Source organism: Buteo buteo, chromosome 27, assembly GCF_964188355.1.
Source record: "Buteo buteo chromosome 27, bButBut1.hap1.1, whole genome shotgun sequence".
NCBI classification, from domain to species: domain Eukaryota; kingdom Metazoa; phylum Chordata; class Aves; order Accipitriformes; family Accipitridae; genus Buteo; species Buteo buteo.
The window spans coordinates 4294093-4426001 of record NC_134197.1 but is presented as its reverse complement, the minus strand read 5'-3'; the positions used below and the strand labels follow the sequence as shown (position 1 = coordinate 4426001).

Genomic DNA, 131909 nt, shown 5'->3' with positions numbered 1-131909 from the left:
TGCGGAGACAGCCGTGCAAAAGTCATCCAGGGCTGCTGTGAGCACAGCCATTGCACACAGCAACGTCCAAGGGGAGCAGCTGGCTCAGCACTGTTACTAGTAGCTCCTCATCCCAAATCTCAAGTACAGACAGGACCAGAGCGCTGGAATTTCCAGTTACGTGTATGCTTCGGGAATTTTGTTCATAGAAAATCTGTTTTAAAGATGACCCACAAAGGAAAATGAATAGGTTGCTGGTTTCTTCCTGCTTGATTGTTGCCATTTAAGGCCAGGAATTAGATTAGGGGTAGATTGGGGGTTTCACTTAGAAATAGCAAGTGCCTCAAGTCTTCATTACCTATTTTGCTTCTAGGCCTATGAGAAGGCTCTGGAGTTGAAGAGGAAAACCCCTCAGCCCTCAGATGAGGGAGAGCCTTGGTTAGAGAATCTGTACCTGCTTTGTTTGTCATGTGTTTCACTTAAATGGAAGGTAATGACAAATTAAATCCGGAGGCTCTTCAGTCAAGACCAACTTGTTTGACATCTGGGAAAAATACCAACCTACCATATTTGCAGTCAGCAGAGAAAGCAGAGACCGGGGTGGAGGAGACCTGCATTTCCAATGCAAATGTTAAATAAAATCATCAGCAAGGCCCATAAGCAGAGTAAAAGCCCTGCCCAGAGAGCCAGATCGGCTGGAGCAGCCTGCATTAGGGCTAGCCACAGGTTCCCTCCAGCCCTGGGGCGTACATGGACCAGACAGCAGTTGACAACCCCAAATAAGAACTGGGAACAGAGATAGGTATAAGAACCTCCCAAGGAGAAACCAGGCTCCCAGCAGTTCATAAGAGGAGCTGCACTTGGACTCATGATCCACCAAATAAAAGAGCAATGTGGTAGTATAGATAAGACACGGAGATTAAACACAAGGCAGCGCCAGGGCATCAGATGGGCAGTAAAGGAGAAAGGAAACGAACAGCTACACCAAACTCTGGCATTTCACGAGATGGTCACTGGGAGGTGGCCAGCCAGTGAGAGGAGAAACCGTCCCTGCTGTACCTCGCTTCAGGAACACTCTTCTCAGTGTGGGCCCTTGGGAGCCTTCTGTGAAGATGGGTTCAGTTCAGGGCTGGGCCATCTCAGGGCAGACTTTGTTCATCTGTTTGTAATACACAGTTTTCTTAGCCCAAAGAAGGCAGGCATATACCACGCTGTCCCAGTCCAGGAGGGCAAACAAAGAAATTAATGCTAGTATCAAGATATTTTGGTCTGTATAAGACAAAAATCTCTTAACTCTTCAAGGCCAGACTGGCCTGAGGATTTTATAGTTTTCCCTCTGCAAAGTCTTGGGTCATTTCTCTCCTCTGATTCTTCCTAAGACTGATATGGTCTGGACATCTCATCTTTTTGTCAGCATGACTAAAGCCCAGCCGGACTACAGTGGCCAGAGCTCTTGGTATGCTTGGGTGAACTGCTAGCTCCACTGTTGTAAGTGATTTTCAATACTTGATACAGTTTAATACTGTAAGGCCTCCTAAAGTAGCTTACAGATGGGTATAATACAAGTCAGGGCAGACTCCAGGTCAGCAATCCCTCTGCAAAGACCAGCTTCAAAGACCAGGACTCCTCCTGCCCCAAGCACAGCCGATACCCACAGTCCCATCCCTGAACCGATACCTCGGAAAGCCCATTTTCTGAAGCTGATGCTTTGCTCCCTTGGAGGGGACTTCTGTGAGGAGGCCAGTTTTGTTTGAATGCTCTGGGATTTCCTGGGACTTTTGCATGAAGCCAGCTGGCTCCTCTCCTGAAGCAGCACACGCTCGCTAACAAGAGAATGGGACCCCCCCAGCCGGGGACCGTTTCTAGTCAACACTCCCTGACACAGCTAAGAGACAATGAGGCCCTTCAGGGCTAAATCCCGAGAGCTGCAACTGTCTCCTTTGCCAAGGACAGCACTAATTCCTGGCGGTGGCTTGATTCCATAAGCAGCTCAGCGAGGTGACTTTCCAGGTCACCAGCTAATTGCAGGTGAAGTGCCAGTGACTGTCTCCAGCAGGAGCGAAAGTTGGGAGCTCTGGGGAAAGAAAGGGAGTAAAATGTGTTTGCTCAGCTCCCTTGAGCTGAGCCAGCTCCCCGCGGGCAGCTAAAGGGAGGCGAGAAAGGGCTGGGTGGCTTGCAAGGATCTATAGCTGAGTCCCGCCGTCTCTGCGGCCTGAGAAATCCCAGTACATCACCGCCACTGAGCCAGACTGGGATGCACTCAGCCTGGCCCATGGACGGCTGTTTTAAACCTCCTGGTCCCCCCACAACCCCAGCTATTTGTGTGTTGGAGAGGAGGAGGAGGTAGCCAGGGGACTGATTATTCCCTACACATCTTCTCCTTTGAGTCTTGCCCATGGCTGGTGGCTTCAAGCACCAGGACATGGCTAAACCAACTCCTCTACCGCCATTCCTGTGACAGGCCCCTCGGCATTTCCCCACCTCTGTGAAACAGCGAGGGGTGAACCATGCCCTGCGAAACACAATGATGGAGAAACTGCAGTTAAAAAAAAAAAATCCCCCCTCTTCCAGCGCCTGGCGTTCCTGAGAGGAAACCACCCTGGGCTCCCCCCTGCTTGTCGGAGTCGGGAGCAGTGAGTAATGCTCACAGGCTTCCCTGCCCGACGCCACATTCTTTTCTCCAGCATGTAATGGCCCAGAGGAGGAATAAACTGAGCCTTGCTGGAGCAGCCTGCAGAGTAGCCATGCACGCTGCAGCCTCCCGCCGGAGAGGCATCAGGAAGGGCTGTGAAAGGCTCGGCCTCATTTTATTGGGGGGCTGGTTGCCTGAAACAGCAAGTGACATAGCAAGAAAGGAGAGAAAACACCCTGCAAAGTGTTAACTAACAGAAAGCCTCGCCTGCTGCGCTCTGGAGCATGAAAATGAGCCCGGCTCCCCTGTGCCCAGCGGCTCTGCACCAGCCCATCGCTCACCCTCTCCCTGTGCCCACACCTCTGCCTGCCTGAGCTGCTCTCGGCCCCTGGTGTTTTGCTGCTCTGTGGTTTTTCCCTCACCGCCACCATCATCTCTTCTGTTCTTTGTGTCTCAACACATTTTTCCACAGCGATCAGCGACCATTTCAGTGAGGGCTGAAGAAAGGCACCCCATTTCTTTATTGTCATCATCTTTTCTTGCCTCCTGGCCTTTTTCCTGCCCTGCTCCCACCAGCTCCCTCCCCAGGAGCTGCCATTGCTGCCTCCTCACCCCATTTCCCCAAGACCTCAGGTTATAAGCCCAGTTTGGGCCTTGCTCCAACCTGTTTCACCTCCCCTGTTGCAAACTGGTGCTTCCAGTAACTCGTCTGCTCACAGCCCAGTGTCTGCACCTACAGCCCTGCCAGGCTCCTACTGCACCTGGGGCAGCCAGGAGGGAGGCTAGGGAGATGATGAAGGGCAGAAACCAGCAGGTCCACCCTGAACACAGCACGATGCTGGAGCAGGATCAGGCCAGGCAGAGGATTAAAGAGCCAATGGAGCCTGTTCCCTGCCTTTCATCTGCTGTGAGCATGACACAATCACAGCCATTAGCTCTTCAAAGACAGGCAGGTTGGAGGAGCCTTGAGAAGCCAGCACGCCTGTGAGCAAGGCTCCAAGGTCCGGTCTGCCCAAGTTGGCAACGCACAGTGTCACCTGGCTTTGCTCTCCCTGGTCCCTGACCTGGCAGCCTTGATCCTCTCTGTCTCCTTCCTTCCACAGCAGTGGCTCCAGCTCCTGGGGCTCGCGGGCTTTGCTGTGCCCAACAGGGTCTCAGCTCCCTGCACAGCTTTGTGAGGGTCCCCGCCGTGGCTGCTCCTTTTCATGAAACTGGAGAATTTGATCCATCAAAGACGGCTGAAGCTTCACTGAAGATTCAAAAGCCCAGAGGATCAGGACATAGCCAAGAAGCCATGCAAACCTGCCTTCTGGCAGAGGCTGGGCTAGAGGCAGGTATCTGCACTGCCCACAGCAAGTCCTGGAGCTGTAATGGTCACTCACCATGCAAGAGCTTCCTCCCTCCCCACACCCTTTTCCCAGCCCTGCCCAGCCATGTGTAACAGCCCAGTGGCTCTGCTCTCTGAAGTCATTTTTTTTCCACTTCACAAGAAACTTTCTCTTGCTTTCACCTGAAAGCTGCTCCACCCAGCAAGCAGCCTGCCAGAGAGCATGAGTCTCCCAGCCTGAACACAGGACTCCCTCCCAGGGAAAACCAGGAGGACAAAAAAAGCTCCAGGCATCTGGTGCAGGGAGAAGAGGGGACACTGCCCCATGGCAGGGTCTGCAGACTAGCCAAAGGACCCTTAGCTAAGGGAAAAGCCAGCTGCTTTGCACATTTATGGCACCACTACCACCCTCCCGCTTGCTTTCAATCCAAAGCTAGTCATACTACCCTGCTAAGGAGACTCAAGTCAGCATTTCAGAAGGTGCAGTTGGATCCCCACTAAGCCCAGCTCCTCCAGCAGCTCCCTATGGCCCACACCAGCAGTATCTGGAGAGCTCCAGCCAGGGCAGCCGTGGAGACCTGTGCAGGTTTGGCAGGCTCAGTTCTTCCCCATTCTATCGCCATGAGCCATCTGGCTCGCACACCAGACCACCCGCAGCACCAGCATCCACCCCCAGTCAGATAGCTGACCTGCGCAGCCTGGCAAGGCTAGATCAGAGCATGTAGTAACTGTCAAGAAGTGGCACAGAAGAAAGAAAATGAACAATCAACACCAGTCAAGCCTCTATGGTGTGCACTTTTATTTGAACTGGTCTTAAGTCAGTGTACAGGTAGCCCCTCCCTCCCCCACATACTGGCACCACTTCTCCTAGACCCTGCGGGGGACTGTAAAGCCTTCATTCACATCTATCACTGGGGAACACAGCCTGCTTGCTTGACAAATCGAAGAGAAAAAGGATCAAGTGTGTTTTGTTTTTAAGGCGGAAAGATACAAAAAGACACTTGTTGGGTTACATAATTTACAGACAAGCAATTATAACCTAACACCAGTAACTGGCATGGGCTCCCTCCGAGCTCAGCTGCTGCCTTCACAGAGGCGAGTAACTTCCTGTAACAATGCATTATAACAATATTTGGAATGACTATTAAAAAAAGAAACAAATGTACAATCAAAGTCCTCAGATGCATTGTAGAACTTTGGGGGCGTTCGCTCCAACATGTTTCATTTTAAGACTGCTGCTGACACCTTCACCATTCCAGTTTTTTAATCCTGAGTCAAGCGCCAAAAAAAAAACAAATAAAGCCATGCCAATCTCATCTTGTTTTATGCGCATTTATGGGTTTCATTTCATCACAAGGGTGTGGGTGTTGGTAACAGTCCGGTTTAGAAGCATTTGCGGTGGACAATGGAGGGTCCGGATTCATCATACTCCTGCTTGCTGATCCACATCTGCTGGAAGGTGGACAGGGAGGCCAGGATGGAGCCTCCGATCCAGACAGAGTACTTGCGCTCAGGTGGGGCAATGATCTGCAGGGAAGAGGAATCGGTCAGATGCACAGTGTCATACTACACTCACTGCCCATGCACGGCCCTGCAAGACGGAGCTGCCTAATTCCCTTATCTAGCCTTGGCCAAGATACCCTGAAGTCCAAACAGGCTTAAAAGACACCTCACACATCCACCTCCCTCCTCCCACCTTTGCAGCCAGTATTTACACTAATCCCATTATTCCTATGGTTGGGTAGATGCCATCTTGTCCAGAGCAAGGCCATTAAGGCCACACCAGACACAGAAGTATGTTTCTATCTTTTTTTTAGCAGGAATTAAGCTTACCCCCCTCCACCCACTCTACATTTCAGCATTAACAGGGGTGCCGAGAGGTTACCCTGACTCCATCCTACCTTGATTTTCATTGTGCTGGGTGCCAGGGCTGTGATCTCCTTCTGCATCCTGTCAGCAATGCCAGGGTACATTGTGGTACCACCAGACAGCACTGTGTTGGCATACAGGTCCTTACGGATATCCACATCGCACTTCATGATGGAATTGAAGGTAGTTTCATGGATACCACAGGACTCCATACCTGTGAGGAAGAAGCAAGTCTCCAGTCAGCAAGGTCTCAGACACAGCCAAGGAGGCCTGAAGAGCTACTATGGGCAACCAAGAAACCAGCAGCCCCTTCAGTGGGAAGGCACTACAGAGCCACAGCTCTGACAGGCTCAACCTCCTGTTCTACTGTCCCAAGTCCCTCAAACAAACAGCTTCAGGCTGTGTGGAAAGCGAGACTAACTGGTGGGACAGCACAGAGCTTGCTATGGACCAGCAATAATACAGTAACTGGCTGCCATGGTCTCCCAGCCACCCTTTACAGAAAGGAACATTGAGGGGCACAGGGTATCCTAGAAGAGTTGGACTTACCCAAGAAAGATGGCTGGAAGAGAGCCTCAGGGCACCTGAACCTCTCATTGCCAATGGTGATGACCTGGCCATCAGGGAGTTCATAGCTCTTCTCCAGGGAAGAGCTAGAGGCAGCTGTGGCCATCTCCTGCTCAAAATCCAGGGCGACATAGCACAGCTTCTCCTTGATGTCACGCACAATTTCTCTCTCGGCTGTGGTGGTGAAGCTGTAGCCTCTCTCTGTCAGGATCTTCATGAGGTAGTCCGTCAGGTCACGGCCAGCCAGATCCAGACGGAGAATGGCATGGGGAAGGGCATAACCTTCGTAGATGGGCACAGTGTGGGTAACACCATCACCAGAGTCCATCACAATACCAGTGGTACGACCAGAGGCATACAGGGACAACACAGCCTGGATGGCTACATACATGGCTGGGGTGTTGAAGGTCTCGAACATGATCTAGGGAAAGAAAAGGAGGGGTTGAGTCAACAGCAAAAAACAGGGTTCTCGCTACAGGTCTACACCAAATCCATGCAAGCGGTTTTACTTTTGTCCCTAGATAAGGCTTCTCTCCACTCCCCCTCGAAGTCCATGCTCAACTTGCCTGGTCTCCACCCACACCTGCCAGCTCAGAGCCTGAGCAGGGACACCACCACAACAGACCCATCCGCATGTCACAGCAAGGAACAAAACAAATGCCAAGTAAACTACAGTACAGTCACTCAAGGCTGGTAAATGGATTAGTGTGTCTAGTCAGAAACAGCAGTTAGACAAGTTGCTAGTTCAGTCTCAGAGAAAGCCAGCTTAGAAGAGCAAACAAAACCTGTCAAGGTCCAGCAAAGAGGAGACTCAGGTCAGGAAAGGAAAACCCTGTAAAGATGGCAAAAAGGGAGAATAGTGGTGAAGGAGGAGAGAGGACAACATGGAAGAGGAGAGCTGGCCTGCAGCAACATCTGCTGTAGCTCCAAGCTCCAGAGCTTTACACACCTGTGTCATCTTCTCTCTGTTGGCTTTGGGGTTCAGGGGAGCCTCTGTGAGCAGCACAGGGTGCTCCTCAGGGGCTACTCTCAGCTCGTTGTAGAAAGTGTGGTGCCAGATCTTCTCCATGTCATCCCAGTTGGTGACAATACCGTGTTCAATAGGGTACTTCAGGGTCAGGATACCTCTTTTGCTCTGGGCTTCGTCACCAACATAGCTGTCTTTCTGGCCCATACCGACCATCACACCCTGCATAACAAAGAATAAGCAGTAAGTACAGCTGAAGGGCAAGCCGCACGGGATGGATAACCTGCTTTTCCCAAAACAGGGTCTCCAATTACTGCCCCCACCCTATCAAGAAAGGCATTTGGCCAACCGCTCCAGCACACGCTGCACAAAAGCTCTGCAGGAAGCCATATTCCCCACCAGTTGTGTTGCAGCGCAGAAGCCTCTTGTGTTATAAAGCCAAATAAAAGGGCTTCTTGAAGCTCAATGCCCTCTAGGGGAACTGCTTCCACTGAGAACTCCTCTCCTTTGTCCCATTACCGGGCACCCCAGCCACCTACCTGATGTCTGGGGCGACCCACGATGGATGGGAAGACAGCACGGGGGGCATCGTCCCCAGCGAAACCGGCCTTGCACATACCGGAACCATTGTCAACAACGAGCGCGGCAATATCATCATCCATGGCTGGCTGCGGAACAAGAAGAAAGAGACATGAGCATCACCGGTCACCCACCACTCACCGAGCCCGGTCCCCACCACGGCGGGCGTGGAAGGGAAGGCGATGCCGCCCTGGACCTTCTTTCCCCCCACCCATTTCCTTCCTGCCGGAGTCACCGCTTCGCCCGGCGCCCGCTAGAGGGTGCGACGCCTGACCAGATTTCGGCGCTGCACGGATTTGGGACAAAGGAAGTCCCTGCGCCCTCTCGCATTATTACCATAAAAGGCAATGGATGGAGAGCGCCACGCCTCACCGGCCTCGCCCGCCACCAGTTTTTTTGGGGGGGTATGCCGGTGGCCACGCCCCTCTCCCCCCCCACCCGGCAGGGCGTGGCTGCCACGCCCCAGCGCCCCGCCGTGTGCCCAGCCAGCGGGGCTTGACGCCTCGCCCGGGCTCCGCGCTTCCACGCAGCACCCGTGGGTCGTGCCCGGTGCTCGCCCTGGTTGCAAAGGGGCTCCTGCAGCCTCGGCGGGGGGGGGGGGGGGAAGCAGTAGCCACCTCACCCCACCCGCTAGCCAAAGGTGAAAGGGGCTCTGCCCCACCGACCGGCGGCAACACGGGTGGGATTAAAGCCAGGGTCTTATGCAATTGCCGCCTGCCCCGAGGAGGGCGAGCTCAGCTCCGCCACCTCCGATTTAATCCGCTGGCATGGCAGGGGGGGGGACGGACGGGGAAGGGGATGGGGAGGGGACGACGGCGGCAGCTGCCGGCACATGTGCCAGCCCGACACGGGGCGGCCCGCCTGCACAACGGCACTGCCGCTACCCGGGCACAGGGGGGGCTTTCTTTTCCCCTTCTCTCCCCCCCCCCCCCAGCTTTGCGTGCAGCTTTTGTTCCCATGCAACAACCTCGGGAGGGGGTGCCGCCCCCCAATTCCCGTGCAAGAAAAAGCCACCGGGGCTCTTTGCATGTGCCTGGGGGGGGTTGGGGCTGCGCCCCTCCCCAACAGGGGACAACGCCCCCAGGCCCGACCGCGGACCACCCCCCCCCCAAGTCCCCCCTCCCCGACGATTGGGGGCGGGGGGGTGCAGCGCCGAGCAGACAAAGCCCCGAGCCCCATTCACACACACACACCCCCCCACCGCCCCGCGTCGCTCCCGGGGACACAATAGCCGAACCGCCCGCTCCCCCCAACGCCGTGCACGGCCGCCAGCAATCCTCTTACCGAGGCGGATTAGCCCCACGGATAGCGGGGGGGGCGACCCCCCCCCCTCCCACGCAAGCAGCACCCCCAAACTATTATTAAAGCGCCATCTCCTTCTACATCCCTTAAAATATTTACAGCGGACCGGACTCCCCCCCCCACCCCCAGCAAACAAAGGGAGCGCCGGGAGCGAGCACGCCATCTTCCACCAAGCTTCATTAAACTAATATATCGATAATAACAACGATTTACCGGCGGAGAGAGAAGACACCCCCCCCCCCCCCTTCCTCCTCCCCCATTTCCCTCCCCCGGTCCCGCTCACCTTCGGGGAGTTGGCGCGGTCGGAGCGAGAGCGGTGGCGGGAACGGGGCGCGCGCGCGCGGGAGGCAGGCAGAGCTCGCAGCGGCTCCCGCCCGCTCCCCGGCTCTGTTTTTATCGGGCCGCCGCCGCCGCCGCCTCGCCATAAAAGGAAACTTTCGGAGAGCGCCCTTCTGATTGGCCGCCGCCGCGCCTCCCCGCCTCGTACCGGACACGCCTCCCTCGGCCCGCCGCGCCCGCCCCGCCCCGCCCCGGGCCGGCGCGCGCGCGGCAGCGCCCCCCCCCCCCCGCCCGCCCTGCAAAAAAAAAAAAAAAAAAAAATATATTGGGGAGGGAGGGGGGCAAAGCAAATTCGGGGAGGGATGGGGTGCGGGTGTTGTGGGTGCGATCCCCCTTAGTTTCACTCTGCTTTGCTGGGGAAGGGGCCTGTTGCCGCTGTGCTCGGCCCCCCCCCCCCCGTATTCCTCCGGGGGTCGCGGTGGTCCGGCAGCCCCCCCCCCCGGGAGGGGAACCGCCGCAAGCCTCACACAAAGCCCCGGTGCGGGAGGAGGAGGAGGGGGGGAGCCGGCCTGTTCACCCCCCGGGCTGTTTGGGAGCCGGGGGGGCAGCTGCAGCCCCCCCCCAGGAGGAGAAGGGGGTAACAGTGCGGGCAACGTGCTGCAGGACCCCACTGCCCCCCCCCAGGGTGGTTTTTTTTGGGGGGGGGGGGGGCTCCTGCCTGCTCCTGCCTCCAGTGCTGCCCATCGCCCAGGCCACGGGGCGGGCCGGTGGTCTGCACCCCCAGACAGGGGGCAAACACCAATAACTCCCCCCCCAAAGCGTGTCCCAGCTTGGAGTGGGATGCGGGGCCAAGTTCGGTGCTGATGTCAGCAGGCAGCGGTGACACCGCACGGCTCCTGCCAGGCCTTCGGCCCTTGAACCCACCCGGGGAACGTCGTGGCCGCCGCCGGGCACCGTTAAAGGCCGTTGTGTCGCGATACCTGGGAGAAGGAAACGTTCCACCGGCTCCCGCTCCGATCCCGAAGGGAGCCAGGGGGTCCCGGTTCCTGCTCCCCATCCTGCCCCGGGGTTCGCGGTGACCGCCGGAGCAGCGGTTGGGTCAGATTTGGGCAATATTTTGTTTCTGTCCTCTTTGATCTAAAGCTTGCCGGAGAGGGAGACGTGGCTGCTCCTGCCCGGGATTGCTTTTCTGCAATTCCCTCTTTGGCTGTTACGATCAAATATTGGTTGGAAATAAAGGCGAGGGCAGCATCGCGGCAGGCAGCGGCGACAAGAGGGCTTTGCGCCTCCAGAGCGTTGTACGAACGCGGGCTGATTAATCAAGTTAATTAAGCAGCCCTGTAAGTAAAGTAGCAGCAGCCACTCGCAATCTGTTGCCGGTTGGAAGCACGCAGACTTCGGTGTGGGGACCTTCAACGTCTAATCTCTGTGGTTTGAAAACAGCAATGATGGGGAAAAAAAAAAGAAAAATTAAAATCCCCAGAAGAAAAAAAAAAATATGCTAAAAATGCTTGTCCTCCACGGGACACCCCTCGCCCAGCATCACGGTGGGGGGAGCCAGCTCTGCCATCAGGGTCTTGCAGCCCACACCAGCAAGTTCTTTGTCACTGGGGAGCCGCAGAGACCACAGTGAGGATGAGGATGGGGCCTGGAGGATGGGGGTCCCTCCCCAAACCACCAGCTGCCCTCCCCAGCGTGGGGTCTGGCTTGAGGGGAGGACTCAGGCGTGATTTCTCCCCCCCATCCCCAAGCATTGCTCCCTGCTGCGGGACAAACAAAGGAGGAGAGCAGCAAGGAGAAACCTGCAAAATCCTGCTGAAATGGAGATTTGCAACTACCTGGGGGGGGGGGGGGTGTGTGGAGGGGGATGGGAAGAGTTGGGACACCGGGTATGGATGGGAACACCAGGAGCAGCCCTTTTCCATGGGAAAGCATCCCCTTCCCTGGGAGCACCTTGTCCGGGAGCTGGGTGAAGGTGCCCCAAAACCCAGCACCGTGGCTGCTCCCGGATGGGGGCTGCGGAGGGGATGCTGTTGGAGAGCCAGGAGCCCTGGGGGGGGGGGTCTGCTGGACCACCCCAGAACTGTGCCTCATCCCTCAGGGCAGAGGTGGCCGTGGTGATGGACCTGCCCTGCCAGGCCACCCTGGGACCATGCCGTCCCCTCCACGGTCGTTCCCCTGCCACCTCGCGTGAATCGTGGAAGATCTCTGGATTGCAGCTTCCCTTGCAGTAAAATGGGAGTCATCGCTGTTAATTACCTACCTCACGGGGAATTAATTAATGTTGGCGCTCCGCTTTGAAAAGGCTGATTATTAATTAGAAGATTATACGTCAAATAAGGGGAGCCACAAGGCATGGGTACAGCTGATGGCCCTTGCGGGTGTAAACCGTGGTCCACAAACGCTCTGATAAGGGATCTGCGGGAAACAGCAGTGGGAAGAAGTCCTCCGATAGCACTGGGGTGACAGGTTTGGGATGGGGAACATCAGCGGGAGGTCAGGACCAGGTGGGGTGGCCACTGTGACTCACGGGGGTCTTGGTCAGCCGGATGGGAGCGCAACAGAGGGACGGGATGCTCCTCTCCGCTGCATTCCGGTGAGGCGGTTGGGTGGAGCGGGGCTGAGGAGCCACGGATGCGAGACAGCCCATTAGGCAGGGAGGGGAATTACTGGGCAATTAGCGTCTCTTGATTATTGGCCTGAATCAGAAAGCAATCGATCCACCAGCATCCGGCGGGCAGTAACACCGGCCCCGCGTCTCCTGGCTTTCGGGGGCGGTGGGATTTGGCCTCAGTGGGGATGGCAGGATGTGGCCCGCAGCACACGGTCAAGCACCACCGCTTCCTCCCAGCCTGAAGACACTTTGATAGCAAAGCCACCAGCCCGTCACCGTGTTCACCGCCCAGACCGTGCACGCTGTGACGGACCGAGCCGGCTCTGCTGGCCGTGGCTCGGGGCTCTCCTCCCGTCTGCTCCCGGGCTGATGCAAAAACCAAGAGGAGAGAAAAGGGAACTTAGCAAAGAAGTCCCCCCGGCTGTCGTGTTACCCTTGGACAAACATCGCAGGCTCCTGAGTTTCCCTGTTTTGCTTCACTTCTCCCTGCTTGTCCTTGGCGCTTGGCTCGCCCCAGCTCCGGACAAAACTATCCGGGGGAGGATTCTCCTGCCCTTCGCTGGCTGATATGGCCAGGCTTGAATTTCTGCACTTTTGGGACAACACGTGAGCTCTCCTTTCCACTCGCTTCTTCCAGCCCTTCCCCTACAGCAGGAGCCCTTTGCTCAGGCAGGGATGGTGTCTGCTGCACATTTGGAGAGAGGAAGGTCAAGAGGGGGGAAATAATCCCAGCAGCTTTTGGGGCTGGCTTGAATTTCTGCACGTCCCCTTCAGCTCCTCCATGGCTGTCCTCACCATGCACTCGGGCCTCCGGTCTCTCCCTCCTGCTGTCGTGACAATGAGAAAAGAGGTGGAAGCTTCTGAAACCAGCCCAGTTGATTTAAATCACCCTCCCGCAAAAATCACGGACGTTTTTCGGAGCGCTGCCTTTCTGCTCCCTTCCCACTCCCCAAGGGGAACAGGGAAAGGTGCTGGCCACATCCCCTATTTCGCAGGCACAGGGACCATCCCAGAACCTTCCTCTTTTTCAATTCACTCCTTGGAGCTGCAATGGGAATTTGCAGGAGGTAAAATCTAAGCGGGAACCCCAAGCCCATGTCCCTCTTTGGAGATGATCAGGGGCCTCACCGCAGCCCCCACCTCTCTTTTTACGGGGACACCTTCAGCGTTAAAACCTGAAGCAAAACAGCACCTGACATTTTCCTGACTCCAACAAGCTGCAGATTCTCCTCTCCCCCTTTAAGCATCGCTCTCCACTCTCGTGCATCCCTCCCCGACGTTCCTGCTCCTTTGTATTGATCCTCAAGCTCTCTGATTTATCAGTGCCTTTTGCGGAGAGAGATGAAAGCCTTTCCCTCTGCAGACCTCCATGTGCAAGAGGCCATTCTCCCCTGATCTGCTGCATCCGCATGGATGGGCTAACAGTGCATCCACACCTATCCACACCCAAGGTAAATCATTATATCGGATCATGCTGGAAAACTGTATAAATTCACCGCTTTCTATCTTCGGGCCACCGATAGCCAACCTGTGCCAGGTTTTGCTGAGGCTGTTGGAAAGGGCACAGCCCTGCCCAGGTAGCAGAGGTGGTAGAAGGGGACACGTGCCTGGTTTACAGCCTGCTGTACCTGATAACAAGACTTTGCCGGAGGGGTTGAAGCCCTGAGCAGTGGTTTTTCTTCACCCATTTCCCCAGCCGTGCCTGTCCTCGCTGCCTCCAGCCCCATCGCTCCATGCCTTTCCTAGCCCCTTCATTACGTACCCCTGAGCTGACCCCCGCACCAAATTTTCCAGACCGTGATGCTGGCCCCAGAGTCCCCCAGTCCACGCCGGCGGCAGGAGACCAACGCTTCATTCCCAGCCTTGCAGGCGGCCGGGTAAGAACCCATCAGCCGGTGCCTGGGCTGGACATCCCCTGCCCAGCTCCATAGTGGTCCCCAGCAGCCGTGCTGCCCTCTCACCCTCCCTGGGCTGAGCTGGCTCAGCCGGAGCGGAGCAAAGCCCTCCCTTCCTCCGCCGCTTAAACGTGCTGCTGGCGTTGTCTTGGTTGACCTTGACAGCAAGAGCTGGTGAGGCCCAAGCGTTGAATTGTTATTAGCCCAAGGTCATTCCGCAGCACAGCACGATTACGCCGGCACAGCCAGACCCCCCCGGGGCAATGCCGGACAGGCTCCCAGCTTCAGCCCTCCCGGCCACCCTGGGCATCTTTTGGGGTCCGCTTCTCTCAGGGCGATGGGACGGGTATAAACTAAGCCCTACGCTGGGCTCTTTCCCTGGGTGAAGAGTTTCTCCGCAGGGATTGAGAGCAGCGGAGCAGCCCTGCCCCTCCAGCCAGGCCTGGCATCAACTTCGGGGGGATATTTCCTCCAGCTAAAAACAGAAGGGGAAGCGAAAAAGCTGATTCTCCCTGGGCTTTCTCTGCAAGTCTAAACTCTCTGGCCCCAGCTGCATCACCTCCCAAACACCACTGAATGACCCCTCTGCTGCGATGCAGCCCCAGGAGGGACTTTGCTGCAAAGGATGCTCCCCAGGTTTTGGTTACTGGCCCTGGCAAAAGGCTCCCACACGTGTTACGCAGTGCAATGCCGAGCCGTACGGTGTATTTTCAACTGCTTCTTAATTACTTTGAGAATTGATTTTTCTCGGTCGCTGATAAAGGCAGGGAGGCAGCTGGATGGAGTTTTCCGCTCGTACTGTACCTAGGAAATGAAAAAGATCCTGGCCTACCCAAGCACGCCGGGAAATTCGCTTTGATCTCTGCTGGGCTAATGGCACTTTCCATCTGGGGGCTTCAAGCCTTTGGCAGAGGTCACCTGTCCCACCTCGGAGAGGGAGGGAAGAGCGCTGCCTTTGTTTTTGGTGTGGGAAACGGAGGAGCAGAGCGCGGGGATACCCGTTGCCCCCGCTCCGGAGGGCTCTCCCACCCGTGCCAGGTAATATAAAGCACTTCTGACTCCACAGGCAATTCTGCTTTGGGGCTGGGGGTGTAATCGCCCTTTATCTCCAGCAACGGGGATCACGTTGGCTTAGCTGTTAAATGGAAGAGAGGGGTCTGAGACAGCCGTGCTGCGTTGCTGTGGCTGGGGCAGCCCTGAGCGCCCGCAGACGGGGACCCCCACCCCTCCGGCAGCCCCAGACCCGCACCCAGCTCCTCCGCCGGCGGGCGCAGGGATGCTGGGGGAACGGACGGGTGAGGCGGGGTTTGCCCGTTCCTAGAAAGAGGGATGTGGAGGCATCCGCTGGAGCCGCTCTGGGCCCCGTCCCAGCTCCATCCCTGCCCGGGCTGGCCCCCGGCTCTGTTTGCACAGCCGGTGCTGAGCCCTGACGCAATCGGCTCGCCCCAGGCGGGGAGTCGGCGATGGAGGAGTGGGACCTGCTCTTGTCAATGCCCCATCCACTCTCCGAGCTCCTCCAGGTTAAAAGAAACCCTCAGGGGTGATTCAGCCTCCCACAAGAGCCCCCAGAAACAAAACCCAGCTGCCACCCGTCTCCCCCCACCTTGGCTCCCTGCCGGGGAGCGGGTGCAGGGGAGGAGGACCGGGAGGTTTTCGCCTGGTGCCAGGCAGAGCCGGCTTGTTTCTGGTCCCCATGGCAGGAATAAGAGCGGGGTGATGCCGCTCCCAACCAGCCCCTCTGGTCCAGCTTTCGGCGAAATCTGCAGCAAACCGGGGGCAAGCCGGCGACCTTGCGACGGTATCGTCCCTCCGATATCATCCAGCGACCACTCCGCACACAAACTGGGGATGAAAGGAAACCACCGCCACAAAGCCTGTGCGCAGAGGCACCGATCCCCACTGCATTTTATTACCCGCTCAGCCCATTGTCCCCGAAGTTTCCATCCCTCACTCGAGACAGTATTTCCGTGTGTGCTTTGTTTGGCTCATTTCACACATTCCTGCTGGCAGGAGATAAGATCTCAAGAGAAAGGCAAACGAAAGCCGTGGGTGTCATGTGCTGACTGTCCCTCCCCCTGACGCATTAAGGTACCTTGCCCCCTCCTCACCAGCTCTGACCTGGGACCAGCGAGGACACCCCCATGTCCATCCCACCGCGGGCTGGTCCGTGGGATGGAGATCTGGAAGGAGAAAGTGTGATGGGACTTGGGTCGTTTTGTGAGTTGTCGGGTCAGTCCTGCCGCCGAGGAAGAGGATGGCAGACCTCCGCTCTCTCCTGGCACCAGGGTCCTTTTGCCACCCTTGGGTGCCCTCTCTGCTGTCCCATGTGGGTGATGCATGCCCGGGTGGGCATTGAGCCCCTCTGGGGTGGTGGAGGTGTTATCGGCTCTGGGAAAATTTGAAAAATGCACTTAAGTCCCATTAAAACCTCGAGGGCTCGCAGGTGGCACTCACCAGAGCAATGGCACTGCCCTGGGGAACCCCCGCCTGCCCTGGCCCGAGCATCCCCCAAGGGAGCCCGTGCTGCCTTGTGCAGGTATGTATGAATACATCCCTCCCTCTTCTGGCCCCTAACAAAAAATGGGATAACAAAAAAGTTATCCCTATTCCTCCTCTCTTCCCTTCCCCACACCAGAGCCGGAGCCGTGCGGGGTTGCAGAAGTGGCTTCCAGATCTCCTCCATCGCTGGAGCTCCGTGGGCAGCAGAGGAAGCCAAGCAGATACGGGGGCCACCGGGGCCACGGTGGGGCTCAGACGGAAAAACGGGCTGAGACACGAAGGGTGGCTGCTGTGTCTACAGCTTCTTGGCCCAAGGAAGAGGCAAGCCAGCGAGCAGAAAACGAGGGAGTGATTTTCCTACAGGGGCTTTGCAGGAGCCCCCTTGGTCCCAATACCACTACCCGTGGCTGTGAGATAGCTGCATGGCACCTTTCACTCTCTGGGAGCCCTCGTTCTTGTTTTGCAAGAGCTCGGAGGGAGGGACGAGCAAGAGGAACACTCAGCAAACAGCTGTGGTGCTGGGAAAGAGGAAGCCTCGAGCACAGGGCAGCTCCGGCACAGCCAGGGCTCAATCCTGGTAACAGCCTGGCAGGGCAGGAGTGTCCCTGCTTTTGCCCTGGCATCACCCGGCTCGGGTCCCTCGCTCGGGGCTGGCTCGATGGGCAGGGGGGGCTGCTCACCCAGCCCCATGGGACCAGAGCCCCCTGCCCAGACTCTGCAAGCTCTGGGAGCAGGAAAGTTTTTCTCCTGCCCATCCAACACGGGGGCACATCATTCCACAACCAAACCCAGACCCCTCAGCTTTTCCCTCCGACACGGAGGTCGGTGAAAGGAGAAGACATGGGAAGGAGGGAGGTGGGGATGGCGAGGGTCCCCCCTCCTCGCCCGCGAGCACCCACCCCTCTCTGGGCACACGTTTTAATCAACGCAGAGTGACCGAGGGACCGACCTACCCAGCAGCTCCCAGCACAGCCGCCGGCCTGGGGACTTAAACCTTAAATGGCAAAACCTGGCCCTGCCTTTGGGTAACCAGCCGGAGAAAGAGGCAGTGGAAACCGAAAACCAGAGAACAGCTGAGGCCCACGGCTCCCCCCTGCCCCGCATCGCTTCATAAACTCTAAATTCACCAGGAATACACCTTAGAAATGATCCCCTCCCTCCTCCGCCCCGTCCGAGCGGTGGGGGTGCCCTCCAGCAGGATGGGTGCCCCGGATCATCCTGCACCCCATACCTGGGGCAGGCACGGGAAGGGAAAAAGGTCCCTGTATTTCCCCTCCCTTGTGCATCAGCTCGAGGAGCAATGACAGACAACCCCCCCCAGCCCTGACACATTCCGTTGTTTTTTTATAATAATAAGTTAATAATAAATAAAGTTTAATAATAATATAAGTTAATATTTTGCATATTAACTTCCAGCAGATGCCAGGGCACGAGTTGCTGAAGTGCTGGAAGCCTGTGCTTGCTTCCAAGATAGATAACTCTCCACGCTCAGCAGTGAAAATTTTTCTGAGCTCCCAAAGTCTCTGTGTACTGGGATGGAAAGGAGCTTGGATGCTCACTCGTCCCCTGGGGATTTGGAGGTGCCCCCTCAAATCCAGCTGCCCTTAAAGGAGAGCCACCGATCTGCCAGCAGCCTGAGCCCCTCTGCAAGGCTGATGTTCTCCATTGGGTTATGGGCAAGGGGGGGGTGTCACAGTGCAAGACAAGCCCACCAGCATCATGAATTTCCTCCCATAAATCACCAGTCCTACTTAATGAACCCTGCGCTGGTGACCAGCGTGTTGGGAGCTCCCAGTATTTGCTTTGGCCAGTTTATTGGCCATCCCGTATTTTTTTTTTTGGATAAGCATCTTTCTTACACTTGGTCTAATCACATCCTGATAGCAGGCGGGCAGCGGGCTGTCAGCAAGCTGCTCCCAGCTGATGCTGGGGTGGAGAGCAAGGTCCTTTGCCCAGCTGCTCCCATGGATTCACATCCCTGGGATGGGACAGACAGCCCGGAAAGCCGCGCGATCCCAACGCCAAGACTCGCTGCGTTACCATTTCCCAGCACGTTTCTCCGTGAGCGCTCTGCCAGCAGACTTGTTAGCTGTGACATCTCATTAAAGCAACCGTCCTTGGGGGAATTGGCTTGCACGCAGGAGCCCTGGTTTTGGTGTTGCCCTTTTCCTCCCCACCTTCAGACGGGAGCGAGGACCGAGCGACGGGAGAAGACCCGTCTGTTGGGATTCGCGCAGCAACTCCCCTTGCTGCGAGGGAAAAATCTGCAAAGGGAAAACTCTGCAAAGGGAAAGTCAGAAGTCTGCACACATCAAAAAGAAATAATCTCAGCAAAGTCACGATTATTTAAAAACCACACAGACAGTCACCTCCCTACAGCTCTCACCGAGCCTGCGGAGGAGATGGGTTTCTCCTGTGCCAGGACCAGTTTCGGAGCTCGCCAGCCCAGGGCGGATGGAGCTTCGCCCGCCAGCCCCGCTCTGTTGCAGGGTCCCCACCCCGGCCGGCTTGGGGACGGGGAGCCGCAGCACCCACAGGCCCTGGACCGGGAGCGTTTCCTCCTGGAGAAGAAGTATGGAAACGACCTGGAAACTGGCTCTGGGTGGATTTAATCCCGTCTGATTTCCTCTTCTGTGAGCTTCAACCATGTCTTTTGAAATTCTTTCCGCTCCTAAATAATAAGAGATGGTTCCAGCATGGGATACGCTCTTCTTCATCAAATAGGGAGGCACCAGCCCCTTCATCTCCCTCTGCTACAGAAGTCCGGAGGCTTAAGTTAAATAGGACATAAACATCCCTGTTGGGTAGAGACCTAAATCCCATAATTCTAAGCCCAATTTTACACAACAAAACAGGGCGCCAGGGGACCAGCGGAGTGACCGATCCCTGCAGCCATCCAGCACTTTGCTGTGCAGGGTGGTTGATTTTCACCATTAAAAGGGATGCCACCACCAGCAGTTGACTGTTGTCCTGCATCACCGGGTCAGCTCCGAGCCGCTTCCCATTGCTCAATCTTGCGGAAAAATCACATAAAATCAGGCTCCGAGGATGGGGACCCCACAGTCTGCATGGGAAGGGTTTCCTCACCCCTAGCCCACATCTCTACCGCTGACGGTTCAGCCCAGGATTTCTGCCATTGGTAACTGTGGCCACAGAGGAAAAGGTGGTCGGTCCCTTTCTTTCCACCTTACCCAGTTGTATCCCCTCTAACTTCTTTTCTCCAGACAGATAAGGGGAAGGGAAGGTTCCCTGCGGCCCAAGCGCTGGGGATGCTCAGCACATTTCTAAGGCTTTTTCCAGCCCATCGCAGCTGGGTCTGGAGCTCAGGAGTCCCAGCCCACCTCCACCCTGCCTTATTTCTAATATTTCACACGCAGCGGGTCTGAGCATGACCAGCTCAGCGAGGAGAAGAAAAACAAAGATGAAAAAGCTTTCTAAGCCCCTTCACCCTATCTTTTTCAAGCCTCAGAGGAGCTCAGCCCCTCTCAGCGTGAGCTCTTGGTCCTGGGAGGACCTCATCGTCCCTCCAATGCAGACAGCAGAACCAAGCCATAAAAAAAAAAAGGACTCCGAGCCCCTTCTCCATAAATTTATTCTTTTGCCGGCAGCTGTCAGGAGCAGTCATGCTGCTCAAGGAGGTCGGATGGTATTTTTTCCCCATGGGTTGTCTTGACCCAGGGTTGAGGGAGCCCTGCCCTCCAGCCAAACCCAGCTCCCATCAGCTGCAGCCGGGCTGGGTGCCTGTGTGGCTGTGGGGACCGTCCCTCGTCACACCGTTCCCACAGTCCCAGCCTTCGAAGGTTTCACCTTTTCTGAGGCGGAGCAGTACCTAATGACAAGTGAAGGATGGTGCCACACCTGCAGAAAGCCATTTTTGGAAGGGCACCTGGGGAAGAAATGATTCCCATGTTGCTGCTCTGTAATTAGCATTAATTACTGGGGCTTGTGAAACCTCTTCCCCATTTACTCCAGGCAGCACCTGACGGAAACTGTGGGAATCCCGTCCAGCTGAGTCAGCCGGGAGCCGGGGAGGGGACGACGGGCCCCCGCGGGGTGCAGGGATGAGTCTCTGGGGTCCCTCCCTCTGCCCCCCATCCCATGGGGATGAGGTTTTGCCTGGGGGGGGGTTGCACGTCTGGTTAATACACCAAAGAACAGCCAAGCCTCATCCATCTCGCCCTTCCCAAGGAGGTGCTGAGTCCTTCTCCAGCTGGGAAACAACCTGGGACATCCCAGGGCTGGGGGGGGGCTTGAATGTGCTGCCCTTTAAAGCATCCTTGCTCCTCAGCCCTGCCTTGCACAGCAGAGCAAGAGGACTGTCCCCAGCAGCATATTTCCTTGGGTATTTGCCTCTACCCCAGCTCATTGCCTTCAGCAACACCCTGAGGTGTTATTATGGGCCGGGGGAAAATCCACCCCAAAAGCCTAACCCCAAGCAGCCGCTCCGTCACCACCAAATGGCAGGGTACCACTGCCTGAGTCACTTCTTTTTTTTTTCTTTTTTTTTTTTAATATTAATGATTCGAATGAATCAGGACATTTCATCATCCGGAGCTGCTTTGGAGTCATCTAACCCTGCCCCAGTGACTCCTCGGTGGCCTGGGGCTGGGGACACATCCAGCCTCCCCGCCACCCGCGGGGGGGGACCGGCTGCTGCAGCCTCACCCCTAAGCCGCCAGTGTTTGGCTTCAAAATAAAATGATAAAACAAGAGGAAAAACCCCTCCCCACCCGCAGGGGCTGTTTTCTCCCCAGCTCCTTGCAGCAGCTCAGGGTGCTCCAGCACCCTAGGGGGGGCCGAGGGTGACCCCAACCGCCACCCTGGGTGGGGGTCCCAGTGGCACAGGGCGTCACGATGGGGGTCCCAGAGGCAACGCCTGGGTGTCCCCCAACTTCCCCCACACCATCACTGCTGTGACCCCCCAGGGGTGGCCGCGGCCCCCATTCCCCACACGGGACCCCCGTCCCTCCCCAGGGACCCCGGTGTCCCCTTACCCTCCCACTTGACCTAACCTCCTGTCCATAAATGGAGAGGTTTGAGAGCCCGTCCCCAGGGTGGAGAAGGAGGAAAAAAAAGGAGAATAATGCCAAGAATGCAGGACACACCACGAAGAGCCCAGTCCTGGCCCCCCGGCGCGGGCTGGGGGCTACGGGGGTGGCCCCCCTGGGTGCTGGGGGAGCCCAGCCCCATAAGTCACCCCTGCCGCTGGAAGGAAAGGTGCTATTTTTGTTTCTCTTTCTCTGCATTTCTCACCAGCTGGGGGACTTTCCAAAGCTGGGCTGCCCCGTTTTCACCTCAGCCCCGTGGAGCCACCCTGGGGTGCTGAGCAGTGCCCCCCCCCCACCCCCAGGGGGTCCCTTTGCAGTGATGCATCCCCTGCAATGCCGTCGTATTGCAGCAACGTGTCCCTGTGCGGATGATGCCCCCCCACCCCTGCGGCAGCATCCCCTTGCAGCGACGCATCCCCCTGCAGAGACGTGTCTCCCCACAGCCCCTGTCCCCTTCACCCCCCTCTCCCCCCAGGACCCCCAGCCTGCGGGAAAGCCACGCCACGATGGACGTGGGATGGAGACGTAACCTTAAAGGTGGGTGGCACGGAGGGTGCCAGCCCCCACGCACCCCCGGCTGGCACCGCGGGCCAGGCCTCCGCTCGGGGCCAGCGTCCAGCTCCTTAAAATAGAAAGCGAAAACATTCGGGTGCCCAGTCCGGATGGGGAGATGGCGGGGGGGGGGGGGTCCATCCCTGCCTCCACCGGCCGCACGCTGTCCCAGCGTCTCGCCACCCACCCTAGTCCCCAGCCACCCCTGTCCCCAACCCGGCGGTGCCCATCCCCAAGGTCAGGGTGGATCCCTTTTGGGTTCTCTCGGGGAAATTGCTCCAGTGGCTCGCTCAAATCCTCCATAAAAGGAAAAACAGCCGGCAGGTAGCACTGCCAAACTTAGTCATCCCCAGTCCGGCAGCGCTCACAGCTCCGTCAGCAGCAATTTCCTCTCCGCACGGGGCGGGGGGGACAGGGAGGAACGGTTTTGCTTCGGCAAACGCCGTGCCGAAAGCACCCTGTGCCGGCTGCCGTGCACCGCGCTTGGCCGAAGGGTGCTGCCGGACTCGGTGGGCTTGGGGAGATGCTGCCGTGGTCCCGCACAAGATCCACGGGGGAACCGCGCGCCCTGGGGCGAGCGGAAAGCTTGGCGTCGGGTATAGTGGTGCCACAGTCGGTCAGGCACCGAAATCTCACTTTTTTCCAAAAACTTTGGTCTAGAGGCACCGAAGTGTAAATGCACCTGGGAGCACCTTGAAGCGCCTGGAGTTTGGTGGGTTTTGTTTGCTGCCCATGGGACAAGCTGCACGGAGCCCATCATTAATATAAAGGACCTCCGGCCCATCCGGAGCACAGGGACTGGATCCCAGTCCCATCCCGGTGCTGGGCTGGCTCCGAGGGTGACCCCCGAGCTGGCCCATCCTTCCATACCCAGCGCGGGACACGGGGCATCCCTGGATCCCCCCCACGCCAGCTCCTCCAGCCCCAGCTCTGCCTCCACTTCCCCATGCAGGAAGGAGGGCTGATCGCCCGCTCCTCCCCGCGGTGGTTTTTAACAAACCCTTGAGAAACAACCGGGGCCCAGCACCGCCGCGGCGGGGCTCAGCACCGCCACGGCTCGGCTCATCCCTGCCAGGGATTCCCCGCGTGATGCATTCACCCGGGACTCAGCGCCCCGGGGTGTGAGGAAGGAAGAGATATTTTCTTCCATATCCCCAGGGAGACAGCCCGGGTGTTGGTCCAGGTGATCCCGTCACCTCCGCACAGGGACACGGCAGTGCCCGGTGGTTCGGAGACACTTCTCCCGACCACAGGGTTGGGAGGGGATCAGGGTGGCGGCATCCCCAACCTGCACAAGGGGGCAAACACCCCAAAACACTCACGGGGAAGCCAAAGCGGCAAAAGGACAACTGCCAACCCCGCAATCAATCACCCCAGCAGTGCGATTTCAGCTGGGTTCTCGCTCCAAGCTTTCCCAAATCCTGGCTAAACAACCCCACCCTGGATGGGCAGCCCCAGCGGGCAGCGATCTCGTCCGCACGCTGACTGTCCACCCTGTCCCCTAAATTCCCCTTCTGCAACCGGTTCCCCGCATGGGGCAGAGGAACCGGCGGCGACCCCTGAGCTCACAGCTTTACTCGGGGAGCGAGACCCCCCCCCCGTCCTGGCCGTGCTCAGCTGGCACCGGCTGTTACAAGGCTTTTGTAGGCAGCCTGCCCGCCCCAGTAAATGATTCACCCCAGTAAAAAATGACTGGGGAAACGTTCTGTGATATCCCGCAGCATCGAAGGCGCATGCGGGGCCATGGGGTACATGAAGGGAGCTCCGAGGGGTGACCAGGGCTGCTTTGGGGTAGTTTGTGCTTTTCTAGTGCAGTTTTCCCGCATGCTTTGGTGATCGGGTCCGTGCTGAGGTCAGGTCCCTCCCCAGTCCCACCAGCAGGGATGATTCTGGGAGTATCATGCGGGGCAGGGGTCCGGGGACCCACAGCCTCTCTTGTCCCTGCGCTGGGTATCGCAATCTGGATGGGGCTGTGATGGAATAGCGGGTACACCATCGCTTCGTGAAATCGCAGCACGAGATGAACCAGCCCGAGCAATGAGGTTGGAGCCTGCCCTCAGTGGCACCGAGCCTCCAGCTTCACTGGCACACATCGGCCAGCACTGGGGCACCCAGTTCCCCTTGCTGCGATGCTCACTCCCACCCTGGGCTCAAATCCTGCAGCACCAGCTGCCGGATTGCTGCAAAATCCTGGTTTGTGTTTGGAAGCGATGCGCAAGAGCAAGGGATCTGCTCCTGGAGAGACGCAGCGTGCCCAGAGGGGATCACAGACACTCCTGTGGGGACCCGAGCAGGCAGCAAAGCCACCACGCTCACTCCCCGTAGCCGCTTTGTTCGTCTCCATATTGTCCACCCTGCCAAGGATTTCCAGAAACTGCAACACCCGTGCAACCCACTGCAAAGCACGGCCGGGCTGCTGGGTGGCAGTGTTGGGATGCACACTGCACTGCGCAGAGCTGCGCGCAGGGCCCTGCACGCCCGCTGCATGCAGGACTGCGCACGCCAACATGCACGCGTGACGAGATGCACACGGGATTGCGTGCGCCTCGGTGTGCGTGATCCCAACACACATGGAGTCGCATGTACCGACGTGCGCATGGGATTGCACGCACCAACATGCATGTTGCACGAGGAATTGCATGCACTGAGGTGCGTGCTGTGCAGGGGATTGAACATAGCCAAGTGCACGCTGCACATGGGATCGCATGTACCAAGGTGCACACTGCATGTGGGATTCCACACACCAACATGCATGTTGCACAAAGAACTGCACGCATGCAGCACATGGGATTGCACACACCAACATGCATGTTGCACAAAGAACTGCACGCATGCAGCACCTGGGATTGCACACACCAACATGCATGTTGCACAAAGAACTGCATGCATGCAGCACATGGGATTACACACACCAAGCATGCACACAGCACCTGGGATTGCATGCACCAACATGCATGTTGCACAAGGAACTGCATGCATGCAGCACATGGGATTGCACGCACCAACATGCATGTTGCACAAGGAACTGCATGCATGCAGCACATGGGATTGCACGCACCAACATGCATGTTGCACGAGGAATTGCATGCACCGAGGTGCGTGCTGTGCAGGGGATTGAACATAGCCAAGTGCACGCTGCACGTGGGATCGCATGTACCAAGGTGCACACTGCATGTGGGATTCCACACACCAACATGCATGTTGCACAAAGAACTGCATGCACACAGCACATGGGATTGCACACACCAACATGCACGTTGCGCAAGGAACTGCATGCATGCAGCACATGGGATTACACGCACCAAGCATGCACACAGCACCTGGGATTGCACGCACCAACATGCATGTTGCACAAGGAACTGCATGCATGCAGCACATGGGATTGCACGCACCAACATGCATGTTGCACAAGGAACTGCATGCATGCAGCACATGGGATTGCACGCACCAACATGCATGTTGCACGAGGAATTGCATGCACCGAGGTGCGTGCTGTGCAGGGGATTGAACATAGCCAAGTGCACGCTGCACATGGGATCGCATGTACCAAGGTGCACACTGCATGTGGGATTGCACACACCAACATGCATGTTGCACAAGGAACTGCATGCATGCAGCACATGGGATTACACGCACCAAGCATGCATGCAGCACCTGGGATTGCATGCACCAACATGCATGTTGCACAAGGAACTGCATGCACACAGCACATGGGATTGCACACACCAACATGCATGTTGCACAAGGAACTGCACACACGCAGCACATGGAATTGTACGCAGCACATGCATGTTGCACAAGGAACTGCATGCATGCAGCACATGGGATTGCACGCAACAACATGCATGTTGCACAAGGAACTGCACGCACGCAGCACACGGGATTGCACGCACCAACATGCTCACTGCACATGGGAGCACACACTGCACAGGGGATCACACACACCAAGGTGCACGCTGCACGTGGGATCACACACGCCAACATGCGTGTTGCACAAGGAATTGCACACACCAAGGTGAACGCTAAAGGTGAGATCGTGCATGCCAACGCACACATTGCACAAGGAATTGCGCACGCCACAGGTGGGCTTCCACACTGACCAAGGACCTCATCCAGCTCCAGCCCCCCCCCCCACGCTCTCCGCTCCCCACCAAGGGCCTTTGCTTTGTCCTGCAAAGCGACAGCAGTCCCTGTCCCATCGCCTCCAGTGACCCTCAGGGTGGCTCTGCGCTGGGCACCCAGTGCCTTCCCCAGAGCGCAGGAAACCCAATCTCCAGCCCAGTTTTTGGGGCGCACACCCATGCCGGGGGAACGGCTCCGCTCCCCCTGGACCCCAGCCCCACTTCATCCGGGATTTATTCCCCTTCTCGCCTCCATTTCCCTCGCACGACTCGACCCCCACCGCAGAAATGGGGCTGGGGAGGGGGTTACCAGCACCTTCACTAAAAGTTGGGGGGCTTCACAGGTGAACCAGACACCCCCCCCATCCCTGACAGCCCCACAGGCACCGAACCCCACAGCAGCCCCTGCCCACCCCAAAGCCGAGGGGCCTCCCGCCTGCAGCCGCCGCTGGTCCGGATACTGAGACCCGGGGCCCCTGCGTGGAGGTTTTGGGTTTCAGTGGCAGCCCCCCCTGCTCCGCATTCCTGCCTTCCCGGGGGCCTCCCTGCAGCCAGCCCGGCCGCAGGCTTACGGAGAAGCAGCAGCATCCCCCCCCCATCTCCCCATAGCCCTTCGCTCGTGGGTAAAGCTGGTTTGACAGCCCCCCCCCCGGAATGGGGAGCGAAGGCAGCGGTGGGATGGAGGGGGTGGGGGAGGCAAAAGACCCCCCCATCAACTCCCATTGCCACCAGTTTCGCACCAGCAGCCCCCAAGTTTGCCAAGCCGGAGGTTGGATCCGGCACCTCTTTGCAGAACACACGGGGAGTCACGCTCATTTCAACAAGGGGCTCCAAATTTCGGGCGTCATCCCCCCCGCCAACCGCCCCTCCTTGCAGGCCCCACAGAAAGGACGGCCTCTGTTGGCATCCCAGATGTGGCAAGCACAGCTGGGATCCCCCTGCCTCAGTTTCCCCATGTGCAAAACTCCCTCCAGCCTCACTGGGGCCCTATGAGGATGCATAGGAAGCCCAGATACTAAAGGGACATGGGCATGGATGTACCTAAGGAGGGAAATGAGAGGCTGCAAGGACTCCCAGGCTGTCCAAGAGCCAAAAATCCTGGTCTGGGACAATACTCCCTTCCCCCCTGCAGCCCTGAGCACCCCCAGCCACCCCCAAAAGCACAGCCTGCTCCGAGCAAGAGCAGGAAGGTTTTTGCTTGCCCCAAAGGCTCCCTCTGCTCTTCCAGCAGCCGTTGCCCACCAGTGGGTCAGTGGCCAAGGCAGCACGGTCCCACGCACCCAGGGCTGCTGCTGGGGGGGGGGTTTGCAAACACATGAGAAAAAGCAATGGGGAGCGGGATATCAAATCGCTCAAGGACCCAATTCACTTCTTCCCACCCGCTCCCCCATTTCGCAACCCCACGGCTCAACCAGAACCCCGTCCAAAAACAGAATAGGGGGGACAGTGCCCCAAGGAGGCAGAGATGGGTCCCCCCCGAAGCCCAGCACCCACGGGAAGCAGGGGAGGGCTGGGTGGGAGGTGCAGGGCTAATCCCCAAAGGCCCCATTCCTAATCCTGACTAATGGACTCTTTTCACCATCAACAATAGAGTTATCCATCTGGAAGGGGATCTCCTGGCCCAGGAAGGCACAGCTGGCAGGGGCCATGCTTGGGCTGGGAGATTTACCCCCCCACACCTCAAACCACTGCCTCCAGCCCCTTCCCTGGGCCAAAATCCCAGCCCCAGCACTCCCCGCTGCAGATACGGGTGCATGCACTGCTGCTGCCTTGCCTCCCACGCCAGGATGCCCTGATATCTCCACCAAGGAGTCAGAAAACCCGCTCACCTCCTCTCCAAGCCACAGACTGTAAAAGCCCCCCCCTGCCCCTCTCAGCCCTTTATAGGGATCCCCTGGGGCTTCCAGGCTGGCTCCTATTACTGCTCCTAATACTGCTACCTCGTCCTTAAAGAGATGGACCCCCCCTGCTTTGGGGGTGCCTGGGGGGAACCCCCTTGTCCTGTTGGGGCTTGGGCTTGGTTTCTCACCAACCCGAGCCTCACCCCACCGGAGGGGTTTGCACACAGACTTGTGCACCCATGGGTGCAGCCCCTGAGGGGACGGGGGTCTTGGCACCAGCATCCTGCAAAGGGTGCCCATGCATCCACTCCAAAGCCGCACCTCAAGCCTGCGGCAAGAAGCTGGGGAGGTGGCAAAAACATCAGCTGCCTCCTCCTCCTTGTTCCCCATCCTTGGTGGCTTCCTCCCACCCTGCTTGCCTTGTCCCCTGTTCTCGACATCCCTCCCCGCCGCCCTCTGCCTCATTTCCAGCCGCTCCAAGGCTTCTCCATCCCTCCGACGTCCTCTTCGGGATGCACCGTGCACCATCCCAAGGCGAAGCCGGAGCCACCGCGTTGCGTCTGATCGCAGCGGTGACGTGCCGGCAACGGGGACTGCCGTCCCAGCTTTTTGGCACGCTGTGGGTTCGGAGAAAGCAGCCCTGGGGATTCAGGGCAGTGCCATTCCCCTGCCCACCAAACCCTTCGGCAGCCCTGGATGAGGCCACGAGCAGAGGCGGCTCTGAGGCCGTGGCGTCGGGCACGGTGCACCGACCGTAGTGGGAAACATGGATCCGGCCACGACGGAGCGAGAAAATCAGAGCAGAAAGGAGCTGCTGTCGCAAGCTGAGTCACCTGCTCCGCCTGGCGCTGCCGAGCGGCTGGGCCCGTGTTATTTTGGAGAGCTGCGTGGGCAGATGCTGATAACACACTTTCTTCTTCCCTGCAAATTCTTCCGCCCTGACTCCATGCTGCAGCGGGGAATTAAAAGCGGGGACGTGCGCGTTGGGCGGCGGGGCTGGCGCTGAACTCTTCCTCTCGGCCTCCTGCTTTGGGGTCACGGCTGCGGCTTCAATGCCGACGGGTGCAAGCTGCAGGCGAGCGCTGAGCACGTGCACGCTCGTTGCACCTCCGGGCAGCGGCACCTCCTGCCGCCGCAGACCGACCCCACGCCGGCCCCGGCCGAAACCTCCACCCCAAAGCAGTCCGGGGGAGGAGGGCAGCCGGCATCGCCCGCTGCGGGAGCCTCCTCTGAAGTGGTTTTCGGGGCCAAAACTCACCGCCGGGCTGTGCGTGGGCAGCCAGCGAGAGGCAAACACGCTGTGACGCTGCCCGCGGGTCGGGTTTTTTTGTCCTTTTTTTTTTTGAAAGGCTGGAAAGCGTCCCCTGCTACCTGATTATTTTGGCCCGCAAAATGCCCTGCGTCTCTCATCTGCTCCTCCTGGGTGCTGCCGTGGGGTTATGGGTGCCTCGTGCCCCGGCAGAGCCCCCGAGGACCAGGCAGGGCGCTGGGTCCAGGACAAAGAGCATCGTCCCCGCCACCGAGGTTGATAACCGCTACACAAAAGGTCTTTTAGGCTTTCCTAATAAAATTCATTCTCCTGCTGGATGAACCAGCCTCCGGCCTCCATCCCACCTCCGTGAGGTCCTTGGGGAGAGCTGGAGGAAGGGGCAGGTTTTCACCTTAGCTTCTGATAATGTAAAAACCACACCAGAAAACAAGCTTGGGCAGGAAGAGAAGGGACAAAGTCCCAACCCAGACCCAGGACTGCCCGGCCATACGTGCTTTTCCGTCCACTTTCTTCCTTCGTTTGTTTGAGCCTTGCCTATGCCCAACACCCAAACTGCTCGAAGCAGAGTGCTTCGAGCATTTCCATCCCTTATTGCGCTCTGGATGCAATTAAATTAAGCTAACAGGATAAACCCAGCTAATAAAGCGCCGAGCAAGCAGCATGACCGGTACCATGACCGCTCCTGACGGCTGCGACACACGGGGACAGGTCTGAGCCCCGATGATGCTCCACTGCCATCCCTTGATCCCCGGGTCGTGGGGCTGAGCAAACCCCCTCGGGGCAGCATCCCATGGGAAAACTCCCCTGGGGGGCAGGATCCGCTGTTCCGTGCCCCTCTCTTAGGACTGCCCTTTGTTTTCCCTGGTGCTGCTGCTGCTTTTTTTTTTTTTTTTTTTAAATACTGCCTAATACAATTTTAATGAGGCCGGGGCGCCTGCCAACTGTCAGGACAGCCGCCAGAGAACCTCTGCTGAGCTGCCTGGCGGCATATGGCAGCGAGGCTGGGGCAGCCAGGCACCCCGGGGTGTCCCCCCCAATAGCCCCCAGCAGCAGCAAAGGACACGTCGGGGACCCCGGGGAGACGGCAGCCTCCAGCCACGGTGTCGGGTCCCCGCCTGGAGCTTGTTCCTGGCCCCGGTCCAGCGCTCCCAGACCGCCGGGTGGTTTTGGCAAAGCCCTTTATCCCACCGGAGAACGGCTCGCGGAGCTGCACAAGGTCACCCTGTCCCCCGCAAGGGCTCCCGTTGTCACCAAGCCCTGTCCCGTGCGGGGATGGAGATGGCTGGGGAGATGGTGATCACCTGGCAGCGCGGTCCCCAAACTCTGCCAAGCCCCTCCGCGGGGTGAGGGGGGTACCAGCGCTGGGGAGGGGGCTTCCCAGGCCAGCCTTGGCCATCTCGCAGCCGCTGCCGCCACCGCAAGGGACATCGAGACCCCCGGGACGTCTGTCTGCACGTGGCAGCGACACCGAGCCAGGGTTTGCGGCGCGCGGGGGTCCCGGGGGGAGCAGGCGGCCGTAAGCCCGTGTCCCCTGCGCTGCTGGGATGAAAACCTGCGAGCAGCCCCCTCGTAGCGAACCCCCAAAATCACTCTACCGAGGACAAGGAGGGCTCAGGCCAGGCTGGCAGCTATGCGGCTTGAAGCCAGAGGACAGCCGCGGTCCGAAGGGTGGTCCGGACACGCCGTGACCCCACGGGCTGTGTGTGCCGGAGGAGAGGAGAGAGCTGGACGCAGAGCCCAAAGCCTCCCCCGGCTGCCCCTTCACCCCCGGGGGACATCTCCCGCCGCCCCGGGACGGCTCTGAACGGACGAAACAACCCGTTGCACGCCCAGAACGTGGTTTGCCATCTCTGCCGCCGCCAAGCCCCTCGCGCCCGCCGTTGGCACCGTGCCGGCGTGCCCTGCAACCCACCCCCCCTGCAGCGGCCCCGGCCACCAGCTCCGCGTTCAAACCCGATTTCACAAACTCGACTAAAAACCCCGGGACCGCTCGCCGAACGAAGCCGAGCTGCAACAAAAAGCGTCCAGGCAAGCATGAAAATCTGAGGGCGTTTCTGTGCCTGAGGCAGGCAAGACAAGGGTCACTCCATGACCGGGGCTCCTTTTCTTTTTTGCTTTTCTTTTTTGGAGCCGGGGTTTATTTGAAGTCCCAGCGGGTGACTCACGCAGCCCCTCCGGAGGGGACACGGCCACGCTCCGGAAAGCCCTTGTCATGGATGCTGTGTGCCGGGGATTGGGTCTCCTGTGGGATCGGCGGTGGGAGGGCTGCGGGGGGGGTGACCTCAGTAGCGTTTAGTCACGGCAGCTTGCAAAATCGACGGGAAATGGAATATATAGTGGGAAACCCAGCGCCTTCCTTACTGCTCCAGCGCACCCGGCACGCACGGATGCGCTCAGGCGACTGCTTTTGGCCGCTGCATCCCCAGGCGAGGGGGCACCGGTCATCCTTTGCTGCCACAGTGACATGTGGGGACGTCTCAGACAGTATTTGGGGGCTCTCCCGTCTCCCCCCCCCGGGCAGAGGGTGCAGGCAGGCTGCCCACGCCATGAGGGCAGGCCCTGCTGAGCCAGGCAGTGCCAGCCATCCACGCCACGCTGCTGGGCGGTGGGGAGAAAACAGGGTGGGTTTTTTTTTTTTTTTCCTCCCTGCATAATTGCTATTTTTTTTTTTTTTTTTTTTTTTTTTGTCGAGCAGAAAAGCCGTTTCTTTCTCAGCCTCGCCACCATCTGCCTGCTGCGGCAGGAGAAGGCAGATCCCGGCAGCTGTGGGCCCAGGCAGCTGCTCGGCCTCATGGCCGGGTCCTAACGCCTGTGTGTTTTTAGCAAGAGAAGCAAAAGGAGCAAGACAAACGTAGATCTGCTTTGCTGGTGCTGGGGGGGGGATTTATTTCCAACCCAGCTGAGAGGCTGTGGGGTTGGTTCTGGTTGCAAATGGTCCGTCTGTCCGGATTTGCAGGGCTGCGCGGCAAACGCGAGCACAGAGCAGGTCTGGCCAAGGCAGCCAGGAAAACAAACCCCATCCAAACCTGGCGGGTTTGCCCCCCGGGGGGTGGTTGTGCCAGCGACCCCCAGGCAGGGGCGGGTGGTTGTGGTGAAGCCCTGAGGTAGAACAGGGGGTCTAACCAGTACGGCCAGTGCAGAACCAGTGGAGCCTGGAGGGCCCCGGGGAGATGGGGACTGGATGCAGCCCTGCCCCGGGGGGGACACGACGACTGTGAGCCTGGGGGGAAAAAGGCTTTTTGCGCCAGCCAGCCCTGAGCACCCTGTTGCACCTTCCCACCCGCACCCGTGCTCCAGCCCTTCCCTCGTCCCGCTTCAGCTGGGGCAGGCGGTTCAGCTCCCTGATCCGGCTGAAAACCATCTCCCGTGTCCCTCCCACCCCTCTTTCTCCGATTTTCTGTTTCTGCACATTTCCCCAGCAAACAACTCATTTTCCCCAGCCAGCTCCCCTCGGTGAGCGCGCCGGAGCGTGCGTGCAGCCGGGGGGGGGGGCTTCAAATCTGCGACCCCAACCACGCTCCTCTTTATCTGAGTTTTTTCCACGTCATAGACATGGGAAGTGTCCCTGTCCCCAAGGAGCACCGGGCAGCACTCCTGGGCAGCGCAGGCAGCTCACCTACACCCTGAGAAACAGCGTCAAAATACCCCCCCCCCCCGCACAGGAGTGCCCATGTTTTGCTTCTGGCTTTGCTGGGGGAAATTCAGATTCCCCAGGGCTCCGATGCTCCAGCCTCGCTGGTGCCTGGCACAGGGTGTTGGGATGGTTCAGAGATGGCAGCGGGGGGGGCCACGGCATTTTTCACCCTTCTCCCCTTCTGTCCTGCAGCCCTGCAGCGTGGCCAAGACCCTGGGAGGGGCAGAGGGGTGCTGGGGGGGGGGGTCCGGCAATGCAGGAGGAGTCTTGCAATGGGATGGGGTCTTGCAACGCGGAGGGGAATCCTGCAACGCAGGAGGGGGGCTTGCAGTTCAAGGGGATGTCTTGCAATGCAGGGGGTGGTCTTATAACGTGGGGGGGATCCTGAAATGCATAGGGGGTCTTGCAGTGTGGGGGGGGCGTCTTGCCACGCAGGGGGTGTTCTGGCAACGGGGGGAATGTCCTGTGATTCAAGGGGGGTCTTGCTGTGCAGGGAGGGGTCTTGCAACGCCAAGGGTTTTTGCAATGCAGAGAGGAGTCTTGCAACGGGGGGGGCGTTGCATTGCAGAAGAGGGGTCTTGCAATGCGGGGGGGTTCTTGCAATGCAGAGGGGCTCTTGCAGCGTGCAAACGGTGGCCTTGCGAGGAGGGGTCTATACAGTGGGGGTCTCGCAATGTTGGGGGGTCCTGCAATTCAAGGGGGCTGTTGCAACACGGGGAAGGGTCTTGCCATGCCAAGGGGTCTTGCAGCGTAGCGGGGGGGGTCCTGCAATTCAAGGAGTCTCTTGCTGCTGTGCCAGAGGGGTCTCACCATGCAGTGGGGACTTGCAATGTAGGGGGGGGGTCCTGCAATTCAAGGAAGTTCCGGCAATGCTGGGAGGGGTCTTGTCATGTAGTGGGGGGTCTTGCAAGATGGGGGGGGTGGGTCTTGCAATTCCAAGGGGGCTTTTGCAACACAGGGAAGGCTGTTGTGATACAGTGGAGTCTTGCAAGTTGGTGGCAGGGGTGGTGGTCCTGCAATTCAAGGAAGGTCCCGCAATGCTGGGAGGGGTCTTGCCACACAGTGGGGGTCTTGCAAGATGATGGGGGTGTCTTGCAATTCCAGGGGGGCTTTTGCAACGCAGGGAAGGCTCTTGCAACGCAGCGTGGCCTCGCAAGGAGAGGTGGCGGGGGTGGTGGTCCTGCAATTCAAGGAAGCTCCCGCGATGCTGGGAGGGGTCTTGCCACACAGTGGGGGTCTTGCAAGATGGGGGGGGGGTGTCTTGCAATCCCAAGGGGGCTTTTGCAATGCAGGGAAGGATTTTGCAACACAGCAGGGTCTCACAAGGCAGGGAGGTGGTGGTGGTCCTGCAATTCAAGGAAGCTCCCGTGATGCTGGGAGGGGTCTTGCCACGCAGTGGGGGTCTTGCAAGATGGGGGGGGGAGTGTCTTGCAATCCCAAGGGGGCTTTTGCAATGCAGGGAAGGATTTTGCAACACAGCAGGGTCTCACAAGGCAGGGGGGCAGTGGTGGTCCTGCAATTCAAGGAAGCTCCCGCGATGCTGGGAGGGGTCTTGCCATGCAGTGGGGGTCTTGCAAGATGGGGGGGGGGTGTCTTGCAATCCCAAGGGGGCTTTTGCAATGCAGGGAAGGATTTTGCAACACAGCAGGGTCTCACAAGGCAGGGAGGCGGTGGTGGTCCTGCAATTCAAGGAAGCTCCCGTGATGCTGGGAGGTGTCTTGCCACGCAGTGGGGGTCTTGCAATGTGTGTGCGGGGTGTCTTGCAATTCCAGGGGGGCTTTTGCAACGCAGGGAAGGCTCTCGCGACGCAGCGGGGTCTCACAAAGCGGTGGCGGGGGTGGTGGTCCTGCGATCCGAGGGGCCCCCGCCTGCCCCGGGAGGGCTCCTGCCCCGCGGCGGGGCTCTGCGGCGACCCGGGCGGGGGGGAGAAGGGGCGGGCGGGGGGTCGCGGCGGCGGGTGGGTGGGTGGGTGGGTGCGGGGGGGGCGGCCCCGCTGGGCGGGGGCGGGGGGCGGCGCGGCGGCGGCGGGGCTATAAAGGCGGCGGCGGGGCGGGCGCGGCGGTCGGCGGCGGCGGCGGCTGGAGCAGCGTCGGCGGGAGCAGGATGACGGCGAACGGGACGGCGGAGCCGGTGCAGATCCAGTTCGGGCTGATCAACTGCAGCAACAAGTACCTGACGGCGGAGGCTTTCGGCTTCAAGGTGAACGCCTCGGCCGCCAGCATGAAGAAGAAGCAGATCTGGACGCTGGAGCAGGACGGGGAGGATTCCAGCGCCGTGCTGCTCAAAAGCCACCTGGGCCGGTACCTGGCAGCCGATAAGGACGGCCGGGTGAGCTGCGACAGCGAAGAACCGGGTCCCGACTGTCGCTTCTTGGTGGTGGCTCACGGCGACGGGCGGTGGTCGCTGCAGTCCGAGCCCCACCGCCGCTTCTTCGGCGGCACCGAGGACCGGCTCTCCTGCTTCGCCCCCGCCGTCTCGGCCGCGGAGAAATGGAGCGTCCACCTGGCCATGCACCCCCAGGCCAACCTCTACAGCCTGGCCCGCAAGCGGTACGCCCACCTGGGACCCCGCCGCGACGAGCTGGCCGTGGACCGCGACGTGCCGTGGGGCGTGGACGCCCTCATCACCCTCCTCTTCGTGGAGCAGCGGTACAGCCTGCAGAGCTGCGACCACCGCCTGCTCCGCGCCGACGGGCGCCTGGTCCCCGCCGCCGAACCCGGCACCGCCTTCACCCTCGAGTTTCGGTGCGGGAAAGTGGCTTTTCGCGACGGGGAGGGTCGTTACCTCGCCCCTTCGGGACCCAGCGGGACCCTCAAAGCCGGCAAGAGCGCCAAGGTGGGCAAGGATGAGCTCTTCGCCCTCGAGCAGAGCTGCCCGCAGGTCGTGCTCCGAGCTGGCAACGACAGGAATGTCTCCACCCGGCAAGGTACGAGGGGACGGGGGGGTGGGGGGGGGTCTCTGGGGGGTCACCAGCCCGGGGTGCCCCCCAGCATCCCTCCGGAACAGCCCCCCCCCCCTGCAGCACTGCCAGCCCCTCTCCCCGTCCCTCCAGCATCCCCGGCCTCCCTGCAGCAGCAGCCCCACGGGGTGCCCCCCTGCATCTCTCTGCCATCACCTCTTTAGGGTGTCCCCCCCCCCAGCTTGAACCCCTTCTCACCCACCATCCCTACACCCCTCCCCTGAAGTCACCGTCTCCCCAGGGCACCCCCCCCCCGCACCCCTCCAGCGTGGCTGCCCGCCATCCCTCCCCCAATCCCTCCCTCATCATCCTCCCACCTTCCTCCTCCCACATCCCCTCCCGCATCCCCTGCCTGGGGGACCCCATCCCTGCAGCACCCCCATCCCTGCAGCATCGCCTCCGCAGGCTGCCCTGGGGGGGGGGGAAATGGTGAAAGGCCTGCCTTGGGGTGCAGGGATGGATTGGGGGGGGGGTTTTGGGGGGGCTGGATGGCGTCTTCCCTCGCCGTGAAGGAGGCAGAATTGCTGGCCGTGGCTTTCTACCTGCAGAGCTCATTGTTCACCCAACAAAGCCTCCGCCAAACTCCCCCTTCCCTGAGCATCGCTGAGCCACACACCCTGCAGAGCAGGACCCCGTGGGGGGGGGTCTCTGTGCTTCCCCCCCCTCCATGGGGCTGCAGTTCCCCCCATGGGGCTACGATCCCCGGTGGGTGGGAGACCGAGTGCCACCCACCCTCCCGGCCTCGACCGCGTTACAAAAAAATGGCTTCGCCAAAAACCCTCGCGTCGAGCCGTGACCTACATCCACCCGCACAAAGGCAGCCGTCGTCCCCTCCGTCCCCTCCGCTCGCCGGAGGGGCCACCGCGCCGCCTGCCTCCAAGGTCGCGGCCACATGGCCGCCTTCGAGGGCCCAGCGTCTATCCTAAACCCCCCACCCCAACTGAAGGGGTGCTTGCTGGAGGACGGGGTGGGGGTCCCCGCTCTGCGGGCAGGACGATGCTGGAGGTGCGCGGCTGCGTGCCGTGGCCGGGCCGGTGTGGGAGCCCCGGGGCGCATCGCCGGCGTGCCAAGTCAGGCCGGCACACGCCGGGCGCGGGATGGGTGCGAGCATGTCTCGCTGCAGCAAAGCCTGGAGGAACAAGCAGCGGGGAATTTTTTTTGGTGTGTGTATATATATATATATAATATTTCAAGGTTGCAGCTTAACCCCCATCCATGCCTGGGCAGCTCCTCGCAGGGAGCTCACCGCCTTTCGTCCTTTCTGAGAGCAAATCCTACCCTGCAAAGCAGCTCCTTAAAAAAAAAAAAAAAACAAAACAAAACAAAAGAAAAACGCCTGCAAAGATGGGCGGTGGGGACTATTTGCCCAGACGCAGGGGTTTGGGGGAAGAAGAAGAGGATGGCGATGGCGGGAGGCTGCCGCAGCGCCGTGGGGGGAAGGGCTGCTGCAGCCCTTTGTCACCGGAGATGGGAAAACCAGATGTGGGGGGAGATGTGCGGGATGGGGCGGCGGCAGCGGGGGGACCCCACGGCGCGGGTGGGAGCGCTGCTGGCAGACCCGCCGGCTTTGTGTGATTCGGGATGGATGGGGGGAGTGGAGGGTGGGAAAGGGGGGGTGGGGGCTGCAAATCTCCCCAGCAACAGGGGGCTCTTGCCTGTGCCCGGCCCCTTTCCAAGCAAAATGCGGCGGGGAGGGGTGTGCTGGGTCTGCACATCCTCGCTGAAATCCATTTTGGCCAGAAAAACCGTTTCCACCCGGTTTATCCTGCCTGGCAGCGGCGAGAGACTGCGAGCCGCAGCTCTCCGGGGCTCGCCCTCCCTTCTCGTGTCGGGAAAGCGCTTTTTCCCAAGGTTACGGAGGAGGCAGCCGAAAAACAGCCGTCGGAGGAAGCGGTTGCAGACAGCCCTTTCCCCCCGCTGAGCTGATAAGCGCCGCGCTGCTGGCAGATGCGCTGGAGGCCGCCGGGGATGGAGGATGCGGGATGCGGGCAGGGAGCGGCTGTGGCTCGCTGCAGGCTCCTGGGAAAAGGCAGCTCGTGCCCGTGGGGAGTCGGAGAGGGAGCGGGGATGGCGGTGGTCATCCCCCCCCCCCCCCCCCCCATTCCTGCTCCATGGGAGGAGCGGGGATGGGGTCACGGGGCTTTTGTGGCTTCCCTGGCTGGGAGCTGGAGCTGGTCCAGCCTTGGGGAGAACGTTGTCCCACGAGTGCCGAGTCAGCTCCTGGCTTGGAGTCTCGTCCTTGTCCCCGCGATGGCCGGCGTCACCATCCCCTGCACACAAGGGCATTGGGGACCACGACGCCAGCCATCCCAGGCTGTGGGGTGGGCGCATGAGGTGGGTGCCCCTGCCTCTCTGCACCGGGGGCTGGGGGCAGCCCTGGCACCTCTCCCCTGCCTCAAGCTGCAGAAGGATGGGGTCCCCGGGCTCCGTGAGAGCCCCCATCGCACCTTCAAACGGAGCCGAGTCGGCAGAAAGCAGCCTCTTCCCCGGCTCAATGGCTCCTTTCTAGCCCCGGCTGCGGCAACAAAGGGCCCTTTGTGGGCGCGAGGGTCCCCAGGGGCAGAGCGCTGGCGTCCTCCCCGCTCCGCTGGGCCCCTGCCAGCCCCCCGCCCGGCGGAGGTGTGCCGCCTGCCTCCCCCATCCGCATGGGGGGAGAGGATGGGCCGACTCGGGGAGCGAGGCATTTCGGGAAGAGGGGTCCGGGGAGGGGGGCTGAGCGAAGGGCGCGGTGACGGGAACGTGGCTGGGCCGTGCCAGTTTGGTGATGGGGTGCTTTGCTCTGGGGCCAGGGGTCCTCTGGGCACGGGGTGGATCGGTGTGTGCAGCCACAGCCAATTTCCACCGTCCCCCCCCCCCGGTTCATCTCAGTGCCGCAGCGAGGTGGGGAGACGCAGCTCTGGGGTGGGGGGGGCACGACTGGGGGACACGTGGCCTCAGCCGCAGGTTTTCATCCCGAGATGCCAAGTGGCACGTTGGCGCTTGGCGATACCACGAAGCCACAGGAAATCCATAGGGAAAGAGGAGTGGGTTTTCCAGGAAATCTGTGTTTCACCCCTGCAAGTGACGCCCTTGCAGAGCTGCACGGTCCCCAGGTGCTCCAGGCTTTGCTTTTAGACCACAACGTGCTTGGATTTATGTACGGGGACAACATAAACCCATCCGAAGGGCAGGGAGGGGACAAGGCTCGAGGCACGTGCGTGGCTGCAGCGTGGGGTGGAGGGTGCCAAAGCCCTGCAGGGACACCGGACCGGACCTGCACGGGCAGAGCTGGCTGCAGCATCCCCTGAACTGCTGGGGCACGAGGACCCGAAACCCTGCCCTGCCACCCACGAGGGCTCGGGGGGCTTTGTGGGGTGCTGCCGGTGTTCCCTCGGAGGGAGGCAGGCTCGGGTTTTTGTCTTTTTTTAGGCATAACTGTGGGTTTTTTGAAAGGGAGTCTCTGGGGAGTTGGAGGATGGGAAAGGTGCAGCGGCCCGTCTGCTCCTGGTGCTGGGCAGGGCTGGGCAAGCCGTGTGGGCTCCCAGCCGTGGAAAGGCAGGGAGCAGGCAGCTCCTGATGTGTGGGTCTGCTCCCCGTGGGTCTGGGCATGGGGGCTACTCCAGTTGGCTCGTCCCACCGGTTGGCTGTGGTCCTCCAGGTTCTCGGCCTCCTCTCCGAGGAGCGTGTCCCACTGGGTCTCACCAGCATCCCGGGACAGCTTGTAAAGCACCTTCTGTGTGAGTTTAATGTAGAGGGAAAGTCTTTTATGTGCCATAAATCCCCCCCACGCTGGGTCTGTGGCCCCTCATGGCACGGAGGTTGGCACAGCCACAGCAAAGTGCTTCTCCTTGGGGTGGGAGAAGCTTGTCTCTTCGGGAGGTGGGGGAAGGCGTGTGCGTGCTCTGGGATGGCCCCAGGTCTCCGTGTGCATCCGCCATCCTGGGCTGGAGACCAGCGAGGGCTGGGGCATCCATCCTGCAAACCCGCGGGGTTGGCAGCGGCTGGAAACCTCGGCGGCCGAGGATTTGGGAAGCCCTTTCCTGCTCCAGCGCTGCCTCTCCTCCCCATCGCCCTTCCCCAGCTCGCTGGGACCTTGAGCCCAGGGATCTGGTTTGGGGGGACTCGGTGTTAAGAAGCCCTGGGGGGGGACACACACGCCTCAGCCCCCACCTCCAGCCTCTGCATCCTCCCCAAGACCCCCATAGCAAAGGCACGGTGCAGACGCATCCCACGCGGGGAATTTTGGGGGGCACAGGCTCGCCTCTGCTCTTCCCCCCCCCACTTCCCGAAGCGCCTCCCTGCCTCCGAGCGCTCGCCCCCCTCCTGCCTCCAGCTGTAATTAGCAGCTTCGTCAAGGTCAGGCAGAGTCGGTGCCTGCTCCAGACTGTAAATTTACCAAGAGCAGTAATTAAAGCGTGATTGCAGCGGCTCGGCCGGGCGCTGCAGGAGAGCGGGCGGACGCCGGCTCCCTGCCACAGCCCTGGGCTGCAAAAAGCAGGGGGGGTGCCGGGGGGGGGGCTGGCAGGAGGGACAGCGTCTGTCCTCCACCGTGGGGACACGGGGACATCGCTCTTGGACCCGCCATGGTCTTACCACCTCTCAGCCCATGCTTCTTCCAGTGTTTCTCCCATCCTGCCCGGTTCTGACCCCCCCAAACCTCCTGCTCCAGCTCGGTTACAGCCCTTTGAAGCCTTCTTCTGCCCCAGCCCTAATTGCATTCCTTTCTGCTGAGTCGGTGTAACCCAACCCAGCGCCTCTTTCGGGGAGGGGGCGGTGGGAGACCCTCCTGCCGCCGAGGGCCCGAGGAAAGCCAAAAAACCTCGGCGCAACGGCGAGAGCGCGGGCAGTCGCACGGCGGCGGGGTGGGGAGGCTGGTGGGTTCGCCGTGCTCTGTGGCGGGGGTCTCTGGGGAAGAGGGGATGGTGTTGGGAAGGTCCCGGCACTCGTGATCTTGTCGCCAGCCCATCCGATCCCGCTCTGCGGAACAAAGCATCCCCCCCAGGCTCTCCCCATCATGGTGCCTTGCAGGTCAGGGAGCTCTTTCCCTAAAAAGCGCAGCGAGGAGGTGGGAGCGCTGCCGCCCGCTTCCCTCCCATCCCTGCAAACCGCAGCAGCAGTTTTCGCAGGTTTGGGGGGGTTCAGGGGTGCCGGTAGGCTTGGATGGTGGGCTACATCCCCCAGCATCCTTTCCCGCAGCTCCGTGAGCCCCCGCAGAGCCCCTCTCTCTGTCGAGCAGGCAGTCGTATGGCTCTCGAGGGGGCTGGAGCAGCCAGCCGCGGCGCTGCTTTCCCGGCGGGGGGGCAAAATCAAAACCAAATGTTTCCACCGAATCCGCCAGCTCGGCCCCCGGCAGCAGCCCTGGGAGGCGGCGAATGTGGGACAACCGCGCGAGCCGAGGACTCGGCCGGTGGGGCTGGGGTCGGTGGCCGTGCAGCACCCCTCTGTCCGTCCGTGTCCCCCCCCCCCCAACCCCACGCTGCCCCAAATACCCTGGGGAGCAAAGCGCCGGGGTGGCTGCGTTATCCGTCAGGAGCTGCAGAAGGTGCCAGGCGGGAAAAGGGAATGCTGTGAACAGGCAACCGTGTGGCAGCCGTAGGACAGTTTGGGCGTGGGAGATAAGATTACAGCTAACAAAGCAAAGGCTTCAAAACCTAATCCCTTTGGGAAAGGTGGGAGGCTGATACACAGAGGCTGCAAAGAGGAGGCTGCTCCCTGGAAGCCACTGGATGGGGATGCCTGTTGGGAGATGGGGGCAACGGGAAAAAGCCGCCAGGTAGCTGGGTCTGCAGTTTCTGGGGGAAGACATCTCCATTTCCAAGGCCGATAGCTGGTGTGTGGAGGTAGATGGTCCCTCCCCAGGTGGGTCAGGACCTGCTGGTGGCTTTCCAGTGCAGAAGAGCCACCGAGGCTGCGGTCCCCGAAGCCTTCCCAGCAACCGTGTATTGCAACGCTTGAAATCCCAGCAGCCGAGAAACTGGGAGGCAATGCACTGCGGAGGTGCACGGGGCTGAACACATTGCCAGCCCCACAAGCAGGTTCTTGGCTCCAGGAAAAAGCAGATTTGGGCAGAACGGTTGCACGCACGCTTTGCATCCTTTCCAGGACCAGGTGCATGGTTGGACTCGAGCCCGTAGCACCCATGCAGTGGGGGATGGATGTGGGTGCTTTCTGCTCTGAAAAACTCATCCAGTTCCTCTAAACTGCAGTCTGTACCGCCATCCCCCCTCCCCAGGCTGCTCTCACTGGTTACAGACCCATGCCCCACTGGTGGTACCGGGGTCCATCTCTGCTCATCGTGGCTGTACGCAGGCAGGGAGGAGCGGGGCTGAGCACCGCACCCCGGCTCCCTCCCCGAAACCCGGCACGGCAGCTCGGCCGCTTTCCTTTGGCTCCGGGCTACGGCTTGTGACTTGAATCCCCGAAGTATTTTTAGGCAGAAATCCACCAAGCGAGAGAGCTCTGGAGAGGATTTGGCCCCGCCAGCCCTGACTAAGCAGGTTTGCTTGGGCTCAGTGCCTGTGGGTGGATGTGCACGTGGCCCGGGGGGGCCAGTGGTGGCCCCAGGACTGTGGCCGGTGGCCCCAGGACCGGCTGCATCTACCTCCGATGCTGCCGGGGCAATGCTGTCTCTGGTCCCTCTGGTGCAGGGATGGGTCATCCCGGCTGGGGGACAGGCTGGTGCCGATGGTTTTTTGGGAGCCAGGGAAGGGCTTGGCTGCCTCAGGACTTTCCCGAGGCTCCTCTCCCTGCAAACTTCGCCGTCCCGACGGGCTGTGACAATTTACGGGTGAAAAACGGTGCCACGGTCCTTAAACATGCCACGAGCTGGGGATTCATAGGTGGTGCGGCGGCCTCTGCTAATGGATTGAATAACCTGGCTGTCACCTCCGGGGAAAAAACTGCAGCCCTTTCCTGTGTGAAATATCTAAGTTGGTCTTTGCTCGGTGCTTCATCGTGATGGAGCAGGAGAGTCCTGAGCTGAAGCTCACGGCTGCCTCAGCTCAGTCCAGCCCTCGTTTATGGCCTTAACACTCGAGCAGCCAAATAAAAACCTGGATTTGAACCCAAAATGCCAGAGGGGAGATGCGTGCGAGGGATTCAGGAGTCACCAAAGCTCACCCAGGGGAGCGGGGCGTCTGCTCGGTTGGGTTTCCCTGGCTTTCCCCGCACCCGGACCTGCCGGAGGTGGGTTGGGGTCCCCCCTCCGGTGTCCCCCCCGACCTCTATCTGCCTCTGCCCCGCAGGGATGGACCTCTCGGCCAACCAAGACGAGGAGGGCGACCAGGAGACCTACCAGCTGGAGATCAACAAGGACACCAAGAAATGCGCCTTCCGGACCTACACTGGGAAGTACTGGACCCTCACCTCCAACGGGGGCATCCAGTCCACCGCCTCCACAAAGTGAGTCCCCTGTCCCCGGCGGCTCTGGGTCGTGCCTGGGCTTCGGGAACCTCTCTGCCTCTCCCAGGGGAATCCAAGGGGGATTTTTCCAGCCGAGGCGCTTGCCCTGAAACACTTCCCAGTGAAGGCAGTGAATTCCCCGGAGAGCTGGGGCCGGGTTGAGGCTTGCCGCCCGCAATGCTCGGGAAGTCCTTCGGGCCACGTAATCCTTCCCGGCTGGCTGGGGCTGTCGAAATACTTCACCCTGCAGTTCAACCCTACGTTAGCTGAGAGCCGGGTGGAAACCCTAAAAGTGCATTTGGCTGCCTGCCTGCAAGGCGAGGGCTTCCCATCCGGATGGCCACCACGATGTGGCTCATCCCACAAAAAAAAATGGATCGAGTTGGGGTCTCCTGATCCAGCCGTGGCCCTTTCTAAGCCGGCAGGGTGGCAGCGGCAGGGTGCCCGTCTGTCATACCCCGCTGACCGCCCTCTCTGCCCCCGCAGGAACGCGAGCTGCTATTTCGACATCGAGTGGTGCGACAAGCGCATCACCCTGAAAGCTGCCAACGGCAAGTACGTGACGGCGAAGAAGAACGGGCAGCTGGCGGCCTCCATGGAGACGGCGGGTAAGGGACCCCCTTAGGGACCCCCGCGCCACGCTGGGGTGGCAGGGGACGAACAAAGTCCCCCCCCCCCTCCCCGAGCCAGGCTTCTCTTCCAAGTGATGCTGAGGGATGCAGGCAATAACTTTTCTTAATGACTGTTGTGAGATGGGGGGACAGATGGGGTGGGTGAGAAATGGGGAAGGGGGGGGTTCAGCCAGGGTCCGGGCTCTGCACCCCCCCCAGCTCGCTCTCACAGCCCCTCTCCCCTCCGGCGCAGGCGAGACGGAGCATTTCGTGATGAAGCTGATCAACAGGCCCATCATCGTCCTCCGCGGCGAGCACGGCTTCATCGGGTGCAGGAAGGTGACCGGCACCCTGGACTCCAACCGCTCCTCCTACGACGTCTTCCAGCTGGAGTTCAACGATGGAGCCTACAACATCAAGGGTGAGTCCCCGGGGGTGGGTACGGGCTTGGGGGGGGCTGTGACGGCCGTTGGGGTCCCCGTTGGTGGCTCACGGGGCCACCTTGTCCCCTCTCCCTCTGCCTGCAGATGCCACCGGGAAGTACTGGATGGTGGGGAGCGAGTCGTCCGTCACCAGCAGCAGCGACACCCCCGTGGACTTCTTTTTTGAGTTCTGCGACTATAACAAAGTGGCTATCAAAATCAATGGCAAATACCTGAAGGGCGACCATGCCGGGGTCCTCAAGGCATCCGCCGACGCCATTGACGCCTCCACCCTCTGGGAATATTAATGCACTTTAGCGTACCTCCCTCCCATTGCCAACTTTTCTTTCCCCTCCTCCGTCCTTTTTTTCTTTTGGGTTTTGTTTCTCCTCTCTGTAAAATGATTTTTCAGACCGGCTTGCCCTTCCCTCCCTCCCACCCTAGAGTCGGTGCGTTATGTGGGAGGTGGGTCTCCATAAATCTCTGTCAGAACTGGAAAAGTGATGGGGCAGCCTGCCTATAGCTTTGTAGAGGGGTCTGTCTCTATCCCCCCCGCCCTGCCTCCCTCCCTCCAGGTTTGCTGGGCTTGGAAACTGCCGTACCCCCCTCCCGGCCCCGAGCATCACCTTAGGTAGTTTATTTTCCTCTCCTCAACTGAAAAAAAAGGGAATAAGATCACCTCTGTGCTCGCTTCTGCCATATCAGCGCTGGTACCACCTCGGTCTGTGCTGCCAGTGTCCCCCGGAGCGCCCGTCCCATCCTGTCCCCCTCCAGCCAGGGGCAGAGTGACGGTGCTGGGCTCAGCCGGCTTCTCCCGGCAGCTTCTCTCCGCTCCTGCCTTTCGGGGCAGGATTCATCCCCAGCTGAGCCGTATGAGGTGACCTTACATATCACAGCATCCCTGGGGATGGGGCCGGCGTGTGCCGGCACGTGTCCCCGCGGAAGGGCCAGCAAGCTGCCCCCCTCCCTCCAATGCACCTGGAAATGATTTTTTTTTTTTAGGGTGATCCCGTCTGGAAAGCCTCAGCCTTTCATCTCATGGAGCCCCGTGCTCCTTGTGTCCCTCTGGCCCTCCTTGTGCTTCTGGCTCTGGAGAAGCATCTCAGACCCCCGTGGTGGGTCCAGCCTGGCAGGCGCCTGCCCCAAGGCTGCTGTGCCTGGGAGGGGATGGCGTTGGCGGGGGGGGGGATGCAGGGTAAGCCCGTGCAGGGTGGTGGGGGGCTTCATCCAGCCCACCTCCAGCACCGATGGGCTTTGGTCCCCGCGGGAGCCCGGCTGGCTAATGCAGCCCCCCACCTCCACATCCCCGGGCGGTGGCTGGAAGCATAAACTGCAGATTTTGGTTTACAGAATAGAAAAAAGTTCCTTAGCAAACTTTGCACAGTGATATTTGCTCAGTACCTTTGTTGTTTTTTTTTTTTTTCTTTTTTTTTTTTTCTCTCATAAAATACTGGAACAGTGAAGCAAATCACTGAACACCTAATGTTGAATTAGGAAGCGCCCATTCCCACGGGCTCCCCCGAGGAGGGCAGCTCCCGGTCCCGTCGCCCCTGGGGCCTGGCTCTCACGCCATCGCAAGCCTACTGGAAAAAAAAAAAAAAAAAAAAAAAAAAAAGGAAAAAAAAAAAGACCAAAACAGTATTTTTGTTAGTCTCTATTTATATATGCTCTCCATGGCACTGTGTTACCAGCTGTTGTCTGTACTAGGTCTGCATTAGAGTATAACGCTGTTTGTAACGGGTGATGCTGACGTGTTCGTTAGGGTGTTGAAAGGCACTTTATCCTTTGGGGCCTTCCCGGGGCCGGTATTTGCTCCCTGCAAACACACCAAGGAGCCTTTTCGCCCCCTTCCGCGGGCTCCCACCCCCCAAAACCGCCCCACGCCAAGGGTGCTCGCGGCATCGCTGCCGTGCCAAAACAGGGCTCGTCCTCTATCTCCAGAGGCGAGGTAGGGGGCTCATCAGCCTTAAAGCCATGCGGAGGGCTAACCCTCCCGTAGGAGCTTGGTGCTAAACTCTCAGCTGGGAGAGCGAGTAACCCGTCGCCCTGCCAGGGGCAAAATTCGGGGCCGGGGTCCCTCGCCGGCGCAGTGGGATCCCGGCTGGGACTCTACCTCGGCTCCGCGCTCACATCCAGGGGCTGCCTGCGTTTCGGCTCAGCCGGGGACCGCGCTGGCCCTCGAAGGACCGAGTGTCTTGATGAAGCCCTGAGTGACCCTGTGACTTGGCGCGCACACTTTTTCGCTGGCCTTCACCCCGTCCCCGTGTCGCCTCCTCCCCGTTCCCCCATCGCAGTTCGAACCATGTTAACTCCCGCTCCGGCTTCTTCCGTGTGACACTAGGTCAACATCTCTCCTGTCTCCTCTTATCGGGTGTCGTGACTCTGAAAACCATCTCACTCTGAAAATTTTAAGTTTTGGGTTTGTTCGTTTTTTTTGGTTTTGGTTTTTTTTTTTTTTATTATTATTTTTTTGTAAGTGCCATTTGTATAACTTAAAAAAAAAATAGCTTCAAATGGAGAAAGATGAATAAAAAATAAAACCTGCATTCGGATACAAGCAGTTGTGTGTGGTTCTACGTGAACATGGAGCATTTGGGGTGGTGGAGCCTTTGGGGGCCAAATCGCTTCACGAAGCTTGAGCTGGCTCTAGAAAGCTCAGATACGAGTTGGTGGGAAGGGAATGGTGACCAACAGGCTCATTTCCACCCAGCGGGCTTAAAGCCGAGGCTGGATCACCTCTGGAGATGCTCGGAGCAGCCCCAAGCCACCGAGGCCAGGGACATCTTTGAGGATGGGTGCCCCATGCGTGGGTCAGGGAGATGTGCCAGCAAACCAGCTCTCCTGCCCTCGGAGCCGGGAGCGAAGCTGCGAAGAAGCTGCTTTTTTTCCCTCGGGTTCAGATATTTCTCCCCCCCATACGATGGCCGTGATGGGGAGGCACCTGCTGGGAGGGAAGAGCGATGGGATGCTGGTTTTGGATACATGGCATGGTGGGGTGCAGCAATAAGCCCCGTCCTCCTCTGCTTGGTTATATGGAGAAGGGGAAGATTAAAAAAACCCAAAAACGTAAGGATGGGAGGGAGGTGGGAAGCCCAGCCCAGCCCAAAACACGACATCCAGCCGGAGGAGCCGGGATGTGCCCCCAGCCCCCCTGAGACACCCAAAACCAGCCCTAAAACTCCACCAACCCGCTCAGGTTTGATGCTGGAGCCAACCTCGGTTTTGGCGACGAGGACGGGGCGCAGCACGTGCTTACGGAGGGGCCGGGGGCCAACTCCATCACCCGTGCCGGGAGCAGCCAGCCCCTTCCCTGCCCGTCATCTCCCGCAGGTCACTGACTCCCATTTGGTTTTTAAAATCTAAAATCGGTATAGGAAAGACCTTCAACCTCAGACACGGGTTTAAGCACCGCGGCAAGGGCCGAAGGAAGCATGTTCGTGCCTTAATACAAACGGGGCAAAATTAAGGCTGTGCAGGGAACACCAAGCAGCTCCCATTGCCACGCACTCATCCTGCCGGCGACATTCCGTGTGTGCACGAGCAAACCCGGCCGTGACACCCGGACTGGGGAGGAGGCAGGCAGGGGGGGTTTGCCAGCACAGGGAAGGGGCTCCGGAGCCGCTGGACCGCGGCAGGGAGGACCCTCCACCTTCCCCTCTCCCCCAGTCGCCAACACACATTTCCTTTTGCTTTTAAGGCCGGATTCTGCGTTTACCATTGCTGCTGCAAGAGGGGAAAAGCCCCCCTCCATCCTTTCCCCCCACGCATCCTGGTTTCCATTTAAAGGAGTGACTGGAAACCATTTTCTATCCCGTCCAGTTCTTCCTCAGGAGCATGTGGAACGTATTAAGCCTTTTCCAGGAGGGTCAAATGGGTTTTGCCTCCTAACTGGCAGAGTTTTCTAACCGCGCAGGCTGAGATCTGGCAGAACAGCCCTGCCTCCTCGTCCCTGCTGCTGCCTGTCATTAGCCCCAGCACAGCCAGGATGGAAGGACAAGTTTTCGGCTGTAACGACAGCACAGAGGTAAAAGCCAGAGTGCACAAATTTATTTACAAAAAATTCAAATTACAATATAATACAGGAACTTTTTACACACAGAATATTAGAACAGTTTACTACCAGAAGGTAAAGAAAAATATTTTTTTTGTTTGTTTTTTTTTTTTTTTAATAAACCACCTATTTATTTTCAGCTATTGTTATACAAAGTTGCAGAACATGCACATCTTTACAGGGTTTCTTTCTTTTAATATAATGTTTTGCTAAGTGCAAATACTAAGTTTCTCTCTCCACCTTTAAGGCAAGTAAAGTGGGACACTGCAATTAACCATAAGAAGTACCTGTTATGGAATCAGCCTGGGCACAGCAATCTCCAAGTCGCCTTTTAAAGGACAAATGGTTTCAAGGATGGTGGGGTGGGTGGGAAAACAGGTGCAGGAATTAAGAGACCAGATCACGGATCACTCTGGTGGTTGTGCAGAATTTTTTTTTTTCCCTTTTCTTTTTTTAAAATAAATCAACACAGATCCAAGTGCTACCAGCAACCACAACTCGAGGTCTCTCGGGTTGGAGGGGAGAAGCAGCGACGTGCTTTGGCTGCAGAGTCATTTTTGGTGAAATGGGTGTTTCCTCAGGAAGAGAAGCAGCATCGGGAGCCCAGCGTCGCCCCAGGACCGGGTGGAGGGCTAAGCCCATCGCTCGGGGCTGCCGGGCGCACTGCATCTCCCCATCACAGACCGAGCACCGATTTCTCTTCTCTCAGACACAAAATAAGCTCACGGTTTTGCAGGGGACATGGGGACAGCGGTCCTCTCTCCCCCTACCTCTACCAGGCTCCTCCAGGACCGCGACCGCTGCGCCACGGCAGCAGAAGACCCTCACGTCCCAAGCAGGACGGACCACGGACACCAACCTCCCCACGCCACCTCTGCCCGACGTTTCTCCATCCCTCTCGCTCCATCTCTCGCTTCCCTCCGCCAAGGCTTAGTTCTCGACGCTCGCTCATCTCTAGACACCAAAAAATGGGATTAGACCATCGGTTTTTTTGCTCATGCTCCCAGCTACGTAGTGCTGTGCGACATGTCACGTTTCCTTCGTAGTTTGGGCCACCGGTTCAGCAGCTGAGCCCCGGCTGCCCGATCCCCCCTTTGCACAGGCAGGTGCTGGGGGACAACCACGACCGCCCTGCCAGAGAAAGGCACGTGCTTTAGAAAGCCTCGAGGGCTCATCCAAGCCAGCCCTGGAGCCCAGAAAAATCTCAGCTATTAAAAAAAAAAAAAAACAACCCCAGGATTCCCTTTCCATAAGGGGAAGCCACCCATGCTGCTTCTGACCTGGGTCCATTTTCTCGCCACCCGCTGATGCTGTGAGCCCAGCCCTCCCCAAATCCAACGGGACATCCTGCTCCTGGCTACCGCAGGAATCACTTGGTGCAAGGTAGGAACTTACACGTGGCGAAAACCCAGCCGAGCAGCAAGCGACAAGCTCCTGCAGCCCCCAGACTACTTCCATGAAAGAAATAAAAATTAAAAAAGCAAACGACAGCAGCAAGGGAATACCACTTGGTTATTAATGCTAGAGAGACCACGGCACTGAGGAACTGGAACAGAGCACTCCGCACGTTCAATCCAGAGGGAATGCCCCAGAGGGGAGAAAGTGCTGACTCGGCTCCAAAAAGCATGGAAGTCCCCTCTGGGAGACCCTCCTGGGGACACCCGTCCCCAGATGCTGTCCTGGGCCACGCCGGAGGCTGCCTCCCTCCGGGAGCATCCCACCGCCAGCCCCGCGCCCATCACCCACTGCACGCCCGAGGAGATGCTGTGCCGAGAGCAGTAAGCAAGGATTTTGGCAAAGGCCATCAGGCAGAGGCAGGGAGTTTTACCTGACAAACAAACAAAACCGAAAGACACCTAGATGCTTAAATTCCGGGAGGATTAATGGGAGGGGAAATGCACCCAGCGGGTTCCCAGCAGGACAGAGCAGGATGTGGCCCAGACCAAACCACTCAGGGAATGACAGCACAACTGGGCTGCTAAAAGCTAGCCCAGTGTTTCTGGGAGGAGGTTTTTTTTTTTTTTTTTTCCATTCCAACCATTTTCTTTTCTAGAGGGGGCCTGTACCAGACAGTACAGCCAAGGGCTGTGGGGAAAGGGCTTTGTGCCAACACTCCTCCCGCAGCCCAGCGACTACACCCTCCGCTTCTTACAAGGAAGTTTTGCTTTTCCTAAACCCTCGCTTCCTAAGCCCAGCAATACTCAACATTTGCCTTTTAACACGCTTTTCCAAAGCCAATTAAACTGAAACACACATCTTCAGAAGTTATTAAGCGCCGCAGAAGCCGCCAGCTTCCTGCAGCACAAGGCTACAGCTGCCCATTCGGTTGCAGGGGGTTCAGCTAAGGGGGCTCCCGGCTCACCGCCGCCTGCACGCACGACTACAGGGGTAGTTCCTAATTTTTCTGCCACAGCACACATCACACACCACTGTCTACGCATCTAACCGGGTATTTGCCCAAGTAGTTTCTGCAACGAAGGGCGCAGCTTAGGCTCTGGGTGCTTCTACCAGCTGTTTGGGGACTGCTGCCAAAAGCAGGGGGAGATTTGGGGTACCAGATGAGAACGGCAAAGCAAAGGCCACATTTTGGAAGCTGAGAGGCACCCACCTCTGGGGGGAAAAAAACCTGAGCCCTTCAAAGGGGGCAAGTTCAGTTCAGCCAAAGATCAGGGTGCCCGAGTCTTCTGCTACTTGCTAAAGCCCTGAGACAGAACGCGGCTCCGGGCTTCCTAGCAAGATCTCAGCAACGAGGTGGCTGCTACATCCCCTCACTCCACTTGGAGAGCGAGAAATGCTAAAAACACTAGATTGATTTGGTTTTGAACAATTTATTTCTGCTGGGAGGTGCTAGCAGGTTACAGGGATGCTGGGGAACATGGGAAGCCCAGCCTCATGCCTCTCCGCAGGCAGAAGGCTAGGGCGGCCGACTCCGGTTATCTTGCTCCTGAAGGTCTTACTCAGAGGCCAAGTCTCTCTTCCCTTGCCCCAAGACTCATTTGACTCTGCGGCAGCTGCTCTGGCCGGCAGGAAGGTGGGACTTTTGGAAAGTCCCCAAGGAACGGCTGCATCCCTGCACTCCACAAAGCCTCACTTTCCCTCCCAATAGCTGCCTGAACAGGCTTTGTCAAATCAAAATACCTGGATGCCCAACATAGGGAAAGACCCCTTGGAAATGCAGCACCAAGCCCTGTTGGGTTGAAATGTTTGATCGCAAAGGTTCAGAGAAGCTCTAGAGAGGGGTGCAGCGCAGGTACGCGCGAGTCACAGCAGGTCCCCTCGCAGCTGGCTAAACCGAGAGGGGCTGGAGCAGGACGGGGGGTGACGTTACTGGGGTGGCTTTGCCCTGCCGTGACTCTCTGCCAAGTGCTGTAGGAACCAGGTCAGAACCGGTGTCGAGGCTGAGGGCCAAAGTGCATAGGCAAGTTGTGCTCCAGCTGAACATTGATCTGGGGAAAATCATAGTTCACCCTCATGTTGGGTAACGGGGGGACGTAGGGGGCAGGGATAGGGCCGATGTTGAGGGGGATGTTATTGTACATGGGACGGACAGGGGGGAGCGGGAAGGGAGGGTGCACAAAGGGGTAAGGGGGCATCCGGGGTTGATGGAGGTTCTGGGGAACAGGTCTGGGGATGACTTCAATTCTCTGGATTTTCTCCATGGGCTTTTCCGCAGGAGGGCCGATCCGCTTGAAGCTGTTCTCTGCAGAGGGAGGAGAGAAAAGAACCAGTCATCCCAACAAACAAAAACTCACCGAGCTTGGTCCGCGGTCTTACATTTGCAATCGGCATCCTCCACCCTGAGCATGTTCCTTACAGCATCACTGCTTGCCCCTTCCGTGCTCCAGACACCATGGAGCACAGCACTAGCTTTCCAGGTTGGCTCCTTTCATCGATACCACACCACAAAGAGGGGGAAACACCTCCTTTCGCAGGGATGCGGGGCAGCTCCTTGCATGCCCCTGTGCCCTCCACCACAAAGAACAGAGGTTCTGCTGCCCTTCAGCTACTTTGCTAAGTGGAGAGGAGACAGGTCTGTGCATCCATGACACCCGGCGCCAACCGAGAGCTGGACACAAGCCTCATGCTTCCCCACGGTCCCAGCTGAAGCCTGCAGGCAATAGCACTTTAAAGCTAGACTGGTTCCCAGGAGGAACAGGGGGATGGCTTGCACTCCTCTCTGGAGCAAGATCTGGGTGATGCTTGGTGCAGCACAGCAATGCACAGAGAAACCTGCAAGCAGTCAGGCCGTGGGAAGAATCCAGTGTAAATCCAGAGTCTTGTCAATAGCTGGGAACATTGTGGTCTCCTGTTGTCCTCAGTCTGATCTTAAAGCACAGGTCCGGACTGTGACTTACCTCCGTTCTTCTTCCTTTGCTCCTCTTCAGCCTCTTTCTGAATCTCCTGGATTATCTTCTCATCATCTTCCTAGAAATCACAGGAGTATCAAGAGTCAGTGGGCTAACTCCTGCTGCAGCAACCTTCTGTTCTCTCAGTGCTGCTTTTCTTTTCAGCATGTGTTTGCATGGGAATAAAAAGGTAAATTTGGCTGAATTGTCCTCATTTGGAGTTGACCCAGGTTTAACCAAAAGCAAGGCTGCCATGGGGGATTGCAGCACAAGCAACTTGCACAGAGCCAAGCCTACTCTATGGAGTATGATGAAGAGGCTTAGATCAGCTTTCCAGGGAGATCAGTGCTAAAATTCATTGACTTGATGGAAACCAGAGAACTGCAACCCAGCGACGCCCATCTGAAGAGTTGCTGGAGAGCTGTTAATCTTTTAAATGGCAATAGTCTATTAAATATTTACATTATGCTAGCACTTCTAGAGTTTTTGGCCCAACAGCTGGAATTAACACAACTTAAATACTGGCTCTAGTAGCTAAATGGTGCTGTGACAAGGCCATTTAGATCTTATCTGTAACTCTGAGGAGGGCATAAATCGCAACATGTTTCTTTAATGTCTATCTAGAGGTTATAACAAGAATATTCAGACTCGCTGCTCAACAAGAACACAAGGACAAGCCAGAATTTGAAAGCATCCTTCTGTCTCTCATCACCTTCAGTTTTCTCAACCCAAAGGAGCAGCAGTGAGACCAAACAGCACAGTAAAGCCTCAGGTGGCTGACTGCAGGTATCTAGAGAGACGGCATTTACACCACCTTCTACTAGACCAAGGGAGCAGGATGGACAAAGTCCTGGAAGAGGACTGTGCAACTCCTGAGCCAGAAGATGCTTGCCTGGAGGGATGGTGGCCATGGGCACCAACAGCCCATAGGGTCCAGGCAGCTCTCAGGCTTTATACAAGGCCATGCCAGCGTTGGCATAAAACCAGAGAATCACCCCAATTCATGCTTCAGCATCAGCTGTCCACTCCCAAGCAAGGCTGTGAAAAACGAGCTTCTTCACTGCACCACAGCATGCAACAGCTATCAGGGTAATAAAGATCACACCGAACAACTCGAGAGACAACTCCCTTTTAGTGCCAGGCAGCAGATGCTTCTCCTGGCCATATGTGCAGCGATGGCAACAGAGGTCCTCCTGGTCTCTGCAGGGTTGCATCTGCTGCTGCTTCGTGTCCGTTGGGAAGAAAAACTACCTGGCACTTGCAGAAAACAAATGAGAATAGCTAAGCCTCCTCGACAGTGTTTGTAATCTTGGTGTAAAGTTATTAGGGAAGAAGGCCAAGAACAGGAGCTGTTGGATGACACACAACACCTGCATCAGGCATCAGCCACTCTAGGTCTACCTGCCTACGAAGAAGCATTTGGTTTGCTTCAGCAGTTCATCTGCAAGCACTAACAGTGGAGCAGGAGGGAAACCCCAAGCCCCACGTACCCCACGATGTGCAAGACTCAGCTTCGTTTTATTCATCCTAATTTCAGTACTGCCAAACCCCATAAATTTCTTCCTGAACACTCTTAATGTGGAAAATATCCTCTATTTTGAAGAGTACTCTGGGACCAAATTCGAAATATGCTCCATGTGTGCAGCTACGTTGAAATTATTTTAAGTCTAGCCAGCTTCCCAGTTCCAATCTCACGGTCCTGCACATGTCTAGCAGCAACGCCTGGAGGCTTGCTAAGATGTCGCCTCCTCCCGCCACCAGATAAGGTTTCCCTGGGAGACTGAAGTTATCTTAATCAGCAGAAAGCCATCAAACTCAATACTTCCCTCCCTTTTATTATTCTGTGAGTCAATGGTTAAAATTAAGACTTTCTAGGACATGCTTTTTTTTTTTTCCCCCAAACAGGCTGATTCCATGGACGGTTAATTACAGCCTATCTATCTCCATAAAAACTGAAGAATGGCTCTTCTGAGCCTATACAGAACTTCTAATTACCCCCCAAGTATCAGATTGCAACGTTCCCTGCCTGGAAAACAACCTGGGCATGATGCACAACAGGCAACCGAACATCCTCCGCTCCTTTGCTGCCCCGGTAGCACTCTCAAAGGGTGGCCTCTAAGCTTCAAGATTTCAGTATTTTTCTTCTCAGACTATTTTTTGCAATCCTGTTGAAAATGGAGATAGCCACCTCTCCCACCTTACTGCCACTTGCTGGAAAAGATGCACCTGAAAGGTTTTTAGTTATATGACAAGAAATGTATTTTAAGCTCAACTGAACAAGAACACCCCTATCTCCTTCTCTCACACAAAGGCATAAACCTCACCTTAAAGCATAGAAACATGCAGAAGTCCCTTCTAACTTAAAAAAAACTCTTTTACTTTAGTCTAAGTCTGGGACTAACCCTCTGAAACAGTGTTTTCCAGGGACACCACCGTCCTGCCACCACCACCCGTGATGCTGCAGCTCCTGCAAACCCCGTTGTTGATACCGGTCAGTCCTGCAGAAGGCTGGGGAATCGGGACACATCAACAACGCAACTTTACAAGATCCTCCTGCAGCGAGGGCTACTCCACCCTCCCAGTTTAAACTGCAGCTGACCTCCACGCTAATGAGGGATCGACAAAGCCATCTGCCCCTGGGGCTGGCGAGCCAGCTGCACGCACACCCAAGGTGATGCTGGCTTCAATTACTGCAGCTCCCAGAGCACCAGGGAAACACGTAACAGCAAACCCCATCTGCCAGATCTCCGAAATGACGTCAACCTCGCAGGGACAACATAAAACACATCACCTCAAACGCAGTAGCCAGAAATCCCTACTCAACTCCATCCCCTCTTGGTCTTCAAGAGGAGGCATACCTTGCAACACACCCTGGATGCAAAAAAACCTGCCAAGAACAGACCTGGATCGGGATGATGAATTGCTGACACTGCAAATCACAGCAGAGGCATAACAAACTACATCTCCAAGAACAGAAGTTTTCAGCTTTGTTGCTTCTCTGCTGATAAAAGTGTATTCTCACGTTGGAAGGTCAAGCAGTATTTATACTTAACCCCAAATACCAAGCCTTGGCTTAGAATTCTATTGCACTAGTATTTCTGAAAAACTGGTATCCACTAATAAAGGAAGAACAAAAATACACTGTACTTCCTACTTAAGAAGCTGACATTAAATTTGGCAAGTGATGAATACACAGCACAGTTCAATACCTGCAGCATTCAGGAAAGATCCACATCCCAGCTGGAACAAAGAAAATTGATGACATGTGCATAGTAAGACAATTTTAGGACATTTGTGAAGGAAAGCTGATGCCACAAGTTCTGGCTATTACATATTGTACTGGCACAGGTCATAATTAAAAAACAAGTCTCAGTCCTGCAAACATTCACCACGTACAACAGTAATTTTTGCAAAACACCACAAATTCTTTGAGAAGCAAAGGCTGTTTTTTTGATTCCACAATTAATTGGAGAGAGGTGGCAGATTCATCTGGGGTAAAGCATCCACACCAAAAATTAAGTTTTCATTAGCGCATTTATGGCTGGCTGTTGTGGTAAGAAACCATTTAATGTCACATGGGGTGGAGGTTGCAGTACAATTTCAAAAGCCTCTTGTGTCCATTTTCCTGAGCGGGTTCAAGTCCCTTAATAAAGGATTAGATTATAATTTTAATAGCCTGTTCACAGGCTGTGTGGATTGAAAGGACTTATCTTGTCAAGTTAACAGTCATCTTCCTGTCAGCTGCCTTGCCTACAGCAAAAAAAAAAAAAAGAAAGAAGAAAGAAAAAAGCAAAAAAGCAACCCCCCAACCCCTGGGGGGGTCTCAGCACTGGCCAGCCCGCATGATTTTTGAGCAAGGGTGTAACTTGGCTCTCCTCCTGAGAAAGAAAATGCAGTGCAATGCTATAGCACGGCCCTTCCCCAGGCTCCGTTGCATCACGGGAGAAGGGAGGTGGCCAAGAGAAAAATGCAAAGGATCTATGAGATGTATTCACCCTTCTTATCTGCAAACACTGCAGAAACCAAACGCTGTTATTAATAGCAGCTGTATTTTTAAGCGGCAAAACGGGACCAAGCTTCACCCCAAACCCAACAGCAGGATGCTCTTTGCAGGAACCATCCCCAGTCCCGTAGCCAAAAAAAGCGTTCGTCCCCGGCCAGTCTGAGAGCCTGCCCTTGCGATCCCCCACCTGCGAAAGGATCTCGGCATGGAGGAGGCTTTTCCTTTCAGCCCTCTCCCACTGAATCCAAGGAACGTGGCAAGCACGGAGCCAATCGCAGCAGAAAGGATGGCTCGGGTCTGTGGAGGGATTAACTAAAGAGCTGGGTTGGGTTGCTGAGCGAGGCACCTTTTCGGGGCAAGGAGGCCCGTTTCAACAACGCTGGTCGTGAGAAGCTGCGTCCAGCACCCACGCAGGGCCCTGCACACGCACAAAAAGAGCCGCCGGAGCAACAAACAGCCCATCGGGAACGTGAAAACACAGCAGCAAAGGAGATAAAAGCTCCACCAGTCACACAGAGACAACCTCTCCCCAAATAAATCCTCCTCTGCCCAGAACAAAAGTGCCAACCCTGGAGCTTTTGAAAGCTGTTTTTATCTCCTGCGCTTCTTGTTATCTTTAATTATTAAGTGTCACGGGAAAGCGGCTGCCCGCCTCCTGAAAGAGGGAAAACAAGAGACCTGGTAACTATTTCTGGGCTGTGCAATCCCTCCCCTGTCTTTAGAAAGTGCCTTCACCACCATCGCCTCCCCCTTTCTGGCTTTTTACTGCTTTCTTTTTCCACGTACGTGTGGCCGCAGCCGTTACTAATAAACTTGAAATGATTTTTCACGACGGAGGCTTCCAAAGGACTAAGGGGTTTTGTTTCAAATCATTCCCAGATCAGCTGCGGAGAGCCTGAGCAAGAACAGGCATCGGCTGTCTCCAGCGTGTTCCTCCATGCAGCAGGAAGCAGGGGATAAAAGCAGGCTGTGTTGTAACTGGAACGGGGCATCCGCAGCGCTGCAGGAAAAGGGGGGCCAGGATGGGGACGAAGCACACGCTGGCGTTTAAGAAATGCAGAGTTATTTTAGCAACAGGCATTCCCTATTGATGGCTTTCTGGATTAACCGCGTGCTTATGATTAAGGCATTTTATAGCATGTCTGAAAAAAAAAATGAAAACACCACACCCTCAGTTTAGGGGTGCTTCCCCCCCCTCCAAATCCTAAAGGCAGTGCTGTGTAGTTCATGCATTTCCTTAATGCATTTGAAGTTTTACACGGTCTTCGCTCAACATCTTCTTTTTATAAGGCTAGGAGGGATAACTGCAAACACCTTATAATGATTAGTCTTCTGCTTTGAACTTTAATGATGGGCCTTTGAGAGTGTTTTAAGAGTTTACCGAAAACATCTTAAACTTTAAAGCCAAAAAAGCCGCTATGCAGTATTATTGATAGTCCAAAGATGAGTATTAAATTATAATACATATGATATATAAAAATAATACGTATGAGAGCAGAACCTGGTTTACCAAAACAGTCAGAATGCATTAGTCACATTGCATCACGGGATTTGTCCAAACCGGCTAAAATGCACACAGCAGCCTCAGGTTTGCTACAGATATTTAGAAAACAGGGAAAAAACAGCCCCTGAGTCCCAGAGCCTGCTGTTTGCAGAGCCAATTCTCACTGCTCCGTCCCGAGCTTTGTCTCTGGCAATATTGCATCAGCCCCTCCTGCAGCCAGCAACGTCTCAGCGAGCCGAGCCAAAGCTAGCACGGGCTGCAGAATAGGCACACGAGGGCTTTTGGCCAAGCGGCTTACTGAGAAGAGCTCCTGGCACGTGTTCATATCCTACAGGGGTGCAGGGCACCGATTAGCTCTAGAAGAAATGCAGCGATTAAGCGATTACCGCCTGCTACCCTGGAAGCTGCTGACCACAGCCCGATTGCAGCTTGTCTCTGAGCCAGCAAATATTGCATCGATACTTTTAAATTAGACTCCAGCCTGATTACAGCACAGGGACAAGATTTTAGCCAACCTTTTATTATGGGAAATTTTGAAGCGTCTGCTTTACTCTCTCAAGATCATTTGAGACAAAGACTAACAGATGCTGCAGTTCCTAGAGGACTGTCTTTAATTTGTTTTTAACCCAAGCTAATGACTAGGTTTACTTATACTTTTGCAAGAATCATTTCAGACTCAGAAAACGTTAAACATTTGGAAAAGAACAAAGGTTCCCTACTTTAAACAAACCTGAATTTTGCTGTAAATAATGGGGAGTTAGACCCAAACCAGATCCTTCACAAAGGATTATCCAGATCTGACAGAAAGCTGAAGTCTACATCCGTGAAATGCAGACGGACAAGACCATGGTACTGTGACTATGCCACCGGTTTGCTGCGAAGATGGTTTTAACTTAAGGCTGTACATGAATATATCGGCAATCAGAACAAAAACATCCTGTCACCCTCTGGAAGCCAGGCTTTGGTGCCACACGTGCGCCCTCCCCATTTTGCAGCAGAGCCTAATCCAGGGAGAGGAGCAGCAGCTCCTAAGCGATAGGCTGCAAATTCCACAGGTGACGAGACAACCCGGTCTTGTCTTCTCTGTACTTGCACGCACAGCATGGCTGCAAACATGTGCGAGCCCGTAACAGATACTCTCTTCCTATACACGCAGTATCAGCTGTCTATTTACTTCAACAGAATAGAAGACATTGAGCCAAAAGAGGAAACAGAAGAGTTGAGAAAGGCACAAGAAGATGCCAAAGCAGCTGCCAGCAGAGCAGGGATGGGGTAATCCCTTGGATGGGCAGCATCCCTGACAAAGGACAAGACACTATTGATACAATAGCCTTTTGCTCTTTCATATCCCCATGTCAAGATTCAAATTAATTCCCCCTCTTCACACCTACCACATTAACTCCTGTTTACGTGTCCCACACGAGAGCGTAGATCACCCAGGCGGGACTGCATTAGTGTCACTAAGCCCCTTACAAAGGGGGACAATGCACACAGGCATCCGTCACCTCAGCCTTAGAAGCCAACAGTTGAGTTTCATGTTATTCTTTGCACTGCAGCAAGGACAGTCACCCAGCTTTGCCTCCCCAGCACACCAGGGCTCCATCACCCCGAAAAGAAAAGAAAAAAAAAAACACCCAACCCAGAGCAGGCAGTGCCAGCTCTTTGCTGACGGTGGGAAATTTTTCTTTGCCACAACATTGGTTAATTAGAGAGCTGGAAAGGGCCTGATGACAGTGCCCTCTTTGTGCTTCTTATTTATTTATTTATTTTAAAGTACAGTACGAGCTTTTTGAGAGGCCTCATGTTTTCTCTGGCTCTGAACAAATGCCATCACCCAGCACAATCAGCAGCCTGATGGGAACAAAGGATGTCAGCGCTGCTGAACCCTGAATCGCATCCTGGTAGATGGGGAAGAGCGGGACAGGAATCCGAAAAGCACATAACCAGGTGTTGGAAACACTACAGGGGTGCCTAGAAGGAGTTGTCTGTGTTCAGTTTAAACACCTTGCATTGATAGGATAACACAGGGAATAAAGGCAGGCAAGCAGAGGACTAGGAAGTTTACACTGGTCGGGACACTGCTGGGAGATCCCCAAGCGCCCGCAGGTAGGAGGGAAAGATTTAGAGAGGCTTTTCCTTGGCTCTGTGCAAGCACAGAATTGTGCACATCCCTTGCAGGAAGGGGGCCGGCAGCAGTCTGGCAAGCTGCAGCAGCCCAAGACAAAGAAGCGTTGGGACAAACGAAGCTCAGACATGCCCTGGGAAGGCAGATCCACATTGACGTTTGCTCTACCGCTTTGCTGAAATCGGGAAATTCAACTCCTGCTCCTTCCTACGCTCCTTCCAGATTTCTGGTATTGAAGACTTCTATTTACAGAGATGCTGCACTAAGTTTTCCCATGCTTGCCACAGCTACAAGCTGTATTAAGTTACTACAGCTTGCCTTACAGCTCAGTCCATGCTTCAGTTCTCCCTTTGCAGCTGTTGACAACAGCCGTGAGAACAGACCCAACTATAACTCGGGTCCGTTGGCTTGCAGGCAGTTTTCTCGGTGGGTCCATCTCTGCGAAGGGACTCGTAGAGCCAGCAATCAGCTGATCTGGGCACCAAAAAGATGCAACTCCCCTTGCCTCCAGATGCAAAGCCGTACCAAACAGCATCTCAGCTGCAAAACTAGGAATGAGTCCCAGTAATCCCAACGCCGGCTACCGTGCCTGGTGCCAGCACACGCTCCCCACCAGCTCCTTCCACAAGCCCCGCTCCCCAGAACAACGCTCAGAGCACTTCCAGCCAAAGCCCTCGTCTAACAGGAGCTGTTTTTCCCTAAAGCAACACCAGTTCCTTCCAAGTTGCGGTCAGATGTGACTCTGTGCTGATGTAGGCTTCCAGTGTGTTTTTTAGCTGCCTTGGGAAAGGAAAAAAAGTTGTGCTGCCTAAAAACGGCTGTTTTCCTCTGGTGGAAGGCATGTATTTCAACGCGCTGGCATCGAACGGTAATTGAAATCAGGGTGCGAATCATTCACAAAAGTCCTAAGTTACTTACTGTGGGATCTGTCCAGAGAGAGCACTTTGCACAGTCCTGGCAGGGAGCCCCGGGCGAGCGGGGGTGTTGGCAGAAGTGGTCGTACCCGTTAATGGCAGCCCGGCAGAGGTAGCACATCTGAGCACCGCAACGGCAGGACATGCGGTTGCAACCCTCCGATTTAATTAGGCCAGTCCCACACTTGTGGCATTTTCTAATTCGGGCGGCTGTCATTTTCTCTTCTCTGCAACACAAGGGGAGGGACAAGAATTAGAGAAGGGGTGTTTGCAGTCACCAGCCTGCGGTAAAATTACTGTTACGCTATCCCAGCGATGCTTTAACCCCCCTTTCCCCAGTGCACCTCTCCCCCTCCTCTTCCCTCCTACGCCATCCCCACGGTCCACCGCTGTTCCAAGGAGGTCTGGGCTCAGCTCCACTTGGAGCCAAACCATGACAACTCAAGAACAAATTAAGTGAAAGAAAGTCAATCACTGGCTGCATGCTGCAGACCCGATCCTGGTTTCCATGTAAGCCAAAACGCCGCAGCGGCAGGCTCTGGCTTGGGAAGAATTTAAGCCGTAAGTCAAAGGGCCAAAGGGCACGTGGATGCTTGACTTGGCTGCGGAGAAATACAGCCTGGGAGATAAAGTTCAGGAAAAGCAAACCCTTGGCTGTCATCTGCTAGCAAGTTTTATGTTTGCCTGTTGCTCTGGCTACAAAGTTGCCACGACCATATTTTTTACTTTTTTTTCAAACCCTGGCTGCTACACTCCAGATTTATTTGGTTTTCGTTAAATTTAAATCAGTAACTGAAAAATAATCACATCTTTCCCCACAGAGACTGGGTTTTCCCCCTTCTCTTAAGATTCCCTACATACATTTTCCAGAGGTTATTGCTTTAGGTTCAAGAGATGGGATTTACTCTAATGGAGCACTAATGGGAATTCAGGACAAAGCACAGTCCCTGTCCCCAAGAGACATCCTGGCAGCGACACGCGCTCCAGTGCAAAGGCTCAGCTAGCGGCAATACTATTTTGGCACAGAAATGAAGGAAAGCCTCGGTCATTTAATTAAAAGACTTAAGACTATAAGTTGTCGTCCTAAGGGCCAATTTTCTGACCGCTGGAGATCACATTACAATTTAATTCACAACCTAGAAGTGAAATCTGATGACAGAAGAGTAAAGAGACTGTGTTTTCATTGAGGGAAGCACAGTTCTCTGGCTGTGCTGACCTGACAGTGGGGAATAATCTTCCTTAGCCAGGCATCTCCACCCAACTACTTAAAGTGGACCTGCAAAGTCAACATATGTTTGGGAGATGACAGGAAGGCATTTTTCAGGAGGATCACAGCAGCAAACCAGGCTACAGCACAGCCCCACAAACCACTCCGTCAGCACAACCGGAGGAGCAGGGAACGGCGAGGTGGGAACTTCAGCTGCCTTGCAGCTACCCGAAGCTCCCACGCAGTTATACCTGGCATGACCTGCACCCAGGCATTTGGAGATACACTAAGAATAGAGATGAAAAAAAACCAACTTGAGCCTGACTTTCCTCTGAGCTGCAGCTGCTCTTCCCTCCGCTACTCGACAGGATGCTGCTGATGCAGATTTTTTTTTGGAAACTTTGAGCAAGGCAGGAAGTTTGGCCTGAACTCCAGCTGTGCTTCCCTTTCCTTACGCAGTGCTTCAAAAGGAAGCTTTTATTGTATCAGGCAGTTAGACTCATTTATCCACAGCGACGTTCTGCTAAAGGTTTTGAAACTGGTATTTTTTTCCTTATTAGGGACACGACAACTCATTCCTCCCCCCTCTCACCACTCTTTCCTATCCTACAGGGAAAGGAGTGGCAGAGAAAAAAGTCGTATCAAACCTGTAAAGATTTTGTTCTGAATTAGGGACTGCAGGATGAGCAAGCAACAGTCATTCAGCTTCCCAGTGGTGGAGCTTTCCAACCTCTGCTCATGCCAGACAGACTCTAAATCAGAGAGGGAAGGATTGGGCAATGTGGGCAAGTCCCATTTGACTGCACCAGACATAGAGCTCCACGGATGAGCCCTCCTTTATTTCCTAAAGGCAGAGGATTTTGTCATTTACTGTAGCAACGAAAGAGATCAAACTTAAAGATTTTAGGGAAACACTCCGGATTTATACCTGAGTATTTAAAAATGCGACTCCATTCTGTAACAATTCTTACAAACCAGTTAGAGACATTCTTCTGTAAGAAAAGACATCCCCTCCCACAAAGACAGAAAGCAGTAGCTGAGCAACCTGCCATCGTCTCTGGTCTAGACTTTCAAAGGGTAATAATGACTTACTGTGACTCAATACACTTCTTTCCTCTGTGCTGCACCTCCCTTCTCCCCCCCAAGCAACACTGATGGGGGTTTCTCACCTCTGAGAAGGGCCAGGTGCCAGCCTGCGAGACACCGGGCTAGCCAGAGGAACAGGCTGGTCTGGTGACAACTCTCCCACGTTCTCCAATTACCAGCTGGATGTGCTGCCAAGTGTCTTTCACAGAAAGAAATCCCATCCTGGGAGCCTTCTGACCCCTCCGCTTTGACAGCTCTAGGACCTCCCTGATGGAAGGTAGCGACATCCAGCAGAACTTTAGGGCCTCTGCTAGTCACAGGGACAGAGGGGCGTCTCATCCCCTCCACATCAGAGTGTGTTGCCTAGCATATTGCTAATATGAGTTCATCCACCTCCCCATTTTTGCCTGGTTGTGGAGTTTACTTACATGGACGTCCTGTATCTGATGTCATCCTTCTCAGCCAGCTGCTCGCAGGTGAGGTTCATGTGCTCCTTCCACAGCCCCTGGCATTTCCGACACGTTTCCTGAGGAGGATAACAACAATTAAAGGAAGAGGAGACCCAGTACACCACAAACAGCACTAGGAATTGGAAGAATTCCCATCTCTTTGCCCACCACGCTGCAGGTTCTCAGTTGAGGATGGGGCTGGCAGTATGGTATAGAGGTCTGCAGCTCTGTCCTCCACCAGAGACCAGAGTAAGTCCATCAAATAACAGGAGCCACGGGTTTTTCCAAGGCACAAGAACCCAGGTACAAAATGAGTCCATAATCCTAGTTCACCTAAAACTCATGGAACAGCTGCCAGGTCCACCAGTTACTTCCCAGAGGAGACTGCAGAGGTGAAAATGCAGTGCTAAAGGACATCAAGTTCATCTGTTTCCTGACCAAAATCCTTCACCTTGGTATAAAGGGCTTCTAGTTCAGCAGGCGACAGGAACTTTACAGCTGCCTCAAAAACTCTGCTTCACCACACATACAGAAAAATCCATATTATGCTTTGTAAAACCTCACAGAAAAAAGTTAAAGCAGTTTACGTGAGTAAACAGCTTAAAAAGGCAGGATGTGGACAAATGTCCATAAAACAGAGGTGCAATATGAGCAAATGTTTATGAATTTAACCAGAATAGCTGAAATAAACTTAAAGCAAGTGACTGAACTCTCCTGTTCTTGTAAACTTTTTAGCAACAAGGCTCTAATCTGGGACTGGTAAAGCTGCATGGAGCGGGAGAGCTGTGGAGGCACTACTGGCAAGGGAACTTGGACTAACACTGGGGATAGAGTTGATTTTTTTTTGGTTGGCTAGCCAAAGAAAACATAATTTTGTTTTGGGTCAAACAAGAGATTTTCCTTTAATTTGAGGAAGATTAAAAAACATCCAGATCAAACTTGGAAAAAGTACACGTTTCACAATCCAACTGTTTCATCTTCAGGATGGCTGGGGCTCAAGCTTTTTAAATCCAACTTTCTCTCCCTGGCAGGAAAACCCATTCGGCTGTGAAGCATCCTCTTCCCCTCCACACCAAAGAAGGTCCCAGAAGAGCTTTGCCCAGTTCTGGTCCCACTATTAGCAAAAGACGATGACTGCAGAGACAGATCTTAATTGATTGCATTACCTTCATCTTATTTTAATGAAGAAATTGGACCTTTATGCCAGATACGATAGAAGTAACTGCTTAAAGAGACACGTAGGCAGCAACACTCTTTTGATCGCGAATCAGACAAACAGGATGAAGACTAAAGCTTCTAAGGAAGCCACCCCTCGGAGGGGAGTGCAAAATGTTGACTTGTGTGTATTTGCGCTCACTGGGAGATGTGTAAGAGCTTGTGCTTTCATCTGGAGAATTAAAGGCTCCTCATCCTGACTGGTGAGCCAGACATGTTTGCAGACTGCAGGGTAAGGGCTGTAGTAAGAGGAGAGCCAAGCGTGTGACTCTGTCCCAAAAGCTCAGCGGAGGATTTTGTGATCACTCTCCTTGCAAATGCACCCTTTGGCAGGCAGGCAGTAGTTTCAAGGGGCAGTAAATGCCTCGGTTCTATTGATCCTCATGAATCATTCATCATACCGTGTGTTTTCCTGCTAAAGCTGTTAAAACAGGCACCATTTTGTGTGCATTTGTTGGCAGGCCACGTCTGGCTGTTATCGGCACGGGAGGATCAGACTTGGACCCACCTTCCCCTTTTATTCTCGACACCCGGCCACATGCCATTCCAAGATCAAAAGTGCCGTAGGTTTTGTTTTTTTACATACATCAAGGGTTAAAACCAGTCTTTGGAGCCCTGCTACACAGAACCACTTTCACACGCCAGCAACAAAGATTTAACAGCTTTTTGCCAGAAGGGTTGGCACAATTTCCAGCCAGGAGCCTACTATTCCCAATTACTTAACTCCAGGAGCCTCCTTCGCTGCCGAATTAGAAACGCTGCCCTTCTGAAGCAGATGGTGCCGCTTATACTTTTGTACCAAGTCACTCCCTTTGCCTTTTGCTACTGCCACCATCCTTGCTTTGCACGCCGCAGCTATTTAAAAAACAATGCTCTCCCTTAAGCCGAGGCTGCTGTTATTTGCCAAACAGTTGTCTCCTACGCTCAGGAAACGGGATTTCTGTGCAGGCGAGAAAAGGGAAAAAGGCATGGCAATGCAGATTCCCAAACGCGCTGGGATGGCGTGAGATAGGAGGTATCCGGTTCTCCGCATTACTGTGACCGCTGCACAACGAGTGCCGTCGCAGCTGTGCACATTTCTGGGATCCCTCCCAAGACGCGTTGGCCACGAGGATCTGCAAACCCAGGGGCAGCTCTGCCTGCCTGTTCCAATGCACCCCCACGAAGGAGATGTCCCCGTGGCTTCCCAACTTCGGGCAACTCCTGGTGCTGCCTCTGACCGAGCCACGTCCTCTCCAGAACAGAGGCAGGGGGAAAAATGGACAATACACGTGCCATTAGCAGAACTCAACGCGACTTCTCCCCTTGTTCTACCCAAGACAATGGCACAATGTTGGCAGTTACAGGAACCCGTGTCGGACCCCTTTGCACAAAAAGGGGGAGAAAGCCCACAGCTGAGACAAAGGCAACGGCTCCAGTGCCATAACTGAGGTCACAGCTCTCGCCCGAGAAAAGAAAGGTGACTTTTTAAAATTTTTACTCTTAGTCAAATTCAACCCACGCGGTTGATGAGAGTTTTGCACGTCTCACGTGATGACAATTCTGATCTCTACATTTTCCACAGAGGGTTCTTTTATTTTAGAAACAGCTTTTTGTTTGATAAAGAAACATACTCTGCCATTACCATGTTAATTAACCTAAACACACAGTGGGACAGCTGATTTTCTGCAATCAAACTAGATTATTTCTATTGTAAGAGCAGCGCTTGGCACTAAGACTGGCTACCGCAACGTGAGGCGGCACCTAAACACACACAAAGAGGGAACGCATCCTTCCCAGCCTGAAATCTTCTACTCCAAGCGTTGCAGACAAAAAGCAATCAGTCCACCAAAATAAAAACCCTGCCCAACTTCTTCAGCACCTTGTCCATTAGCAAACCCTGGCCTACTCACGTTGGGGTACCTGACGTTAAAACTAAAACAAAGCGTGTTTTCCCACAGCTTTGCATTTCATTTCTGGATGGTGTGAATTCCACGTGTTTCTCCTGCCTTTCCCCAGCCCACTCCTCCCCGCAGGCAGGTACAGCTAACGTAGCTCACGCTTTCGGTGCGAGGGGCGGCGTGTTTGCACGAGCCCTGGCGTTAGCAAACGGCTCCAAACCAGGCACGGATGCAGGAGATTAAGTATCTGCTGCCTGTTACATCTGCCCGAGCCTGGCAGGCAGCCTGGGACAGTCCATTAATGCGCCGGGCTGGGACGGCGGAGAGGAGGATATGATGGAGAGGGTGTTTAATCGTACAGTGTAATCTCCTCACTGTACATCTGTTAGAGGTAGTGGCTCCGTTTCCTCTCACTGGCCGCCAGGAAGCAGCCGGGATTAACACAAACATGTTTGGGTTCAGGAGGATCCTTTGTTCCCAGGGTCAGCAGTGCGGATACGAAGCTTTCTGTGCTCAGGGCCAGCCTGGCTAAGGGTGGCCAGTTTGCTTTTAGCACGGGCATCGCAGTCTTTAAAACGTCCTTGTTAATTGTCCCAGCACCTAATGAAGGTAGAAGGGAGGGTTTTATGTGAATCTACCTCCTTCCTCAGCACTTCTGCTGGTACTTGCAATGGATGCTGCAGTTTTAAAACACAGCCTAAACTTTTTTTTCACTCTGCTATCTACTAAAAATAACTCTCCAAGGTCCAACCCACATATCAGGGGGAAAAAACCTCCCCAAGTAATCAACTTCTCCCTGCCAGTCTCCACGTCCTTTTGGCTACAGTCAGGCTGTTGTGCGCACTGCCGGCAACGTAGATGCGCCAGCTTTCCTGGTTTCAACCCAAACAAATGCCACATGGACAAAAACATCAGATGATACGCACAGATCGCGGACCGACTGCCCACAGCATTCCTGCGTGCCCGCTTCTTCTGTAGGAGTTTACACCAAGCCATTTACTGATTGAGCAAAACGCAAAGGGAGGGGAGGAGAAGCTCAACTTAAACAACAACAGGCGATGGACTAGGCTGTCATCGCCGCCCTCCAGCTCTCAGTGGTGGCTCTGAGCGGAGTCCAGCGCTCGCCTTAGCTCTCCATATGGCGGTTAATTAAAACCTTTTGCCGCTGTGCCGTGCGACTCCCTGCGCCCCCCAGGAAGGGCGAGTTGCACACGCCAGCGGTCTCTGCCGATTGCACACACGGGGACGTTTGCTGCTGCGCTCCCTGCTAGGAGCGAGAGGGAGGTAAAACACACTGTGTATCCCCTTCGACGCTCGCTGGGACGGAGCCCCGGTGATTGATTCTCTGCTTCTTCCTGCTTTTAGACACACAATAGCACAGGCTAACCTCAACCAGGCCAAGTTTTACCCAAAAGCAGATGTGAATGCAATAGTCTTAGAATAGCACCTCAGGGCCAGTCCATACTGCGCTGGTTTAATTAAAGGGCTGCAATTCCCAACCAGATGAGTTAATGGGAAAACAAAGAACCATACAGTCTTCCTCCCCACAAAGTCTCCACTGTCCATAAAGCTGCACTGACCTTAACTAAAAATGGATGCAGAAGTAACTAAATGAATACAACCTTTAAGCGAGGATAAGCCCTCACAAGCAAACTCTTTCGGGGCTGTTTCTGGGATTTCCTATATGTTAAACTGGGTTAAAGAGACTATAATCCAGCCCAAGCCAATCCCATTTTGGTGAGAGGCCCCTCTTTAGAGATGTACAAACACCCAGCACAGGGAAGCGGGACCCCAACTCCACAGGTATCCGACCGCCCAGTGCAGAGAGCGCTCCTTTCAGCACAAATTGCTGTGCCAGCTCTCCGGTCCCGGAGCTGTCGGCATCGCCGCACGCAACGGGGGAGATAGTCAGCAGGACCCCAACCACACAAAATCCACGCAGCGTGGAGAAACGAACGTCGTGCCTCGGATAGATGATGGGGTAAAGAGCAAGGGGCTGGGAGGACGTGGGTGCTGGGTGGGTTTGCTGCTCCCCCCCAGGGGATTTGTGCTGCGTCCCCCAGCAAGGCTGTTCCCCGGGCAGCGCTGCCGCTCAGCGGCCACCGGCCACGCCACAGCTCCGGGCCCTGGGACAGAAAGGAGGAGACGAGTGGCTAAGAGAAACCCAGGAAAAACCGAAGTCTCCTCTCCTTAGCAAGGCCATGATTTATTCTAGGAGGGGAGAGGTTGCAGGAGGAAATAAAGCAAAGGCACAAGCCTTGGACTAGGCTGTAAGAATGTGCCAGGGTGTAAACAGAGATATACTATGAGTGATGGAGAGTTAAAAGCTGGATAAGGAAAATAGGCATTTATAACCAATACCCACCAGGAGGGTTGGTTAAAGCTTTTATGGCCATATATTGAACCCCATTACCAAAAACAATGACCCCAACCAATGCCTCCTATTTTGCATGTTCTTGTTAAATTGAGCACATGGTACTCCTTCCCCACCTTTAAGACGCTGGAGATACACAATGCCCTTTTGCTTCCAGAAACACACCGACAGGCCGGCTCCCATGGAGTTTTGGGTCATCTGCCTTAGAATCTGAGAACCAGAAACGAGTAGGAACTCCCACCCCATGCTTGCCTAAGTCAGTAGGACTATCTTGTACCTGTTCCTGAAACACATATACCAAACCAAAGCAAACTTTTCTCCTCCCCAGGGCTTGATTGAAAAAGGCCAGATCAGCTCCTGGTTTGGGTACAGCAGTTAGAGACCTATAGAGCAAAAATAGCTGCAGCTTCATGCAAGAAGTGCTGCTCAGCATCAATATCACCCTATGGTTGGTCAGGGGTGCAAACCGTGCTAGCACAAGAAATTGCTCACTGACCTCATGCTGATGTTCCACAGTGTAATCGGAATAAGAGAAATAGCAATTTCACTGAGAAGGATCATGATTTAATCTGAATTTGTACAAAATGTTAAAGTTCTTTTTTTCCATTATTTAGGATGTTTTGAAAGAAGTATTTTTGTTTCAAAGCTACTTCCTTTCAAGCTCCAGAGATGAGGAATATATCAAAAGTTGCGGGCAGCAGGTCGGCTGCGTAAATGAGCACTGGAGTATTTGCATCACACATTCATCACACCAGGATCCCTTCCCCATAACTGAGAAACAAGTGTTTCTTGTAAGGATAAACTTCCCCCTCTAAAATAACATTTTTCAGAAGCTACTCCCCTGCCCTGAGCAGACTGGTATTGCACAAAGCAGCATCTCTCCAGCTCAGCCCAGCTCAGTTTGGATACGGCCAGGGTGGATTGGCTTTGCGACCTACCCAGAGGTGGTCGCCCGCCAACCTGAGTCAGCCTGCAGTGCAGATAGAGAAAAACCACTGCTTGGTCACTTTATAAAAGGCAAGTTAAATATAGTCTGTGACCTCACACTGAAGATGTTGTCTAAATCAGTATACCTGAGGTCACATTGCTCCTTCCCAGGGCAGAAAGTTAAGAGAGATTCAGCACATACTACTTGAAACACATCCGTAGTTGTTAAGCACAGTTTTTAGATCTGTTGGACTGATTGCAGATAATAGCTATATGCCTTCCTAGCCAATGTAAATAATTAAATACTGGCAGACTAGTTCAAAGCACTCAGCAGCTGACCCTCTTGCTCTTCCCCCAGTGCAGATTGCCTTACCCCATTCAGCAGAGGAGATCTAAGAGGTTATCCATTTAATCCTATGCACAACCTCACACAAAAAGGGATGCTCCTTCCAACAGCTGGAACTCTAACTGATGAAATCTAGCAGGGCTAAACAACAGCGGCAGCAACTGTGGAGCTGGTGGAAACAATAGAGACCTTCGAAGAGGAACAGATTTAGATTTCAAGACAAGCAATCTGATTTTTAAAGGATAACTCTGGAAGGTTACCCGAGGGGTTGCACCCAACAACATTAAGAAGGTTAAGGGGCAACAAAAGCAAGGTATCTTCTTTGCAGAGGTATCTGCTTATGATGCATTGTAAGACTGAAAGGAGGAACAATTACTGAAGTTAATTTTGAAACTTCCCTCTTATACCACCCCATGATAAAAAAAATCCCCCCCCCAGGCACCCCATCCCAGACACAAATCCCTACCCAGGGCTTTCAGTGGCAGGAACTAGAGAAAGCCTCCTCCAGATCTGTCTTATTTTTTCTCGTGGTTCTCTCTCCCCCTACCGTCTCCCAGATTTTATTGTATTACAAAAGGATCGCACGAGGAACGTGGTTACAGATGTCCTCTCCTGCACCAACAGTTGCATGGAGACCCAGGTTTATGTAACACACCTACAACCACTTTTAATGAGTCTCTGCAATGTGGCAATTTTGATGGTAATTCAGCAGCATTAACACACTTCGTTTCCAATTTAGACCCTTTTTAACTTCTGCTGTAGGTAGAGAGTACGGTTAACGCTCCAGGTCGTTATAACACCAGCAAGGGATGAGAAAAGGTGAACTGTCTGAGCAGAGCAGCTTTAGTCTAGGTACAAATACTCCCTCAGAAACCAGGAAAGTACAGCTTGCTTTGCCAGGGAAATTAAACCCAAACGAGGGGAAAACCCTAAAGTAAGGCGCTCCTAGCTTTAAACTGGCCATAGTAAAACCAAAACAAATAAAAAACGTTGGGGAATTAGCCAGGGTAAAGAAAAAAATGAAAGCAAAGTGATACTTGGCCTCCTTGACATCTCCGAAGTTCAGCTGATTTATTGTTTCGATGCCTCTGTGGCACAGAGTTACCTCTTACCTGCTGCTCCCCACAAGAGCTCCGTGCAGACAGTACGAGGACAGCTTTGCAGCCCCTGAATTTGTCACACAGCGCAAGAGCCACAGCAGCCAGCCTTGTAACTATAGTATTTATAGCTATAGTATTTGCGGCAGATAAACTGAAAATGGCCCTCTGAACTGCTAACCTCCATCTTCCAAATTCACCAATGTGACAGTGAGTCATCTGCAGCTCATTTGCTATGCTAAAATAAGCTAGCGGTAAAACCAAAGCTGATGGCCCGTACCGGCAGCCTGCTAAAACTTCCCAGCAAGAAAGAGCGCTGAGTGAGATTTTAAAAAGCCAAAACCACCAAGAGGTGCAGCGCGATGGAAGAGTTTACACCTGACGCTCCGGGGCAGATATGCGCTGGATTTCCCCCTGCACCACAAAAGCTATTCAGATGCCTGTTCAAAATAATAAGGTTATCAAGCAAATGAGTATGCACCAAAATAAAGCAGAGTAAAGCACTGAAAACTAATGAGGGAAATAGATGTGCTGGCAACTCACCGATTCCTCTTTCAGAGCCCCCAGATGATGTTTCCATTCCGTCCCATACCTAAAGCACCCACCAGCCCAGCCTAACACCAGCTGACCCTGGGTTTCTGTTTGGTGGAGAGGTGGCAAAGAAGCCTCAAAACTGCAATTTGGGGGTGTTTTTTCAAGCCCTGCTAAGGCTGTTTGGCCCCGCAGCTTCAGTAGATGCAACTTGCCTCCCCAGGGCTGCAGGGAGCAGAGGGACACTGGGAAGGAGATGCAGTGAGACGAGCGATGACCAAAACCATCAGGCACAGGCTGCAGCGATCAAAAGTGTTTCTTACCCAAAGCACACCTTGCAATGGGGGAAAACACCAGCTTCAGCCCTTGCCAGGCGTACGCCGTCACATCCCCACAGGTCATCGCACCAGCACCTTGTGAACGAACACAGATATTTTGCGGGCATGACCATACCAGCCTTGAGGCTTTGAAATAACGGAGGAATTCCCAGCACACATCCCGCAAACCCGTCAGCCCTGGCAAGGAGCGTGGCAGAGGGGATACAGCGATCCGAGGCCGTCGTGCAAAGTGCCTGCTTACCCCCAGACCAGTCTAATCTTGACCAAAGCAGATCAGCCGCCTTAACTCCTGAGGGAGGACGGGTAGGTTAATAACAGTGTGGCTGCAATATCCTGCCAAACAAGGGTAACTCAGGACACGTTTATCTTCTAATTAGAAGAACTGTTTAATCTGTAATTTAATTTTTGTTTAAGTCGTATAATCCCTTTCAATTCACTAGTTGCTTTGGGTTTTTTTTTTTTGGTTTTTCTTTTTGTTGGTTTTTTGTTTTTTGTTTTTTGTTTTTTTTTAATAGTCACAGAGCATTGTGGGGCTTGGAAACATTTTGGAATAAGAGGAAAACCATCTCAGATCTGCAAACGTTGAAGCTAAACTGAGTTAGCAATTCCAAGGGGAGCCTCTCCACCTGCACCAGCTCAGAAACAAGAACTGGTAATCCAGCAAGACAGGCTCACTTCCACACAATCATGTGAAACCAGGCAAGAGGCAGGGAAAACGAGACCGAAAACAAATCCTTGAACCCTGAAATATTTGTGAGGTCCCAGCGCCACGCAGAAGACAGCCCATCGCAACAGAAGTGAGACGGGAAGAGTGCACTGCAACCCTCAGTGTTGTGAAATGCCAAGGCAAGCAGTTCCCTTTCTGTTACGCTTACAAACACTGATAGAAAAACCCGTTCCTCTCTTCTTCCCCTGCTTCAGTAGGGCACACAGGTTTAATTAAGCACACTGTTCAACTATTTGCATGGCGTGACTTGTCTACAAACCAGCGATGTTACAAGCCTGTTTTCTGTAAAAGCCAGGGAAAAAAAAAAAAAAAAAAAAAAGAAAAGGGCACAAGCCACCTCATCAGGGATCCCTTTGAGACCCAGCAGTCATTCCCAAGTAGCAACAGTCATTTCTGCCATGACCCAACCACAACGGCAAAACAAAACGGAATATTTCATGTTGTATCGTTGACATTAATTTAGTTTTGAGGGGAGAACCCTGGCTGGGTCAGGAGAAGGAAAGCCATCCTACCACCCCAGAGCACTGAGGAATGCTGCTCCTGTTGCAAGATGGGGGTCCACTGCATGCTCACCTTTACCACATGCAGACCACCTCCCTCCTACACCCATACAGTAAAAAAAAAAATCAAAAAAAAATTTAAAAGAACCACAAGTACGGAGTGCTTTGGTATGATTGAATGTAGGTAAGGATCAAGACTGGTGCTTTGGGGGTTACCTTATCAAAAGGGTAGATTATTAAGTTATGCTGTACATGCAGTTCCTCTGAAAGGATTAAGTATGATACCCTCAGAGGGGTAGGAACCACAGGCAAAAATGCAGAGTGTGGGATAGTGAAAGATTAAATCAACAATTTTGGCAGCACAAGTGAAGTATTTAGAAACAGGCCTGGTTTCAGCCTTTTCCCAGCCCCAGAGCAGCTTACAGATCCTGTCCTCATTTTCCCGGCACCTCTATTGTAAAGACAAGGAGAGGAAGGAAAAAAAAAAAAAGTGTGATCCCAGACAAACCTTCACTAAAACAGCATTGAAGAATATGCGGATGCTACTGAAAATCATTTCCAAAGTGCTTCCCCAGCACATGGGGAAGCATTTAGCTCCTGCTGACCAGCTAGTAACCCTGGGGAAGAGGCCTGCCATGTCAGCAAAACCTGCTGCCTTCCCTACAGCCAACCACGAAGGAACAGAGATCTTCAAAACACCTTTTGCCAAACAAGAAGCCCCAGCCACACACCTCGCCAACTGGAAACGGGTGGCTGGAATTCAACGCCAGACCCATAACATACCGAGATGGTTGCATGAGCCCACATCCACCGCTCAACTTTGAACGGCCAACTCATTTGTTCAAAGGTGCAAGTAGGGAAATAACAACCAGTTGGACCGGGGTAAGAACCGTCTTTCAGCTGCCTGCCAGAGGAAAGAGCAGGGGAGCCTGTAAATGAACCATTTTGTTTAGGTCAGCAGCTCCTGGAAGCAAAGGAAGCTCACAGGAACATCACGACAGACTCTCCTAACCAGTTACTCTTATTTTTTTTTTTTTCCCCTCCCTCCTAATTTCAGGGCTCAAGTGCTGAATAAGAACCCAAACTAAAGTGGCAGCCAGCAGGTTTTGCAGGGAAGAAACACGAGCTGCACCACTTAAAAATCGAGCAGTTTAACCGATTGCCAAACGAACCATTTGCATTAAGGTCGTGAAACAGGATATGAAGCACTTTGTAGAAAGGAACAGGAGATTCACTTTATTAGAAAAATACTTTCAAGCTTCAAATTCATCGAACCATTTGCAGCCACGGATGATTTGTAAAAGACATTACTGGCTGGCAAAGCTGGCTTTTGGCTTACCAACACCATCAGCAATTACCACCCAGAGGGACATTACCTATTCTCAGCTAATGAGTGAAGCCAGTGCCAAGTGCCAGGCACAAAGACCCCATTAACTGCTGTAGAAAATGGCTTTTTAGGGTCCAGGAAGAAAACTGTTAGAGACATCCACAAAAGGCCAAGACATTTTTGCTTGGCGTAAAGGACAGAAGGTGACTGTCTAGAAGAAGTGGGTATTGCCCTCCTATGCTTATCTAGATTTTATGCTTATCTAGATTCAATCAGAGTTATCTAGACTCAATCACACTATCTGAAAACCATCCTGGGATTGGACTAGATAAACTTCTCCCCATGAAATCAAGGTGAGTCACAATTCCTAATTACTGTCTTAAGCAACAGGACTGGAAACCTAAGGCACCCCTCAAGCAAACAAAACCAGTGCCTCTGGGTAGATGTTGTAACTTGGTTTATTTTAGCCTAGAATTTACTATGTCGCAAATGGCATCCCCACCCATTCAGAGCTGGTAAGACCAGCCCCTTCCCCCTGCCTGACTTCTCCCTTCCACTTCTGACCCAGGATTTTATTGCAAAGGGAAACCAGCATTATTGGCCATAAAAGGAAAAGACCCATCTGTCACATTTCTGCAGAGGGCAGGCAACGAGGAGGAACTTCAGCGACTTCCCTAAAACTCCGGAAACACCGCAGGCCGCCGCTGTCCTCCCCGTAAGGATTAAAGGGTTTTTCTCCCGCTTCTGTCAGAGATGCACGCGGGCAACGGCACCCGACTGCAGAGGAGCACGGCTGTCTCGTCTTAAAGGAAGGCAAAAAGGGGAGGGAAACAAAAAGAGATGGCAGTAAACAGGCAGAGTCGGGCAGCGTTCGAGGAGCTCTGCCCCGGACTCCCGCGCGTGGTCCGGGCAGCCTCGACGAGAGCGCTCCGGACCCACGACGCGCCGTCTCACCAGGCGACCCGGTACACTCCTTTCCACGCAACCCGAGTTATGCATCTGCTGGAAAACGATGTTTAACAAGCTGAGAATCTCATATAAATCAGGAACACGTTTACCTCTTTAGTTAGCACGTGTTTATGTTTGTGTAACAAACCCCTAAGTTTCTTCCACCAGATATTCTTCCAAATTCCTGAGCTTAAATGCAGACACACTCAATCTAAAAATAAGAACAGGCAGAAGCTATTTTATTCAGGAACATTAACTTTGATTTTTTTTTAAATTTTTTTTTTTTTTAAACAAAAAACTATTCTCTTACTGTTACACCATTACACAGAGCTATACTTAAACCCACTTACACAAAGGTGAAGGCCAAATGGCCCTACACTGAAAATCGCTTGCTGGTTGCCATCAGCGCTTTACACCTTGCATTTCAGATGTATCAACAACAAAAGCTGACAGGACAATTTCATTTTTGTTTGGCTCTAGTTTCACTTTCAGAATCATGTAAAACAATGCAGCAGTATTGGGTAGAAACCACAAAACTGATTATGACTCCAGAAGTAAAAATGAACCCGAGCTTCACTTTGTCAAGTCTTATTAAGGGAGATGATGTCTGCACCACGGCATTTGGGGAGAACAGTCAGTGTAATGCTCGCAGGGCATGTTAAGATCCCAAGACATCATCTATTGTAGTTTTTCTGGGGGCAAGTTGCTGTTACTGAGGAATCTATGTAGTCGGAGCTTTATGTTAAAAAGGCATTTTAGAGAAAGTAAAAGAATCGCTGCTCTGTACTCGCAATGTCTCCAAGTTTCTCCCCTACTGTGGTTCCCACATGCATGACCCTGGTGCATCCTTCCCTTCCCAGTACCAGCCTCTCAAACCAGAAGACTTCCAGCAAGAAGGGAGCCCGACAACACTAAAGGATCTGTGTCCTTCCCCTTTATACCGAAGGAAACATTGCTCTGTCCCATGCCAGACCTTGGGACAAGCTGCTTCTCTCTGGGCATCTCCCAAACGCCTCCAATTGCTCTCCAGTGACAGTCCCACTAGCAGAACACCCAAGACCACTTCCACTATTTATCTTGACTTTCGTTTAGCCTTTTTCAGGTGCATAAGCTTAATCTTTGGTAACACACATACTACAACTGAGCACCTTTGTGAAATGGTTCGGTGTGGTGGGTTAGATGCTGCCTGGCAGCCAGAATGAGCAGCTATTAAGACCCTCAATCCCTTTCCCCCTTTTTTTAATATATAAGCACAACTACTTGACTTCCCGGGAGTACAAAGAAGATATACTACAACAGAAAACCATAAAAACTTCACTTTTTGGTTTTGGCCACCAGTCTGGAACCTCTCCCTTGGAAAAGCAGCTTTTCAGAACAAGCCTGAAAAACACCATCTTACAGGAGAGTCTCATTACAAGACAGGCGAACAGAAGAAAGTTACCCTCCCCAAGACACAATAAACCACCAAAATTAACTACAGATCAGATAGACATCAAACAGCTTCAGGCTGCAAGGTTTCTTTGGGTGTATTGTTTGAACCATATCCTTCTTAAATCAGATCTTCACTACCCACTAAGTGTTTGGCTGGCTGTGGGTCCCACTGCTAAACCTGATGCTGATGACCCCTTGCAAGCAAGCCAGCGGGCTGTGGGCTGTATTAGCTACCCCAACAACTTCCAACACCAATTTATTTTATGAAGCAAGACCCTCAGCACACATCATACTCAAGAGGAAAAAAAAAAAGAAAAAAAGCAGGTACAATACCACAGTCTACTATTTTCTGATGCAAAACCCCACAAACCTTTTTTGACATGAGGCTGCTAAAAATAACTCATCCTTAAGAAGTCCTGTTATTTTTATACAGTCACAAGAATCACTGGATTGCTTCTAATTATCCCATCCTTCCTTGGAATTTCTATTTGTGCTCAACAAGACACAACAGGCTGCAATACCAGTGCAATCATCACACATCTTGAATTACAGGCTACTGGATAAGTTTAGTTTCACTTCGTGAACAGTTTGGGGAGAACGATAGCTAAAAAAAAGCCTGTTTTACTGTGGTCTTTGGAGCCTATGTTAAAAGGACGAGTGCGCAGCTGGGTACCAGATCTTGCACTGGCCATGCTTGAAAACAAAACCGGTCTCCAACACGGATTAGAAATGTTCCACCTAAACAGGATCAACAAGGAGATGCCTGAAAAGCCCTTAGAGCAGGACCAGGTCTCCTGGACTTCATTATCTTTCCTGTAAATGCATCCTTACCTCTTCTGGCTTCCAGGGGACATTTACTTTCCCCCAGACAGTGGTAACACTGAGGAATCTGCTCTAGGCACAACAGAAATATAAATAGTTAGCCATCTGCACTGTGCCTGACTGTACCAGACTGGCAGCTGTATCTTCGCTGGTAAGCACGCTATCAGTGCATGGTCCCCACTCTCCCACTATCTCCCATGGTACGAGTCAGCAGTCAGCTATTACTGGAACTCATTACTGCACATCCAAATATTTGCATGGAAAACTTGCTGGACGCTTACTCATAGGATGCCTGGCTCCTGCATGATCTTCTTAAGGCTCCCTCAACACCCCAAGGGGAAGAACATTTCCAGAATTAACACCTACAGCCCCACGTTTTTCTAGCAAGCCACATCTACTTGAAGCTAGAATTCACACCATATTTCAACTGCTATTATTTTACACCACCTTTTTTTTTTTTCCCCTCCTTTGAAAACCGTGATGCTTTTATCTGAAGAGTCATCCATTGCAATTTATATTGTCATGGCAACTCAACTCCTTCCCCTGCCCGAACCCCCATCCCTGAGTCTCATTGTGTTCATTACCAGACGGGCACGCAGCACGCTGCATACAGATGAACGGCACCTCTCAAAGTGGTCTCAGGCCTCCTCTCTCCTGCTACGGGGTATAGTTGCAACAGAAGGGAAGAGTCTTACTAAGTCAAATTTCTCTATTCAGACAAAGAAATAAGGTTTATTAGTACAAGGCATTTTTGCAGTACGTACAACTATATTGGTTAAAATGATCAGGTTCATAACCAGTCTGAGCAATACAAGAAAAAAAAAAAAAAGAATATTTAGAGCAGGTGTATGAGGGTTTTGCTGAGGCAGCTTGGACATACTGGTAAAGGAAAAGGGGAAAATCGCTCCACAAAGGAGTGTACTCAAGAACAGGGCTCTGGAGCCCTCTTATGGCAGCTTGCTCTCAGCTTCCTCGGAGCAAAATCCCACGTACGCCTCACAGAATCTCTGGATAGACAAGGATGCAATGCCATTGAGACAGGGTGGGAAAGAATATCATCTGGCTGGGACTGAGCTTTGATAACAAAAACGTTAAAACCCCACACTTCCAGCCACTTGACTGCTCCTGATGAGTGTGCAAAGACCGGACACCCCCCATGTTTAAAGGGCGTGACAGAAGACAGTGAGACCAACCTCCTCCGAAGCTAAAGCTGCTTTAGCAATAGAAATGCATGAGGGGTGCTAAAGAAATTATTAAATCTACTGCTCTAGCACTAACAACTGCTCCGTAGGGGTGTCAGGCTGCCCAGTGCCATGCATGAAGGCCAGACTGGTTTCACACCAGTCCTTTCTTGACTTCTCCAGGCCAGTAAGATCCGACAGAGCCACAGAGCTGTTACTGATGGGTCAAAATCTCTGCCCAGCAGATGCTCGGGGAGCACACGGTGAAGAGGCAGCTTGCTGCTAGCAGGGAAGAGTACAGCTGCTGGGCTCTGAAGGGGTTACAAAGATTCAACAGCAGGGAAATATTTATGGAGGAAAGATGCTGAGCTGTGCATGTTTCCCAAGCTGGAGATGGTTTTAATTTACCTCTTGCAAAGGCTGTGATTATTTGCTGCTGGTTTTTGTTGAAAGGAACTATTTCAGGCTCACTTGCTCCCTCTGCTGTCACTGCTCTGCAGCTGATTCAGAATAAAAACACTCCCCAAACCCACACAAACTACAAGGAATCCTGCTTCCCCTCCCACCTCTGGGAAAGGGGGGACAATATTTATAAGCATTAGCGATTACCACGGCCTTGCCAGGCACAAAGCATTCTTTGACTATGGCACACTGAGGACATTACAGATATCTCCCAGAGTTTAGAGCTACATCCACAAAGAGCCTCCTTCTCTTTTTCCAGCTCTCCCCTTCAGAGACTGACCTCTGCCTGACTTCAGCTGAACTGCCCCATCCACCATGCTCCTCACTAGATCCTCCTCCAGAGCAGCTCCCAAGTGCACGGTTCACGTGTGTTGACATGCTGCTATTAAAATCTTAGTTTAGACCTTTTTACGAGCACAGGGATTTTAAGACTAGGAGAGTATTCTCACCATTAGCTAGGCTGGAGCCTGGCACCCGATCACTTTGGGACTAGCTGTAGTCTGGGGGAGGAAGCCATACCTCCTTAGCCTTCTCATGTCACTCCCCCGATCTCCAGAAACCTGCACAGCCTCACAGACAAAAAGGAACCAGACTTGACCACGATTAAAACTATCACCTCCCATCCAATACTGCCTGCCCAGGCATTTATCAGATGCCACTTTGCCATATAGCTCTTCTGCTTCTTCCTTCCAGCCTCAAGCAGCTCCTCCTTCGCTTTGCCTTTATGTTTCTTCTCCTTTCTCTCGTTACCGAGTTGCTGTATGATGCTGCTATAGCACCGAGGGCAACCGAGACACTGGTTCTCATTCCCCCTTTTTCCCTTTGTGAGCTGCAGCTGCTCCTCTCCCCATCCCCACCCGAGGGATGCCACACACCGAGGCTGCCCAGCTCTCGCATCCCCTCCTGCATCCTCACTAACACCACAACCAACGGCATCAGCTGCCCCACGCCTCTTCCCCAAACCGGCAGCAGCAGCTTACCCAGCCTGGCAGAATCCCTTCTCAGCCCACGTGAGCAAGATTTCCGAGCTCTCTTCCCAACGCATCTACCCCACTTCACATTTTCGGATTAATACGTACCTTGAAGGGAACCATAAATATTTGCCTGGATTTTCTATTAATCTTGCTGTGACATAGCTATTAGGATTACTGGAGTGCGGGTTGATAAGCAACGGCGTGGAGTGCTGGAGTGTTTCAGGAGATGACAGTAACATCTCACTGTATTTTACTGATGTGGATGCCTTGGTGACCTGCGCTAATCCACTTGGAAAATTACTATGAGAGAATGAAGAGTCTTAAAATATGAAACAGGAGGTGGAGTGCTGCAAAGAGGAGTTTATTTCCACACCAGCCTTTTCTAAGTATATGCATAAACATCTGTATTCAACGCTAAGCAGAGAGTCACTAACAGAAACGCACAGAGAACTCGGAGCAGGACTTTCCCGCACGCCCACATCCACATGCATCGGTTCAATAGCACGAGAAATCGAGGAACCCTAGTTTATAGCATGACCTTTCTCTTAGTATATGGGTACAGAAATGACTACCATCAGCCTGGAAAAACAGCCATTTAACAAACCACTGTGCTGTAACAAAGGCTGTTTTGCGGAGTTCAGGCCAAAAGCGGGGTTTTAGGTGCAGTGTTTACCTACAGCCCTTTTCCATGCAGATCTCTTACTTCTGTATATCAAGATGGTGCTAGTTTTCTCCACCAGCAAAATTAGCGTGACCTAGTGTGGTATCTTACATGAGAAGTCCATCTAGTCCTGATCCTACGGACAGGGCAGGCATGCTGCTCCTGCACGCTGCTCTCCGTGGGCCAGGGACTTCCTGCACCATTGGTGGTACTTCGTCTAATGGCTCTCTATAAATTTTTCTTCTTTGAGTTTGTCCTGTGGCCTTTGAATCACACATGTTCCGAAGTTGTCTCTCCCCTGGTAGCGCTAATTAACACAGCACACAATCCCCGGGAGAGCATTACCTCCTGAATCCAGGCTACCACTTCTTGCAGTTCTTCGGCTCCTTGGCTGTCGGCCAGCCACGTCTGTTCACACCTAGTCTGGCTTAGCCTGGACAATCTAGCTGAATCACAGCTTGAAATGGTGGGGCTACAGACTATAATGATGTTAAAGCAATAGACTTCAACTCAGAATGAAGCCAAAAGTCACCATTAAAGTAGGGAGTCCTGTAAAAGCAGCTATTCCCTGTATCAAAAATTCCATTTACAATTAAGTCTAAAATCTCCCTTTCTCCTTCTCAACCAAGATATCTAACTTGGTCCAAAAGCTCCAGGCTGACTCAAAGCATGGGTTTTCAACCAGCTTTACCTTTTAGACTTTTAATACTATCTTATCATTACCTGTTACATTTAAGATGTTACATACATCTCTGAAGGTGTACATTTACAGACTTATCAAGTGATCTCATAACATTTCTCTTTAAGGAGTTAGCTTTAACATCTTACCACAAGGCAGGATTTCTAGACTGCAGAGAATGCTTTTAAACTTTTAAGGGTCTTCTGGCTTCCTGTCATTCTTGACTAAGAATCAGAACAAAACATTGGTGTCACCAATGCCATAATAAAAAGAAAATAAGATCTTTCTCAGACTCTACAAGCCCCAGAATGCAAGTCCAAGGACTACATCAGCTTTCCTGGTAATTGCATCGCTTGCTTTCACTTCTCCATGGTGATGTGAGGTACTTCAGAGGAACTGTCCAGTCCAAATTTTAAGGATGGCATCTGTCATCAAGCCCGGAGAAAGCAACGAGAAGGCTCACCAATACTCCAGACATGAAACAGAGAGGCACTCTGGACAGAAGGGAATCTGGAGTAACATATGCAAACAGATCACGGGAATTTTGCATCTTCCTGACAAGCAGCTGTAATGAGTCCATGTGGGAGACAAGTCAGAGGACCTCACTCTGTTTTGGTACAGCTGTGCAGTTGCACAACTCATTACATACAAGAACAGTCCACCCAATGCACTGAGTAAATACCTTTCAGTTTTACATAGCCAAATCAGCCAAGCCAGCCTTTCCCCCACACCCTCCAGTGCCTTTGGGCTCCTTAGGGTCAGGGCTGTTTATCCCGTCTTGCAAGCAATGAAAAAATTGAGAAAGGGTGTACAGGAACAGCAGGGGAGTGTGTATGTGAGGGCACACGCAACATACTAACATCCAACACTTGCTTTTGCAGATACTTTCTGGGCACTGGAGATGACAGATACCCATTTCTATTAAAAAAGCTGAAGAAAAATCCTCTATTTCAAAATAACAATAATTGATCGGTGTCTTAGCCATGGCAACTTGCTACCTATAACAGGACGCAGGCAAAGGATAACATGTCCCTTCTTCAGCAGTTCCTTCATTCCCATTTAACTTTCAGAGCTCACAGGAGGGAAACAGAAAAGCTAACAGCTACAGCTAATGCACAGCAGCTTTTGCCTGATCAGGTCATCTCATTCCTCACCCCGGCTCTGCTCGCAGCTGGACTTTAAGGCTGCCCCTCACAGCAACAGAGATTTGAGCCAACTGCAATTTGAGAAAGCGCGTACACTTTTGCACATAAGGCCACGCACAGCTATCGCTTGCCAGTCATTTTCCTCTGGTACAAGTCACCTACATTGGGACTGAGAAAACTGATTTTATACTACATGTTTTAATTACCTGCTTATGGAGGTAAAGCATAAGGTAGGCAATTGCAAGTGTGACAGCAATAAGTAAGAGTTCAAATTTCAGACTAGGAACCTGATACACGTGTTTGGTGAGTACCCGGGGCTTGTACCTGGTCCTTAGGGGATCACCTGCATTTCTCCATATGATCATCGCTTTTCCTCATTTGCACACTTTGAGCTCATCACAGTGCTTGGATCAAGAAAACAAAAGTAAACATAATTATATATAAGGCACTGCCTTTTGAAAAAGCAACGCTTGTTTTTTTGGATCAGGGGTCAGCTTTGACTAGGTAAAGGGTGCTTTGCTTTTAGAGGACCAGCTCAAAACAGCTGTGTTAAGGCTCCTATGCAGAACATAGTTTAGTCTGGCAGATGGAGATGCTAAGTAAAACTCATTAATCTGTTATCACTTTCACCCACCCACAAAAATCCCAGTGGTCTGAAGTCATGGTTTTCTGACACAGATCTAGAAATCTATAGCTTGTACAACAGCTGCAACCAGAATAAAGTTCCAGGAAGAAAAAAATGCTTCATTTAATTACATGGGTAGGTCAGAATTATTCAAGACAGGGATCTCTTACAGTACAAGAAATTTGTGTCTGAAAGTATCCGCGTGCTTGTTTGTGGTACAAAACTGGAAAAGTTACCTAATGACTCCTGCAAAGCACCTGTTCTTCACTCTGCATGCCTGAAATATACCACAAAGGGTTAAAGCCACCGGATAACAAAATACTCCAAAAAGCAGCTTTTATTAAAAAAATACGCCAGCTTTCACGCGCAGACAGAACAGCTACAAAAGCAACTCTTGTTCAGATAACCTCATCTCACTATCCTCTACCCCAAACACAGGAACAGTGAGGACCAAGGCTGAAAACAACAACTATAAAGCCAAGAAGTTGGCAAGCTCTTGTTCAGAGCTGCTTGGTGTTGTGCCTATCTCCATATCTAGAAAGGTTCAACGCTTTCATTCTGGGAGGCCAAGAGAAACTAAATATAGCAGCAGGCTACCAGCAAACACACTAACTGGCACGGCTTCCAGCTACCTGAAAGATCCATCTCCTTCTTCGCAGGCCGCTCCGATAGCTGCAATCCTTTCCCTTGTTTGGGGAGAACATGCCATAAGGAGGCACGTTCAGGTTTTACTTACATGGATAATTGCATACACAAACTTTAGGATGGAGGTAATGCAACACCACCACCGATATTCCTCTCTCACCCCACTCAGGGGGATCATCTGGCTCTTTTAGATTGGTTTTTTTATTGAGCCTGACATCCGCTTGCAAATGCGAGGTAGCATCCTCGTTTCACGTGCCAGGAACCAAGGCACGGCCTCTTACAGCAACTCCCTCTTAGCAGAGACACCATCCAAGAGCATCTGTTTTGTTTTAACCTTTACCCTTTAAGGAGGACCCAGAAAGGAAAAAAAAAAAACCAAACCCAAAACCTTTCTAGCTGCAGACTGGCTTTGTTGGTTTGTACGAAGCTGGGTATCGTGGCGAGGCTTTTCAATACAGAAAAGGCCTTGGGGAGAGATGCTCACCTCTCGGCTTCTGAATGGCATCTCTGCCACTAACAGCCCACAGATATTGTGTTTTAAGCAGCAGCCCTGAAGACAGACCCCAATTTTGACCGGGCTTTGAGATTTAGCTTAAAGGCATACATGCTCCCAACGCAAAAAATGAGGTCAAAGAAGCTGCTTTTGAAAAAATAAATAGAGCAATAAAGCATTCTTTCAGATTAGCTTCACAGAGGATAAATCACAGAACAAATATGACCATTTTATCTTGTTGGCAAATGGTACATTACAGTGTCCAGCTTTACGGGAAATATGTTGGTTGGTCTGGAGAGCAAACTGACTTCTCATTGTCTAGAAAAATGCTGCTCTTTACTTTTACAAGATTTGTTTGTTTTTAAAAAAACCGTATGATCTCTAAGCAGTGCCAAGCCTGCTTTGCCTCCTGCCTCTCAATGCTCTCCTGGATGCCTCGGGACTTCCTAGCAACCTCGTGGCAGAAACACGATCTATCTCCTTTTACCAGAAGGACAACTTGTTTAAAATAAAATCCCAGCTGCCCCCCCGCCATTCCCCAAACGGGCGGGATGCAGTCAGTAACTATGGGACCCCACAAACGCCGGGGGGAAGGCAGTGAAGCAGGCAGGGCTTTCCCAGCACACGGAGGTTCAGCTTTCCTCAAACCCTCCGTTTTCAGCCTCTATTTGTCCCTTCTGAAGTCAAGCACTAACGCTAAGAGCACCCGGCAAGGAAAGCAGCCACCGAATAGCTAATGGCTGGTTACAGAAATGTCGCTGGCTGCGGGATCCAGCGGCAGCTATGCCCGTTCAGTATTTTGGCACTGATTTATGACAAGTGTGCTTGCGTTTCCATTAGCTGCAGCTTTCTCAGTTGACCCCTCGGCTCAGAGAAACAGACTCGACATTAAACTCCCATCAGCTTTCAGTACCGCTGACCTCATCCCCAAAACTCGCAGCAGTGTTTTACATCAGCCGGGGCTGATGCATTCCATTAATGCTCCTCCGACTCCGGGAAACATCTGCTCTGTTTACACTGGTAGCAGCACGGAGACCACTTAAGCATCACCTCTGCTCCCCGAGCCCACGACGGGAGAAGCAGCCGCACATGGGCCAGGCTCTGGACCTCCCGGCCCCCAGCACGACAACCTGACCATTAGTCATTCGACAGGGCAGAGGTCACTTAAACCATCAAGGCGCAGGAGAGGTGTTATGTAGGAGTAAAGAAGGTGGTTTCCTTCAGGCCAGAAGCGCAAGCTTGAGAGATGTATTTGTGCTGACTCCAGCTGAAGATGAGCAGGCTGATTGGAAATAAGGAAGGATTAAAGAACGCTAGAAAATAATTAAATTTTTTTAACCCCAGTGGTTTTACGGATTCGTCCGTTCAGGCAGAGATTCAATGGATACGGCTGATTAATGCAGGTTAGAGCTCACAGGTGGAGAGCACCTGGCTCTGTGCCACCTCTCCAAAATGCGTATTGCCAGGATGCTGGGTGCCATACCCACCCTTGCACCCCTCCGGCTCCACGGCCAGGGCAGGGGTACCTTCCCACAGTGACGGCAAGAGACCAGACACCTTCCTGAGAGCAAAGCATAGTCCATCCAAAACAATCCCCCCGGCCCCCCAAACGTATCCCAGACACCACCTTATACACCACAGCTTACCAGCAGCCACCAGCTTCTTACTGGGAAAGCCTGACAGCTCTGAAATACCTGTTCACGTAGAGGATGCTTATCTGTCAGTATCACAGGCTGGATGGTTATGGCAAGTCTCCACCAGATCAAAACGATGCAACTACACATATTCCCAAGGATTTCTGACAGCTAAGACCTCCAAAAGACAAAACCCTAAAACTCTTGTTGCTCCTATTGTTCCAATGTTAGATGTGCATTCAATTAACCCCCGATAGCTTCTGTTGCTGCTGGAAGCTTTCTTTTCTATTAACCATCTAGTCAAGGCTATAGTTGCTAACAAGCCCATGAGGATGCATAAAAACCGACGGTAGCCTTGGAGTATTTGACAGCATCTGTCACAAATAGAGATAGAGAGTGCCACATATGGGGGCATTCAGCAAGGGTCATAAGTTTTTATTATAACGAAGTCAGGAACACGATCGGCTGTTTCCATCACTGATCATTTCGCTGGTCCGTAGATTTGTCGCATTTTAGATTTTTGCCCTTTTAAAGAGCTTTGCAGAGCTTGGACTATGAGCTCGCACAACAATCAACACAAGAAGACCACAAAAAGACCTTGATTCTCACAGAGGTCTTAGGCACTAAACCCACGGCTCAAACACCCCTGTACACAGGCAAGAAATCCAGCCCAAACCACTGCTGGTTTTGTTTTTTTTTTCTTTTTTTTCTTTTTTTTTTTTTTTTTAAACTGCATGCTAATGAAGGCTGGTTTGATTTGGGCTGTGGCATGCAATTTAGTTAACTTAACCCCTCCGATCCTGAATGTGATGGCAGGTACTGGGGTGGGAGAAGAATAAAAACTGAATTTGCTCTCTATCTTCTGCAATACATTAGGGATGACTGACACGATCTGCACAAACACTCCCTGTTTTTCACCTCATTCCCAGTGCCCAAGGTGTCGGCAACTTGTGGCTTTGCCAATTCCACTGCAAAGCTGAAACACTGACTTAAAGCATTTTTATCTAATCCTCTTTCAACCGAAGAGATGAAAAATCAGTAGAAGAGGAAGAAGCTGGCACTGAATGAGACAATTCAAGTTGTCCCTTTCCACTTCCTTGATTCACATGTTAGGGGACAACCACAGCTGGGAATTTCAATCTCTGGAGCAATTAAAGAAAATTAAATTCGAGGAACGAGGCCTTATGCACTCAAAGCTTCATTAGCCCTGTTGCCTTTTAATTAAATACGTGCACATGAAATTTTGGACAGAGAAAGCATTTGCCTTACTGACAATGCTCAGTTTTAACAGCAAATCAGTACTTGCCTTTTAAAAAAAAAAAAAAAAAAGAATACTGGGGTTGTAAACTCTAGACCTCTCCAGCTCCACAATGGCTTTATTAAATACGTGGTAGAAATTACTGCCTATCATCAGCTCCCACTTCACGGGAATGTCTGCTCTCCCTCAAGTGCCCTAAGCTGCACTAGCAAAGCTCTGCTTTGGGCTTGCTTCAAGATAACAGGCAGCCCCGCCAACACCACGGATAAAACATGAGCCAGGATTTAAGAGCCCTACACTTATTATGATCAGTTAGAGAAATAAAGTTGGCTAGCTACAGCAGGATAGATTTTTCAGCCCATGGAGAAGAGATTAGAGTAGCCAGCCTCTCTTTTAAATACTGTTCATCCTTACAAAAGGCTCAGGCAGGCGCCAAAGGCAGTGTGCGACTAGGACAGTTTAAAGGATAATCTTTGAAAGGGGATATTGTCAAGTCTGCCCAGCCTAAATATCCAGCTCGCTTTGTGCGAGTTACCATCTGACTTGCGAGGGAGTCATGCTGCTCATGTGCTGGCCTCTCGGCTTTGTCAAGAATATAAATGAAGCACGCTACTAGTTCATCTGGATGCACGACCGCTTAGCTGGGACCGAACACAAATTGCTTTGATGCTTCCCCATATTTATCCAAAAGCAGTGTCGCCCAACTGACGCACGCACAGGCGGTCACGCATACTGGGACCAACACCACGGAGAGGCAAGAAACACACAGTCCCTTCCTCTGTCTCCAAGAGACTTCCAAGGAATCCGCCACCTTGAGCCAACATCTCACCCAGAGACATGCTCTCGTCCCCTCATCACTAGCAAGCGAATTTATACCTCTGGGAGAGATCAGACTTCAGTTTGTCTTTTTATTTTAAAGTATCTCTTTGGGAGACAGACTTCAGTCTTTTGCCAGCACACGTTAATCAATTTTGTATTTGCATTTTATTGCTGACCTATGCGTTTCAGCTGTTTTAACTATTTCAAAGAAGACAGCATGCATTTAAAGAGATTACTTTCTCTAACTGTCACTTACCATAAGAGTTTATGCATTTTACAGTAAACGATACTTCCCTTTTCACACTTGCCCCTCTCTCAAGGAGCAAGCTAACACAACAGCACAACTGTTCATCCAAAGCCTCCAAGGGATGCCAGATTCCCAAGCGGATACTCTGCCCAATTGACTGAAGAGGCACAGCTCCATTAACCAGAAGCAAGACAGGCAATTCCTTATGCTTACAGCAGCCCGGTATTCACAGGTTAATTGCTGCATCCCCCAAATAATGTTCTCATTCTGATTTCACAGCAGCCATATTCTCTTACATGGAGCACGGAGAGCAGTTTGCTGCTATAGGATGCCCTTGGTACTACCAAGGACAATCTGAACGCATCGAGTGTGACAGGCTCTCGCTGAATGCAAAAATAAAACGCAGCCACTTATGCTTCCTCAGCCTTTGACACCAACAAGGGAAGGGGCTTCCTACCACAGCACCAGCAGTGAAGAGCACATGAATTTTGTGATGCTTGAAGTGCTACCAGGCAGAATACAACATATCGCTTCATTCCTCCGCTCCTGAAAATTACAGGGCCATTACCCTTTTTGCGTTCGGGAGATGGTCTTCCCATCTGCATGCAGCAAATAAGCACGGAGGACACGCATGGTGAACACGCGCAGGTAGGCTACGGGGTGAAGGAGGCCATGTCCAATGCAAACCTGCTCGTACAGAGTTCTGCACCCCGGTTCTAATGCTATCATTTTATGATGACAACATTTCATGACCCAGTTTCTATCTTGCTCCTCATTCCTCTGCTACAAGTAGTAATTAGTAATGTCAGTGTTCTGGCTGAATTGCTACAGTCCCATTAATAATGCAAGAGTAGTAACAGAGAGAGAGCAGAAGAAAAGAGGTTTGAAGGTTAAAAGCAGTAAGAGAATGCATTTTGGGGGGCACTGGAAGGGGAGGGAGGAGGAGAAATGCTGGCCTACTGAGATTATAAACCGTAAACTTCAAAACATATTGTTCCTTTCAGGTGGAAGTAGTGGATGAGTCAGTCATGGCTAATTAGAAGATAATATGCAAATAAGTGACACACAAAGGTGATTTTTACTAAATCAGAAGAAAACTTGTTTCACCTACCCTTTCCCCCTCTAAACTTGCTGCCTCACCACTTCACGTTCCCATTTCTCTGTTAGTCATGTTTCAGAGGTCAACGGTAACCTGGCATCCAACACACGACACACGCTGAAGTTTCCTCTCTCCATCTACAGCCAAACCTTTAACGCCAGTAATCAAGCTGCTCCTGGTGCACCTTAACCCGAGGCTCTGCTGAAGCTGTTTATGACATGTACTCTGAACCTAAAATAGTGCTGGATTTGAAGAGGTGACCCAGCATCTCCCGGTGCTTCCAAGGCCAGGGAGTCTTCTCCAACACCGACGGCAGCTCCCTCAACAGCCATAGCTTCACTGGCACACAAACCTCCTGACAGCACCAAATAAAGCTGCTAAAGCTGCATCCTCAACTGCATCACCTGGAAACTTTTGTCGTCTCCCTCCTTTTCCTGCTAAGGCCAGCACAGAGGTAAAAGAATAAAGGAACCTACAGGTTTGGTGTTGATTCCTCAGCTGTTCCTATGGCTGAATGAAAACTCGTATTGACAGTGGAAGGGCTAAACCGCCTCCTGCCAAGAAGGCGGCTTGTTTGGGGCTGACTCTGGTCCAACACTGAAAAGCAGGCATCTTCTCAAGGGGTTGGTGGTCCCTAGTTTTCTTAACGATTTGCAAGACACTTGAGCTAACTTTTAGAGGTCATTTAGCAGAACTGACCAGCCACGCTATTTCTTCTCCCTGTGTTCAGCATTTACAGCTTTCTCCATGGTACCAGGCCCCTTGTTAGTAGGGATGTACAAAACAAAACAAAGCATTTGGTCTTTCCATTAGCTGAAATCACACATATCTCTCCCCCTTGCAATATATATTCCAATATATCAGCTTTTCAATGTTGTTGTTTAACTGCTGCATAGCTCCCGCTGTCACTTAAGAGAACTATTCCAAAGTCCCCTAGCACTAAGGGCTCAGATGACCACCCAGAAGGGATAAAAAGCCAGCAGGGTCATGGAGATGAGCTCACAAAAGAGTGGAAAAGGAAGAAAAAAAGCCAAACTGGAAAGATCAGCTTCTGAACTACATTGCTTTTTCAGAGACCTTTCAAGTATCACTTCCTCTGCAGAGAGGAAGCGAGAGGAGCTAGAGGTTCTCCGACACAAACAGTTCCCCTCTGCAACAATGATATAAAAGGATGGGTGTTTTTAAGAAGCAAAAAAAAAAGAAAAAAGGAAAGCAGGCCAGCCCTGAGCACACTGTGACCAAATTAGGAAACAAACTCTACTGACAGCCTCCAAAATGGACATTGTCTGCAGCAGCCTTGTATTAGCTCAGGAAGTCTGATGACGGTGTCATCTGCTGAAATCTGTTTATGTGCAAATAGAAAGGAGAAGCAAAACACCTCCTTGCACTACACATGCCAGGTTAGGCCACCTCAGCGCTTTGGCCCCAAGGAGACAGTCATCAGCTGCCCTGACACAATACTATTCAAAACCTCCACTGCTGACTCATGCCCCTCCAAAGATAACTTTGCCCTGGAAATGCTAAGGTACGGTAAGATGAGGTGTATGCAGAGAGTCAGGGGTTTTAAAGTGCATTTTTAAAGTGGTTAGCTGTGGTAGATGAAGCTGAGGTTAGAGATCAGTGATTACTACGACAGGAATGTGAGGGGGAGGAAAGAGAGGGAAGATGTAGCTTCTTGAGTAAGGTCAGAACAATGTTTTTAATTTGGCTTGGGAACAGCCTTTTTCCATCCTCTCCAACCTCCATTTCCACTGCGACAGCAAAACGATAACCCTGCTCCGATGCTCTGCAAATACAAGTAACACCAGGCAGAGTTTTAACCTTAAACTTGCCCCTGCTGCCGTGGAGGGTACCTGTACTGAGCTCCCACAGCAGTCCCAGGGCAGCTCAGTGGCATCGCTACCTGTTGCGAGGACAGGCAAGTGACAGAGGCTAAGTTACTTCACTGTTTAAAAAAACCAAACAAATTAAGCAATCTGAGCACTCTGGTCCATACAGAGGTTTAGGGTTTCTCCCTGATGTCAGGACAATCATGTTACATTACTCCCTCTCTTGTGCCCTGCATGAGATGGAACACCACCACTCCTCCCTTTCTTTTTCAAAGGGACCTAGGAGGAAAAGGCAAAGCTCACAGCTCATCTCAGCCTGCAGGTCTCAGCCTCTGCTCCACCCTTAGCATAACTACAGCCTTCAGGGTCCTTCCAGCCCCAGCAGTTTGGCTATGGGACCATTCCGGCAACTCGCCACGTTCAAGGTAGCCGAGGACCTTTCACACCCTGGCACCACCTGCCCAGGGCGTTCTTATCCAACCCCTCGCGGAGTCCATCAGCTTATCTCCAAAGACACTGTTGTCGCACATCTGCACTGACCACCACGGGTTTGCAGCTGCTCTCAGTGGCTCCTTTGCCTAAAGGGTGGCCGGCTGTGCCTAGGGAGAGAAGGTGAGACAAGACTGCCGAGGCTGAAGTTTCCATCCCCACATGAAGTTGTGTTCAGCTTATTACCTCTGGACCTTTCCTCAGCAAAGGACAAAGCTACAAAGGGAAGATAGTGCTGCTACCTCTTATGGACCTGACAAAGAGGTATTTGCTGGTCAGTAAACAGTGGGAGAATTTCCTTTTCACTGAATGAATATTGCTATATAAGGCAGAAAGCAAGCACAGGAGTAAGCTTTGTGGCTTGAAATTGCACTGACTTACATGGTCTATTTTTAAAGACTAGTTTGGGTTCTTGCTTTCAGCAGCTTTTTTCTTCCCCCTTTAAGAGACAGATACCCCACTTAAACTGACCTCTTTCTTCAGGTCCATTTCCAGGCTGGGCTTTGCCCTCTCCTCCTCTGTCAGACTCATTTATCAAGTGAAGCATTTCCACATACCACTGCATAAATAGACTTGACCTTGTAAAAGCAGCAGCACCTGAGCTCCCACTGATGGAGTCTCTCCACCCCACCACAGCAATGAACTCTGCCCACTCCTACCCTGTTTCCAGGTGAGGTATTCTCAGAGCTCCTATAGCCCCTTCCTATGTGTCCCGAGGAAGGGTGGCAAGCATATAGACAAGGCAAGAAGTGATTCTGGGCTGGTCATTGTGCCTCCTCCCTGGAAAGAGGCATTTGGGAGTAAGCTAGTGCTGGCACCACTCAATTCGTATAGCTGCTCCCAGCCCAGACCAAGCATACACCAAAAAGCAAGCTACGGGTGTTCCCCCGGGGGGGGAAAACACAATTCCTGGTCCCTGGCTTTCCTAGATGCTCCTTCTCAGCCAGGGAGCAAGCTGCGGGCATGTACCATCCAGCTTCCAGGGAAGCAAGCAGAGCCCAACATGTGGCTTTCCCTTGTTCCCCTTGCAGCCCCCCCCCCAAAAGGTAAGCATCTTGCCCAGCATAAAGCTGGGGATGAGAAAATCTCCCGACTCTCAGCGCTGCCCATGCAACTTCGACCCTACATGCCTCGACGGGACGGACCATGTGGTTTAGCACACACACACTATTCCTACATGGGACTGTACTTTTAAGGCTTTGCTGTACCAGGAACACTTTCCTGTTATCTATCTTCCTTTAGGACTTGGCAATAAAACCTAGTGGGGTGTTATCTGCCACCTACAATCACCTCAACCCCACCTTCAGCCTTGGTCCCTCCCTCCTGCCCATCCCTTTGAGGAGAGATACGGAAATCCCTGGCACTCCTGCTGCAGTACTGCCGGCACTGCTGTCGATAGCATCACCGCTCGCCCTGCCTGCAGCACAGAGCACCACCGCTGCAGACGAGTTTCAATGTCCTTTTATGGAAGAAAAATGAAAATCGCCTGCCCAGCCGTGGAGTGCCTCAGAGCCGAGCTGAGATGACAGACGGAAACTTGCCATTTGTTGTGGTTTTGGCAGTAATAGAGCGGAGCGTGTTCCCATGCGCACCGCTCATTTAAAAAGGGTGCAGTGAAGGCACTGAGCTGGAGGAGAAAGCTGAGAGCTCCAGAGCAGGAGGTTTCAGGGATGCAGTGCTGAGGAAGAAGATGGCAGAGTCATGAAAAGATGGCTTAGACCGTTCTGCTAGCCCAGACAAGCGGGAGAGTGGCCTCCAGACAAAAGCATATGCAGGCACAAGTGCTCCATTCCCAACACCCCCAAGACACATAGCAAGGTCCTCCACACTGCATTTCCCTTTCTTCCTCATTCCAACAAATTCTGCTAAGCTGCATTCACACAGACACAGGAGGATGGTAATTTAAATGCGGGAGTTGGGCCTTGAGGTCATTGCCACCAGAAAGAAATTACAGGGGTCTGCCATAAGCAAGTGCTACCTTTGGCTCTTCTCTCCACTAAAGCTGTGGGGCTAAGCTCTAAGTAACAATCAAATCTAAATAAATAGGCTCAAGGAAAAGCATACAGAGAACAGCAGTAAGAATGGCTGAACAGAGAATGAGACAGGGCCATGGGACCTTCAAAATGTTTGCGCTGCTGTCAGGAAGCTGAATGAGACAGCAGACTTCAACAGCTGGGAAAACATGTTGCAAAACAAGGAGAATTAAGTAATTCTCCATATGCACATCCTACTCTGAGGCATTTTGGACAAGCTCAATTTCTCCAACCAGAACGAATTTTTTTTTTTTTTTTTCCCCTCCATGTTGCACACGCACCCTGCCAGTGACAAACCTTGATACGGTTTAAGCCTAAAACCACAGCGCATCTGGAGTCGGGCAGGGCAGCTCCGGGCAGCAACGGGCCAGCGTCTAGCACAGAAGTAACGGGCCCTGTGGTATGTGTTAGATGACATCCTTGGAAGGCTACGACATGCTGAACACATCCCCGGCTGCTGGGTACTTGATTACACAAACATTTCCCCTTGCACCCTATAAAACACTTGTAACTGGATCATAGGTGGCTGGGGCTGCCTCGTTACCTACCTCTGAATCACAAGCAGCTGCGTGTCCCGTTACCGCACCAGGTACAGAGATCACAGGCATTGCAGCGTGCCCCTTAGCTGCTTCTGTAACTTTAAGTCCAGTTGATCATGCAACAGTTTATTTCAGCAAGGCCACTCACGTCAAAGTTGCTGCAAACCGTACAACGTGACTTAGGCTTATTAACATGGGTTGTGGATGCAGTGTTAGCACCCTGCTAAGAGGAGCCATGTTCAGACACAGCTTGCTAGGCAGAGCTCTGTACAAGCTTAAACCTGTCGCGCTTCCAACAGAAAATGAAGGTTAAAAGCAGCTGGGTGCATCTGTTCCTAGCCAGCACCTTGAAATCAATCCCGAGACATTCTAGCAGCTTAAAAAGAAGTCCCCTAAAACACTGAGTCTTAGTCCTGCAAATTAAAAGTACACACAAGGATTGCTGTGACCAGAGAGCCTAACCTGAAGACGAAAAGGCAAGAGTGGAGATTTCATCTGACGCAGGCATATCAATGCTCATTTGTCCAGCATGACAGTTCAGACACCCAGCAGGCAAACCCACTCCCCAAACACAGCCTCATTAACAGCACGCACTAAGGAGCCCTGAACAAGAGTGGCAGCTGCCCAGACCGAGGGCAATGCGATTTAGCACCACGCAACCATACGCCACCACCTCTTCGCATCCAGCCAGCACCGAGGCACACAACAACTCGGTACAATAAAGTAAGAAAAAATTGTAAGCTTCGCAAAGGAGTTTTAAGGAAAAGTCTTGGAAATGCGAGTCCCTACGGTATGGCCTGGCTATGAAATGAGTGTTGAGGGTTTCAAGCTCTCCGGCACCAGAGGGACAGCACTGCTCCGTGCATGCATTATTTCCATGGCAACGGCAGCTTTCACCTCCCCATCTCTTCGCTGGCTGAAAGCCCTGCAGTGCTTTGTGCTGAGACTGCAAAGAGGGGAGACTATCTCCCCCACCCGCAACACGGCGCTGGGGATAGCAGCGAGCAGCCCATGAACAAAAGCCTTGTCTTCACCAACAATACGTGGCCTTGGGAGGAGGGAAGCTGAGAAGAAAGGATGGACTTCCTTTTCTGGTGAGAAACAGTACTTCCCCCAACATGCAAAAGTGCATGCTCACTTCCCAGTGTTGCACAAGTCAACAAGCAACATGTGCCTTTCCTAGTTTTACCAGAATTGCCAGCTTTGATTTGCTCTGTCAGAGCACTGGGAGGAGAAAAGCGCATCATTAGAGATGAGAAATTTGAGCGCTGCTTCCATGCAGGGATCCTTGCGCAGAATAAGATCGAGGTTGACCAAGCAGGCTGGCAAACCCTCCTGTCACCGGGAAGACTGGCTCCATGCGTGGTCAGCAACCTGTTTTAGAGCAAAACCTCAAACTCCAACAAGTCCAAGCAAAAGCTGCCTCTCCCCCAGCACCAGCTCATCCGTAAGGTGGCTTGGGCAATGTTTTTCCTTGGCTAATTAAGCTTTTCCTCCACCCTGCAGTTCATGATATTAAGATTCAAGCCCTAGCCACCTAACTAGGAGCCAAACTTCACGCCACACAGCTGGAGCCACTGTGGCCCTGGCAGATGGTGCAGGCTCATCTGCATGCTCTCCGTGCAACCGTTCAGTCACAGAAAGCAACCAGCAGCTCTGCCCATTGCTGAGGTTACAATTAGCCACATTTTGGTCCCTGCAAGGGAACTACAGGTGAGATGCATCAGCAGTGACCTGGGGATGGCTAGAGCTCTTATTATTGAGCCCAAGATACATACATACAGCCAAAATGAAGGCTTCCAGCTGGTTCCCATCACATACTTTACAATACATCCATAGCTGCCCAGATATGAAGCAACATCTCTGCAAGATTTAAAGGAAAGCCTGAGAGTATCAACATGAACTCTCAAAGCAAGACAAAGCATCCAGGTGATGGAGCACAGAAATACAACAGGTCCACCATCTGGTCCTCCTCCGCCCACCCTTGAAGAGCTTTGAGGTTTCAGGAGAGGCACATTTTGACCTTTCCCTTTCCACACTTCCCCTCGCTTTAGGTTCAGCTGTGCAAGTGCAGTCCTTCCAACCAGAGAGGGACTCCTTCCAGGATCAGTCATCACCACCACCGAGGCTGCCAGAAGTACTGCTAGCAAAGCCAATGCATCCTCTCCAACCTCTGTAGAGTTCCCTAGATTAGCCCTTTCCTCCCTAAGGGCAATAGTTTCCTGCAAGCAAGAGCATTAACGGAAATTCTTCGCTCTGGAGAAAGACAAGATAGCAGGAATATGAAGAACCACTGCAGTTGATGCTGTGAGACAACACCACATCCTGCTATCCGAATTCCTCACCCTCGACTTCAAATCCTAAAGTTGTTCGAGACTTCTAAGAAGAGCACAAACCTACTCAGCAGATTTTCAGCTAATGAATCAACACAAGCTGTCCAGGAAACCAGAAATCCAGCCCACTGGAATGCTGCAACCCCAGGGAGGGGGGACAGGGAGTACGCTAGGAAGGAAATGAAACAGCAAACCAGAAGGAAAGGAACATTTCAGCACTGACCCTTCTTACCACAGTTACTGTGCCACATTACACATTTTAGGGAAAAAAAAAGCAACTTCAATTCGTTTTGCACATTGAAGCATTCATGTTCTTCAAGCCTGAATTTTGTTCCGTGGTGCTGACATATGTACATTTTGAAAACAACTCAGTTTTTGCAAAAACAGTAAGAAATTTTTTTTATTTAAACATGAATCAACATTGCCACCTAGTGACAAGCAAGTCTCCTCGCTCGTGACACTTGGACAATCCATCAGAATCCCGTTTCTTTCTCAAATGCTAGAGGTAGATGTTAGCAAAACGTATCTGGAGACACGTTAGAGATCTCAAATGGAACTGTGCATCTTTCATAAGCAGCTTTCTCCCCCTAGTAAGTTCAATTTTCACTACAGAATGGCAACTTCAACTTCTCCAGACAGTAGAATTTGACTTCCTATTGATTTCTTGATACAGGCAATGGTGGTATCACATCAATATGAGAACCCAAAGCTATGGCAGCTACAAGCATAAGGTTAATGCACTCAAGAGAAATTTCAGTGATTAGCAGAAAAGTCTGCTGAGGGACAGGCAGTTCCCGGAATATTGCACGAGAATTCATTGTTGTGGCTAAAGTTACACAAGAAGCCTTGTAGCTTCAGTGCTGAACACTGATACAGTACTGCCTTGGCTCACTGGCACCAGATGTAAACAGGGTTCTGCATACATTCAGGAGACTGTGAAACACATTTCTGTGCTTCTATTTTTCCCCAGAACAGATGGTGCAGAAGCAGCAAGTTTTCCCCACTCCATCCCCCCATTGGGCCTGACGATTCTGCCGTTATGGCTATTAGCAGATTTTGAGAGAAACACAAAGATCTTCTGCCCTTTGAATGGCTCACATTTCAGTGAGCTCTTCCAACAAGTTTTTGTCACTTCCAACTGAATCTGTATTCAGTCAACAGCATAAAAAGAAAGATGCAGTGCTAATTCTCTTAGGGATTGCACGTAACGTCGTTTCAGCTCATTCTCCAGAAGTTTCATTAGATAAAGCATTACAATTTTTTTTTATGCCTTTTAAACACCCAGCTCCCTGTTCACCTAAAACATTTCTGTACATGCACGACAGCAGCCTACGGCATCCATAAACTTTTTTAGCCAACATCTTCCAGTGGAAGAAAGGAATACTGCTGTCTATCAACAGTGCCCTGAAATTCATCTGTCCAGCCACACACTTTTATAGGACATCAGTAGGATCCAGCAAATACTTTGACTGCTGCCCCACGTAGCCACATTAGATAGTCATTCACCTGCTACTAGGAAGTGTGAGCTGTCCTCCCAGCTCTCCTGCCCAATACTTCAGGAAAGACCAAATGGCTAAGTATTCCCCCAATTACCTTTCTGCAGCGGGGATTAGGGCAGCTGAACCGCTTCACATCGCTGTCCAGTAGAGCTGGGAAGTTACAGAACGGACACCTGTAGCCCAAAATAAGACACCATTAATGCAGAGCACCAAACATATCTTTGCTGAAAGCAGATTTAGTCAAATAGCTATGTGGTAGTTAATAAGGCTGCCAACCAAACACCTGCCACCAGGATGTGCTGACTACTGCCTTTTTGCTCACATTTCTTCGATCACTTCCCTGTTTGCAATCAAAACATTATATGCTCAGCACTGCTTTTGACCATGTAAGTTACAGGATCAGCACAGAGCTGGCAAGCAAGTGTTGGGGGACACAAGTCTATTGAATTTTAATCTGCTCCTAGTCAAAGGCAGACCAACCTGAATAAAAACAGACCTGGGAAGGCAGAAGCCTGAATTTATAATACAGCTCTTTGAAAGCTACCTATCTCATAGTCAGCACACATTTAGGGTTTCAGGGAACAATTTTCTACAACAGTAAGTGTGGTCTGCATCCTCTGCTGGACACTTACCTGACAAGCTCATCTGCACAGGCAGCAGCCACCTCCTCCTCAGCTTTCCGCTCATAGTATTTACAGAGGATGTTCTCTGGAAGCACTTTCTCCAGCTCGCTGGTGGGGAATGAACACGTGCAACTGCCTTCCATGCAGCTGAGCTCTGACTAGGGTTGGAAGGAGAGAGCTCAGGTTCAGTATGATACTAGCAAAAAGCAATACTTGGTACCCAGGACATTTCCAAACAAACCAGTGCAGAGCCTTGCTTAGAGAGACTAGAACTTAAGTCAGCAGATGACTGCCAGAAAATGGGTTTACTATGGAAGAACAAGACTAGTTAAACGGATCAGGCCTCAGATACACAGTGGGCACGAAGGTGCTGTTGATAGCTGGGATCACAGTTCACTCTCACTAAGTCCACTGTGACCACACAGCAGCCCGTTATTACTGTACGGTCTCTGCTGAGAACTAGCACTCTGCTCACAAACAGCATGTTGTATTCTTGTCAATACAGTCATATAAAAATACAGCTGCCAGTTTATGTTTACATGAAATATAGGTCACAGAGTACAACAGCATCCCACAATTTGATCATCATACCTCGAGGCAAAGGAGCACGCACACCTCAGAGCAGGTTAATGACTTGTTTATAGCTCAGCTAAGTTCCAGGATAATTGCTAGCTAAATTGCAGACCAAGAAGGTTAGTAGTATCATAGAGGAACCAACTCCCAAATTAAGTTGGGATCACAGTGATATTGTGAAGGACAAATACTCTTAGCTAGGAGGAGACTGGCTAAGTCAGAGACAAGAGTGTGTTCTCTGTGCAGATAACATTGGTTTAAGTAGAAAATAAAAAACAGACAAGTGCAAGTTATTGTTATTACTACAAATGCTGTAGAAGGTTTTCCTAATAATCCAAGTTGCTAAGCACAGAGCACAGAAGATGGAGGTTAACAAAACTGAAATCCTGTTCAGCAAAGATCCCATTGTGGAGTTGTTGGCTTCACTTGATGGTGAGACTGACTTGTTGGATTTGGATTTCAGGACACAATTCCATGCAAATATTTCCTGGGAAATGCAGTTAGATCCGATTTAAGCAGACAACACTACACAAACAGCAATGTGATCTCCCAGTAGCAGTTTACCCATTTTCCCCTCACAGTTGGGAAATTCTTACCTTCCCAGAACCAAAGACTGCCTCCTGAGCATATTTAATTAGGCACTCCTTGCAGAACAAGTGACCATCTGCACACTGAGTTAGCTCTTCAAACGCAAACTCCCCATAACAGCAGCGGCATTCTATCATCTGACCATCCTGTAGCCACAAACAGAGGTATTAGCATCACCATCAAAACACTGACGGCTATAGAAACACACAGACACATATGACTGCAAGCCATAAACAATGCCAGCAATAATTCTAAAAAAAGAGCAACAGATATACACCATTCCACTAGATATCCTATTTGGTGGTCAAAACTCACTAAGCACAACCAGATACTCAGTTTTAAGTAACTTAATATCTACGTGTCCTGCTTGACAGGTTCCAAAAAGCTACAGAACACATGGTATTTAATAATTCTTAGCTCACAAGCAGAAAAGCATCTTGGGTTTGGGAAGCTGCAATCACAGGGAAGCAGCAGAGAGTACACACCATTCACATGGGGAAAACCAAGCTTCAGATCTGTTGCCTTCTAAAGAAAGATTTACCCATCTGCCTGGAGAGACCTTATCTTGGCCTCTTCATTGCAGGGGTGGAGAAGCTTGCCACTGTTAAAAAGTAAGTATGCCCACTGCTTCAAAGGTCCAACATCTTCTCCAAAGTTTGAAGAGAAATGGGCATTGACAACAAAGGTAATCCACAGCTGCTGAACCGATCTCTAACTTTTCACTCTTTGTTTAAAGGGAAAGACCTGATTTTCAGGTTTTTAGAGTCCTTTCTGCAAATTACAAAGGCCTTTCCACTGGCAGAGCTCCAACAACAGCAAATCTGTTCTAAACAGCCATAATGGTGGTAGCAAGAGCAAACCTAGTACTATTCTATTGCAATGTTTGTTCTGGCCAGTAAAGATACAAGCAGCAGCTGACTGAATTACTACAGATCATTACATGCATCAATACTGTCTTGCTGGACTGAGCTCTCACCTTTTCTAAAAGCCAGCCAACACACACTGTGCAGGTTTTGCCAGCTCAGCAAAAGCAGAGCAGTGCAAATGCAGCTTCAGAGAAGCTCCATTCCAGAAGCCAAAAGAGTCTGTGAAGTAGTTAAGTGCAAAACAGTGTCTATGCATAAGCAGAACTCAACGGACCACATTATAGATACTGACCTTCTGATACTGCTCCTCATTCATCTGCAGAGCAAGGAGAAAGTCTGCATGCTGTAAGAGAGACATGCGCATCTGTGTTTACAGAATAGATAAAGCAATTTTCCAGCCTCTACACTCTTACATTATCTCAGGACTTACAAACCACCATAAAAGGCTCACTGTCTGCTTACAACATCACTCAGCCCATCCTTCCAATCCATTAAGCTATTTATGATTCAGCTAAAACAGATGGGAGAAGCAAAGGCAGCAAGAACAAAGAACCGAATTCTGTATTATGGAGGGCTGCTGGTTCAGGTTTCCATGGGCAGAGATGATCTCACCCAATGCACCCCTCCAGAGAAAGCCCCAAGAACATTAGCTTTGTGTTTAAAAGGAGACACTATCCATCTGCCTAAGAGACAAGGATCATTAAGAAGCTCCTTTAGAAAGGACCGTAGGTGCAGAGCTGTGAATTCAGTCTTTCCTCAGACTACAAGGGGAAGACAACACACCAGCGGGTGTTGCAGGGTTCTGCTTCGAAACACATGGTCCTCAGCACAGGACAAGACGTTCCGGAGACTGCCAACTTGCGGAAGGCAGAGTGAGTGGACAGACTGCCTTGGGCCTGGTCATTATTCACCACCAACAGTGAGCTGCAATTACAAGCCCTAAAGCAGCAGAGAAGCCTGCTAACAATTAGAGGAACAATTAATTAGCAGATATTTTACTATTTTGTAGCAAAAAAGGTCTAGAACAGTGTTTGAAAAAGTAGCAGCTATATATTTAAGTAAATATGATACTCCATGCTTGGTTTTTTTCCTTCAAAAATGAGTTACTTAGGAAGAGTCATACAAGTTAACAGGTAGTAAAGGGGCAAAGGTAGTCAGTTATTCAACATTTTGTTCAGCGTTTGAATTTCTTTAAGAGGCAGATTTCCATGTTTAGGGCCAAGACCTCTACAGTAGTTGAAGTCGTTTGCACCACAAGATCAAAACAGCTCCTACCACTCACCTCTGCCATCTCTTTAACTTTCTGCTCATAGAATTCCTGCTCCAGTAGCACGGGTGGGAGAAGAGAGAGCTTGTCGTAGGACCTCCAGTGCCGTCTCTTATTCTCCAGGAAGAACATGCGCTTCTCAATTTTCACATCCCCTAAAGCAGAGTTAAAGGCACAATGAAATGGGATGGGGCAGCCAGAACAAAGTTTAAATCCTTCCTCCACACACCACCAGCTGCATAACTTCAGCATCTCAAACAGCACTGTACCAAGCAGTGGTACTAATGAAGAATATCTCCAAAATAGATACCAGACAGTGACAGAAACATAGCTGTTCTGAGACCACATCCCTTTTCAAGAAGAGTACCCTTCTGCTGCAAGCCAGTTCTGCTTACAATAACGATGCAGAGACCACAGTACATACAGCTTGGTATTTACCTTGCTCAAATTTGAAGTCTATATATGAATACTGATTCATTTCTTTCCTCCTTTTTCGTTTCCCGCTGGTTTCGGGAGACAGCTCCTGCCATTTTTTGATAGCATCTGAAAAGGCCTAGAAAACAACATACAGACTTAAATCCTGTCTGTTCCTGGAAGAAAGCAGAAGCACATACTTCAGATTGAAGCACAGTACAAACATGCGCATAAGACTGATCCAAAACCGGAAAGCCAAACACCCCATATAGAGGCAAGTGTACCTCTTTCCTTTACTCACCTTGTTGCTTTATCTACTCATAAAGCAATCATTCCATGAAAAAGAAAAAAAAAATAAAAAAATACTGAATGATACTTCAACAACACCTCAGCTATTAATTCTAATGCAGCTGGTGTCCACTCTGATGCAACAGAGCTGGTTTGGCTTTTTTTTTGTTGGGTTTGGGTTTTTATTTAAAAAAAAAAAAACAACCAAAAAAAACCAAAACAACAAAACAAACCAAAGCTGAAATACTCAGTGCTCAATCAAGCAAATGAAGAGAGAAGGAGGTTTGGCTTTAGTTAAGTCCTGGAAAAATGGAGAAAGAAGCTCATGCAAGAAGAGCATATCAGAGGAGTAGATACAAGTCAAAAGCTTGAAGCCACATTTACATCCAGTTTCTTGATACTTAAAACAAGTGTCTTTGCAGCTCCATTACAGTGAAACTCTTTTACAAGGAATATAGGACTCATTCCACAAGTCATAATAAGAAGAGACAGGACAGCGAGAGCTGGGCTTCTTCTCAATTACATGCAGTCAGTTAACTAATAGCAGCAGTTAAACGTTTTAAGATTTAGCTAAATGTCTAGGCTTTATTGGCAATTATACCGCACTTCAGCGGCGACGTACAGGAACACTTCTCAGTTTAATGCATCGCCTACCATCAACTAGCTAGTGTTTCCCCAGTTCTCCTATTAGAGAAAAGTAAAAACTTCCTGCAGCATGCTGTCTGGCTAATAAATTTTGCAAGTCTACTAAATGGATTAATACTTCTTAAAAGGAAAGGAAGATTATTAAAAAAGCCCATAACCACACACTAGCAGATGGTATAGTAAAGCAAAAGACATCACGCTGCTCTCTGCAGACACAGGAGATAACCCTAAGAAAGAAAACAGACTTGAACTGGAGAACCTTTCGTGTGATTGCATAGTGTCCCTTGAGTTCATGTAGTGCCCACTTAATGTCTTGGCTGCTCAGCATTTTGAAGTCTGCCATAAGGAGGTCAGCTGCCTGAATAAAGCACCGCTGATCAAGTGGGGCAAGTTTGGAAAAGTCGAAGTAGTCCACTTTAGGCACCTAAGGAGAAAATGCAAAAGATATGAAAAGGCTGCTATAAATACACACAGGAACACCCCAAACCACTCTTTCAGTGGTCAGGACCTTCTGCAAGACCACCCAAAATTCAGGTTACACGGCACCCAGTTCTGAGCACCTATCTAACCATCAGCTTAGAGCACAGCAGGGGTGTGAAGCCTACTGGTCTATGCACTTGTGTGGGTAACCTGCCCTGAGCTGCACCACACTGCAGCTCTGCTCCTAGCCACGTAGTTTAAAGTCATTGTGTATGGCTGCACAGGACAGCAAGGAGAGGATACATTTAGGTTACTATAAGGGGTGAACAACTTTATTGGTTCGAGGTTGAGAGACGCTTCCAAGAGTAGAAAGAGGTATTCAACATTTCTCTCTCTCAGGCCACACACAGCTATTTCAATATACTCAAAGCTGCTCAGAGAGAATTTTTTGTCAACTGGTCTTTAAAAAAAGATTAAAAAAATTTCAAGAAGCTGCAGGGAGATTTCCAGTTCGGATGCTGAAAGGCAATATCTAAAGGCCACACAAGAGAGACCTGAGGGCCAAGTCTACTTCATGTGACAGACCGACTATGGAATTCTCATATCAGTTATCAAAATGAACACTTCAGACAGGATAGCTGACAGGCAGGTAGGGCAGAGGGTCTCGCTGAATGCAAAAGAGAAGACACGGTTCAGCTATGCAACAGCAAAACAGGAAAGTCTTGGAAATGATCTTGCAAGCAACTCACTATTGCTATTTAACAGCCTCTTAAATGCACCCAGAGGCCTCCTATGAAAGTATGGCTCAACCAAGCACTCTACAAATACGCACTAACAGAACCAGACATCCCAAGGTCCACTGAGGTTGAACAGACTGGATGAGAGGCATGCTGTAGGTGAGGATACTCTCTCACTTGCCTTTGTCTCATCTTGGCTGGCGAGCAGGCTGCTGCTGGGATTTAAAACCACTCTGCCTTCCTTCTTTGGGTAATCTGGATTTTCCAGAAGAAAGTTACAAAGTCTGAAAAGATAAATATAGTTACTTCAGGGTTTGGGAGCTCAGGTTCATTCCTCGCTTGTCCAGTTTTTAGTATCCTATAATTATGAGGCTAGGCAGGCAAGTCACAGACTGCCCTGTAAGAAGCAAGGGAAGTCCTAGACTAGAGCAAACTGCAAGTAAATGAGAATCAAGTAAATAATGATCAGCTGCATGACTGCAAAAGGAAAAGCAAATAGATTTGCCTTTCCAACAATTACATTTACATACATGAAGCTTGTATGGGTGAGCTACTAACCAACCTACATCTCTCCATGCCAGAGGTGAACAATCAGGCTTACCTCCCCACTCACACCCACGGGTAAAACCATGCGAAGTGGTACCTCCTTCGAGCACATGTCAAATGCTACATGACTAAGAGTTAAGGTGTACTAACTTTCTGCTACTCTGGAATTAACATTATGAAGACCATACAAGAAAGAACAATCACAGCATTAGCAGCAGTAATTGAAATCTAGCTGTCATCTACTGCGGCTAACACAAATGTGTCTATGGAAAAAGAAGCATACAAACCCCTACAAAACCCGTGAAACGTTGATGTATTCCTCAACAAAAGATTACAGATTCAAATTTGAATTAAAGCCTCCAGTCTCGATCTACTTTCATGTTAGAGCAGACACAGCAACTTGTTTAAACTGTGTTTACATACAATACGTACTCTGAATAGAGGTTTCATTGTAATAAAGCTTGAAATCACACCAGCATTGTCCAGCTTCTACTAGAAATTGGTCTAGCGAGAACAGCATTTAGAAAATAATCACTAAATAATTGCAGAAAGAATTGCATACTAGCCTGTAAATGCAGCATACCTGAGGTCCTATCACAAACAATCATAACTGTCAGGTAGATTTAGTTTAACTGAGTATTTCAGCTTAGAAAAGACTCTAGCAAGTAGTTTCAGAATACCCAGTTGCTGGAGATCCACAAGTACTTCAGAAGCCCTTTCGAAAGGGAAGCTTGTTGTAGGCTGTCTGAATCAGACTTTCACAGTTTATTCTCAACCACTACTAACCAGCTGTGCTAGCTGGATCAAGTAATATAAGCTGTTCCTCAGTTTCCCCAGCTGTAGAGTAATATCCTTCTGAAAGGAGCTAGGACAAGCAATTAACATTTGTAAAACTTTTTGAACAAGAAGGTGCTAGGTTGCAGCAAAGACATAATTGCAGCTAATTTACATTCCTGATGTCAGAAATCAGTCCCTAATTAAGAAATCTGAACTGGCTTGAAGCATTAACCCACTATCAAGGCATGATTACTTTAGCCCTGCTTTCACATTCAAAGCAGAGGCATTTCTTTTTGTTTAATCAGGTATTGACATATTGAGCCAGAAGCTTTTGACTGAGTGTGAATGCTTCTGCACACAAAAGCTGAATAGATGATACCCTGCTAAGAGGAGCTCCCACATCTTATCTTTCACGACAGTTGAAAGTTTTAAGACAATCATTTCAGAAAACAACAAAATATCTTGGCACTGAGCATTTAATAGCTTCCAGCCCTACCCCCATCCCTTTGTAAAAGATAACTGTTTTAATCCAACAAAACAGAAACTTCAAGGAGCTCAAATCACTGCAACTCAAACGCAAGGGTTTCAGCTGGGGCACAGTCAGAATACATTTGAACTTTTCTGCATGTTGCCATTTCAATGCTCAGGATTTTCAGAGATGTTAACCTTCAATGTCTGACAATTAGTTAAGTGGGTCCCAGCGCGCAATACACGCACACTTGCAGCACTGTTCATTAATATCTGCACCACAGGACACAGAGCCAGTTAAAAGCCTCATCCCTGCCCAAACCCAGCCACCCTTATTTATTATATTTCAAGCCTGATTCAGCTTGACATACCATGGAGATCAAAGAGACCCTGCCAGCGAGGCTGACCAGTGCTTTGACCCGTTTGTTCTCATACAAAAGATGCAGTGACAACTCAAAAGATAGTTTGGTTAAAGGAATAAAAATATGGAGAAGAAGTCTTTATCATCCAGTAAGTGGGTAACGCACCGCTGAGCAGACACTGTAGATGGCCTACAGGGAAGCCTGTAAGCACCTTTTCATCTCACTGGGTCTGTGGCACACAATAGGAGAGAAGAGATTTCGGGAGCAAAAAGGGAAGGAACACATTAAGACTGATAGAATTAAATCTCAGTATCGGCTTCTATCAGGCTTCACTAAATCCCCGCAGGACACAATGACGAGTTTTTTCACACAATCTGCGAGAGGGTCCTGCAGCCAGATGCCCAACTTCAACAGCCCAATTGCCCCAAGGAATGGCCCTACTGGTCTTCTACACTCCCAACACAACCATCCACGCCAAGGTGCACAAAGTATGCAGTGCGGGCACCTGAAAGCTGCTCTCATGCTGACCGCGTCACCACTGCAGGGACAGCACTTTCGAAAGACAAGAAAGAAGTTACAGCCTGATGACTTTCTAACCAAGAAGCCCTACTTTGGAGACATGACTTCATAACACAGGCAAAGGCAGCAGAATAGGAAATCTATGCCCAACGGATGGGATCACCCTTAGTTCCTTGCCAGTTAACTTATTTATGGTCCAATAACTAATTCTAAGCCTCACGCATTTGAATGCTGCTTAATTAGTGCCCTAGTTAACTGGAAAGGCCATTGGATTCATACAAGATAGAGCGAATACTCTGGCAACCAACACCTATTCTTCATTCTTGTATCACATAATAACTAGTTTCAACATGTTTGAGATAGCAGTGACAGCTGCAGAGAGGGAGAAAGAGAGAGGGGCCACCTAGTATCAGACAAGTCACAAGTGATTTACTTCAAACCACTTTCCCCTCTGTGTTGCTGGTGCCAACACACGCAATCCTTCACTCTTCAGCTGTGCAAGCTTCACCCAAAAGGGCAGGGACATGATGCAACTTATTGATAAGGTTAATGACTTTTTTTAAACTTTTGATTCTAACATGACTCCCAGAGATATCAAGCACAATGAACACTAAGGTATTCTTGAGCTGCTAACACAATTGGGAAATCAACAGTCCTCATGCTGATTTTCCACTCCTTTTACTTCCCTTCTTGGCTCATGTTTCTGCTCAGTTTGACCAAAATCAGTCCCTCAACAGATATCTAGAAACAATCCTACCAGCCCTTAAATGGGTTTGCTCTATTCTATCTGCAACAAGCGATGTGAGAGAACTCAAACAGTACCACTACTGCTTGATTAAGTAAAGGGGGATAAAAGCCAACATCATGACACTACATAAGGGAGTCCAGATCAGGTCAGCTTTACCTGGAAAAAGCCAAAAGCCAGTGAAATGAAGAGGTAGGAAACTCTTTCCTCCAACTCAAAACTCACCAACCCACCTTCGTACTATATTTTATAGAAGTCATCTCAACACCTTAATCTTGACACTCACCCTTTTTAAGAACCCTAGTAACAGTTAAGAGGAAATGATATGTAATATCTTTAAATGAACAAATGATCTTAAAAGCAGAGAAGCTACAGCACAACATCAGAATTAGAGAGGATTTAAGAAAAGCTCTATTAGAAGAAAAAAAAAAAAATATTCTGCTCTTTGGCACTATCGACGCAGTGCTGACTCCCAGCCTGGATATGCTCTAGAACAGCATCATTAGTGGGTAGGGAAATGGAAGTGTGACTGCAGTCAGACTGTTGTATGATACACCTTAGCTCTTAGATCTATACTTACACATTTAAGTCATAGCAGTTCTTGATACTGATTAGCTCTTCAATATATTCCTTCTTCACATCTGGGAATCTTGCTTCCTACAGTAGGAAAAGCTAAAGGTTACGTAGGTATTAGAGGAGCTGCGTAGCACAACCTAGCAACAGCACCAAAGACAGAGATTTATAGGTAATTATCTAGCACGCTCCTGAGACAAGGGCCAAAATGGATTTCAAGAGACCATTTATATCCATCCAGCCTGGATACCGCAAGCTGCTGGCTTTCTTTTGCTCCACAGGATGATTGCTAACAGCTCTTTTTCACAAAAAGAGTATGGGTACTGATGTGAATGGCCATAAGCAGCTGGCCTAACGAGTGATTCAGGCTGGATGGAAAGAGGCAACGCACATAGGTATGATCTACAACACAAGAAAAGCTAATATTTACCTTCAGACAGAAGACTAAGGAGTTCCAGATCATGTGCTGAAATACAACATTCCAAAGCAAAAGGAAAAAACCAAACAATACACATACCCACCCAAAGCACCCAGACACACTAGCAACAAGATCAGAACAGACAACAAACCTTTACCGGTGTTTCTGTGAAAGCTCTCCCAGCATTAGCCACATAGCAAAGAGCACCCCTTGCTGCTCTCTCTTGTTGGGTTGCTGTACAGGTACTGCAATCAATTCCACTGGATGATATTTTGCTTTGCAAGACTGGACTGGTCAGGGTTGTCAAACAACCCTGAAAATGCAAGAGTTTCTACTTACCCATCTCAAAAGCAAGTCACTGATCAACAAGGTCTTACTTGGAAAGAACTGAATTTCATTGGACTGCTACTTAAAGAATATTTTCCTCAATCCCAGTTTTCACAAATAGAATCAGATATGGAATGGGGAGGGAAGACTTGGAGAGGATGGCGGGGGTGTGTAAGATACAGATACAGTAAAATACGCTTGTTTGGAAAAAAGCATTCCATAAGGCATCAAGAGAGACCCTTCTTCCTAGCAATCAAGGGGAGGAGTGTGCATTGGAATGGAAAACATTAGACATTAGAAAAATTGGACCACTACATAAAAACATTAGACCACTTTTTTTTTTAATATTTTTAAATATATACCATGTTACCGAAGCTGCTGAACATACCAAAGGTTAAGGAGTACCATCCTTGGTGGTTTGGTTCTTGTAGCTAGTGCCCCTCACGCTAAGCTTCACACACAGAGTCAGAAAGGAGTGCATGGAGTTAACTTACACAAGTCTTCATGCCGCTTATCCAGTAAACCCTCAGTGCTACTGCTTGGAAATCCACACTGCAAGGGCAACCATTACCCCTGACCACCATGGTGGCTTTAACATGGCCATGGACCAAACTACTTTAGAAGAGCCAGCTGAAAGCAGCCATGGCTAGCAGCCATGTCCCTAAGGCTTCTCTACCCCACCCTCTATCCCTCTGCCAGTGTTTAGTGTCTCAGTTTTGCTCATTTAGCTCTACATCCATTCCTAAACCAGCTCTACAGAGTTGGGTTAGGAACCAGCCAGGCAAAACAAACTAGCAGAACTGAGAGGACAGTAGCCTTTAAGGGAACAGACCCATGTTATTTCACCTCACTGTGGCCCTGAGACCCTGCAATCAGTTCTGCTAAATCTCTATGGCTGAGAGCCCATCCCAAGCCAAACGGTGCCCTCAAGATTTTCATTGTCTCACCGCTTCTGCCATAGTGCTGGGGTGAGTCTTTCAAACCAAAGTTTCCCAAGACAGTTCATTGCATGCTCCTCACCTGGCACACAGCTGAGTCTCAACCAAAACAAGGAGGATTTGCAGCTGAAGTCAATAGGGCTGTGCTTTCAGCATGTGAAACACTACACACCTTGAAAAACCTGTCTGAAAATAACATGCACACAGAAGGCAAACAAGCCCTGGGAAGACTTACTGTCTCTCTGATGAGCAGTGCAGTGGGGTCTTGGTCCTGCCCAGCAGCTCCTTGTTCTGGCACATTACCAGAGCCAACTTCGTGAGAGCCCTGTGCAGGGAATGCTGGACCTGGCTGTTCATTGTCTATAGCTGCCGGCTGACCCGTTTCTTCTGGTGGGTGCGCTGGTTGGGGTGAAGCAGGACCTGGAATCCCATCCTGCTGTGGTTCAGGTCGGGGGAAGGCTGGCCCAGGAGCCTCCTCTCCATATGCCCTCAAAGATCCTGGGTCTGCTTCAGGCTGCCCTTGCTGAGGAGCACAACCATTTACTACAGCATGTGGCTCGTCTTCCAACGTCTGGAAGTATGGGTGATCCAGCTGGCTGTTTTTGTGGATCTCCTGGTCTGCGGTAGGTGCAACAGCTCTTCCTTCAAGGTTTTGCTCTGGCTCCAAGTCCTGTCCTTGCCATCCCTGGGCTTCTACCTTTTCTTCCTGTTGTTGTGGAAGGTCTGCATTCTCCAGACTAATGACTTCTCTGTTAACAGCAGGCTGTGGACTCGTCTTTATTGCTGGAAGCAAACTTGGGCCAGGCTCCTCGTTACTTGTAAGTTCAAACCTGGGGCTATTAAGCTCAGATGGTCCGGGCTGCTGCAAGGCAAAGTTCATATTCTCATCCCTGCTCGGTCCAGCATTGCTTTCCACCATGTGATTATTCTGGTCTCCCTGGCACAGCGGAGTTGAGATCTCATCTTGCAGATATGTGCTCCTCAAGGGCTCGACAGCACTTTTAGATCCTCCTTCTCCCACAGTGTTTGCACCCTGCCATTGAGCAGCAGGTCTGATGACATTGGGACGCAGAAGCTGCTGATGCTTTGGGGTCTAAAAAGAAGACAGACAAGAGTAAGTAGTTCTTGTCTGCATGTCAGAATCCTTGCTCCAGATGATCTTTTGCATCTAATCAAATTTCTGATGGGAAGCAGATGAAAGGTCTGTTTAGCAAGGTGCTTAATAGAGGCATAAAACTGCAACCCACCTATCTTTGTTTCACCAAACTCCATCCTCAGTCTGTCCCCAGGTAGTAAGAGCACATTTGGCACAATTTGGGGATGCACAGGACTTTCAGACTGGAATAATTTCCTGAGCTCACCTCAGTCCCCACTTCCTTCCCAGTAAAACAGCCTGGGAAGGAGGAACTAACTGATGGCATATTTGCATTCTCACCAGTTTATTTAAACAGGCAGGAACCAAAGCTCAAAACATTAATCTCTGGCCTTGTCCTTGCCTCTGGCAGACAGACTGCTGTATGCCAACAGAGTCTGAATATTCTCTGCTACTGTTTTCAACTAAGAAACAGAAAGGTCAGCTTCACAACCCATTTTCTCAATGCCTCTGGTTACTTTAACAGGAATATATTCTTAATATAGCTTAGATATGAAATAAGACATTTAAAATAATCAGGGCAGGCTAAAGACTTTGGCCCTCCTCAGTGTGACTGCCTGTGCCAGTGGGAAGAGATTTATCAGGTGGGCTGGCTTTGTGAAACCGCAAAAATTTAAGTGCCTGCCACAGCCCAACAAGAATCCAAATAACATAGAGGAATATAAAGCATACAAGGTCAAACAACGCATGTTTTGAAAAACTGCCTTCTAAGGAATATCAAGTCCTCTTACAAAGCACTCCACCGTTCTGGATTTGTATAGATAACTTTATGGAAGCTACAGCCTTTGTTAAGTAGAACTTTAACTACAATGCAGTTTAACAGCCTTGTCCTCCCCTCCTGTGCCCAAAATATGATTAAACACTTAAAGTAAGCAAAATGCAATCATTTCAACATGCATTTCAGACATCCTAAGTAAATTACTGTAATCAGACATGACTCTCAAAGGAATGCATCAGATATTTGCACAAGAGTTGGCTATAAAGGCCATGAATAAAGCAGGGCAAGTATAAGAATGAAAAATTACCTCTGCCAAGATGACTACATCATCGTCATCTTCCTCACGCTGCTGCTCTGCTGGCATTTCCAGCAACAAAGGTAATTCTTCGTCTGAGGAATCTGATATCATGATAAGACCTTCGTCCCTGCGGTTTATCCAGTCTGTAGTAAAGTAAGTAAAGTTAGCTATTTGCTAAAGCTAAATAACTGAAATTACAGGACACAAGCACCGAAACATCTGAAAAAGCAATCTTTGCATTTGCATTGCAGCAACAGGGAAGAACCGCTCAAAGGTCACTGGTTCCTCTGCAAGTTACTGTTACAGCCACTCCTACCTCCCTTGGCCCTCTGAGCAAGACACCTGCACAAACTGTAGCTCACCGCAACAGGACATGCATGAAACAGTCACTGACACTTATGCAGATATTCTTCTATCTTAAACTTCAGCACAAGTCAAGCTGCTGCAAAAATTATTCTGGAAAGGCCACGTACAGAGTACTTCCTAATTTTTGCAGGGAAGTCCAGAACTTTCACTATCTCAGGGATGACACATTTTCTTTTATTAACGGAGAGATAAGGTTCCCTGTGCAATTCGGCCTCTTCTGAAAAAGTGTGACTTTGCAGGAGTACCTTATGCGAGACCGAGATAGGACCCCTAGCTGTGGGTGCAGAAGATATCCTGCTATTAGATGACAGCCGTGTCCCTCACGGCTTGTCAAGAGTGGAATATAGATGCTACTGAACACAGCTGCTGAACACAGGAGAGGCACTCAAGCCAGAAACAGGATTTCTGCACTGTAGAGACAGCATACAACCATGCTTTCCCTACAATTTGACACAACTTTTTTGCTCATGCTTTAGCATAAGTATTCATGAGTATTCATTTATCACCTTTCAGGCATACACAGAAAGCATAATTTTGAATTCCACTCTTGGAGGAACAGGTGCCATACATCCATACAGCCCTACGAGGACATAAATGCAGAGCCAGCCTCTTTCCTCTGAGGTCCTCAGAAGCGTGGAACACCATAAGCCCCTCAGATCTGCTGAAATACCTCTACATGGTGTTCTCAAGAAGTCAGCAATCTGCCTTAAGGCAGTACAACATGAGAAACACAAGAGCCAAATATTTTGCATGTCTGCATAAAATGAAAGAATTTTCTGTAGGTGGCTGTGAAGTAAGTGTAACAGAGCAGTGTATGACATGCTAAACAGACCACTATCAGGTTCCCATTAACAGTGCTCTTCCAAGTGTAGTATCTATGAATACTGCTGCTTGTAAACCAAGTTCTACAAAGAGTGTTTTGGAAATATGCAGCAGTCAGTACTCACCTTTCCCTCTGTGACTACGGAAGCTGTTCAAGTTAATTACTTCTTCATTTCCACCTCTCTCTGCCATTTTAAACAGCTGTACTCAAAAGCATCAATGTCCACGCATGGCAGTCAGGCTCGCATGAGGAACTAGAAGACAAAATAAAAACAGGAGAGAGTTAGGCAAAGTCAGCAGAACCCTAATCAGGCTTTCCCAAGACTAAGCTGCTAGATCATTTTGGGGGTTCTCCTGGCTCTCCCAGCACAGTGTCTCCATGAGGATATTTTTCCGTACCACCTTCTCAGTGCCTAAAAGCAGACATGTTTCTGTTATCTTCTGTTCCGACAGCTAAGACAGCTGACTGAAGAGTGCAATCAGGCCCGAGAAGCCTCTCTGGAGAAGACACAAAGATGCTCATAGCTATGCAATCACAGAAAGAGGGTGGCAGGGGAAGAAAACACAACAAGATGCAATTTTGTCCAGCCAGGACTCAAACCTTCCACATATGTGGATCTTCTCTTGTTTCCAAGAAGTCAAAAACCTGATGCATCAACTCACACAGTGATGTTTCTGCCACCATCTACTGGTGAGAGGAGCAAAAGCCACTTGCCTGAGCTGCCACAGGGTAACACCACGTCAGCCTCCACCTCAAGCGTACCAGTTGATGTCATTACAACCATCCCCTGTCGCACTTAATGTCACAAGTCAGCCACGCTGCTGAAATGGAGACACCAGCATCACACCCTGAATTCCCTTGTGTGCCGCCAAGCTGAGGCACAACTTCAGAGGGACCAGAGATGCTTTGAGCTCACTTCTACGACGTCCGTGTTGTTGGCATGTCAGAAGGAAGCTGCACCCCTGGCAGGGCGGTATATAAGTGTGTGTTTTGTGCCTGCACTGTGAACCGGCATGGGAACAAGTCACATTTAGAGCACACTTCCTTGCCACCATCTGCTATTTTAAAGAAGAGACTTTCCTGATTTACGACACATTCCCTCCTCAATGAGGGTTTGGTACAAATTCCAGGATACGCCACCTGCTCTCAAGCTGAAAAGAGACCGCAACAGGGATCAGGTTCCTTCACAGGACTGAGCTTTTGGGACTAAAATTTGCTACCCCCACCTGTTGTCAGAGAGGCACAATGAGCTGGCTGGAGGCTCCCAAACAGGATTAGGAGGTCAGAGGAATCACTGCAACCTGAACAGTAGGTTTCCATTTTATGCTCTGTCAGCTTATAGCTCTCAATTCCTGCTATCACAGAGCAGCTGAATACATACGGGAATTCTGAGCACAATTTGATCACTGGAATGAGAAAGGAGGTCTTTTTATTGAGAAGTATTCATCTCATTATTAGAGCACAGAGGAATCTGTATTATTAAATATTTACTGACGCATAAGTTGGAAGAAAATGGTGGGTCTGCTATAAAATCCTGTTTGCTAGTACACAAGAGCAGCATAAATTCCTCCTCAATAATTCTACTTAACCTCCTCCACAGGGAACAGAATTTGCAGCTAGGATAGGACAGCAAAATGAAGAAATCAGTTCAGATGCATACTATGTACTCATATCTATGCCCCCCCGAATGCCCAAGGAACTAGTTATTACCATCTTAAAAATACTCTAATACAGGCTAAAATAATAAAAATTAAAAAGTATAAGTTAGCACTTAAAAAAAGCCAAAACCCAGGCCACATTTCACAGAAAGCACACGCTGCATGGCAGCACCGAGTCAGCCAGTTTTGGGCAGGAACGCACCCTTCTCCTGCGGAACAGCCTGCACAGAGTCCACAGCCTTGTGCTGTAGGCAGTGGGATAAATAAGCAAGGCAGCAGCATTTTCCCGTTTGCAGGGCAGGACGCTTGCTTAACGCACACAAAGGATGCCAGCAGCATGGCTCAGTGCCTGAAGCAGCCTTATCCGGAGGGAACCTCCACCATAAAGGTTTTCAAGGCTGGGCTACAAACACCCACGTTCACCTGGTCCCAGCACTGGTGATGGTCCAAATTTGAGTGAGACATCAGGCTAGGGAACTGCAGAGGCCTCTTCTAGCCAGCATTACTAAAAATACGCAACTACCCCTATATTTCTACCCTGAAACCTCAGTAGCACACCCTATTTCCAGTAAGCAGCTCCAAGAGTATCATGGGCCTACTGACGCTTTGAAAACACTTCAAAAGCAAGATTTTGGGGACTATTTCCACTAGGTTCTTCAGCTTCTGCCTTATAAGCGAGGAGAAATAAATCTTCCTTTATTTGCCAGAATGGCATGAAAGCACAGCTCTCATCATTGCAGACAGGTGCTGGAGCAGCAGCTCAGCAGCTGGGTCACTCACTGCAAGCATACTTGGTGAAGACCCTGTCCTTTTAAAAAGGTCACACCCATACTATTACAGTTGTATTTTCCCTGGTACTCGTGAATAGCTACCACCTAGTCCTGCATAGCATTTTTCAATTCTTAGCCTTCTCAGTACTTTCGAAAACAAGGTCAATACGCTTCCTGCCATTTAAAAGATGGAGAAATGGAAGCACGGAAAGGACCAGCGTGGCCAAGGCCACCAAGCAGGCTAGCAGCAAAGCCAGCATCGGTACCCAGGCCTCTACAGCTCACGGACCCATGCCAAACGCTTCTGCTTCCCAGCAGGTTGGTCCTTCAAAGCACTCCTTGCAACAACCAACAGCCCCTGCACAGCTAACAGCCGCCTTGTCTCAGCTGCCTTCGCGCAGGGTTGCACTCAAAGGAACCTCTTGGCAGGCAAAACCGGCAAAGGATCACTCCGAGATTGGCCCGGGAGGAACAAGGACCTTCGTGAAAGCCGCAAATCAGCCCTCGTAGCATCGAGCGGTGCGGACAGAGGCTAGACAGGTGTCTGCTTGGATTTGCTCTGAGCAAAGCTAAGCGGCTTGGATATTTCTCCCGTACAGGGGCATGCAATGCGTTAGCAGAGTTGGGCACGCACGTATGCAGGGGTGGGTCGACACCGCAAATGCTCGGCACAGTCACCAAAAAAATCTTCTCCCAAACAGCTCAAATGGTGCTTTGTCCAATGCTTGCTAAACCACAGCTGTTCACATCCAAGAACAAGGGATAAGCCACAAGACTGACATTAAAACTGTATTCTCTGTAGGCAAGTCTGGTTCCCATAGAGAGGAATTTACACACTTCGACCTTGAGCATCAAGAAAGAGGTACAGGAAATAATCTGAAATGAAATTTGGGATAACAGACTGTCTACCCCTCGTACAGGAGAAACATGCACACACATCATCAAAAGACTCATGGTGGTTTAAAAGCAGGAAGATAATAAACAGCATTAACTGTAGTACACAGTCAAGGGAAAGAAGAAAAAAAAGAAAAAAGCCAAGCCTGGAAAGAACTGGCAATGTACCACTTTTCTATTTCAAAACAGACTGCATAAAAACCCAAGCAGCTTAATAAAGCACTGCTTTGAGGGTAAAAGCCAAGCTCCCACCAAGAGCTAGCAATTCATTTTGTCAATACTCAATACAGAGCTCAAGTTTAAACAAATATCTATAAGCATGAGCCAGTTCCATCTAGTGGCATGAAAAAGAAGTTTATTAATGTTTATAGCACTAGGCCGCCAAGAACGTGAAGTAACAAGATCAAAGCCACTCTAGGGTCTTGCCCTACATAAACAACATAATAAAAAAGCAAGCAAGACAGATGGAAAGAAGCTATCCCACACTACCTCAGTGATATCAGTGCCTATTTATAGGTAAAGAATAAGGCTACCTATAACCAAGCTCTAACATTACCATCAGCTTTTTTGCAACACAGTCAAGGACAGGATACTAGAACCATTTTAAAAGAAAAAGACCTGGCAGCAGGCAGATAGACACTCGGCAAGCTCCCCCCCGCCTTTTTCTTAAAAACTACCGCCTGCACTACAGCACAGAAACTGGACTTGGGACTTGAATCCCTATACAGTATTAGGGTGACACAAAACTCTTGTCACGACCTTGAAGCCACCCGCCGACAGTGCAGTTAAGACCGCCATGCTGAAGACACGGTTCCACCAAATCTCCCCTCTGTTTTCCACATTACTCCATGTATTCATGACTCTGCACATCCAAGTTTCACTGCACAGGCAATAAAATCCTCCCTGTTAAGGTTTTTCCTACAGCAACTCGAGAGGAGAAGAGCCCATTAACAGAACAGCTACTTGTAAGTTCCTGATAGTCTCTGATTTTTCCATGTAACTCTTCTCTGAACCGACTAGATCTCAGACTGACAGTTGAAGTCACTGGTACTTTACAAACAAGCTTCTCGTACATGCAAAAATATAATCTACAAAACCGCTGGTCCCAACCACTACTATGAGTTGATGGAACAGCAGCTAAGAGGTGAAGCAGGTCTCAGGTGGACACAGAATGCTAACACAAGGATTTCCAAAACCCACTCAAAATCCATGCAAACACCATGTCACATATTTTTAGCCCAACCTAAAAATAGCAAGCATCGGAACTGTATATATATTTAAACTCCCGGTATATGCAGGCGTTTCTGGACTGCAGTAATTGGAGCAGAACTCAAATCCTCTCCTTCCATCTCTCATTTGTGCTGCAAAGAGCATCTTTACACAGTGCTGGAATTTAAAGCAACAGTCAAGGGGAGACCCCCTCCGAGACACAGTGTAACATATTTTTTTCCCCCCACTTACAGCACTTGAAATCTTGAACTCCCACATACCTGAGACGGGACTAGATTCAAAGTGCTCTTCTCTGGCTCTAGCTCAAGGCAACAGGACTAGACAGAAAGCACTGCAGGGGAGGTAGAAATTGAAATCCCAACTGAACGGGGAGCAGGGGGGGAAGAGCAACTTGAAAGAGATGTCAGCAACATCAAATCATTGTGTGTTTTAGCCTTTCCCCCATCCAGCAACACCACCGTTGCTCACCTACATTGACAGAAGAGCATCAACTCCTACTTTCTGCCTGCGGGCAGCAAATGCGTCTGCTGGTAGCCTGCGAGCAAGGTGAATTTCTGGCTCGTTTCAAGCTGCTAAAACAAAGAGAAGCTACTTAAATAATGCATGGCTTGTGACAACCAGCAAAATGAAAAGCTAAAAATTCAGCCCTTAAAAAAAAACAACAAAAAACCCCCACACAACAGAAGGGAAATAAACCACCCCGACTTAACTGTCAAGCATTTCATTGAAACATTTCAAAGGGTTCACGATTTGCTGGGGGCTGCTCCTTGTAACAGTCACTTAGCAAAAGCAGGGAGAGTTTAACAGCGGTTGATCGTGTTAAGCGGCATCATCCCAACCGAAAATTAGAAATCCCCTGATCATAAGCCCAACAAGAACCGCTGTGCGCAAACAAGTCCTATTTGCTATGCGCAGGGCAGCTACTGCCACCGCATCGCACTTCGCAAAGGAATAAAGCCAGAGGTTAAGACGTGGACCTGCAGCACGGCTTCTCCCGAGCAGGTTTGCACGGAGGCCTGCCTGCGGCTCAGGCAAAAAGTGGAAAACCACGCCAAAACAAAAGCATTGGCCCCAGCCCAAAAGCTTTACCCCTGGCCTCCTGAAGATAGGAATGTGTGGGCAGCGGCTCGCAGGCAAGACAACCTGGTTTCCAGCAGCGGCTCCGTCTGCTGCTAAGAAAACAGCACAACCCGCTACAGATAGCACACAAAAAGCTCCTCTTAGGAGCACAGAACAGGGGTAGACTTATGGCAACTGCATCCATACAGGTCTGCCACCGATTTTTGGACCCCTAGCATGTGCTGAAGAGGAACAACATACCAGAACATCATTTAAGAACAGAATTGCTTGTAAGTTTTAAAACTGTTTCACAAGACATTAGCAGCTGGCTTGGTTTACCAAATGATTTTAGACAGACACGTACACCCTGTAAGAAGACAACAGGATTCCTCATATCCAAGCAAAATCAAGGAACTTGAACTGATGAACAATTTTTTCTCCATTACGAGCCAGGTAACACAGTTCTGCTGAAAGCCAGAGAATTGATTTTGTCACACCAAAACATAAGACCACTTAACACTAGAAGCATTTTGTGGCAAAGAAATCAAAACTGAATGTTTACTGCCCCATATGTACAAGACAACCAACACACACATTGTTCAGAAACTACCTTGGAAGAGCGGCCACTATTTCTGCAGCCACACCAGCATCATAACTGTCTTCAGAAGCAGTGCTCCAGGCTAGAACATTATTAAGATGGACAAGAAGGACAGGAGGTCTTCAAGTTTCTCTGGCAGCAATCACAACTTCTAGTTATCTCACAGAAGTTCCCAATTCCTCACCTTCTTTTACCCAAGAAGAAAAGCCGCCCTGTGAAGAAACATGCACCGAAGCAAGCGATGCCCATTCCACCAAGGCACAGCATTGATGCGAGCTCTCTTGGTAACTGCAGAGTGCTTATGGATCACTGCATTGACGAAAAGCAAACTACGAGCTCACTAACACGGGGCTGTCCAACTTTACTAAAATCCTGTACGGTGGGTTGTAGCCTTGTTCAGAGTTCTGCTGTGCATTTTTACAGTCAAGCCTCAGTCAACGGCATTACCAAGAACACATCAGAAGATATTTTGAAAAGAGAGGCTATGGATTAACAGGGTACAAGCTACATCTGTGTGCCACTGCTCCAGTCTAATGAAAATTGCTTAGTCAGGAGCAATTAAGAGAGCAGATTTTTAGGGATTACATGGATTCAAATCCCTTAACTATGCCCATTTTGCAAGTCAACTTAGGACTTACAGGAAACATCTCGACTGTCTGTACATCACAGGACTTCTAATCAATGTCCCTTGCAGTTCGTCATTCCATTAAGGTGACAGTATCACTTAATCATAATTTTTTTAGATACCCAATCTCCATTTTTATTCCAGCTATTAACACAAAGTACAAGAGGAAAGAAATCCGCCCAGTTTTATCTTATTCATGTAACAGCTGGCCACCTACAATGATACCAGTTTTCCGAGCAAAACCAATCTCTGCTCCGTGAGCTCTTCTACAAAATGTAAGACTGCTTTGAAACAGATGTATGTGTTTTCCAAAAATGGGCAACTACTAATTCAACTCAGCTGAAAGTTTCTGATGCTTTCAAGCTATTCCCTGATGACTGGCATCAAGGTCAACCGCTGGACATTTCAGTGCCTTCCCACAACCCCCGTTAGTCCTTCTTCTAAATAACAGGGCTCCATATCATCACACCCCTCTGACCAGCATGAGACTGCTAATTTTGATGTATGCAAAAAAACACGCTCTGCACGAGAGGTGGTGAGCTTTGAATCCGTCATTTGCATCCCCTATCAAATTGAGTCCTTAAAAAAAAAAGTTAAATTTACAAAGCCTGGTTAGAGGGTTAATGCCACTGCCTTGAGCAGCTCATTTTAAGAGCAAAGTGAAAATTCAAGGCTTTGAGGGAGGAAGAGACATCTCCACAGTTAGCTCCTGTAAAGGGTGCTACTCTGCCTGCCTCAGATATTTGGCACGTGCAAGATCATAGGGTATAATCAATCCAAAACCTCCTTCCCACATCACAAACACAGGTGCCAGCTTGGCATCTCGTGTTAAAGCAACAATTCAGACACTAGCAGCTCAGCACTTAGCTACAGCAGCACATACACACAAAACCAATCCCTTTGGGCTCACAGCCTATCTCCCAAACCATCATTTTAAAGAACTGTTTTGTTCTGATTTTGTGGTATAAGGGTGGGGACAAACAGAAGAGCACGTGAAACCACGTATTTTGCAGCTTTGCTGCTTCCAGAGCGAGTTTTACTTCCAGTTTTCTTGCCCCGAATTCACATGTATCCCAAGAGAGTGGGGGCAGAGGCTCCTTTCTCTGAGCAGCACCGTTATTAAATCCACTGGTGTCTGAAAGAGTGGACTCCGTGGACTACCAGGTGCTGCACATACCTCTTACAGCTCTACATAACGCTAATTGCAACTGCCTTCTCTTCCCCATCAACCCAGTGGCCACACAGAAAAGAACAAGAGAAATGCCCTGCGTGCCCCAGGATGTACATGAGAGTGCTCCTCTGGTACTTGTACTTCATACAGCTCTCCAGGGAAAAGGACACAGCATTTCCTCTCCAAATCCTTAGTAGTTTTTTTCCTTTTTTCTTTCCTTTTTTAAGGGATCCTGAATGTCACCTTTAAAAGGTATAACAGAACAAAGAAAACCAAGTGCAACCTTTTAAGTAGTTATTTAACAAGTTGGATGCACGTCTTCAGGAACCTTCAGGTTACCGTCTTAACACCATTTTTCACTGGAGAGGCAACAGAAATAAAGGAGTTAAAGGTTGCTGGTTCGAGTAACCCTGGGACAGGCTATGGCACTGACATTCACACAGATGAGCAACCAGCAGCCTGCTCCACTCGCAGCCCTGTTTGCAGGGGGCACTAGGAGCAAGAAGAAGAGAGACTGGCTGCACACAACCAGCAAACTGCTATTAAAAGCAGCAGCGAGGGACTAACTAGACCAAAGTCAAGAGGGCTGGAAAGCACAAAGAGTCAGTTTTAGTTGCAGTAACAGCCAGAAGACTTAAAATCACAAAGGACTGATAGGTTGCTATGGCATCCTAGATGTTAAGCTGCTGCCCAGCAGAGCAACTCCAGAAACAAACATCTAAGCTGTACTTGGGAAGTTACGTTCCAGAAAAAAATATAATGCACCAGCAGGAGCAAATGTGGAAAGGAAGGGGGAATTTTTTTAAATTTTATTTTAAATGTGACCTGAACCTAGCACAAGAAACTTTGCTTTCAAGGATGGCTGCAGTCTGCAAAGCACACTTCACCTCATTTCACAAAGGTGCTGACAATATAAAAAGCTAAGACTTGACCTTGAGGTGGCACAGAAGGAAAAAAAAAACTTGACCTGTTGCTGTAGCCCACCTTAGTAAAAAGGAAGGTTTCTGTGCCGATCTGCACAGTACTTTCAGAAGCATCGACTTAAAAGTTAGGTGTCAAACATCCCAGAATTAGGGACTTCCAAAAAGAACAACTTCACAGGTCACGTATTCCGGTTATTACAGCCATACCCTTTTTTTTGTGCCATGTTAAGCATCCACACTTGCCGTAATTTCAAAGGTCAGTGGCCAGTGGTGGCCAGAAGCTGTGGCTTCATGTTAAGAAGGGTTTCACTGCAATACCTGCTTGAGACGGTCACACTCGCACACCACAGCCTGTCACCTCCTCTCATGCTGAGCTCCACCAGCATTTGTTACAGCTTTGAAAAGAAATGCCCTGGAAAACTTTTTTTGTAGGATTCAGATAAGATACTTTTTCTCCTCACACATCCACCACGGCGTAACTGGGAGAACAGAAATCAGATGCTAAAATAAACTGCAAGAAGGGGGAAGATCTTAAGCTGCAGCCTAACAGTTGACACTATGCAACCACAGCCGATACCTACCTAGCACTCAAACTATATGTGCTCCTAGTCCAAGATCAGGAATTGCCCTTCAAAGATGCTTTTACACACTCAACTGAAGGGCTTCAATACATACAAGAGTCAGCTTAGAGCCATACTGGGCCAAGAGGCCAGGTTCACTCTGCAGTGAAACAAGTCTTAAAACGCCGTAAGTACTGAAAGTAAAATACCGATAGAAATCTCGTAAGATACGCGCAGGACCTGAGCAGCAAGTCCACGCTCTGCACCGATTCCTGCTGGAAAGAGTAAAAAAAGCTGCCTATTGCACTGTCGTGGTTTAACTCCAGCCAGCAACTAAGCACCACGCGGCCGCTCGCTCACTCTCCCCCGCAGCGGGATGGGGGAGAGAATCGGAGGAGTAAAAGCAAGAAGACTCGCAGGTTGAGATTAAGACAGTTTAACAGGTAAAGCAACAGCCGTGCGCGTAAGCAAAGCAAAGCGAGGAACTCATTCACCACTCCCCATCGGCAGGCAGGGGTTCAGCCACCTCCAGGAAAGCAGGGCTCCATCAAACGTAACGGTGACTTGGGAAGACAAACGCCATCACTCCGAACATCCCCCCTTCCTTCTTCTTCCCCCAGCTTCATATACTGGGCATGACGTCATATGGTACGGAATATCCCTTTGGTCGGTTGGGGTCAGCTGTCCCGGCTGTGTCCCCTCCCAAATTCTTGTGCCCCCCCAGCCTCCTCGCTGGTGGGGCGGCATGAGGAGCAGAAAAGGCCTTGACTCTGTGTGAGCACGGCTCAGCGATAACTAGAACATCTCTGTATTATCAACGCTGTTTTCAGCACAAATCTAAAACATCACCCCATACTAGCTGCTATGAAGAAAATTAACTCCGTCCCAGCCAAAACCAGCACACGCATCCAACAACTGCTGCACGGAAGGATTGCCACCAACCCATCTGAAGAACAGTAACTACGTCCTTACTGCTCAAGCACTGCAGACGACCAGTTGTTACACGATTTTTTTCAAGCCAGCCAGCAACTGCTTTTGTAAAACTGGGTTTAGTTTTGTTTGCAGCCACGCGTTAGCCTTGTGGCCAACCAATTCCAGCCCAGCAAGCAGGCTCTCAAGCAGCAGAAACTGAGGGCAGCCTTCCAGGATCATGACAGTTGTCCAGTCTGACTTCATCCACGCCACGTGGCAGTGGCCATTGCAGGGTTTATGCAGAATATGTTAAAATAGCAGAAAAGAAAAAGGGTTGTATTTGAGGTAAGCGTACTACTACATCACAACTGAAACCAGTGAAATCGGATCACGGCCAGATTTAGAGATGCGCCACATCCAGCATTATTCTTTTCTGAGCCTATTGAAGTTCACAAATGAATGAGTTACCAGTTGGCCAGCTAAAAAGCAAGGAAAGAAGCACTGCACATTAATTCTCCAGGTCCACAGTCATGCAGATTTAAGAGACTGCAGGGTACCTAACAATTTCACCGCAAGGCAAACAAACATTTTGCATATGCAAGACTACAAAAACCACTACAGGCCACAGCTAGGAGGTAACACAGGCTGCAATCAGACCATTTGCTAAGGACACGACTGTTTCCAAGCTGCAAATTTGCGTGCCTACCCCTTAGTCATCACAGTCAAGTGTCCAACACTATTTAAGCCTTCACATTGCAGAATATAAATTCTTTTCCTGGGTGTTGCAGCAGTACAACATCAAACAGATTATTTAACCATCTGGGACGGAGGGTCAGTAAAAGCAGCCACAAACTGCTAAACAAACAAAAACATTAAGCTGAGGAGCACTCTTCAGACACTGTGCTCAAGTCAGGGGTGCATTCCAGCCGTTGCAAGCTGGTCTGTGCTAGTCATGGCTGATCCAAGGGCACCTCCCAGTTTACACACAATGAAGCCTGCTCCACTACAATAGGATTCCGGTTTAACAATATAGAGAGGACATGAACTATTTGTGCTAGCCAAGTTACTGCTAATGGGTCTTGCCAGTCTTCTTCATCTGTAGCTGGAAATCCTAGCAGCAGGGGAGGTATGAAACACCCCACACTGCTGGTTTCCTGCAAGGGAAAAAAAGCTTCTTTTCCTGCCTCCCCATTATGCTGCTGCTGTCATCTTCCTCAAATTGCATTACAGTGCACTACAGCGAGAGCAGGGAGAGGAGGAAAGTCTAGGCAGCATCGCTGCTCTGCTGCAGGCAGCCGTCAGCATCGCTGCCTGTTCCACTCTGCTATCCCACTGTAACACGTCTGGCCAACAACATTTTGTACTTGCCACCGGTATTTGGGTAAGCGCTCCTTCTGCTACTGGCCTTCAGGTACCTTCAAGCAAAAATGATCTGCAAGAGAGGTTTCCCTCCCCCGTTTCATCAAATATAAAAACGCATCATGTCTTCAGGATGGTATTTGGAAGCAGAAGCATGAATCTGTTCCTAACTCCAGTTTTGCAAAGGCTGCAAAAGCCAACCTCTGTCTTCCTTTCTCTTATTGAGAAACAGCAATAACAGTGCCCACAGCTTGGTAAGAGCACATCAGTGTAGACAAAGCATTGTACAGGAGCCTTGTGTGAGAAGTGATTTAGACAAAATATATTACTTGAGGCCGTTTTCCATCCTTGTATTCCCCAAACAAAGATTCTAGCTAGTACAAATCCTGATCGCCTTATACTACAGAGTAATATCACATGATGCCTCTACAGATCTTGTCCAAATGTTTATCTAAATAATGCAAACAGTAGCTTGGCCTTCTTACAGAGATAAACAGACCAAGTGTGAGCAATACAGGACTTGTCCTGAGAAGCCAACTGAAAACATTTCAGGTCACCCTGACACCTACATACGCTCCCAGATTTATTTCAGCTCATCCACTTTGCTTCTCGTTATGAGCAACAATGACAGCCTCCAAAAGTCACCCTGTGAACAGACAGGCACCATCGGCATCAGCAAAGGAGCTGGGCTCCCCCAAAGCCAGCAAGGAAGCCACACTTAATTTAAATTCCCCCGACCTGGGTCAGAAACACTGTGAGATGGCATCGTGACTTGGGGTAGCAGCTGCCCTGTGATGAAATCTTTCCCCAAAGCCCAATGCTTTTTCCACTTAATCAGGCACTGACAGTTCCCCTCACGAACGCAGGGAAGGAACCACAGCAGCGCTGGTAATTAGGAGAAAGGTGTCATTCAGCAGGAATATGATTTCTAGTCCTCAGGAATTAAGCTTTCTCAAGGACTGTTACGCATTTAAAACCACCGCAAGCTCTTAAGCACTGACCCAGAGGGAAAACATCACTCCTGAGATATTCCAAAATAAGCCTGAAATTCTATAAAAGCGACATGAAGGCTGCTGAGAGCAAGATTATCCCAGCTCAGTAACGCATTCCTTCTTATCTCGCATCTCGGTGCTTTGGCAAGGATAACTTATCCAAGCCACCAGGACACTGCTAAGTGGCCTTCTTCTTTTTCCTGCTCTCCCTGCCTACCCCCCCCCCCAATTTCCCACATTTCCCTGTCCCAGTAACCTGCTTAAAACAAAACTACTCTACTTCTTCTCAGAATAATGCTGATCAGCATGTTATTTAGCTCAGTTTCAAACACAGGAACTACCACATCAGTACACCGATAACCTTATCTCCTGGGCTGCTACTGGAAGATAGCTAGTGTCCCAAGTCAGCTGCATGTCTCGCACCTTCCACTGCTCACTGTATTAAAAAAGGCACCCACCCCACCAGGGTTAGATCCTACTGCGAGTAATTGACATTACATGTAGCAGCTTGAAAAGCCCACCCATTGACCAAGGCAGGCAATACACCACACTGTTATTTTAGTGCACGCACAGACTTCTAAGACTGTTAGCGCCTCTCCTTTAAGTAGTTAAGAAGATGTCTGAATTCAATAATTTAAATGGAGACTTAAAATATCTCCAGACTGAATCCACGTGCAAAAAAAACCCCCAAGCTTCTGATGAGAGGAATTAGTGGCGCAGTTCTGACTGTCCCGAAAAGAATGCAGCCGGTGGCAAGCCCTGACGCCCATTGCTGCGCCGAGCTGCCGGCACTATGACACAGTAAACCACTCACAATGACTTTAAAAAGAAATAAATAAAAATAAGACACCCATTCCAAATTAATGAATGGGAGCTTCTTCCAGCAGGCACTAAAAAACACCCAAAGGGCTCCACGTCTCTTGTACTTGGGTTTGGGCGACTCAGGCTTGCTAAACAGCTCCTGGCCCCCGAGATACGCTTCCTGCCTCTCTCCAGCTGCGCCAAAGTCACCGGAGTTGCATGCTTGCTCCACCTATTTTTGCCACAGGACTTTTTAGCGATTTGTGTCCTATTTCAAAGCACAAGCCATGCTGCCAGCAATCGTAGCTCGCCGGCGGCAGTAACGCCCACTGCATTCTCAGGCAGACAAAGCATGGACTACCCAGGAATCTGGACTTCCGAGGCAGCTTCTGAAACACAAGCCCAGGAACAGGCTGCCAGCACCCTGCTGGAAACCAGAATGTACCTTATCATCAGTAAAGCCTGCCCCAACCGCTGTTCCAGGAACTGTTATTCGTGCCCTGACTTACGCAGTTGCCCGAGAAGGATGCCTGCAGCCAGGCTGACAGGAAAGCATCCTAGGAAGGAAAGAAAAAGAGACGGAAGGCCCGTTACCAAAATGCAGCACTACCAGATGGGCTGAATGTCTCTACAGATCTTCAGGAAGTGGGTCTGAGTCCTTTCCCAAGTCTTGGTATTCCAGGCACAAACTCCTGTCAAGATGATTGTTTATTAACATCTAGTCACACCATGCAGACACCCAGCACATGAAATCTATTAAGATGTTTACAGTATCAAAAGGCCTGATGTAAGGCAGTGGAATTTTTGCACAGCATTCGTCCTAGAAATGAAAAGCTCAGATTAAAGCTGTAAATCCCACAGTTCTGTAATTAAACGCTGTCCCTGCAACTCTACTAGTCCTAAAGAAAACGGGTTCCATCATATGGTTTGTGCTGCATGTTCCTGCAGCCCAGTACCTCTACAGGGACATACCAGAACCTGCTCAAGATTTGGGTCTGCAGAATGATGGGTCTCAAACATGTCCCCCTCACCTTCCAAACAGGTCGCTGGAGGAAAAGCTCACATGCCATCCTCTCTTGAAGCTGGAGGAGGACACTTTATAATTGAGCATGCAAAGTCCGGTCTATCCACCTCATGGTGGACACCTGCCACCTTCTCCATTGCTACTGCTGGAAACCTGCAACAGCTCCAAAGTAGGTTGATTGAGATAGCAGAAAACGAAAGAAAGAGGAACCAACCACCACAGAGACAGAATAGAGACACGGGGGACTACTCATAGGACTTAGCACTAAGGCTGCCCATGCCTTTCAGCCACCACAGCAACTGGCTATTGCTTTTAGGATTGCTGCCCAAAATACAGCAAGAAGAGTCCGCTGTTCTGCGTAGCAGTCAGTAAGCTGGAAAAGAAACACAAGAAGAGACGCTGTGAAAGACGCACAGACAGCCAAGTTATAGACCCTCAACATTACGCCTCGATAATGGAAATAAAAGCGCACAGCAGCAACATTAGCTTTTCTTTTTTAAAGCATCAGAGGTCTCAAACCAGTGACCGAACTGTAACACTTCACAGGAGAAACTGAATCTTGCTTTACACGCAGTAAGGAAGCTAAATAGAAACATCAACACCTAAACTTATTCATACAAAAGCTATGTTTCTGGTATAAGTATTTTTCCATAAGACTCTAAGATAAGGTATTCAAAGACAACGCTTCGGGTCATAAAGTGAAGGTGAGATGAAAAGAAAAACCTCCTGGGCCAGACTTGCAGGCGCAAGAGGCCACTACCGGCCCAACGGCCGCACAGGGGTTCCAGCGAGCGTGGCTGCAAAGCCAGCGGATCTGCGAGACGACTGCGACTTTTTAAGCCGACCTACATTTCACCCATCCCAAACCGGCGTGCGGGAGCGCTGCCTGGGTGAACTCGTGCTCCTCTCTTCGCTCGCACGCACGCTGGAGATAGCTACAGCTCTTCAGTTTCGGAATACTTTGGTGAAACCCCGACCTTCCTCCAGCCGTTTGGGGGAACGAGTGCAGCTCCAGAGGCAGAAACACCCATAGGACACCTCCGTTATATAAACGCCATGTACATTAGCGCTTCCAGCATTTGCTCTCTCCCACCAAGCTGAGCTAGCACTCAAATCGATAGAGAGAGGGGAAGAGGAGGAGGAGGAGTATCTCTTACACAGATCTCTCAACTCCAAGGACAGCTGTGTTTTGGGTTTCTTTTCTGCAGCAGCTCCCACAGCAGATGCCTGAAATGTCAAGATGTCCCAACGGCACCAAGTGTTTCCACAACAAGACGAGGGTCAAAGGAGAAGAACAAGCTTACATCCGCCTTTCCCCACCAGCTCCGGGAGCCGACGCTATTTTTCTTCCCCGGTACAAACACATACAGCCCAGGGTACCTGAAACGAGCCGCTGAAAAAAGCCCACGGAGAGCAGCGCCGGGGAATGGTACCTGGGTGTCCCTCACCCTCTTCACCTCCTTGTGGGGCGGGGGGACACACACGGGACTTTAGCAGGACCCCAGGGCCACGGACCCCGGGGAGGGGGGACACGGGGGGACACGACGACCCCGGCCCTGAGAGGAACGGGGGGGGGGGGGGAGGGAGGACCAGGCCCTGAGTGAGGCGAACACACCGGGCAGGACCCCAACCGGGGAGGGCAGCGACCTACCCCCCCCACCGAGGAGGCCGGTGAGGCCCACGGGACGAAGCGGGGAGCCCCGGCGTGAACCCCGGTGTCCGGAGCGAGCTCCTCCCCCGCCGCCTGGCTACCGCCGTTCTCCCCTCCACCCCACCCGGGAAGCGGAGACCGCACCGAGACCGCGGGGAGGAAGGAAGGGGAAGCGGGAACAGGCGACCACGACCGGGACTCACCGGGCCCCTCCGGCCCCGCTTCATTTAGCCGCCGCTGCCCCGCTCCTTCCGGCCTGCCCGCCCCACGTGACCGCACCGCCCCGCACCATAGAGAGGAGCGGCGGGGAGCGGAGAGCGGCGAGGGAGAGACGGGCGGCCCGAGTGGTCCCGTCTCGGCAAACCTACCATAGAGGCGGGGGGGGGGTGGGGGAAAGGGGGGGGAGGGCGGTCCTCCAAGGCGGTCCCGCCCCCTTCCGGGCGTTTAGGGGGGTCGGGGGCGGGGCCTGAGGGGAAGGGGCGGGGCGAGGAGCTGCACGTGTTTCCTAGGGGTGGGGGTGCTTTGCTGGGGGGGGGGGCAGGTCCTCTATGGGGGTGCTCTGCCATGGGGGGGGGGGTGCAGGTCCCTTGGGGGGGTCCTCTGCTATGGGGGGGTGCAGGTCCCCTGTGGGGGTGCTCTGCTCTGCGGGGGGGGCTGTGCAGGTCCCCTGTGGGGGTGCTTTGCCATGGGGGGGGGGGCAGGTCCCCTGGGGGGGGTCCTCTGCCATGGGGGGGTGCAGGTCCCCTGTGGGGGTGCTTTGCCATGGAGGGGGGTGCAGGTCCCCTGGGGGGGGTCCTCTGCCATGGGGGGGGGGGTGCAGGTCCCCGATGGGGGTCCTCTGCCATGGGGGGGTGCAGGTCCCCTGTGGGGGTGCTTTGCCATGGAGGGGGGTGCAGGTCCCCTGGGGGGGTCCTCTGCCATGGGGGGGGGGGTGCAGGTCCCCAATGGGGGTGCTCTGCCATGGGGGGGGGTTGCAGGTCCCTTATGGGGTGCAGGACCCCTGGGGGGGGGTCCTCTGCCATGGGGGGGGTGCAGACCCCCCATGGGGTGCTCTGCCATGGCGGGGGGGGGGTGCAGGCGTGCAGCCCCAC

General features: G+C 51.5%; 3 protein-coding genes across 7 annotated transcripts; 1 reads left to right on the top strand and 2 right to left on the bottom strand.

The window, feature by feature from the left end:
- Positions 1-4713: 4713 nt before the first annotated feature.
- Positions 4714-9617, bottom strand: ACTB (actin beta). 2 transcript variants are annotated; one of them, XM_075058267.1, is made up of 6 exons: positions 9506-9617; positions 7881-8009; positions 7324-7563; positions 6357-6795; positions 5840-6021; positions 4714-5465 (listed from the first exon to the last, which is right to left on the bottom strand). In XM_075058267.1, the coding sequence occupies exons 2-6, from the start codon at positions 8001-8003 to the stop codon at positions 5322-5324; spliced, it is 1128 nt and encodes a 375-aa protein (XP_074914368.1). In that variant the 5' UTR covers positions 8004-8009; positions 9506-9617; the 3' UTR covers positions 4714-5321. The 2 variants fall into 2 exon arrangements, with proteins under 2 accessions (XP_074914368.1, XP_074914369.1); XM_075058268.1 differs by lacking the exons at positions 7881-8009; positions 9506-9617 and adding an exon at positions 7160-7206 and having other exon boundaries at positions 7324-7416.
- A 25437-nt stretch (positions 9618-35054) lies between these two features.
- FSCN1 (fascin actin-bundling protein 1) lies at positions 35055-46925 on the top strand. Its single transcript, XM_075058503.1, has 5 exons — positions 35055-35901; positions 43158-43314; positions 43801-43922; positions 44179-44346; positions 44453-46925. The coding sequence occupies exons 1-5, from the start codon at positions 35079-35081 to the stop codon at positions 44653-44655; spliced, it is 1473 nt and encodes a 490-aa protein (XP_074914604.1). The 5' UTR covers positions 35055-35078; the 3' UTR covers positions 44656-46925.
- A 1454-nt stretch (positions 46926-48379) lies between these two features.
- RNF216 (ring finger protein 216) lies at positions 48380-131185 on the bottom strand. Of its 4 annotated transcripts, XM_075058372.1 has the most exons (18): positions 131022-131185; positions 130325-130547; positions 114716-114844; positions 113412-113545; positions 111469-112326; positions 109558-109634; positions 105742-105844; positions 104663-104827; positions 103495-103609; positions 103072-103211; positions 102082-102132; positions 100932-101069; positions 99772-99920; positions 99234-99312; positions 64012-64109; positions 61295-61517; positions 52754-52823; positions 48380-52098 (listed from the first exon to the last, which is right to left on the bottom strand). In XM_075058372.1, exons 3-18 carry the CDS (start codon positions 114780-114782, stop codon positions 51779-51781), a joined length of 2787 nt encoding a protein of 928 aa, XP_074914473.1. In that variant the 5' UTR covers positions 114783-114844; positions 130325-130547; positions 131022-131185; the 3' UTR covers positions 48380-51778. The 4 variants fall into 4 exon arrangements, with proteins under 4 accessions (XP_074914473.1, XP_074914470.1, XP_074914472.1 ...); XM_075058369.1 differs by lacking the exon at positions 130325-130547; XM_075058371.1 differs by lacking the exon at positions 131022-131185 and having other exon boundaries at positions 130325-130628.
- Positions 131186-131909: the final 724 nt, after the last annotated feature.

Excerpts from the sequence above, each read along its gene's own strand:
- ACTB (XM_075058267.1), bottom strand. The coding sequence starts at position 8,003 with ATGGATGATGATATTGCCGCGCTCGTTGTTGACAATGGTTCCGGTATG. Across the intron at positions 6,796-7,323 it reads ACAGAGAGAAGATGACACAG|ATCATGTTCGAGACCTTCAA; the intron begins GTGTGTAAAGCT and ends TTCTTTCCCTAG. Across the intron at positions 6,022-6,356 it reads CTTCCAGCCATCTTTCTTGG|GTATGGAGTCCTGTGGTATC; the intron begins GTAAGTCCAACT and ends TCTTCCTCACAG.
- RNF216 (XM_075058372.1), bottom strand. The coding sequence starts at position 114,782 with ATGGCAGAGAGAGGTGGAAATGAAGAAGTAATTAACTTGAACAGCTTC. Across the intron at positions 104,828-105,741 it reads CCAGCCAAGATGAGACAAAG|GTGCCTAAAGTGGACTACTT; the intron begins GCAAGTGAGAGA and ends TTTTCTCCTTAG. Across the intron at positions 61,518-64,011 it reads ATCAGATACAGGACGTCCAT|AGAAGAGAAAATGACAGCCG; the intron begins GTAAGTAAACTC and ends CTTGTGTTGCAG.
- FSCN1 (XM_075058503.1), top strand. The coding sequence starts at position 35,079 with ATGACGGCGAACGGGACGGCGGAGCCGGTGCAGATCCAGTTCGGGCTG. Across the intron at positions 35,902-43,157 it reads GAATGTCTCCACCCGGCAAG|GGATGGACCTCTCGGCCAAC; the intron begins GTACGAGGGGAC and ends TCTGCCCCGCAG. Across the intron at positions 44,347-44,452 it reads TGGAGCCTACAACATCAAGG|ATGCCACCGGGAAGTACTGG; the intron begins GTGAGTCCCCGG and ends CTCTGCCTGCAG.